Source organism: Hydractinia symbiolongicarpus, chromosome 10 (assembly GCF_029227915.1).
Source record: "Hydractinia symbiolongicarpus strain clone_291-10 chromosome 10, HSymV2.1, whole genome shotgun sequence".
Lineage (NCBI taxonomy): Eukaryota > Metazoa > Cnidaria > Hydrozoa > Anthoathecata > Hydractiniidae > Hydractinia > Hydractinia symbiolongicarpus.
The window spans coordinates 20577891-20722069 of NC_079884.1; the positions used below are offsets into that span (position 1 = coordinate 20577891).

Genomic DNA, 144179 nt, shown 5'->3' on the forward strand with positions numbered 1-144179 from the left:
TTCAACAACTTCCGAATGCAGTCAATTATGGTTGGGATACAGATGAAGTCGGTAACTTATCCCCCATAATGACTGATGAACTTCCTGCACCGTTGGCACTCATCGAGTTAAGTTCTTGTAATTGCAAAACAAGTTGCATATCCAACCGATGTAAATGCCGTAAAAATGGTTTTTTGTGCACTGACATGTGTAAATGTACGACGTGTCAAAACAGTGGTGGCGCAAGCGATGAATCCGAGTCAGATGAATATAGTTCTAGTGATGATGAGTGAATGAAACATTGTACAAGCATTGCTGAAGTTGTTTTTTGTCATTATTTTCAGCAATTTTTTTAACTTTGTGAAATTGTCAGAAAGAAAGTAAACAACTAAACATGTGCTTTGGTCTGTAAATTACTGGTCTGTAAATTATCCCTTGAAGTGATTTGAACAATAAATTTTGATCAAACAGAAAGACATTAGGGTGACCCAATACCATACTAAAATTCAACAAAAAAACTTCGCTATTGAGCAGGTTATAGTCATTTTTGTGCTGGGTCAGTAAATTACCGGTCTGTAATTTGTACAAAGTTTGAATAGTAATATCTTTCGAACGTTACGTTTTGAAGACATGGTTTCTACATCTTTTTTGATCCACTCGATCTCCTCTTTCCAACGATATATAATATGACATATAAATGTGAAATTATTTTTTTGCTGACTGTAAAAGTGATGACATCATCTAATTTGGTCCGATGGGACAAAAAATTTTGCCACCCATATTTTTTTGGTAATTTGGGACCTAAGGAACAACTTTAAATCAAAAAATCACTTTTAACACACATGTGCACACGAAATTACATAGTGGCCCTCACTAGTTCCTTTAAAGTGGATTTTTTCATATAATTACCGCAGAGCAATTTAATAACAGGTGCATAAAATACCGATGTGGGAAATATGTACACCAGTCGAGTTCCCCGTGGATTTGTGCATCGACGGGTCATCACCTATAAAACTGTTCTGTTATTTACTAAGTTTTGACGTTATTACAAGTTTGATGTCAGTAACATTATCGAATTTAGTGAAGCTACTGCAGTGCAATTATAAGTTTAATGCCAAAAAACTTGGAAACGGGTAGAGATAACGGACGCCATCTCCCGCTTAGTAAGCATGGACCACCTGGGACCGAAATGGGGCCAATTTTCTTAACCTGGATCCGCCTGCCCGTTTCGTAATAAACGTCTTTTAATGACGTCAAAAGCCTTTAAACCCCAATATATCTTTACCGTTTATCAAAAGTACGTGATCCTATACATTTCTTTGATCAGCATTTTAAGCTGTGTACAGGTAACTATTGAACAAATTTCTTATTGACAAGTTATTGCTGACGTTAACAAAGTTTAAATAACTCTGCTGCCTGGGACTTTCTTCAGATTCTATGCTTTCCTCAGAATTCAAATCAACTTTTATTCAAAATTGAAAAGTCACGTGTTTATAAAATGTCTTCTCGCATGCGCAAAAAAAATCCGTTCCGATCTGATCCGTTCCGAGAAAAAAAGTATGACGGGCAAAATTTGATGTCTGGAATGTGCGTGACAGATGAAACCGTGCACTATCAACTTCTTTAACTCCTTTATTAATACACGTGTTTGGTTTAAACTCTGTGCTAAGTATGCATAAATTAGCCGTATCCGGGATATGTTTGAGTTTACACAAGTGTATCACATAATTAATATAGAGAAATAACGCATTGAATAGTAGAGCATCAAAAATATAAGAAATTTCTGAAACTAGGGAAAATTAGTCTATTTGTGCCTCATTACTTCTTTCTAACTTCTGTTATAACATAACAGCAAAACCGGTGTCTGACGAAGTTGACTTAGGGATAGCTAGACCCCTAGATTAAGCTCAGTCCCTAAATACGCCTCACATTTCTCTCTTTTGTAGTAGTATTAAACTTTGATAAAAGGGCCACCCAAATGTCGTATCATGATAGTAAAAGCAGTGATACTCTAATGGGTTACTCTAAAGATTACAGCCTAGATAGCATCAGAGATAAAGAATTGCAAACAAAAATTTCGGATCCCCATTCGAGTATGGCAACACGTTGCAGCTACAACTCGTGCCGAAACGAGTTTTCTACTGCATAGGAACCCTGGCTAGCCGAAATCAAACCTATCCTGTTTAAAACGAAATGATTCTGTTTCGATGCAAATACTGTGAAATGATTTTGTTTCGATGCTGTGTTTAGAGAAGCGAAACAAAATGGCTATATTAAAAAGTAAACAAACGCTAGCAGTCTATCTTATGCCATTAGGTGTTCTAGTTAGCCTATACACATATTCTGCAAACATCTTGCAAAAATCATTTCTATCCATGATATCTGAATGTAATCTCACACTGAACTTAAATTTTACATAAGTTTAATTTTTAACGAATATTCTGTAAAAGACAGAAGACGCTATAAAAAGATTATACCCATAAAAAAGAAAGTAACAAAACAAAACGTTATGCTGGTCAAACAGTTTATAAAAAGTGTTTATAAAGTGGATTCGGCAAAAGTAGTGTCCGTCTTATCGAGATTAACTATAACTTGAACACCTAAAATGAAAAGTTTTGCACTTACAAGCAGAAAAGTCACTTTGTCAATCAAAACTTCTTGTGCATGTTGATTTTACTCTGATAAATGTGCGAATGGCTACAATCTACCCATCCCTTTGATCGCCTTTTGTGTGGTTCATTGCTTAAATCTGTCATATCTGAAATTTTGGGTTTTTAGATTCTAGGTGAGAGGGTGAAAAAATCTTTTTTACTATTATCTTATTTACTATTTTCCACCGTCATACAATTTTTTCGACTTCCGACATAAAACGGATATTTTATCAATAAGCGAAAAATTGGTCAAGAAATCCCGATTATCTCGATAGCTTTAAAAAACTCCATAACTTTTGATAGGCTTTTCCAAATTGAATCAAACATGAAATAAAAGTCAGCCAAATAAAATTTATTTATCTCATTTTCCGATTTTAAGTAATTCGAATCAAAAAACGTCAAAAATTGACTGGGAATCCGGGTTTTTCCTAATTTCTAGGTAAAATCCGAAAGAATCCGAAAATCGGATTAATCACGGAATGATTCCCCTTTGCTAAATAAAGTGTTGTTGTGAGTTCTTACTTCCAAAGATGATCCTAACCAAAGTTATTATATTTTCGCGGTTATAAAGATTTCATAGAACATTAAGGAGTAGTTCAGAGTAATGGCCAATATGACTCTGACGTGTCTTTAGGTATGATATGGGGCAAGAAAATTTGGCATGCAGGTGTCTAATAGTTCAATATAAAATCTCTTTGCCCCTCCCCCGACCGAATAAAGTTAAGGCAAAAATTTTGTTGGTAAAACTGGGTTTTCGGTAAAAAAGGCCGGTAATATTATTCACTGACATGTTAATTTCTGGTTATTATCTTATTTAGTATGAATTTTAATACTTTTTTAATTTAATATGACGCTTTGCTTAAAAAATAACATTTTATCATGGCGAAATAAAGTAAAATGAAAAAAGTCCGAGAAAAGAAACATTAGTTACCCCTGCTTGTTTTCATTCGAAAGCTCGCGAAAATAAAAACGAGCCTAAAGGCTGGCACTACGACTAAATCTAAATACTCACTAGCCAAATACTTATTCCAAACAGACTTTTGTCCAACAAAATTTTCGGTACCAAGAGAATTTTTTTTTCATATTTTCTTTTTCATGTAGCTGTCTGCATAAAGAAGTAATAATTACTAAGTGATTTCGTGTAAACTCTCTCGACACAAGAAATGTAAGGGCCGTCGACAATGGCGAAGTCAGAAAGACCATGTTTCTAAAATTATGCCGTTTTTATTAGGTTTTTTGTAGGAAAAATTTGATAAAGACTGATGAAGTTGAAATTCATATATTTACTATTTGGAGTTCTATGTAAATCAAAAGGTGAAAATCATTGTAACTAAGGCAAGCTAGTTAGATCAATGATATCTCTGTCAGTAATGTACTATATAGCTGTAAAAGAAAGGGAGGAACGTGTAATCACCAAGATAGACTCCTTGAGGACGGAAACTAATTATTGCTGACTTCAACACGACCGTGTCAATTAATATTTTAATACTTCACCTTCCGTTATGCCAAAGTTTTGGAAAGTGCATCTAAGAAATTGCAGAAGTAGAGCTATTGCGTCTCATGTAGGTGGTGCTGTTTGGCAATTTATAGAAACAGTCACAAAAATCTAAATACTCACTAGTCAAATACTTATTCCAAACAGACCTTTGTCCAACAATATTTTCGTTATCAAGAAAATTTTTTTATATTTTCTTTTTCATGTAGCTGTCTGCATAAAGAAGTAATAATTACTAAGTGATTTCGTGTAAACTTTCTCGGCACAAGAAATGTAAGGGCCGTCGACAATGGCGAAGTCAGAAAGACCATGTTTCTAAATTTATACCGTTTTTCATAGGCTATTTGTAGGAAAAATTTGATAAAGACTGCCGAATTTGAAATTCATATATTTACTATATGGAGTTCTATTTAAATCAGAAGATGAAAATCATTGTAGCTAAGTCATTTTTCAAAAAGGAAAAAGTCCAAATTTTGCAGGAATTAATTTTTCCGAATTTTGCGAATTTCTTGTAGGAAAATTAACACAAACTAATTAATTCCCTTAAAGTATGTTATTAGTATGATCCGATATAAACTTGCGACTATCATCAATATTATCAAAATTAAAGATATATTTTTCTTATTTTCTCACTGGTTTCCTCAAAAGTAACAAGCAACTTCGTCCCCAAGACTTTTTAGGCTTTTTTGTATAAAATCAGCCGAAATAAAAAAAACTAACAAGCTCTACGGACGAGGTTAAGTAACAAGAACTCTAAATGCTTACAAATAAACAATTGTAGCTGGTTTAAATTTACATAAAATTAAGTGTAAGAGCTCATTTTCTGGCATTCTTGAAGTTCAATATTTTAAAATCTCCTCTCACGTGAGGCCTAATTATAGTGGCACCACTGTCATTCCTGTATCACCGGCACTGAAGTTGGTATGAAGCAAGAATGTTCTTATTTGCTAGCTTGCAAAAGAATACTTTGTTTTTGCTAATATGTAGCGTACTGTAAAAATTTGGAAGCTGATAATTCTCCTTAAAAAGAAATTCACTTAATTGATTGGTCGAAAAAGAAAAGAAACGTAGATCAATAAGATAATTTCTCTATTTCAGCCAGACATTCATTTATGCAATGTCATGACTTGAAAGCTACTCATACCCACGCATATTCTCTCTTCTGAATATTTCAAACAAATCGGTTTAGCATACCTTAACAAATTGCGCAAATATTCTTTTTTCCTGTAATTACATCTATGATCTTTTTATGTACTTAAAAATGCGGAGGTTGAAAATCAAGAAGTTTCGATTGCTTTAATCACACGCTAATTAGTTAATGTGCTATGATTATGTTTACATGGAGCTCGGATTAAACAAACAAACGTTGGTATCTACCGTCCTATAACCCATTCCCCTTAATGTTGCTTTTTTATGAGGACGCTGATTGCGCTGAGAACGAGTTTGATATTTTTTTGTTTCAATTATGTTTTTGTTTTATTTTGTTTTCATTTATGTATCGCATTTACGTCAACGTTTAATTAAATTGTGCGCTTTCTGTTTCTTAACTATTGTCGGTTGGGTTAGTGTGTATTTACTGAAGAACCATCTTTTTTAGGAGCATAAATACTGCAAAGAAATAACTCCAAACTCTAATGAAATACCTAATTTGAACTGAATAATACCTTATGTAAAACTTTGTCACCTTTGACAAGAGTGACTTTTTAAAGGAGGTTTACATGTGTAAGTTTGACCTACACTGTACACACTAAATACACGTCTGTTCAAACAAGCTTGAGTCAGTGACAGTGGAAATGGGGTATTGAATTACAAAATTTATCCGTTAAATAATGATACTTTTTTTCGGTAAGAAAGGCTTTCTTAACATACAGCAACTTTCAAGAGTATTTTTGTGCGTATAATCTTGGGCACATAAATGGACACATGAAACAATTTGTAACACGTATTAATAATTCCTTAATGATGATAGTGTAAAGCCCAGAATACACCACAACATTTCAAAACTTCAAGTATCCTTACTGAATCATTTACATTATCTGATAATGGAGTATTTAAAATAGAGAGACTAAATTTTTTTCTTTTAAAAGAGACTTCGGAGGTTCCACCATGGTTGAAGTTTTAACGCTCTAAATTGGGTAATGTGAGATCCAAATTTTAGGAATAAAGAATAAAATTTCATAAAAAAAGACAAAAATTTACCATTAAATGCGTATGAAAACAACATTTTTTAGTCAAAGTAGTGTTTAACATAAGAAATAGATATAAATATTTGGGAGTGGCGGTCGCCCCTTAATTGACCCTGAAAGAACATTATTTTACAGCTATTATTGCTTTCTAGAACATCTATAAAAACAGCAACGAAATTAAAAAAAAAATGTATTCTTTTCGCCATAATTTATCTGAAACATAATATCTTTAAATAAATGTATTAACCTTGTTCTAATAACAACAAGGTTATACAGAGAGTTAAAAATCATTCCCTGCATCTACGTTTGCTTTTTTAAAAAAAATGTTTTTGTTCATAAACTTTTGCAGTGTGTTTAAGTACACTCGTTAAAATAACTTGCAATTTATAATGAGTTTAGTTATTCTGGATATTATCAAAAGTAGAATCCTGTCTAAGATAGCGCCACGTCCCAATTAAGCTCTTCCTAATTAAGGTACGTTATTTCAATAAAAATGAATCAAGAACAATCTAGAAATGACTCGTAAATAAATTGTTTCTGACAAAATGTAGTCAGCTTCATCGCACAATCTCTGTCTCTGGTTAGTAGCTAATAAAATAATTTGTGATAAAAATATTCGAAATACTTATTTTAACCAATATATCACGCGCTTTTATATCACTTCTCGCGGTCTGTCATTGGGGCCCATAGTGCGCAACACTTGATTTATAAAAGCGCGGAAAAAGCGCGTTTTGGCAATTTCGCAGTACATGATACGTTGGAAACAACATTTTTCTGCGTCTTGCAACTTTGTTAAGATAGTAAACCTAAACACATTAGCAACTAAGGCTGCAATGAAAATGTCATTATTTTCTACACGAACTTTATGGGGTCGTGTCGTAAGTCACCTGGCTGGAGCCACTTCTCCAAAAATATTTACTGGCTAAATCGGTTAAGAAATGAAAATTCATTGTCTAATGAATCCGCTTTTCTTATTCCCGTCTGGGAATAAGAAAATGGATCTTGTGTTATGAACCATTAACGGATTATTCGAGTTACATTGTCGGGCAAATTTTAAAAGTTCACTCAACAACAATTAGGTGTCAGAGCTGTTAAAAGGCGAAAATGAACAATGGTCAGACAATATTTTTGCCTGAACTTTTTGACTAAAAGGTACTAATTTCAGACACGTGACTTAACAAAGGAGCTTAGCTGCGCGCATATGAAAATACTGCAAATAAAATCAAAGGTAAAATATTTGATAAATTAAGCTTCTCTTTTCTTTTGTGAGCACAGCGGGTATCAGTACCACGTTCATCTTCTATCTGTCTACCATAACCAAATTATCATGATTAAGTAATTTAACTCCTTAGTGGTACAAAGTATCGATAAGTATTTGCTCTTATAGATTGAAATCGCATGCTTCCGAAAGCAAATATTTGGTTAAATATTTTTATATTTTGTTTTTTAATTTTTTTTGTAGATTCGGTAGCCGACCTACTGTGCATTATTGCTGTCTTGTAAGAAAAATTGGTTGCCACCAAGATTGCGTGGTAAAAAAACAACTTCCCGTAATTTCAGTGTTATACTTAGTTGTCAATTTTCTAGTTGTGTGGGCGTGAGTTGGTGTCATCAATCCAAAAGGAAGCTGTAAAAAGTGCTTAAATTATGGTAGAAGATATCCCACTAAGCGATGTTTTTAGAAACGAACTCTTTTTATGCTTCTTCAGAGGCTAGTATTGGTTTACACATTTAAGGGAGAATAATAAAATATGCTGATTTGCTAACGAAGCACGTCTTCAAAAATATAGATAACTACATCCATAGCGGAAAACAAATAATAGACGTATATATTCAGTATTTTAACCTGCTCATCCAATTTTAAAACGTTTTCTGTGCCGCAGCTCCTTCATAAGCCTTTATAGGTAACCAGTACTGACCCGCATTATAGCCCCGAAAACTGCTACAAAAAATGGCCACAAAAACGTAAATTATTTTTATCCTGAGGCAAACATTCACATTTTTTGTGATGCTGGATGAAATGTTACGCAACTAAAAAAATTTGAGAAAGAAGAAAAAAATTATGTTTGATGATATTGGATGAAGTTTGATTGTTGTCAAACATCTCATCCAACAATTTTGGCAAGATCAAAGAAAGTCTCTGATTGAAATAAGTCATTTTTCATGTTGGATTGGTTTGGTGGAATGTTATATCCAACTTCTACAAACACTGCGAATTTCAAACGTTCGAAACTGGAAAACATTTGAATTTATTCACTGGAAATCGTGTTGCATAAAATGTTGACTGCTTTGCCTCGGCCTTCCGTTCAATCCAATGGGATTTTTCATTTAAAGTCGAATATTGTTACTCTGTATTTAAAATTTTGACATAAAAGCCGCAACACACGACGCTGCTGTTATTTTAATTACTGACAAACTTATTGTTTGTATACCTAAACATCTTTCCAATAACTTAAAAAAAACGTAGCTAAAATAAAAGCATCTATGAATGCATCTTAACAACAACCACCGCCATGAAAGTAAACAGTAACTGTATGTTAAACTGTTTTCTCATCCTGTCGCACGACTCTTGAACGTTGTAAGATCAGTCTCAACAACTTGATTTGTGCAGATGGAATCAGACTCCTGTGGACAAATGTAACCCGGGTTTCTTAACATAACGGCTTGAGGTGTTTAGCGACTAGTATATGTACATATTAGTATTATGTGCAACTAACTAGCTAAAATGCTCCAATAACAACGCATGTAACAAAAGTTTCCAACATTGTAAAATGTCAAATGTATTTGTCATGCGATCATGTAAACTTTGTCTTACGGAGAATCAAAAGAACTAGTTGTATACAAATAGTTCTAAATTGCTTCGCTGCATTTTTATCTAGCTAGATGCCCACAACAAGTTTGAAACATTTTTTTAGTTCTGTCTTCTCAGCAGCTGTACAAGAATACAGCATAGAAATGTGTAAAAATCTGTGTTTTTCACTTTATTGGAGTTATTTGCAATACATCCACCGTATTGTTGCATGCAACATCTTTTTGTATTCTGCGAACATTTTAAAAGTTAGTTTTTAAAAGTTAGTCCAATTTTAAGTCACTTTCAATACTAGCAGCCTAATATTTTGTTTATAGTGATTAATGTAAGGGAAAATTTTTTTGGAAGATTTATCTATACTGACTTGTGTGACACAAATCCTCTGGTTACTCATCTGCTGCTGGACCTTAATGTTGACAGTATCTGGTGTGCTTGTGTGAAAGTCTGAAAATCTAAAGTTGTAGTGTTTTTTAATCTGCGGATTTTAGTTTGCATTTTTTTTAGTTTTATGTCATTATGTTCCGCTACATATCAATGCAGGAAATTGCTAATTTTAGGAAGAAGTTGTTATGGTTTATAAATGATACGTGCTGAAATACACGAACCAACTGTCTAGCTTTTCAAGAAAGTACTTTGTTTACTGTTTTATCAATTACAACAGTGAAAAAATGGTGCCAGGAAATAATCTGTTACGAAACATACTATAACACTTTAGGTTGTTACTAAATTCCAATATTTTTTAACGAGACCAATTTTTGCTTTGCTTGGTATTTTGCGAAGGTTAATTTTCGCGAATCAAAGGCAATAGAAACAGTGTTGAAGATATTTGTAGAAAAACAAGTTGATATATGATAAAATAAAAATATGCAATTCACTACTATCATGTCCTCTGTCTCAACTACTACAAAAACCTTTCTTCTTTGAATATCGTTAATGATATGTTCCTAATATCAACAGCATTAAGGTTAAGCGTTCTTTGCATCAACATTTTTAATTGCGTGTTTGCATTTAACTTTCGGTTATTCAAACTAAATGTGTAGCCTCCGTGGTGGTTCGAATAACCAGGAGTAAACTCGAAGTGAAGAAAAAAAATTCGCTTGAAAACTCCCAACAAAACATCCTCAAGCATAGTGATCTGTTCAATATGATAAGCAAGGAGTTATCCCAGGTCAGGGCATGGTAGAGACCACAAACAAAGCACATGTTTTCGTTAACCTCAACATGTATGTTTGAATCATTGGTTTTCACACTTGGAGACTAAGGCTAAAAAAACTTTTTAAAAACTTGAGTCAAAATGTTGACAAATAGTTAAAAATATGTATCCAAGATAAGTTTAGGAAGCCCTCCTTTCCCGATGACGGATAGTGAAACGGTACGAAAATAATGTTATTGTCTTAAACGCCTTCCTTTGCTAAGAATGAAAGAAAATATATCCTATTCAGCATACTTAGAAAATAACCAATAAATGGACTTACCGAGGAAAATTTCATCGGAGAAAAGTGACGAAGTTTTAAGTACTAAACATTTTTCCCGGCCTGACACATAATCTACCCTGACAAATGTGCCTAACGAAAAGGGAATATTTTCATTGATTTTGCTTCAGTTGACTAAAAAATAACGAATTTATATTTTTGAATGAAATAAATACAAAACTAACTGTTATATTGTAGAATTTCGTCATGGAAAAGTGACGAAATAAATTGCTAGTGACCAATTCTTAGTATGGCACTGTGTACGGTCAATTTAAATATGATCAAAGTAATTGGCAATTGAAGCTAAACGAGTCGTGTCTTGCCTCAGATTGGATTGTCTAACACGAGTCACGCCATCATTGTGACAAACGCATTTCTCCAGCATCAAACATACATTGTTGAAAATATGACCTCCGTTAACATTTCCTTGCATGAGTTTAATTAGTGAAGTCTACCGTTCAAAATATCTTTTCCACGCTCGCGGAAACCACTAAATCTCCCTGAAACCGCGAAATGTTAGCTACAGTACACTACCTACAACTAATGCGAATAATTAATAGAAAAAGTATTGTTTGTATGCCTGTTTCCAAATGTGTTCTTTCCTCTTTTGCGCGTTGTTTTTGGTTCTGTCTAGAAGATCAGCCCTTCTCCACCATCAACAATGACCAGGTTACCTAACAAAATTGTCACTCAACATTTTTAAGGATATTCTTTATATGCAGTATTCCAGGTGTCCAATAGAACGGCTAACACGCAGATGTGGTCAGTACTTACCAAACCCTGATAGTAAAATGACTTACACAAAAATGTACAAGATTTGCGGATTTGTGTACATGCTCACGCATTTCGGTAGGTAAAAAGGCAGTACCATGTGGGGTAAAATGGATATCAATAATATTTTTCGGAACATAAGATTAACTTTATAGCCGCACATCTTTCTCTTTTTAAAAAACGTTTCGCCAATTTTCATTTATATCCCTTAAGATGCATGCGCATGTTTATTGTTCTGAGTGCATAGGCAAAATAATACGTCACAGGAAAATGATATCGGTTCGGTAAATATAAAAATTTCGCTACTAATCTCCAGAATTATTACTTTTATATTACTTTCGCGTACCATGTTGACTTTCACACAAGCAATCTTCAACAAGTAAGATGCTTGATTTTTTCTTCGGCTATAATCAGGTTGAGTAGCCGTATAAAATCTAGTTGGAAAATTAACACCAGCAAACTTCATTTAAACAATCAAGTTTCTACCCGCACCCAAATTGCACGAATTTGGCTTACTTGTCTTTTTGATTAACAGCAGAGCAGTCTGCGCGAAAAAAAAATTTAATTTGTTATCAAGCAATTAGACATACTTTACGTGTACAACTTGATAGGGATTTGGGCAACCATTTTGAAAAGAAAAATAGTTAAAAATATTTTCTAGCATTTTGAATAGAAAAGTTGAGATAGGAAATAAATAAGAGAGGTCATATTGAACTCGATTTAAATATTTCTCTCTTCTCACTTTTTAGTAAATATTTCTTATTAACATTTTTTTTTAACCAGATAATTATCACCGATTACAGTTCTAATTTATGACTTTTAGTCCTCGATAGCAGTATTTCAAGAACGTTTATATTATAAACACGCTTATCAGTCTTTTTGACACGTTGCACAAAATAGAGGTCACTAGGGGAACTTAATTGTACAGTCTTTTCATTTTGTTTACTATCTTGTTTTCCCGCCAAAAATGAGTGCTTTTTGTTTATCGATGGTTACGTCGTAATCTCATCATTTTATTGAAATTTATTTTACAAATACCAAACCATATAAGGAGTGGATGCTGCCAGTTGACGTGAATTGATATCAAGTTAATTACCACACTGGTTTAATTGCTTTCTTTATTTTAAGTAGCGCTATATTATTTTTTTAAATTTCTGAATACATATCAAAATTCTCATCCTCCGCCTGCTGTTTCGTACCAGTAAGCATAAAACTACTTATGTTCTGAAAGTAAACATACAAATAACTTAAGAAATGGGCTCATTAATTTGAATAATTTTTAACATTATAATTAAAAAGAATTCACGTGGTCGTCGGTTGATGTTTTGATTTGATGACACATCAACATTTTATCACGTCCCGTGACGTGTCATCATATTCCAACAATGACATTATGTTAATGAAGGCAGATAATGGAAGGAAAAATTTCAACAATTCTGTTTTCATAATAATTATACCTCCATTTTACATTTATTTGCTAGAATAAAATCTAGTAAACCAATGAAAATATCTCACATATACTTGGTAAAATTAGAGCACAAATCGACCACTGTAACGCACGTCAAGGCATAATATTGAAGATGTAGAAGGGGAGAAAATACGTGTAGTACCATGACATCACCCTTAAATCCTCATAACTTGAACATTTCAGACAAAAACAAGTAAAAAAACCTTTCTCGGAACCGCGTTACAATCCATAATTTGTATTTACAACATTGAGAGTTCCATAAAATTTTGATGTTTTGAACTTTTACTATGTGTCATAAATCATAGTCAGTCCCTCCCCTTTTCTCTCTTAGGCAATTCTTACTAGTAGTGATAAAATGAATCCAGAACCAGTATATATCTTGTGAAAAGGTTAGTAATGTGTAATGTGATATTTTTATGATTTTATATCTTGAGACAGCTGACTTTGCAACAGCTCATTTTTACGATTTCCTCAATGTTACTTACAGGGCATTCAGCGAAAGTTAAACGTAAACTTGGATGAGTAAAAAAACACTTATTGAGTGTCGCACTAGTTTTTGAAAATTCATAGAAGCTGTTTAAAAAAGTCCTTCATGATTGATAAGAAAACAGGTCTGATTAAGAAATCATAGATTATTAATTTTGTCAGTGTAAAAAATATTCAGGTTTGTTATTTTTCAGCATACACACTATATGTAATCCAAATATAGCACCCTGTGTTGCTTCTTTCCAAATTTGTTACACATTGCGACAATATAAAGCAGATAACTATGGGTGGCAGTGATGGAGAGTGATGTTGGAGGTGGCAGTAACCCCGCACCCTCTTCAACACACCCTTTTGCCAGAGAGAGATATTTTTAAATAAAGTATATTTCTTTCTTCGTCACCTAACCATAAAGAGCAACATTTTATACTTTTTAACCTAGCTTAGGCCAACTCCAACATTTTGGACATGAACCTTTGATAATTGTTGAATATTGCAAAACATTGCCACAGTTCATTGACATGTGGTTTAATCAAAAGAAAATAATTTAAAAGCAAAATGACAGCAAGAAACGTTTTATTTACCAGATTTATTTATAGCAAACGGTATTTACATACTATAATTTTATATCACGGATTTTAAGGGGAAAAAATAGACATTCCTGATAGTCAGAGATTTGCCCGTCAATATGCTAGTAGATTTACTATTATTGCAAAATATTTTTGTCAATATTGCTAAGCAAGCAAGAATGATCATGTTTTGATGGCAGAAATGCAAACGGTAGATGTTTCTTATTCCAAACAAGTTAAGGTTTCTTAACTTTTTCCCCTTAACGGCGCTGCGCTTGAGAAAATCACACCAGCCCTATAACTAGATACGTCATACATTTCTTTGATAATAAAAGGCCTGGGGAAAAAGTAGGAAAGATATTGGTGATTGGCAGAACAATAATCATATTTTTCATATGGAAATTCAAACATTTTACGAACACTGTTAATGAGAAATTCCGAACATCAAAAAAAAAAAAGATAGAGAGCATGTTGTGTTTGGCCGAAATTTCATATGCGCTAACGTTTTAACAATGTGATAGAGAGCGCTAACGTGTTAACAATGTAATAAAGAGCGGTAACCGAGGGTTAGAAAAGTTTTTCTTAGCTGCAATGAGTAGAGTATTATCGGTGTGTGGTTTGTAGCAGGGTGGTATGTAAATTGCACATCAATTACGGTTGATGACTAACCTCACCCCAGTCCTTTTGAAGTGCTTTCACTAAGACTGCAAAAAGAAAAACATAAATGTACTAGGAACGAGGTTAAAGAGATAACAGCGCGTACGTTTGAATGAAACGACGCGTGTGTCTTGCTTAATTGTTCCACATGACAACTTTTTTGTTTGATTTTAATCGTCTTCCCTTATACAAAGGATCACGCATCAAAAAAAACTTTGGACGTAGTTTTCAACTATTTTAACACCTTGACATTTGATTATAAGAAGACCCTCCACACAATGCGGTGAAATTCAATAATTTGTTTGGAAACATTTTTTTTAAATGTGATAAATTTCCATTCTATTGTACTTTACTGCAGCTAAATTTGATTTAGCTACACCTAAATGAAATATCGGCATATCATATACAGCGGGCACCTAATATAACGGGTGTTTTTGGTGTCGTCTGAAAATATAGTTGTGGAGGTTAAAATTAGCAATTACCTGGGGTGCTGTATTTGTGTTGTTGTTGTTTTAATAATTTTCATTGCGAATGAAAGAATAAAAATAGCTGTGGTAACACAGTATAGTTACAACAATTTTGTTTTTGTTTGTCTTTTTGTTGTTACTGCAAGACGTCTGCCGTATTTTTCCAATGCAATGGCAGAATATAAAATTTGATTTGACTTTACGCGGCAACTCCACCCCCGGGGTTGTTACGTTGTCATTCATAAAGTTTTTTCTTCTGTATGGCTGAAGCGAAAGAACTAGTATTTCTACTACTTTCGCGCTAACCACATACCAGAAAGCGAAAAAGAAGCCCTGGGAACGAGATTACATATTATCACCTTTGCGGGGATAACAATAAGGTTACTGAAAATAGGACACATTTAATATATTTAAGCATTTCGTGTTTCGTGTAGCATAACCAAACTTTGTGTCAGTCGGCTTGTATTATAGAGACTAACCCTAATTACCCATGGAAAATCCACGAGAATTCGCATTCGGCATTACATCAATACACTCATTTCAAAGTAGTTTATTCCAAACTTTTTTTCCGTTTTTGGAGTTGTCCGCTAATTGGAGGTTTTATACCATGTTGCATTCGTGTGTCCATAGCACGAATTTTTCCGCATACACACACACACACAGCATACGTGTAATAATATAAGAGATTGACAGATTCGTAATATTAATTTTAACATTAGTTTAATCTGGTTATAAAACGACATATTTCTCTTTCTGGGAGGTTCCATTTTAATCTGACATTTCTAACTTATACTATTCTTGTTGATCAATTTTAACAAGAGCTGACAGAAGAGATTAACGAGGACTAAATCTTTATGCACAGCATGCTTAACTAAGTCTGCTGGTGCATTCTAATTTAGCAATTACTACGTACAATAGCTATCAAATTAGGATAAGACGATTTCAATATTTTTTTGCTTAGTCATAGCAGATGTTTGCTAACTAGCCGATTTTATCTCTTTTGAAAAGCTGGACAAATTGTAATTTCAAACATACTCACGAAAGTGAGTGCCAGAAGTGTGGTGTTGTTGATAGGTCTCCAGTAAAGGCGAAGTTCTTAAAGATATAAGAATGCTAAAAGGGATTAAAGTGGACTTTTCCCGCAGTGACAGTACTTGCACGCCTCAAAAATGCCAATTAAAAAATGTTTTGTTTTATAAGGATTCTCCATAAACTACAATGAAATAATTAATCAGTATAACTTTTGTTTTCGTTTGGTAATAAATGTCAATGGGTAAGGTACATGAGCGGTGGGGATGATTGCCGGGACAGAACGTTCGCCGGTATCCTACCAGCATCAATATTTGAACGAAAAATCACTTTTTGTTTATATGGGAATTTCTTCTCCCAGGATCATTTCGTCCCGTCTCGGTTTAGGTTAGCGGGATTCCGGCTCGGGCGGACGTTATTTTTCATATAAACACACCGTTTTTTCCATTTAAACGCAGGAAAAAAATAATTTCGGCAAACGTCGCGTCCCGGCAAATGTCGCTTCCGGGCAATCGTCCCCTCACGCCTCTCATAAAAACAGCCCCTAAGCAAGGTGTAAACAAAAATTAAAAATGTGTGAACACGATAAACACGTTTTCCTTGCTTTATCGTAGTTCCTGATTTATTTTTTAAGAAAAAATATATAAAGGGGTTATCGTATCCTTAAAAAAGAATTAAATTTAAAGTTTTCTACTATTTCTGATTTTTTAAAGCGAGATTTTTTTCGGAAAAACAGAAAGAAGAAAACACACTCAAGTTTGTTTATTTAATGATATTTTAAATATCTTTTGCATCATCAGGTATTTATTATAAGTTACCACGAGTTTTTATTCGTTTGCGTCAACGCAATTCGAGACAACGTAAGTTTATGTAAGAACTTAACAGAATTTCCAAAGTGACACTTACGTCATCAGGACCTAGTCTTTATCCTATCACATTGTTTACACCGAAGTAAAAGAAAAGGTAAATAAGACACGTCACATGGATGACAGAAGATGATAATTTATCGAACTCGTTTTTTATATCCTGGAAATGTCTTTGATTTTTGACAATATATAGGACTAAATTGTAATAAAAACTTTGAATAATAACAAGGATATTTAACTTTATGGCCAGATCTTTAAATTCCTTATTTATATTCTGACATACATAGTTAAACTCATTCCAAATTATTGATCAAAAGAAAAGTGAAAAAAGAACCATTAGCTAGAAAGATTAAGTATCGCCAAAATTTCAATTTAATTTTTGCACAAGTACTAAAGGATTTTTTAAAATCCATCACGATAATTCTATACCTCAAACTAAAGTACACGATAAAAAAATCAGCACTTTCATACTTTCTTAAAAGATGCTGTACTGAAATTTTTTGTGGCGCCCTCTATTCATCAAAAGAACAAAGGTCTGTATTTTAACGCGCCTTTTTTCTCTTTGTTCTTAAAAGTTCGTTAGCCCTTCTGTATTAAGGTGCGATGATCTCTGTTATTTAATCTTGCTCAGAAATTATACGCCTCGATCAATGATCATGATTTTGATCTTCAGTACTTTTTTCTGTAAACAAATTAGGGCCAAAAATGCGCAAGGACTGTTGTTTTTCTTCCAGCGCGCACAAAACTACCGGAGCGTATGTGAACAACACAAGATACAGATCTTTTGGTTAAAAGTTAAATGATGTAACTTGCCACTTTTTAACAACTTTTGACCTTTAGCATTTTTCTGAAATAGTTGAAATCTTTTTGTACAAAATATTAATAAAACATTTTTGGCTCAAATTTGGATAAAACGATGGTGAAAAAAGAGCGAAAAAGAAAAAAAATATAGACGACTATGATGCTCACTCATTCCTGTAGGTAGATAATGTAAACAACAAACAGCGGATGTCTAATAAATCCTTTTAAAAAAAACAAATATTTGCCTAAAATTGGTGAAACGTTTTTGAAAAAAGCGGATAAAATTTAAAAATTTATTTCTGTGCTTTTGGATCTGTGGTAGTGTTGTAGTGTGAATTTCACATTTGACCTGGTCTGCGTTCTACGACGATTTTATGTCATCTTTTGATGTACTTTGTTGGTGCACAATTGACTACATTTCCTTTGAGCACCTTGGGCCACTTTGAGAACAATAATTCGTTTAGTCGTGAAGCATTGCTTATACTAAAATTTATTTCTTGTTCATAAACTTAAAGAAATACGTGTAATGCAGGCGTTCTCTTCTTATATAAACTTACGATCGAATATACTAGGCTGATTGGTCTAGTTAACTAAGCTTTCTTCGAGGATATCTAATTTAGTTTTTCTCAAACGAAAGCTTTGACGTAAACAAATGTCACAGAAAACCCCAAATTAAAATTAACCAATGAGCACAAGGTAGAGTGGTCACATGTTACTCTCTTAAATAATACAAAAAATTAATTATATTTTGAGGTGAGTGAAGCTATTTCTGCTCAAAACAAAAGATTTCCCGATATTGACCACGTGAGTAAAGAATAATAGAATTAACCAATCAAAAAGCGCTGCAGAATTCTGACCACAGAAATCCGTTTGGGACCCAGCGTAATTTTTTCCACCTTAACTATTCCGATTTGTGGTAAGAAAAATTATGCTGGGTCTTCTGGCAATAGGCTTGCCTTCCACTCTTTGTAGTGTGAAAAATTACACGTTGAAAGTTTTTGTCGTGTCAAAAATTACAAAGTATGTAGAACTATTAGGAACTCGGACAGACATTGCCACAACCCTTACAATTGAAAGTACAACAAGAACTTAAGTTTAAATTCAGGAAATTTTTTTTCATCTTTAAAGGTAGTTACAGCTATTCTTTACACGAAATTGGAGATAAAACATTTTGCTACTTACAGAAGGTGTGTGTGTGAGTTGTGCAATGGGGAGGCCTTCATTTTTCTTAACGAGGAGTCCAGAGAAAAGTTGGTAGAGTGCTTACTCTTTCTTACCAACATCGCGTGTACAAATTCGACCTAATAGATGATGACATTGTAAAAAATGTTCTTCTAAAACCAAGGGTGACACACCAATGCTAGTTCAACCATAGAGATCTTATATATTTTTCATAAGTGAGGTCAAAAAAGATTATTAAGTTTGGTTTGTTTGATATCTCAAACATCACGTACAAGGAGAACAGCGACAGTTTCGTACGAAACTAATTAATTCAAGCATTAATAGCCACATGAGTAATAATACCACGTTTGACATACTCCATTTTACATTTTTATTAGACTGTAATTGACTAGTGTTGTCCGAAATAAATTTTTATTAAAGGAACACAATTTTTGACCACACCTATGTCGTGGCCTAAAACTACTAAGTCGAATATTTCAAAACTAAATACTCTGCATTTTCTTTTCTTTTGGTATGTGTCCACCTCGTGTTTTTACACACGTGTTTCTTAGGTTTGTTTGTTGAAAAATAAAAGTTTCAAATATCTTCAACAGTGAAAGCTTCTAGTTAGCTTCAGAGATGCATCCCAGACGAGGACAAGCAGTCCCACATTTCAATACATGCACACTTTAATGTTGACAAACACACGAGCTTATAATCAATATGGCAGAGCATGCGACAAAAACATAAAGAGTGGGACATAACAATATTCTAAATATTACTGAGTGACAAAACTTCAAAAAGAAAAAGTTCGGTCTCGGTAAAATAATATCTAACTTGTTTTTCTAATTTTAAACCTTTTCTAATCTTCGCGTGCAGAACAAAAAAGTCATAGCAGGAAATACGATAAAAATAATAATGTATTCTAGTGTGATTAATATTAATAAAACAGCTGCGGTCTCATCCCTCGATCACCAGTATAATGACGAAGCATTTTTTATTCACAGGAGAAAAAACTTATCTGAGCATTTATTCCATTTATTTATAGATCAATACAAATATTCATCTCGCATGGTTAAACTAAAAACATAACAATAAGGAATCAGGGGGCGTCAGGAACCCAGGGTTTACGTTCAACCCTGTGTTTTGCTTACAAGATTTGTTTAATTGTTTTAACAGCACCAGGTTCAAACTATCGAAATGTTAGAACGGAATAAACGAAAGATCGTCTAAAATTCGGAAGTTTTTAGAATCCTTTTTTTAAAAAATTCCCAACTTTATATTTATACCGTGTGCGAAGTACTAATCAAATAATTAGAAATTAAAATTAAATTTCATAAAACACGAAACTCGCCTCCTTTCTTTTTCAATTTATCATCTTCTAGTTATTTAACTCGGCCTGATAAAAAATACATCTTGCACGATCATGTTACGTGCGTTCGACATTTTATGCAGCAAAAATTGTTGATCTGTAGTGCAACTAACTGGTTGACATGAACAAGTGTTTCTTCTTTGCGGGAGGTCGAGTTTGTATTTGTTTCGTGCGTACTTACGCAAACTTTTGAACAATTCACAAAAGTCTAAACAAGCTTTGCAAAATCCTAATCTTTGTATTCTTTATCTCCTGCTGATCTGTTATGATGAAAGATTAGAAACAATACAAATATTAATTAAAACTTTTCTATGATCAGACAAAAAAGTTTAAATGTTATTTAAATATTTGGACGCCTTCCAAAACAAAAACATAATAACGTTAAGCGCTTTGACTGCAACTTGACGTAAACACTTTGAATTCGTCGGAAAGAAGCACGAATTCCTATTTTTATTTAAATATTGCTATTTCTAAGACTCTAGAAGCCGCACTTAAAAACGCCCAATTTTTTCTCTCCAATTCTCACGGTAGCGAAAGAAAGAAAATAAAGTACAAGGATGTAAATAAAAAGGAAACGTATTTTTATATACAAAATTAATGATTGGTTACAGTATTACAATAATTTTTTTATATATTTTAATTTTCTCCCTTACAATAAATTCGTCCTAGCTATATACTTAGCTAGCTGCAAAAAAAGTAATATATACAATTATAATTTTTTTTTTAAATTTTCTCAAGTTTTTTTGTTGTTTAAAATATACAGTTACAAAATACTAAATAATTATATATCAAAAGCAGGCATGTTCTTGGAAAGAAGGTCAAAATTTGCATAAAAATGTCTATCTTTAACTGATATAAACATATTAATAAATCCTTTATATGTGAGGAAATAAAAATGAAAATTAAACACTCCCTGTTGGGGAAAATTAAGTAAGATATAAGGGTTTTTAACAACTGGATATTCAGGGTAGGTGTATGTTTAGATTGTTAAAATAATTAAAACTATTAAAATACTGATTATATAACAAAGAGTCAGCAAATTTGGTCACATGAAAATTGTCAAGTTGTTATATTAATACTGGAACAAAATATCGACAAGCACCTCACAGTTACTATAACTGCAAACTGCTAAAGACCAAATTTGCTGAAATTCTTAAATATACTATAAATAATTTCACATAGTGAATACTGAAAGCTTGAATGCCACACCATGAACTGTAAATAACATTTCAACATTTAGTTTATTTTTCAAGAGTTAGAAATGTTATTTGCAAGCTCATAGCATAGCACCAAGGCACTGTAGGGGTTTTTTGAACAAACAAAAAATGAACTTATGCACATAGCACAAGTCCACTGTTAGTCGAGTACCAATTCGAGGGCATCTCATTCATAACCAAGCAAAAACGATTATGCTGGTAACGGCTTTGCAAAACAGTACACCAACTTGTTTCGTGGTTTCGTCAAGATTCCCTTAGCAATATAAGTACGCAGGGATCTTGCAAAATTTTCGTACTTCATCATTGGCTTGTTTTTTCGATAGCCCCACAACCTCGCCACCTCTGCTGAGTCAAGGAACTTAAACAAACCTGATGATTTATTTACCCATTCAATGCAAGAGTAGTTGACAGGATCCTCTAAAATTTCCCGCAAGAAATTATAAAGCCGTGGTTTACCTGTCCCTCCATTACCACCACGCTGTCGGGACCTTTTTCTTTTAGGTTTTGTAGGTGGGAGATCTTCTTTTCGGCGTGTGCAGTTTGTTTTGGCAGAATCGTTGTCCACAAAATCAGCTATTGTTTTGAATGTCTTAATTAGCATTTCTGCATCCATACATTCCATGCCATTTCCATCACCATATTTTTCTCTTATCCCACCAAAATCGTTCTCTCTCTCCATGTAGGGCTGTGGTGAAGGCACGATAGGATCGTAATTTGAACTGGGTGACTGAGGTGATGGGATCGATAAATTTGCAAAATTGTCAGTCTGATGACCAAAGTTTGCATCCTGTTGTTTCAGCAAATCATACAGAACTTGCTGGTGTAGGTCTCTGTTACTTTTTGTATGATCCATTTGAAAAATATTAGCCATTTCATTTTCTTTTTCCTCACTCAGCATCCTCATATATGATTGCTGTTGGAACAGAGTCTGGTATTGAGTATCTCCTGTTGTTTGGTAATGTTGACTCTGGTCTTGACTTGGCTGGTAGTGTGACAATTCTGGCATGTTGGTTTGCCGATTTGACCAGTTGTTACTTAAATTTGATTCGTCTCTGTAATTATATTGGTAACCCATGTTGCTTTCCATGGTGAACAATGTTGAAAAATCAACAGAGCATTCTGTTTTCTGTTTTATTTTAAAGTCCATTGTATTCTTTGGTTGATTGAAGTCCTGATAGTCAAAATCAACACCCTGTGACCCAGCATGCATAGGATCTAGAATATAAAATAAGATCATAACTTTAAATCTAATATTTACTTAATATAATTTAACTAGTAACACAAAGTATCTAGCCAGCTAACTAAGGAATAAGAGAAGTTTTACTTACAGGGCAAATTTTGTGGAGAAAAACATTCTGGGTCTTGATAATCGAAGGGTGATTCATAAGACAAGTCTGAAGCTGGACTTCCACTTCCATCAAAATATGATTCCACATCACTTAAATCGAGAGGTTCATTTTTTGGCATCATCATTGAAAATATATCCATACTCAGTCGCAGTCGATGACTAAAAAAGAGAGAATCCATCATTGTAGATGTTTTCTTTGTTGTCTCAGTGTTACCGTTCATTGCTGAAATTTTTCGTAGTAAACAAATAACAGCGGCATAAAAACTTATTTGCTTCGTTAACACCCTTGTATAACCTGCTCATTCAAAACACAAGTTGCGCTCCTGCTAGGTAAATATTAGCAGAAACAAAGGTCAAAAATTATGTAAAAACATGGTGTAGGAGATCGCTCTTACTCGGCATTGAACGAAACTTCAACAACGAAACTAGTAAACACGAGGTCCAATAGAGCGAAAAGTTGAGGATTATAAAATATATTCCGCATGCTATTTCTGACGAGTCTTTATTTTATTTTATACACAGCCGTATTATCATTATAGGCATTCTAAAACATTTTATCTATTCCCAAGGGCACAAAATACAATGTTTGTTTCCCATGAGGTGATGCATGGATTACAGTACAATGAAAACAAATATGATCAACTTTTCAACACTAGAAACAAGTAATATTTATAAATATAATAAATAAAACGTATACCTTATATTACTTGACGCTCACCTATTTCTTCAAAACTCCAACTTGATCTACCTTTCTTTTGCGCACAAGGCGTTTTATAAATGGAACGCATGCATAACTTGTCGCTAATTACTTTTCTCTGTGTACAAAAAAAAATTAATATTTTATTGTTAACAGGCCTCCGCATTGACGTCAATCATTCTGAACAATAGTCAGAATTATGCATAAATTCATATACACTTCGACGTTGGCTGTTATGTTAAATACATTGTAAGTAAAACTGAAAATGCATAATGGGAGAAAAGCAGCATGAGGGAAAAGTAAGTTTTTGAAACTGCACAGACACAGTGAATTTCAGTTGTCAGTCGTCCTGTCTGCGCTGATAACTGTAACTATTAAAGAGCTTGCCAAATCAATATGTAAAGGGTTGCGAAACGGGAACAGGTTCCCTATGTTTGCAAGCGAAATATTATAGGTGCTATCCAAAATTTTTTCAAGCAATTTACCAGTCAGGGTAAACACTTAATTAGGCGACGGTAGGCTAATTAGGGCATACCACCAACGTTATCCGACAAAGTCCATAACAACCATCCTTTAAAATCAGGACGGCAAACTGAGCTAACAGCAGATGAGGAAAAAAGCTTGGTGGCGTACATCAAATACATGTTGAATCATGCTTTCCCCCTGACCATTCCTATGATAAAGTCATTCGCATGGAACATTGTAAAGAGGTCAGGAAGGGAAAGTAGATTCAATGTTGAGAATGGTCCTGGGAAAACGTGGTGGAACGAGTTCCGTAAACGCCATTTAAGTGATGTAGCAATCAGAAAGCCAGATTTGCTGGACAGAGGAAGGGTGAGGATGGCAAATCCTGTTGTTATAAACAGACACTTTTTGACTTTGGGAAACCTTTTGAAAAGTGAGAATTTAATGGACAAGCCTGGAACAATATTTAATGTAGATGAATCGGGGATGAATTTAGAGTTAAGGAAGGGAAAGGTTGTCATTGATCGAAGCCAGAAACATGCGTATTCGCAAGGTAAAGGGTCGCGGGAACACGTCACTGTTAATTGCTGTGTTTCTCCAGGCGGACTGATGATTCCACCTTTTATTATTTATGAGAGGTCTTTTCCAAGCGGAACCTACTCTGCCAATGGCCCCACTGATGCTCTATATGGCAAATCTGACAATGGATATATGGACGAAGACCTGTTCTTCAAGTGGTTTACTCTTCTTTTTTTTCTAAAAAACTAAACACGTGGGGAAAAGAATCTTGATAATTGATGGCCACGGATCCCACATCAACCTCAATTTAATAGATGCTGCTAGGAAGAACCAAGTTATCTTGTATTGCCTCCCCCATCACACAACTCATGTGCTTCAGCCATTGGATGTTGGATTGTATGGTCCACTCAAGACATACCTCAGCAGAATTCAGATTGCAAGGTTGGGCGTCACGAGAAATGTTACGATTTCCAAAACTGAATTTTCTGCTGTTTTTAAGCTGGTGTACGAGGAAACCTTTAGCTACGCTCGCATCCTTTCATTATTTCGGTCATGTGGCATATACCCGTTCAACCCACTGGCCATAAATTTAAAACGTTTAATGCCATCTACTTTTGAGCCTTCGTCAACTGTACCGCCAACTGCATCGTCAACTCTACTGCCACCTGTACCGTCAATGGCATTGTCAACTCTCCGCTACCTGTACCACCAACTGCATTGTCAACTCTACCGCCACCTTTATCGTCAATTGCTTCGTCGACTTTTCCGCCACCTCTACCGTCAATTGCATCGTTACATCTACCGCCAACTGCATCATCAAATGTACCATCAACATTGTCGTCACCAACAGCTGCATCTTTCCCAGGAACTTTGAACTGTCTTCCTGGTGGATCGATATCTCCAATGCCATCAACATCAACAAATAACCGACTACCTGCTGCTTTCAAAGATATGGACCCAAACATAGTCGATCTGTTTATCACGCCGATTCTGGAGCCTGAAAAAAAGAAAAGAACAGTAGAATTGTCACTAAAGAAAGATTCATCACTTTCGACGAGCATCGTGCAAAACTTAAAGAAAAAAGCAGATTGAAAAGAGAACTTGAAGAGGCTAAAGAGAAACGTAAATTGGAGAGGGAAAGAAAAAAGAAGGAGAGAGAAACAACAACAAAAAGCAAAATAGCGAAATGCGAAAAAAAAGCAAAACTTCCCCAATCGAGGCTTCTCCTGATGAATTGCCAACACGGAAAAGTAGTCGAAAAAAAAAAGTTGATTATGCTGATCTATTGAAGCAACTCCGGCAAGGGTTCAATGATGATGAAGATGACGATGGCAACAACAGTGATGATGGTAATATCAGTACAAGCAGCGAAAGTGTTGTGTTGGAAAGTTCGGAAGATGAATCCGATGTTTGTAACATTTGCAAGCGCGGTTTCCCTAAAAGTTTGAAGAAACAAACTGTCTCCTGGATTCTTTGCGCTAAATCCAGTTGTTGGATGCACGATGTTTGCGAAGGTGTGTCCGTAAAAAAATTACCAGAGAGTGAAGATTATATTTGTAAAGCTTGTTCTTTTTAAAACATAAAAGTCTTAAAGTGAAATTTTTTTTGTCATTTATCTTTGCTCCAACCAACTATCAACTATCTACTATACCATTGCTTGTATCGTAGGCTTATCCTAAATTTTGTAACCAAACTCTTGGCAAACAAACACCAAACAGATCTAAAAGTTTTTAAAACTAGATTGGTGAAAAAGAGGGTAATAGAGTGGAAAAGGCTTTGTAGTAACCAAAAAAATCTGAAATTTTAGTAATTTTCGCACAAAAATTCTCATTACTTTAGGAGCTGATTAAATAATGATAGCTATCAATAAGAATGTTTTGAATGGCAGTAAAGCAGACTAAAGTATGTTAAAAATATAAAATAACACTTTTAAGGTGAAATATAAGGCCCCACAATAAAAAAACATCCCTGGCGAACTTATAAGACCGTCGCGCAACTTCTCAAAAGTAGTAAAAATGCACAGTTAGCAGAAATGACCTATTCCGCTTTATGTCGGAATATATACAGAGTCAAAAATACCTTACAGGGTCGCCGTACCGTCACAGGTCACAACAAAATCGCCAGATATGAAGTTTGGTTTGTTGAGGAGTTGTGGTTCAGAAAAGTTTGAAGCTGGCGAACTTACCAGCCTGGCGAATTTATACCATGGGCAAGTGAATGTTACTATAGCCCCGGGTTAACCCAAGCCATCTGAGGGAAATTGGGGAGATGGCACATCATGTGGGCCGTTGGATGTTGCCGGGAGTTGTCTAGTAGTGCGCGGGCCCTAATTGGATCTGCGTAGCTCAAAAAGAGCATCAAATACTCTAGGACTCTCCATCTAAGCCATGGCCCCTCCTGGAAATAATAGACAGGGTATATTCCTCAATATTTATGAGGCTTGCCATGTATAATATGCACATCTATCTATCCATCTATCAATCTATCCATCTATCTTTTATCTACAAAACACGACCATGAGGCTTCCAAGGTTTATCCGAATGTGTGTATTTTACAGACGGAAATCCGCTAAATGAGGAGGGGAGGGGTCTGAATCTTAGCGGCAACATCCTGCTAACAGGGCCCAAAAAAATTTTCAAAGGCCCCTAAAAGCATTCGCCTGTCGGCAAGCGGCATATACATGTTGCCAAAATGTTTTTATAGAACACACTACAAAGAGAAATTCAAGGTTTACCCTACATAATTGTTTATTCTGTTTTCCATGTTTTTGGTTTTTTAACTACTTGCTCTGTGCTCTCATACTGACCGAACGATTACACGTTTTTTTATTACAAAAAACAAGCATTTGGGCTTAGGCTCAATGTTTCATAGTTTTTTCGAAAAATGCAGTACAGTCCGATTGTACCCTGCCGCGTGAGCGCTATACGACACCTTTTCCTGGAAGTCGGAAGCCCTTTAATCTTTTGTTTATCATAATTACTTTAATGATCTTAGCGAGAGCTATGTTGCGAGCGATTTAACAAAAACTTCGTGATAAAACAATACTATAATTATTTTCTTACAACTGCAACTTTCATTGCTAAAACTTATTGAAAATAAAATCCCCTTAGGTATTAGCACAAAGTTATTAAGTCTAATGATTTGTTAACTATGCGAAAGATTAAAATAAATCATGCAAAAACTATTGTTTTTTTATTATCTTCCAAACTTGGACCATTTAAACAAAAACAATTTTTAACAAAAGGATTACACAAAAGGAATCGCACATAAAACTATTTTTGTTACAAAAATTTTATGACACGCACTTGTTTTTTGTTTAAAATACTTTTTTTAAAAATATTATCCTTTTGAACATTTTATTGTGATCTCTTTTCTTAACATAACTTTAGTAATAACTTTAGCAGCAGTATCGATAACGGAGGAGGGTGTTATGACAAGCAAATTGTGTGTATTTTAACATCACACACGCAGATAATTAATAATTTTTTGAAGAGAAAAAAATAATAATTAGCCTTCCCCTAAAAAATAAATAAATTTGTTTTCTTGTTTCGAATTAGTTATGCAGCAAGAAGTTATTTTAAAGCAATGTATATAATAAATAATGTATTTAAATTGTGTTCTGAAAATATAAGATAAGTAAATCTTTTTCAAGATAAAAATTAAGATATTACAGTAAAGTTTATTTTTATATTTTTAATTGCCTTTGATTACAAATTCTAAAGATTTCGCGCCAAAATCATTCTCAACATTGTCACATGCAGATTATTGTTATTTATACAATAAGTTTTCCTGATCTTTTCAATTTCTTGCGGTGTAATTGTTTTCTCTAAAAGACAATTGTCTATTATGAAAGTAATTATTTATGCGAGTTGCGCATACACAGAAGATTACATTCGGACTGTACTGTAAGCCTCAAATGTTTCTTAATTGCTTCTTATTTTTAATTGTTTCAAAAAATGCTTTCCCGATGAACAACCATACATACTTCCTACCTCAGAAAAATCGATGCAAATCTTTTCCTGTGAGTTTCTTTCACCATAAAAATGTGCATTAGACCCTCTGCTGATTTTTTTTTACTGTTCGCTAAAATGATAACTTATTTTTGCACTTGCGCAGCAAAGTTATCATTTTACAGACCCACAAAACATGGGTTGGACCATTCTGGCGAGCTTAACCTTCCTCTGTCTGTAGTCTGGTTTTTGGAGAAAAATATGTCTTAGAAAAAAATTGTTTCTTGCCTTTCTGAGTCTGCCAATCTTTTTTGTTTCTTAAATGTTTTTACATGACTGGTAAAAAACAACAATGTGTATTTGGCCACTAAGCGCTATCTAAAAGTTTGCAAAATAAGCATTCTAGTACCCAGTGCTATTTGCGATAAACATCGAAAAACATTTTTTTAATCATCTATATAATAATACGCAAGTTCTGTCTGTCTGTCTGTCTGTCTGTCTGTCTGTCTGTCTGTCTGTCTGACTTTTGCAAAGTGGATTATATTCTTCACAATTTTCTTTAACAAATTCTATAAAACATCGCCTATAAAATTGTTCTGTAATTTACCAAACTTTAACGTTAAAATAGTATTGACGTCAAAGGAAAGTTAATTAAGATTAGTGAAGCCATTACAGTGCGCTTAAAACTTTGGGGCCAAATAACTTAGAAGCAAGGTGGTGACGTCAATGATTTTTCACCGTGTGGGTAACTGGGGACCACCTGGGACCAATTTGGGTAATTTTCCCAAACCTGGGTCCCCGAATCCGTTTCGGAATGGTCGGGTTGCTGACGTCATCAAAAAAACCTTTAAACCATAATATCTCTGCAACCGTTTGTCAAAATACATGATCCTATAATTTTCTTGCTCAGCGTTTCATGATCTATGAGATAAAGGCAACAGGTATACAAATTTCCAAAAAAAATTTTTAGGCTTTGACGGGGCCATTGCTGACGTCAGCAAAATCTTTAAACACGTATATCTCATTAACCGTTCATCAAAAGCAAATGATCATATACATTTTCTTGATCAGCGTTTTAAGCTCTACACAATAGAGGCAACGTGAAAACAAGCTTCTGACTTTTTTCTTTTGTTGATGGTCAAAATTCAAAAAACGTTTCTTTTTCATTTTAATCCTGCCTCAGTGGATTTTTCCACGGGTTTTATCGACTAGTATAATTAATAATAGCTATTTAGCGATAATTACTTAAAACAATAAAATTAGCGATAAAGCTATATAGCGAGAAACAATGCTAAGCTATTTATCGCTAGCTTGAATTTCTTTCTCTGCCGGATATGGATAATAGCACAATATGGCTGACGCATGCATTTTATAGCTACTTATGCGAAAAGCACGTAGGAGAAACATTCGTTTAATGTTTGTTGATTAAATAACTTGCAAAACAGCAAAAACGGTTTGCCTAAAGTTTTCATAAATTGTATTAATACTCTTTTTAAATTATAAATATAATTTATTTGATCGCTGTAAAAATTAAACACTTATTTAATTAGTCTCTTTTTATTTTTATTGTTTTGCAAAATACAGCATGCTGTCCTCAGTGTCGTGGCAAAACAATGTTTTGTTGTTTAATTTCAGCCCACATAATGTCATTTATCAACATGTGGTACTCTTACTTCTCACAGCAAATTAGGAAATTATTGGGAAGGTTTATATACTTACTTACTTTTGATACTTTAGATAGCTTTAGAAGCGATGCTTCAAGATGGTCATCTAAGATGACTGTCTTCATTGACCTGTATGCCACTCCATAGAACGACAAAAGGTGGCACACGCTGGTCTCATCTTTCCAACCGCCAAACCGTATGTAATCTGCCCTTATAAATGCTTTTAGCCCTATGGTTAGGTTTTTATCTAGAATTTCAGACAGAAACCTATCCATCAGCTTCTTTACTGGAACATCGCATTTTGTACAATTTCTCACTTCTTTTAGTAAACAATTAAATAATTTTAAACCATGCAGTGGTAGTAAGGAAGCTCTCAGTTTCTGAAGGTTGCTAGGTAAGACGAGGTTGTAAAGTGCTAATAAACATTTCCTACTCTGGCATAGGTTAATAGATACTTCTATTCTGTTTTGACTAAAGTTTGGAACCAAGCCTTCAATGATTTTCCAAACATAAATAATTCTGTTTCGTTCATGACTTCTTTGAAGTGAGTATAAATTGTATTTTTTGAGTGCATCCCAATAGTCGGAGATGTATGTTTAATTCTATCTGTTGAATTATGCCAGCAGTGATTGGACACCACATCTGTGAACAATATTCAATTTGAAGTAAGACAATGCTTTTCCATAGGGCTAACATTACTTCACTGTGATCCTGTACAAAAGGTACGTAGTATCCAGGAAGACAACTTTTTTCCTGTATCGATTACACTTTTTATACGATTCTCAAACGAGGCATCGTTTATCATCAGTTCGCTAAGATCTCTGACTTCATTTTTTTCTGTGATAATTGATCCTGATCATATTAAGGAATCTTGTGCATAGTTTCAAGGTATCATTATAACCGTACCTGAGAACTTCAAATTTCTTGTCATTAAAATTCGTGTTGGAGTATTCAGCCCATTCATGTATATTCTGTTGAGGTCTCCCTGTAGTTTGGAGACATCCCGGACATGTGCAACAGCTCGGCTGACTTTACTGTCCTCAGCAAAACATTTTGAGTTATTGTGTTTGATATCTTCATCAATATCACTAATAAGGATCAGAAATATCAGTGGTCCCAAGACACTTTCTTAAAGTACACCAGAGAGAACATCAATTTCTTGACGTCGACTGCTACTGATTGAGTGTGAGTGATCAAGAAGCTTTTTAACCACTGGAACAGTTTATGAGAGAGGCTTTTTATCTTATTACAGTACAGTCCAGATGTAAGCGTACACGTACGCTCAACTTGCAAAAATAATTGCTTTCATTAAAAAAAACAATAGGATAGCGAGTTCCTTTCAAATTGCGCAAAAATAATTGCTTCGTGTTAAAAACAAAAGCATAGCAAGAAACATTGTTTAAAAACAATACTTTGCGCGAGAATAAATTAAACACGAAGGCCATTGAATTTTTATTTTTTTTAACAACGAAACTAATTATACTAACGCAATTTTAATCTCGATTTATTTAAAAAACACAAGCTCTTTTAAAAAACAACAAATCCAATGATCTAAATATTTAAAAAAAAACTAATGCTACTTTTAAAACGTTGAGTAATATTTCTTTATCGTCGAAACATATTTTTTAACATGCGAAACTTTTAAAAGTTCTTTTTATAAAAAGCAACGTTTAGCAACGCAAACGGAAAAACCCTACGTTCGGGGCTTTTCCCTTCGCGATAAGATTTCGAAAACAAATTAAATTTTAATACCAAAGAAAGAAAAAATCTAAAAATATAACTTTTGACGTTTTATAGTATCACGCTACATTGTATTGTTAAAAACATTGTCTTTGTTTTTTCTAGTGCGCAACAGCTCTATCTCTTAAAAGCGATCTAAAAACATTTCTATCGCCGTTTTTCGTTTTTAAACTTTTAAAATGCGATCTTAAAAAACATTTCTATCGCCGTTTTTCGTTTTTAAACTTTTAAAATGCGATCTAAAAAAACATTTCTATCGCCGTTTTTCGTTTTTAAACTTTTGAAATGCGATCTAAAGAAACATTTCTATCGCCGCTTTTCGTTCTTAAATTTTGAAAAGGCGATCTAAGAAACATTTCTATCGCCGTTTTTTGTTCTAAGAAAACTTAAACTTCTAAAACACGATCTAAAAAAGCTTTTCTATCAAAATTAAAGTTTCAATCTTTGTTAAAATATAATAATTTCTATCGCTTAAAAGCTTTATTTAACCCGCGCAACCAACAATGCCTTCTCGCTAGTTTATTTAGTTTCCACGCAAAACTTTTGTTTAATAAAAATATTAAACAATGGCTCTTCGTGTCACATTGATAGAGTTGATAACCTTTGCAATATGCTATTGGGAATAGTTATGTTAACACTATTTAACAATAGTTACGCGCAATTATAATAAGCTATTTTTTCTTCGATAATCTTTTGTTTATTACGCGCAAGTTAATGACTTACAAGACTTGCAAGATAATTAATAAGAACAAAAGACAAACAACTACCGCCTCCGAGAAAAAGGTGTGAAACTTGAGCGTACGCGTACGCTTACATCTGAACTGTACTGTAAGCACAATGTCAAAATCAACTTTGTCAAAAGCTTTGTCAATGTCCAGATAAATTACATCTGCATTCCAATATTGTTAAGACAAATTCAAAATGGTCAAGCAATTGGCTCACACAAACTACCAGCCCGAAATCCATGTTGGTTTGGGTTAAAACAATCATTTCTCTCACGAAAGGTTGCAAGATCATTGTGAATAACTTTCTCAAATATTTTTATCACATGAGAGGTCAAAGCTATAGGACGGTAATTTGATGCTACTGTTTTCATTTCACCTTTGAAAACATGAGTAATTAATGAAGTTTTTAGAGGCTATGGTATATCTCCATCATCAAGACACTTTCTCCAAAAAATGTTGAGGGTTTTGGCAAAAGAGGTCTTGTATGGCTTTAGTGGAATGAAAAAAAAAACAGAAGAATTTTGCTCACTTAATGCTTGTGCTATAAGGAGTTTGTAGCTGAAAAGATATTTTGGATTGATTTTTATTGCATTAGTCGCTTTATCTTCACAGTATTTTTTTCTCAATACACATGAGGCTTGCAATTTTACCTCAATCTTGATTTTTTCATTATTGAGTTTTGCATAACGTGTGGGAGATGTCACATGTAGTAAAAATTTGTTAATTTTTCTTCTTCGGCAACATAAGTTGGAACGGTACCTGTCAGGAGTTGATTTCTTATATCTGTTGGTAACTTCGAAAGGCACATTTGTTTTTAAATGTTTGAAAAATATAGAGTAGAAACTGGAAAGGATCTTAGTTGTAGAATTTAAATTAAATTTTTCTTCTTCTGCAACATAAGTTGGAATGGTATCTGTCAGGAGTTGATTTCTTATATCTGTTGGTAACTTTGAAAGGCACATTTGTTTTTAAATGTTTGAAAAATATAGAGTAGAAACTGGAAAGGATCTTAGTTGTTGTAGAATTTACAAATTTGGATTTAGCGTACTTCTTGGTCATCTTTTGGATAAGCGTTTTCCTCCAAATTCATAACACTTTCTTGTAAGCATATATTATTAAGCTTTTCCTGTTCCACTCTTCATTTCATGAAGTTTGCTGATTTTCTTGAACTATTATTTCAGGATTAAGATTGATTTGGGCTTGGCAATGTTCTGGGCTCTCATTAGAAAGTGTTTTATTGTTCTCAGATTCAAGAGTTTAATTTTTGGGTTCCAGTGATAGTTACAGTGGTGGTAGACGGTACACTGATATTAGTGACAATATCTGATTCACATTTTCCACAAAGATAGTGAAAACCAGGAATTTTGTAAATGTCGATTTTTACATTACACCATCTGTAGTCATGTTTAATTCTTCAAGCTTTTTTTTAAAACATGATTTGTGGACTTCTTGTTCACAAGATGTGCATGACAAAATTTAATTGTATACCCTCAAACTTATACTCAGGGACTGAATAGTAGTTTGAGTAATTTTTCTATTGTGCTATTGTGTAGATATGAAAAAAAGGTTGAAATTTGACAACCTCAAAGTAAAATTCATAAATTTCCAATTGTTAAGTCTATGCCTCATGTCAGTGCAGTAAAATACCGTTAACTTTCACTTTTAATCTATAAATCATTTTTATTTGAAAAAGAATAGAAACCAATCAATCAATTTTCTTGTATCTGCTGAACTAGATCGTTTAGGAGAGAAATGTTGACATTATCTGGCAAAGATAGCACATTTCATAAAAATGGCAAAAAAAGTGCAAGCCATAAAAAGGCCTGCAAAAGTCCTGTATCTCAAGGATACAATACAAACAAAAAAGCAATTGTTTATGGAAGAAACCTGGCTGAACAGCCATAAAAATGCAGAACTATATATTGAGTGTTTTACCATATTTGTATTATTTATATAGACTCACTTTGTAAAAAAATTTCAATATTCAAAATGTGCCTTTTCCTGACATTGGAAGATTACACTGTGATCCAGTGGAACTCCATCAACAGGGGCCAATACTAAAAAGAAAATAATGCTCAATGTTTTGATTTAATTTTGTTGTGAATTATAGCTAACACAGATTATTTAAACAAAGGTTATTGCAACACTACTCAGTATATCACACCATAGTTTTGTCAAAGTATTTACTCCCTTTAAGGTGAAACAATTCTTTCATCTCCCTCATGTTAATGAAATATTATGAACATTTTACGTATCGCTATTACCAGTTCCAAGTAAATCAACAAGGAAAACTGTTGGCCTAAACAAACATCTAAGATATCGTAGAGACCTTACAAGAAGGTGAATACTGTCAGCTTTTGGAAATTGAGAAAAATCACAATTATAGTAAGCATCACAAATAAGACAAGGCTTTACAAGCTATTAAAGAATAAACAAATTATTTTTATTCTTATGCTAAAAACTATCAAAAAAATGAAAATTGGTCCACTCTTCAACAAAAATTAACAAACCTGACCGGAGACATAACTGAGATTTTATCCCACCAATACCAAACAGTATTCAGTGAACTAATACCTATGGAGAACATTAGAATCGATTTCATCAATCTGAAGAGAATATCATCAACTTAATTGACAAACTCTCCAACAATGCTGAACTTTGTCCAGGTAGTTTCCCAACTATTTTACTGAAGAAATGCAAAAAATCTATCAATACCCCTTCTTGTATTGTGGCAAAAATGTATTAACTGTGGAAAAATTACTCAACTTTAGAAGCACTTGCTGGGTGGGTGGATGTGCATATTTTACATGACTAGCCAAACAAATATGGAGGGATATACCCTGCCCATCATTTCCAGGAGGGACCATGGCTTAGGAGTTGTAGAGCATTTAATTCTTATTTTGAGCTAAGCAGACTTAATTAGGGTCCACGCTCTACCAGACAACTCACTGCAACATCCATCAACCCACACAGTGTGCCATCTCCCCAATTTCCCTCACATGGCTTGAGTTAACCCAGGACTATGGTAACATTCACTCGCCCATATTATTATTATTACTAAAATTTCTCACCCAAGATAGCCTTTTCAGTTTCTATTTTGCTATACTCGTGCTACTTAAGGACTAGCTCCTTTTTTATTTCAGGGTCATTTTCAATAACTCAAGTTATAAAGATTGTGGCATAATTTATTGGCCACCATATCAAAATATGAATAGTAAAACGCAGAACTCTGCTTTTGTGAAAAATTTTGATGACGTGATATGCCATAAACGCGCTTTACCAGCAGTTTTTTTCAACTGGTTTTCCGCGCCATTAAAGGGTCTTTAATTTTGCTGAAAGTAGCATAAAAGCAAGTCTTGGCATGAAGTGTCTTTCGAATACTCTGTATCAAATTGAAATATTTACCTCCCGCGAAGATATGACGTAGTCTATTTCAAAAATAGCTTTAGATTTACTAGAATCCGCGTTTTCGACATTTTAGCGATTTATATAAACTTACGACACGGTTATCCTGTAAATAGACCACTTTAAACGCGCTTAACCCTTTGTTGCAAAAATTGTAGTTGTTCAATGACGCAAAAAACCGCTTGAAAAAAAGCGCAGGAAAAGCACGTTTTTGGCATATGATGTCATCAAAATTTCTCGGAAAAATTGAATTCTGCATTTTACTATTCATATAATGATATGGTGGCCAATAAATTATGCCAGATTCTTAATAACTTGAGATTTTGAAAATGATGGAATAAAAAAAGGACTGGACCAATAAAGAGAATCCTAGTGCATGTAAAGGTTCCATTTAACTTACAAGGTCTTGGATACACAGCAATCACTTACAGCCTGTTGAATTAGGAATAAAGAAAAGCATGGCGGCAAAAAAAGCTGTTGTATTTCTAATTTACGCTGCATTCAGCAGCAAAAAAAAGCCATCATAATTCTATTCTCGACAGCAATTGTAAGTTACTTCAGCCATTGTGGAGGAACACCATATCTATTTTCCATATAACTAACTTTTTATAGGATTTTAATTTTAAAACGCGCATTCATTCACTATAATATGAAACTATCAAGTGTAAATTGCGCCTAACTTTACGAAATCAATTTTCATCTTTCGCTATGCTCAATCTAAAAATAGAGCAGCAGTACATACATTTGAAAGATTAAATAAAGATCAGGAATGGTTTCTACGAAAAGAAACATTAACACGAAAGTTAAAACTTTTCGTGCGCGCATGGATATTTTGCCGCCGTAAATTTAGAATCTACGGCTCCTTGACAGCAAAAGCTGAATGCCGCAGTAAATTCAGAGGGCTGCACTCAACTAGACAACAGCATAAGATATCAATCCTATTCTAATGCTGAACACTAAGGAGAAAGGATAGATTCACACATTTAGTCTCTGGCATGACTCAGCTAGGGTTTGAACCAAAGACCTCCAGTACTGGAAGAGAAGGATCTATCACTAGGCTACCAAAACACCCCCTAATTTGGCTGTATAAATTTGCATTAAGCTGTATTTTCGTGGCTAAGTTTATTATATATATTTTAGTATAAATAATTTTTCTGACTAAAAGTTTGGCAAATCAAACAATCACAACTAAAATTATTCTAAAGCAACAGCTCCTAAAATGAAAGGAGTCTGGACAGCACTGCATGTTTACAGCATTCTGTAATTTGCAGAACAAAAAAGAAATTTAAAGAGACTAACTAAATAAGTATTTTATTTTTTACGGCGATCAAATAAATTATATTCACAAACTGTTTTTGCTGTTTTGCAAGTTATTTAATTGACAAACATTCAAAAACTGTTGTCTTACTTGCTTTCTGCATAATTAGCTATAAAATTTATGCGTCAGTCATATTGCCCTATTATCGATATCAGCAGAGAAAACAATGTCAAGTTAGCGATAAATATATCTTTGCATTGATTATCGCTATATAGCCTTATCGCTAATCAATTTCTATTTAGTGATTTATCGATAGCTATTTAGTGATAATTAGATCTTCATCTAATTATCACTAAATAGCTATTGATAATTATAGTTTGTTATCTAATTCCCTGTAAATTGCCACATTATAAAAATAAATAACTGCGATTGATTTATAAAATTTTGTTACAATTTAGAAAAATGTATAAATATCCTGGATAAATGGTGCACAGGGTGAAATAGTTTTGAAGCATGTTATATTGGATTCTGTTTATGATAATTTAAACATATTGCTCCTGTTACCATGGGTAATCAACTGACAGGTATTGCTCCTGCACAAATCCTTAATGCTGAAAATTACTTCACAGAACTGCCAGAGTATAGATTTGATGCTAGGTAAGTTATATTGGTAAAGATCATATTATACATACTGTTACTTATTTTTTTTATTGAAATTGTTATTAATTGTTCACTTTTTTACCTCGTTTTAGCTTGGGAAGTACAAGATTCTTAAAAGTAGTGCGAGCAAGACACAAGTATGTTGTTGTTACATATTTACATTATGCAAGGGTTTGACAAATCCTTTTTTGGCTGGCTATTTGTACACATGTTTTTTATTTATTGTAAGTTTGTCGGTGGCAACGTACAAAAAAAACTTCTTGTATGTCTTGTATGTTTTTTCTGCAATGATGTTAGTAGAGAATTGGGTTGGGAAAAAAATAAAATAATGTATAATGTTCAAGAATTTTCTTCCTTTACCAACATTGCTATTATTATTTCAGCAATAAATCTTAACGGAGAAAGTGCACTAACTGAGAAAAACGAACACTCCTGTTACTTTTCTTATTTTAAATTACATTATAATGATTGTGGAAAAGTTTTTCTTAAAGAAAACAAGGAAACTCTAACACTCGTCTTGAGTAGAACCTGGGCAGCTTTAAAAAGTAAATGCAAGGTAAACAAAAAAGCCTGAAGGCTAAAGAACTATATGAAACAACTCAATCTCTTCCAGAAAAATCAAAATAATGAATAAGAAGATAATTAAGAAGAAGGAATATAGACATTGGGGCCATATAAAAAAAATAAGGGGAGAGCAGAAACTCCCTCACAGATCAAAGAAAACAAAATTTTAATTGGAAAATATGTTCAAGAATGTTCTCAAAACATGATGTTACAAGAAAAAATTTAATTCCTTATTTTTGCCTGTCTAAGAGCAAGATAATAATGGAAAAAAAATTAATAAAAAGATGAGTAAAAGGTTGTTAGCCATTTATCTTATCACAGGTAGTAAACAATCGAAGGATTTTTCTTATCATAATGTATTTTATCATCATTCTTGGCTTAACGTCCGTTTTCCATGCTAGCATGGGTTGGACGGGGTATATTATGACCCTCTTCCAATCTGATCTAGACCGTATTAGATCTAAACTCAACTTCCCCTGTATCAAGTCTGTCCTTATAACCTCCTGCCAAGTCTTTCTCGATCTGCCTCTGGGTTTTGCCCCAGGAACTATTAAGTCTCTACACTTTCTTACCAAATTATCCTCCTCCATTCTTTCCAAGTGCCCCAGCCAATTCAATCTTTTTATCTGGTTAACATCTTTAATTCTATGGATACTTAGCCTACTTCTTAGCTCATCTGAACTCTTTCTGTCGGCGTTACACATCCACCTAACCATTCTCATATCATTCCTTTCTAAACGGTCAAGATCTTCCTGCTTCACTGCCCATGTCTCACTACCGTACAACATAACACTTCTTACACAGGCCTCATACAACCTACCTTTTACCTCAATTGACAAGACTCTGCTAGTCAACAAAGGAAGTATTTTATGCTCCTAAAAACTAAAGAATTATTATTATTCTGCCTTACCTATATTAGCCTGCTATCTTAAAATTTAGACCAGGAGAATAAAAGCTTTCAATGCAAAAAAAATATATATACTTCACTTTTTCATGATTGAAAAAAAATAATTAACCATTGTAATGCTTGCACATTGAAAAAAGAGAGAAAATCTGAAAACGAAATGTAAAGCTATTGTCTGTACTAACTTTGACATACATTTTTGAGAAAACAATACTTAAAAAAAGGAAGTTTCATAAAAGAAAACTCACAATTTGGCTATTTTGACCTTAATTGTAAAATTTAGGCCCATCGAAAATTGTAAAAATGCTAAATCGTGAATTTTTATTTTCTCATTGACATTATTTCAAGACCTCTGTGAGCATAATTAACACCTATGCCTATCGAAAATTTACTTCTAAAAGTTTATTTGCAAAATTTTTTTACAAAAGTTCCCTTTTTTAACCCTATTCAGTCCAAGGGGGGTTAATGGTTTATTTTTAATAATTAATTTATGCTATGTTGCATTGCTATAATACTTACTGAGTTTCAATATTTATCTATTAGACACCTGTATGCTAAATTGTTAGGTGCCATACATCTCAGAGGCTTTGATATTGGCTATTACTTGGAACTACACCTAAAAATTTCTATAAAATCCTTATAATCGGGAAAATATAATAACTCTTGTTAGGATTTTGCTTAGAACTTGAAACTTACAACACAACTTTGTTTCATCAAGTAGAATCCTTCTGTATGTTTTAAACACATGATTAATCTCCTAGATATTTTGGATTTTACTTGGAAATCGGAAAAACCGGATTTCTTGCAATTTCTTATGTGAACTATGTAAAAACTTTTATTTGTTTTTCAGAAGCTGCGAAGAGAATGTAAGAATTCGTTCTAGAACTAAAGTAATTAAATTTTAAGCAGATGGTAATATTTGGAACAAATTTTAAGATTTAATGCTGTCATAGAAAAAGTGCTAACATGAGCAACAATTTATTGGCTCCATTTAATTCCTTTTGTGACGTACTATAATTGTGCCAAGTTTCATTCAATTTGAACAAGCCTATGAAAAGTTATAATATGTTCGAAAAACACTGGACTGAATCATGTTGAAGTTACTAATATGCAGCAGGGATCAATTTAATCAATTTTTTTAAGACTTGCCTATGTAGAGTAATTTATCAGCCCTTTAAATGATAGTATTAATTTTTTATTATTGGTTTTTTAACTGCTTAGCTGGTCTATATGGGAAAATATAGACTGAGGTCATGACGTATGGACACAGTTAATACTGATTTTGTTTAAAAAACATACAACATTCGTTAACATACTTTTTATGAACGGTTTAAACTTTCAGTTTAAAAGCTTTTTCACCTCATTGGTGTTTGGTTTAAAAGACTCAACAATTTTCTGGACTTGCTTAAATTATATCGTTATTTAGTATGCCTAGTGTAGATTGTATAATATTCTAACGCACTGCAGATGTTATGCTTATCCGTTTAGAGAGGGATATGTCGTTATTAAAGTATTCGTTATACATGATCCATCTCTTCCGCTATCTTCATATCAAGAAGAATTAACTAAAATAACCAAATATGTGTCTGGCTTTCCAAATGTGCTACCTTTCCACAAGAGTCTGCTGACAGATCGAGCAGGGCTAATGATCCGACAGTACGTTCATGACAACTTGTATGATCGTATCAGGTATGATAATGTAACATGTTTTATATAACTTTACCTTCTATATAACTTGGTTAATGCAACTTTAAAGTTTTAATTTATGTTTCATTTTTTTTCTCAGCCTCTGTTACTAAGTGTAAAATTTTGATTTCAGCCTCAAAGTTACCAAGAACTTGCTTAACATAGTATTTGGATTAAAAGATGTTTTATTCCTTTAAGGATACGGTAACCCATTTATCCAATTTTTTCTGAAAAATTGTTCTAAAAAAATCTTATTCCATAAAATGTTTAAAATGCAATTTGATCATATGCTTTGAAAAATTTCTTTACTAGTTATCAAAGTGTGAAGTCAAGGATGTATATTTCAGTTCAAATATCTCTTCCTTTCCTGGAAATCAAATGAAATACATCATCTTATAGGAAATTTATTTATCTTTAGAACATATATTTTTTAAAAAATAATTTTATCATAAATTTGAGATATTTTAAATTTACTGAGTGAGTGTGAGAAGGGGTTACCATATCCTTAAAGAACTGTTTTGTAAATTGCTTTTTTCATTATGTTGCTTGATTTTTGATTTTGCAAATTATTATCCAAACCTGTTGCTTAACAGTTTTGACCCAAAGCAATTATAAAAAATCTTGTGTAATGTAATACATTAAGGTCCTTCTGTGGGTTGACATATACTGTGTATTTGTACCAATGTGTTATCTAATGTAAATAGATCGATATCTAATGTGATATAAAAATCTTTCTTAATAGCACCCGTCCGTTCCTAAATACTGTGGAGAAGAAATGGATTGTTTTTCAACTACTCTGCGCCTTGGAGCAAATGCATGGTGTAAAAGTAAGTGATTTAATTTATCTGTAATATATTGATCTCCATCTGATGTTTTCCTAACTCTAATTTTTCTTATCAGTACAAAACAAGTACAAAAATATTTTTGTTATTATTTCCAAACAACAACTTCCTCAACATAAAGCTTATCACCCATTTGTAAAAATCATCTTTTTAAGAAGTAAAAATATGGAAGCAAAAGTAACAGTAGCTATAGTTTATAACAAAATTTGGATTTAATTTAATGTCTGTGAAAAGATGTTTTAATTGATTTCATGCAAAAACTTACAAAGCTAAAGTTGAAATTATAGAAATAGGTAAATAAATCCATCAACCATGAAAGGTGCGATGTTAAGTTTTGTTTTATTTCATAGCTTTGCCACGGAGATATAAAAACAGAAAATGTTATGGTAACCAGTTGGGGATGGATGCTTTTAACCGACCTTGCTAGTTTCAAACCTGTGTTTTTACCTGTTGACAACCCTGCAGAATTTAATTATTTTTTTGATACATCAAGACGAAGAACTTGTTACTTAGCTCCTGAAAGATTTGTTGATGCAAGCTCAAGAAACCAAGACTCTCTAAACATTAGTAATACTGATAAATCTGATGGTTCTAGTCCAATTCTACCAATGCAAGGTTTTCCAGCTGCCCATCAGTTTGATCTTACTGAGACTATGGATATCTTCTCAGTGGGGTAAATTTAATCCTTTTTATAAAAATGATCAAAATTTGTGGTAATGCAATACAACTTTAAAAAGGAACTAAGCATGAAAATTGTATTTAAATCTCTTTGTAACATATGCCAGAAGTACTGGGAAGTATGTTAATAGTACAGATAACTCCATTTAACTTACACACCAAAAAACTTAAACTTTTTTTTATCTTAAATCATTTTGTTAGTTCTTCTGAACTTTTCTTTGTACTTTCTTATAAAAAAATTTGGTTAACTTGTACCTTGGATAGCTTGAACATTTAGCTCTACCCATTTTTGCAACTTTTGTACATGCATGAGTATGCTAAGCAGCATTTAGAATGCGCTAGTTGCATATTTTAGCAAGCTGTAATTATGAAATATTCCACAAAAGATAAAAGTGCCAAAATATCAAATAATGAAAAAAATAAAATAAAATAATGTTGACATCAGCAACAATTAGCACAGCTTAAGAGTTTGGAGTTAACCAAATAACCTAAAATCTTAACTCCTAAGTCTGCTGCGAACGTTGAAAAGTTTAAATTGTGTAATATAAAAATAACCAAAATTATATATTTAAAATGAGTTTAGGTAAAATGTCAAGTTTTTAAACTGTTACCTGTTGTCAAAGTTGTTAAAAAATTGTTAATAACTACGCTGTTCTATTTTTGTAATAGTTGCGTGATCGCTGAATTATTTTGTGATGGTACTGGACTTTTTGATTTATCGCAACTTCTTGCATATCGCACAGCAGATTTCAATCCTGAACCTAAGCTCTCCAAGCTTGATGATAACATTAAGGTAGATGTAGTGTAATCAGAAAGGGCTTATAAACGTTTGTGACGTGACTACCGTGTTTGTCAGACATTTAGTTCATAACTTTTGATTGTTGTTTTACTAAGCTTGTTTGGTAATCTTAAAAACTTTTTCTAAAGGACATGATTAAACATATGATCCAACTTGATCCAAAGAAAAGACTATCTGCAAAAGACTATATGAGCAAGTATAGAGGTATGTACTGTATATTTTTTTAACAAGATATGTATGTTATCTATAAATACAATGCCAGAACCTCAAAATGTATGATTTGAATTTGTAATTTAGGAACATAATGCCTTAAGCACCTCTATCACATTTTCGATATTTTGCATCATCACCCAAAAGGTGTTGATAGCTAATTTGAATCATTTTTGCGCTTTTTACTTTTAATTTCCTATTTTAGGCTCAGTTTTTCCAGAAGAATTTTATTCGTTTTTAAAGAACTATTTATGTGGATTTGCATTAATGCCTGTTTTAACTTGTGATGAGAAAATAGCGAAGTAAGTGATCAAATGATAATGCATCATATTGTCGTGTGGAGTTAATTTTTTTACGATGTGTATGATACATTTTAGAATTGCTGGTGACATGGGAACAATCAAAAGTACATTGTATCCCAAGTCCAATGTTGATGAAACAGTGGATGAAAATGAACATAAAGAAATTCTGAAAGATGATAGTAAGAGATGTTTCAAATGCTGCTGGCAATGTAGACATTAGTTAAAAATATTGCAGAAAACAAAAACATTGCTTGTTTAAATTTTTCCTCACTTTTGTTTTGTTTTTTCAGATTGTTTTGTTATGATTGTCTCACTTGTTACTTCATGTGTTCGCAGTTTAAAAGTATGTCTCTTCAAGTCCTTTTCATGCATAATGTAATTTTGTAAGCTTTTATTTTATTTATATATGTTTTTATTTTTTTATTTATAGTTTAGCATATCAAAGTTGACTGCAATTGATCTTATGTTAGAGTTATCATACTACGTATCAGATGAAATCATACTAGATTTGCTACTGCCCTACATGTTTTTTCTTGTCAGTGATAAAATTCCTCGTGTTCGAGCTAGGGCTATTACCGCAATTACCAAAAGTGTAAAACTTGTTACTATTGTGCCCAAAAATGAAGCAAACATCTTTCCTGAGTACATACTACCAAATTTGGTAAGCAATTATTAATTATTTTTGTGTGTGATAATACTTTCGATAATCTGAATTACATAATAAGACTGTGTTGTTTCTTATTTTATTTGACCTTTGGAAACTTTTTTTAGAGTCAATTTGCTAATGATACTGAAGTTATTGTTCAGTGTGCATTTGCAGAGAACATTTCATCTCTGGCTGAGACTGCTTTAAAGTTTTTAGAACTTGCACAATTAGGTAGTAGTGTCAGCGATAATGATGATCAAAGTCAATATCAGGTTGAATGCATTTTCTTTTGCTTCTGTTGTTTGTAAATTTTTTTCTTAGCTGTTTGTTTAATCATGTGTGTGTAATCACACCTTTTGCATTCTTTAGGTTTGCTATGATGTTGAACTCCACGCCTTGCATGAACTTATTCAAAATAAAGTTGTTGCTTTACTGACAAATTCAGATAACATTGTCAAACGTACCTTAATGGAAAATGGCTTAACCCGTTTGTGTGTATTTTTTGGGCGCCAAAAAGCCAATGATGTATTGTTATCACATATCATTACTTTTTTGAATGATAAACAAGACTGGCAGTTAAGAGCAGCGTTTTTTGACAGTATAGTTGGTATTGCTGTTTACATTGGCTGGCATTGCCTTACAATACTAAAGCCTTTGTTACAGCAGGTTAGCAAAATTAAATAATACTGGCTATATTGTGGCTCATGAAAAATCCACTTTAGGCAGAATAAAAGTTTAGGAAACACAAAATTTGCAATCATTTTCCTGCATTACTTTTTTTCGACAGAACTGAAACAGTCATCTGTATAGGATCATGTCTTTGATTCAAGCTTCCGAAAGAAGTATTTTAGTTTAGTTTTTTCAACGATGTCTACTTGCCAAACCTGAAATGTGTTGTTGATCCCAATGTGGGAAGTTGGACCATCTTTGGTACAGATAGACTTGGAGGTTATATAGTGTTATAAGTGCAATGCAATGGCTTAATTTGTACAGGTCCTTTGTGTCAATATTTTGTCAAAATATTTTTTGTCAAAGTAATAAAGCTCATTTCCATTTTTTACTTTATTACTCCTGTGCCTGAATTATTGGTATCTTCTACGAGATAAAAATGAGTTTTCTAAAGAGGTGGGAATAACTGGTAGGATTATCTTCTTAGTGGGAATAAATGTTAGGATTCTTAGTGTGTGAAAGCGAATGAAGAAAACTCTGCAAGTTCTTAATAAGATCATAAAACACATAGTTTAGTACAAAATTGTTCTGTGCAATGAAAAAGGTGACTTAAAACTTTTAAAATTCTAATATAATGTGCAGTTGTTGTAAGAGCCTACTGGCACTCCTAACCTGTTGAAATTTTGCAGACCATAGATACAGTATAAGCTAAATTAGAAATGAATAATTGAAGAGACCATAGTATTTATTCATTCTATACTAAAAGAGCAATATGACTAGAGGGGTAAAATAACGGAGAATCTGGAATGATAGAGTAAATGGTAACGACTTTGCCTCAAATAGACTTTAACTTCGCCCCAACATTTTTCACCTTAAAATGTACATTATTGGCCCTTTTTATGTTGATTGAACATTGGACAAACTCTCACCAATTCGTTTGATATTTATTTTAGCATTGTTAATAGTTTGCTTGCTATGTGTTTTATACACAGGGTTATAGCAAGAGCATTAGTCTTAACAGTGACTTTAGTTTCAACTTTTAGCACTAAACATTTATGATCTCTTGTGCTTTATATTGGTAATTATATTTTCTGTTTCTTTTCTAGGGACTCAAAGACGCTGAGGAGTTTGTTGTAGTAAGAGCATTACAAGCTTTAACATCTTTAGTTGAACTAGCACTTTTACAAAAACCAATCATTTACGAATTCATCGATGATGTTTGTCCATTTCTATGCCATCCAGTAAGACCTTTTTTGTTTCCTTTTTATTTAGTAAATAATAAAAATTATTCTTTAAAACAACACTGCACAAAAATGTCTGGACACTTAGCAGTTTCTTAGCAACTTTAAAATTAACAAGTGATATCAAAAGACTAATACTCTGCAGCTGAAAGGATACATTATGAAAAGTTCTGCAACACTGACACCAACCCAATTTAAAATAGTTCAAACATATAGATTTATTTGGGTAACCTAAAATTCAAAGTATTTTAGTACACTGTAAAAACTGATAAGTTCTATGTCTCTGTATACAAGGAGAATGTAATTAGTTGTTGGATGATTGTTGAAATTTATTATTCGGTTCACAGATGACAAGAAGATTCTACTTTAGCTTTTGGTTGTGAAATGCATTTCTTAAAAGGTTTAAGCAAGTTTAATCAAGTTACTTGTATTTCACTGTTTATTAGTAGTATTTACTGCTTGTATGTATGATTAGTATATATCTTTAGGTAATTTTTAATTAAATGATGTTTTTATCTGCAAAGCCAAGTTTGGATATAATCTGTAAACAAAGTGACAGTTCCTTCTTTTTTAGAATCAGTGGATTCGTTATGGTGCAGTTGGTTATGTGGTGGCTTGCGCAAAAGCAATGTCACTGGCAGATGTTCACTGTAGGTTGGCGCCTAGTGTGATCCCGTATTTGCAACAGCCAGTTATTCAAATGGATAACCAGGTAATTATAAAACTTTAGCTATTACAATTATTCTAAAGATGGCTTACTAGGCTATTGTGTGAACTGATAAAGAGCTGTATAAAGCAGTTTTAAAGAGATAGAAGCAGCATAATTGTTTTAACAATTTCTTAATTATTTATAACTCAGTGTCATCAATGACCTTTTAGACTGTGCTCCTCAGTGTACTTAGTGAACCTATCCCTCGACCTATTTATGATTATCTTGTCAAGTCACCAAAAGCCAGAACATTTTTGGCCAGGTAAATACACTTTTTACATTTATATATTCTCTTATGTGTAGTATCAGATTATGGATTGATGTGATAAGCTGTAAGACAATGCTGAAGAGCAGTCATTTGACTAAAGCTGAATAATCTGGTTTAAATTAAATTTCTACAATATTATACCTAGAAAATACTTTTCAGGTTCATTTTGAATGTTTTATATGTCTTGTGTTTGTTTTTACTTGTTGTTGTGTACCTTTAAAAAGCCTTGATTTTGCAATATGGCAACTGCTATTGTTCACAGTAGTGTAAATGACTCTACTGTTGCCTGGTCATTAGTCCTTTTATTTGTGTGAAGACAACGGAGATAAATTTAGCCTAATCTTTGGATCATATCACATTCTCAAGTAAATCTCTTTTTTTAGATTGATTGCCCATCAAGAAGAAAATCCGGGAATTGCATTTGCTTCCTCTAATACTGACCCTCTCTCACAAATAACACGGAAGTTGAAATCGCAGGGTATGACACCACAGATTGAGAAAAAATTGGTTTGTTTAAAAGAAATTATTTTGAGATTGAATGCTTATAAAACAAAGTAAGTATAATATATTATTGTATGAAGTGGTGTAGGTAATGCACTCTTCTTTATTCTTCAACATTTGCTGTGTAGAGTCTGCATGTGACAGAATGTCAAGAAGTACATACTCAAGATAGTAAATTGATAATTTATGATTTCGTAAAAGAAAAACAAGCTGTTTTTTGAATTGTTCAGACATTATTGAATGGTTATTAAATGATCTATTAGTGTCCACTCTCTTTCATTGGTTTCTATGAAAATAGCTTTCAGCTTTATCGTTGACAAAAAGATTTGGTCGTTTTAAAAAAGACAGCAATGGGATTAAATATATGTGAAATTGAAATCATTTTGTTACAAAAAGCTTTTAAAATATTGAATTTCACACATTCGGTAAAATTTGCTGAAAATGAAATTGTAAAATTTTACTCCCACAAATTTTTAGTCTCGGTATAACTTAACGTACAACCTTTACATTTACATTTTGAAAAACTGTTTACACTTTTGGCGATGTGATGAAACAACTCAATTCCAGTAGCTGAGAATACTTTTCAAGCTCCACCGTGCTACTTCTTTAGGGAATATTAAATTATGCACCATAACCTTTTATGTTTATTGCTACAGGTTTTTACAGTTTTGGAGAATCAAATTGTGTTTGAATAAGTAGATGCAGTGGTAAAGCCAGAGACAATTATACTACGAACATTGTTACCATTAATTTTATTTATTTCACCTAGCAATCGTTTTTTTCGCTTTTCTAATGAAAGAAACCATAAAATATGATGATACGGAGCAGTAAATTTTCAGAAGTTTTTTTTTAAAGTTAATTTTTCAGCAGGTCTTCGAACTAGCTAGTAGAGTAAATTATAGAAACTTCTGAGTCCAAGACTGCAACCAAAATGGAACATAAAAAATAACACAAATTAAATTTTTATATCACAAGCGTTGTTTAAAGTAACCGAAATTACATCGGTTTCTTAAAATCTTTTCGTTTCCTCAGCTGATGTAGTGGCCGATTCGCAGCTTGTTGACAAGAACTGAGGTTATCTGATAACCAATAAAAGTCTTTGTCAAGTGATGTCAAATATACGTCACTCTAATCCTAGTCGTGTGTCAGAGTCTCATCTCCTTTTACCAAGAAAAAGACTATGACCTTTTCTATTAACTTGAACTTGCTTGTTAAAAAATTGTTGCTATAGAAATTGTTTTTTATAGCTATAGTGTTTCTTTTTTTTAATTAAAATAACAAAATATTTATTGTTGCAGTATTTTAAGTTTGCCAGTGAAGATGGAAATGTTTGGGCGTCTATTTTTGAAAATGCTTTTTTCTTGACCTTTAATATAACTACAATAATTTTGTGCAAATGCTGAGGAGATCTTCAAATGTTCTTTTTCTTTTAGCCCTGATATGCAGCAATCGAATGAGTTAATATTGCCTGGTGTATTGGATTTGTCCTCGTTATCATTCTTGCCAGAAGCCAAAGAAATAGATTTAGCTAGAATGGCTGAAAACAAAGCCGAAACAAAGCAACTGCAAAACAAACGAAACAATCCACTTGCAAAACAACAACAGCAGCAGCAACCACCATTGCAGCAGCCACTCCAACAATCACTTTCTCAGCAAACACAGCCGCTACAGCAACAACAACAATCACTCCCTGAGGTATATGAACACTCATTGACAATATAGCCACACCATTGCTTTACTTATTAAAGATTAAGCTAATTTAAATTACTTTTATAATTTAAAAATATTATAAATTTCAATAAAAACATATAAATGTTTGGATTGTTGTTTTGGATTGTCGATTTCATCATGGAGACCACACTGGCAATTTTTTTTTAATCAATCAGCCTTAAATTAACTCTATGTGTTACAGGTGGAGAAGACGTTAACAAACACCCCTTCGTCTGTGGATGTTCAGCCAAAAGATAGGTCAAAGGAAGGCGAAAAAAAGTTAGTAAAGGTATAACTTTTTGTCTTATTTTTTTTTCTGTATTCAAAGGAATTTTTTTATCACAGAATGTTTTGAAAATAATTATTTCAAAATAATTGTTAAAAAACCAATATTTAACCTTTCGCATAGCTCAGACAAAAGTAACTTGTTTGTGTCTTATTTAATCTGCTTTTTACTAAAACATAAGAACTTGAAGTCATTAAATATTGTGAAGGTAGTGCATGTAGCACTGCCTCAGCAATTCATGAATGCGTCAACCATTCAAGACGGTTCATTATTATTATTTCCATAGGCTGATGAAAGTGATAGTCATCATACAAGACCACCTACTGCACCAACAGCAATGACTGATCAAGCCAAATACGCAAAATGTAAACAAGCTGTTAGAAGGCTAGCATTCTTCAAAAGAGATCAATACGTTTCTGGTAAAAAAAATTTTCATATTTTTTTTGACGAGATAATACAGTTTTAAGCAGTGGAATTAAGCAAAATATCAAAAATTTAAACTCAGGAGAGTATGAATAGAGTGGAATATATTTTTACGAATCGTGTTTTTGAAAATAGTGATTTTTGGAGAAGAAATTTTTGCAAATCAATGTAAGTAAAATATTTGCGGAAGATATTTTTTTGAATTTCGAATAGAAAACAAATTTTGCGGAAGATATTTTTGTGAATTTCGAATAGAAAACAAATTTTACGGAAGATATTTTTGTGAATTTCGAATAGAAAACAAATTTTGCGGAAGATATTTTTGTGAATTTCGAATAGAAAACAAATTTTCAATTTTATTTTGATTTTGCGGAATTTAATTTCCTAAATTTAATTTCCTAAATTCGCGAAAATATCTTTCTCGAAAGTTTTTGCTTGCAGAATTTTTTTCCTTTAAGGTACAGTTTTTTTTTATTATTAATTGTCAAAAAAAAAGTTTGAATTTTATAAATAAAGAAGGTTGCATTCGGGAAGTTTTGCTGTATCAACTTAGGTTTCAATGTTACTTTTCAATTTTTTGACTCTTTTTTTTACAATGTATAATGTAAAGCGTATTTTTTTTGCTTGTTTAGACATGAAGAGGAAAACGTTATTCAACTCAGTTGTCGAAAATAGAGGAAAACAAACAGGGTGAGTACCTGTGATATTCCATTGTTGCAACCTGGATTCATATTTAACACATATCCAAAAGGCTGCTTCTGTTAAAAGGATTATAAGTGTAAAATGTTTTTTAAACATTTTAAGGGTGTAGTAATATTTCATTTTATTGGTTAAAAAGTAATTGTTGTAATTTTCTTAACATGTGAGCATTTTACATTTATTAAGTGGATGTAGATCCTCATAATCGAAGAAGAGGTTAAAATGGTTGATTAAAAACCACAGAGAATACAAACAAAAAAGATTTGTTAATATAAATTTAAAGCAATTAAAAAATTTGTTTTATATTTTAGTTCCCTGACAAGGAAAAAAATGCTGTTCCATGACTTATGATATTAAATTCTGATCAGCCTAAACCTTTTTAAAAATCACCAAAAACTTTTAAATATGGTGTAAAGGATTAATAACATTTAACATTTCCAATTTTTTTTAAAAAAAACTTTGCCTTGCTGAATTGTTTCCTTAAAAGCTTATTTTTTCCTCAGTAAATTATTTTTATAATAAAAAAAATTTATAATAAAAATAATGAATCAAAATAAATAGGGCTAGATAGCAATTCTGCAGCGTCAACAATAAATATTGTAAATACGCCTGTTCAACCTTTGATAATAAACGAAAAATGGTTCGGCCAAGACTGGTTTCAATTCTGAAGAGAATAAAAACATGGCGAAAGAAGCATATGGTATGGCGTGGAGCTAAAACTCATGAAACACACTAAAAAGGTACTAAAACGAGGGAAACAGTTAGTGAAAATGAAAAAGCTGTTATTTTTTTTTAAGGATATTTTAGGCTGAAAGTTGAATTTACTAGCTATTATCACAAGATGTTACAAAGCAGCTCTCTTGAAAGTTTGTTGACATATAGCACTTGGAATCTATGAAAGAAATATAACTCATAACTCTAAAGTCAGTTTTCTATTCATGTGGAAGTACGCTAGCTCTTCAATAATCTAAAGAAAAGCAAAATCAAACTCGATGCTTTTTTGACTACTGAAAAGAAAATGGTTGAATAACATTTATCTAGCATGTTTTTGTATTGACGCTCAGCTCAACAATCACAGTATATCGGTGTTTTAATTAATCTGTAAAGAAATCACACATAGCTATCCTCTGGACAAACTTTTTACTTAACGAGAAGTATGTTATCAGGTGTTAGGAAACATTGTCATAAAATTGTTATTGTCAGAAGAACGGCAAACAAACATCCAGACGTGTCAGTGTATCTATAAATTCTTGAAGTACAGTTTACTCCCGATCCTCCAAGGAAACGAGAGAAATAGTTCGAATTACAAATGTTTGCGTTAAACAAAGCTCCCGTTAAGTCGAATTTAGTTTAAAAGTACAATGAGGTGCAAACGTGGCGATGAAAAAAGCGTGCAATTAACCAATTAATGCAGTTAACCAGAGTTTTTTATAAGAAAGTATAAACGAAAGTTCAAGGACCCATGAAAATGTTTTCAATGAAAGTTTAGGTTTTCCGGTGTTTAGGTTACCTGCCGTTTTAACCTGTTCAGGTATTTACATTTCATGTGTCTAAGAGCAGGAGTGTTTGAGTTTGCAGAAAGCCATCCTGCACATAGTTACGCTGCTTTTAAAATGCGGACCAAGATGTCAAAAACAATTGTTTAGTTTGCTTATACCACTGACATTTCTCTCAACATATATAACTTGATTAATTATCTTTAAGTTTTATAACTAACCACCTTTAATGAAATAAATTTTCGCGAGAATCAAATGCTTTAATTGTTGTCATTCGATTTTCCAAACTTTTATCAAAAATTTGATTCGCAAAATTAAATTCTCGCAAAAATATATTCTGTTAAGGTAATAATCTTTTTGCTCTAAAATTTGTTTAGTTGAGTAAATAAGAAATCTTAGCAAAACCTTCTAAAGTGCATGTACTATTTTTAGTTTGTTCAAATATTATTTAAACAACAGAACAGGGTGTATCGCCTTTCTTGGTGTTTTATAGTTGCAAATTTGTATGACATGTTATTTTTTGTTGTAGTTGGAAACCGAAGGGACAGTTAGTTGCTCATTTACACGAACATAAAGCTGGTGTAAATAGGTTTGTATGTTTGTCTGCTTTTTTGTTTGGTGCAGCTGCCATGCGTTATTGTTAGATATTTCGTTTTTAGAATACCTTAATGTATAGCACCACTTGTTTTTAATGCACAAACAGACAGATATAAGGATAATTATAGAGACTAGTCGTTAGCTTGTGGAAAAATCCATGGAAGTAAATCTGTCACATTTGTTATTTCTGGCATAAATAATTTGTTGTGTCCATAACACCACTACTATGAAATCGCGCAGAGACAGACAAAATACGAGTATTGTTAAAACAGAAAAGGTGGTACTGGATTGACCATATCTACTGTTAAGAGTAAAATTCAACATTTGCTTTATGTATGTATTATAAACTACCAAAACGGGATGAAACCTGGACACAGAATCTTTACCAAACGACATACAAATAAAGATTGAGCTAAAAAATTAGTGAAGATGCTATGTGTTGTAACGGATCATTAAAATTGTTCTTAAAATGTTGGTCATTTAGAAGATTTGATGTTTTTTTTTTTTGTATTTGAAGGTTGTGTGAAGGATTTTTAAAGGTTTGCTGCTCATATAAGAAATGCTTAGGTGTTGCATTACTACTAAGATTACTATTAGATTAGTATTTCAACCTTAGAAGTAAAGCTGGATTAAATAGAGTGGGATTATTTTTGCAAAACATGAAATTTGCGTAGTATTATTGTTAACGAAAAAGTTCAGCAGATTTTCAGAATAGTCATTTAGGACGAATCTGTTCCGGTAATAGGAAATGTAACTTTTATATCTTTGATTGAATTGTAACGTATGCATTTAAGATATACAGCAATCCGCATGCGCAGGGATTATGGGGGAGGCAGTATTATTTTTTCAATCCATATTATAAAGGCTTGTTTACTAGAGAAATCGGAATAGTAGAAGTGCGTGAATAACAAAGTAATTTCTAACGTGAAGTAAAAACCCTGTTTAGGTTGAAAGAAAACGTGTTTTTGTGTTTAGGGTCGTGACGAGCGATGACTACACATTTTTTGCCACAGCATCTGATGATTCCACTGTTAAAATTTGGGACACTCACAGGTTGGATGGGAAGGCGTTAACAACTCGCTCGAAATACACGTACACTAAACAAGGTTAGATTTGAATTCTTATCATTTTCTGCGCCAATCATACCAAACCAGTCAAATGTGTATGAATGCATTCTTCTTGTTTTTTAGTTGGTAAAATAAATTGTTTAACATTTTGTCAAAACTCGACAACTTTGGCGTGTTCATCAGATGATGCGTCTATTCATGTGTTTCGGTATGTTTTTTAGGATCTTGTTTTTTGTTTATGTAATATACGCATCAGATACGCGTGAAAAATGCGGAAATGATGAATCCTTAAAAACACACAGGCCGAGATAATCATTTGGCTTTTCATTTTTGTGATTCTGCACTTCTCAAGGACTTTCACACGAATTTTTAAATCGCAAAATGTCTAAAGTCTTAACACTGTATAAATGCTGCTTACTTGTGTTTACAAAAGGTTGTTTTTTGCACAAATATAAACTAAGTACCTTCGCGCATGCTTAATTTCGCGCGTCGAAGGTAGTCCTTTTCGCGCAGTTTTGAACACAGTTTTTGTAAAGATATTTTTTTCAACAAGAACAACTTTAGATGGAACATTTTTTTTAACAATACAGTCTTGATTTGAGTAATACACCAAGCAATTATAAAAAGGAGAAAATTTCATAGTGGGCGAATAATGATTTAGAGATTTGTGGAGAGCTGCTATGTTGACGTTAACAAGAATTAATGCAATTTAAGATTTTGTGTCCAACCAAGTTACTTGAAAAAAGAAATTTTCCCGGAAGAAACTATAGATAGTCACACATAGCGTAATGAAGAGAAATAAGTTGTGCGAACAGCGCCTTTTGAAATACTTTTCTTAATTGGTGTTGATGTTAATTATTATTTGTTGAAAGAGGTGTGGAAGTAGCGTTTAACGTTACCTGAAATTGTCACCAACGATCAACAACTTCATTTTGAATCAAGAGTTTGGTGACACTTTTAACGCGAAATCTCGGTACGGATTAAATGATGAGATTTTTTATCTCACAAAATTGCAAGATTCACAAGAATTAAGTTTCAACTTAGTTTGAGGAAATAAGTTTTGGCAATTTAAAGTAACTTCAAATTTCAAATTTGAGTTCAATGTGTTTATCGTTTGCTTGTGGAGAAGATCTCCGATGGTAGTTTTTTGGACCAAGAGTAATGAATCTTTTCTTTTTAAGTGATAAAAATAATTTATTACTAGAATCGATGCAGGTGGTGGTGCCGGCCAGAAGCTTCCGTTGATGATCGAAAAAAAATTAAACGTGAAAGAAGAAGGACGTGCAGTAGATATGCATCAATATGATGCAGGTGATAAGTTTTTTTTATTTAATAACTTGTTGTAGCTTTTAATTTGAAAAAACTGTCTATCCTAGTCAAATTTTATTTCTCTAGGTGTTAAAAATCTTGGAAATATAGAACATGCGTTTTAAGCTTTAAGCTGTTTCTTGTATAGCTACTTTTAAACAAAAAATGGTTGTCATTTATCTTGCAGGTACTCAGTCGATCATTACATATGCTACAGTCCATGGTTACTTGTGTGGTTGGGATCTAAGGCAGCCGAAACAAAAGTATGCTTGGAAGTTTAAAAACGACGCGAAACTGGGTAGGGTAAAAAGTTTGCCAAGTGATAAAAATGTTTTTTTTATGGTGAGAATTCTTTTTTGAAGCTGAAAAAAAGATCCGAGTAACGCGTTTGTTAAAACGAGAAGATAACTCTTGACTGTTTAAAATAAGCTTTCTCTAAGTGAAACAATTTTTTTATCCTTCCAAAATAAGGGACTGTTTGAAGATGTAGGCTGGCAGATATGTTCAGGAAATCATGCTTTGAAGTTTGGGCTTACTCATTTAACAGGGATCTCACTGTCATTAATAATGCTGCGTAAAAAGGAACGTATCAAGAAACAAATTTTTTTCGAAGGAGATTTTTGCGATTTTTTTTTGCAGATTTGGCGCACATGTGCAAAATTAAGTTCTGCAAATATTCATCCGCATCTGCTACGATTTGTACCGCAAAATTCTTTCTTTTCATCGTAATTCGATTTAAAAAACCTTTACTCCTTAAGCTGACCAGCTTATTTCAGAGAGGTGTGACCACTGTGGTGAGGTGAGATATAAAAATGCAGTACATTCACCAGCCGGCAAAGTGAAATAAAATAAGCAGTACAAAACCTGGGTGAATTTCATCTCAAATTAGCCAACTTCACGTAAGGGGATAATTTTACCTGATGTGAACAGCTCTACAACTGAATTTTTGGACCTACCTGGTACAGGTGAGGTCCTATATAATGATCTTTGTCCGTTCGTTACCAAATTTTCTCAGAATTTCATAATTATTTTATTCTGATTTTATTCTGAGAACAATTGACCCTCAAATGTGACAAAATCAGTTTTTAAAGAATTTTTTGCCGGACCAATACTGGCCGATTCGTGCACTGTGAGGATATTATTTTTTTCTGATCGAAATTCAGTTTGAAGTTTCGTGTCTTCTGTTAAAATTTTAAAACTCGTACGGACCACTTTACGGATCACTTCAATCATTACATGTAAGAAAGGTTAAAATATGAAAATCAAACAACACAACGTTTCTAACTGATTTTTTATTTAGGTTTGATATCGAGTTTCGCTGTGGATCCTCTTCAGTGCTGGTTGACATGCGGGACGAGCGATGGTGCATTGGTTTGTTGGGATATGAGGTTTCAGCTACCCATCACACAAATAATACATCCAGGAAGTAAGTGCAATTGTTTGAGACTCCTTTGACGCTCCAAAAGACAAACAGAAAAATGTTTATTGTTGTGTTATATAGTTTGAATATCACAAGATTATCTTCTGTTAAATCAAATTAAAACTGACATATTTTTCTCGTTGCTGCCAGGGTGGACGCACTTGCTAAGTCTTTTAAATAACCTAAAATTTGGACTAAGAATACCAATTCCTGTCAAAATTGTTTTTCTTTCTAAGTGCCTAGGGTTAATCAATTTTCGCGGAGACTTGATTTTGCAAGGTCATGTTGAGATATTACAAGCGGACATGCAGATCCAATGATATTGTATCATAAGCAGAAAAATAACAGGCCTGGGACGAGCAAACGAGTGTCATTTTGACAAAAAAATTATCAACTCACCTTTATAATATCTATGCAAGTGTGAATGCACATCCCTTAACAGGTCCAAAAATACTGATGACAGAAAATATCAAAATTTGCTTTTACTTAAATATGACATCATAATTTATGCAGCATAAAAAAATCTGTAATTCTTTAATGTGAATATCTGGAGAACGAAAGGAGCTTTTCAAAAAAAAAGACTTGTTAACCAATTTGTGAAACCATAACGTGAAAGTTTTTTTCCGCGAAAAAAAAATTAACAAATCGTAAAATCCAATTAAAAATATAATAGTCTGAATATCTGTACAATGAAACTGTTATTTCAATCACGTGACTGATGTATGACATCATTTTATTACAATGGATGTATCATTTTCTTGCAATTTAATGTACGACATCATTTTATTACAATGGGTGTATCATTTTCTTGCAATTTAATGTATGACATCATTTTATTACAATGGATGTATCATTTTCTTGCAATTTAACGTTTTTCTTATCTGCATTCAGATGAGTATGATTTTGTAAGCACTATTTCTTAAAGTTTGTGTTTTCAAAATGGTGTAATTAAAAAGTTAGCCAATAGCAGTACATAGTTTCAATTTTATGGTTGCAAGAAAATGGGTTTGGATCAGTAAAAATCTATATTAGATACTCTAATACGTCTGTTTGTGAGTTAATTTTAAAACCTGGGGGTTTTGTAATCAAAAACACCATTATAATTGCACCTATATCCACAGTAAAAAGGTTTTTAACATAAAGTTGAAAGCCCGCTGGTTCAGCTCGCTATCATAATTTTATTTTTGTGGTTAGTGGTGAACATATCGCTAGCTAAAAACAAGTCACGGAAATTTTGGATGTGTGACTCCAATGCTGACTGTGGCAGAGCTGACTTTGGTGTATTGTGAACATGAAAAAACTTGCAGTTTATGGGTAAACAGTCTTAAAAATGGCAGCACGTTGTGCTAAATATGTCCAACATGACAGCCTGTATTTTTTGACAAACAAGGCCGACAACATCAAATGTTCGATGTATTTAGGGACGACATCTGAAATCCTTTAAAAAGTAATAGTCGCAATAAATTGAATGGTGATCTGTATTGTGTCATGGAATATCAAAATGTACTGGTCGATCTTTATTAACATTTGGCCTAAAAAGATGACCAGCTTATTTGGCCTTAATTTTTTTTATCATTTCTACGGGCTTTGAGGAAATAACTTCGCTTAAAAAATTGAATATACTTATTTTTTTTTTAATAGGCCAAAATCCATAAATAAAAAACAAAAACAAATGTATTTATGTAAGGAGGATTTAAAAGTATACAGTATTTGTAAATACCTAAAAAATAGTCAATGAAATACCTACCCCGGATATTTTTTTCACCATGATAAGTCTTAAACTCAAAACGTTTCAATGACGTGGCGAAAAGTTATTAGGAAAAAATAGGAGAGGGCGGCAGGTGAGGGGACGGGGTGTGGCATGAGCTATTAGGGTTAAAGTAATTTTAGCGAATAAGTTTTCTCTAGAAATTTTGTAGATTAATTTTTAACCGATAGGAAAGAGTTTATCAGTGTTTTGACAATTTGCCTTGACAATGATTTTTAGATAAATCATATATCCATATTTTATCGCAATGTGTTATTCCTTTTGATTACTTGCATTAAAGTACATAAAGATACACTTATTCAAAATACCTGTCAACTTGTATGGCAAGTCTTTATTTTATCACAAAATTTTGTGAGAATCTTCTGAAATATAGATTTTTATGCGGGTTAGTGTTTTCTCCTACATTTATTTATTTATTAACAGGTTTGTCACAGTCAAAATCTGTACTGTCTTTTTTATGAACTTATACAAGTAGAGTGTAGCGTTAAAATATAATTTCTAACTTTCTGTTTTTACCAGACGCAAGAATTCGACGCATTGGTATACACCCGCTCGAATCGTCATGGGCGGTGGCTTCAATACAAGGTAACAACGAGGTTTCCATGTGGGATTTGGAAACGTCGGCAAAAAGGCAAACACTTTGGGCAAGTCAGTACCCGCCCCTATCACAATCTCAGGTGAGGTTGGTTATGCCTTTCTCCAAGTGTGTAAAGGATGGTATTGATGTGTATCTTACTGTCATGAGAATATAATCGTCAGTACATACAGAAATGTCAATTTTTAAAGTGTAATACAACTTTTCATCTAAGAAAGGTTTCTGTATTCACTCGGCCAGATTCAAGCCGTTTTAAAAAGGCTTAAGTTATTTTATCGCTGGTGTCTTCATTATCATAATTACTTGTCGCATTTATGGTAAAATGTGCCACAAGAATTTTGCTCTTCAAAGTACATATAACTTTTTTATAACCGCTTTTTGGTTACAAGTTTATTGTTAATGTATATTTTCGTGGAATATTAAATGACTGTCAATTTTATTTATCAGCATTTTCTTTAAAAGTTTCGTTTTTCTGCAAAGTTCTGACAAAAAAATTACGAGCTTCTAATTCAAACCTTTAATACTTTTCCATAGTCCTCGCGTGAAACTGTATTGGCTATGCATGCATCCCATAACGAGTCAAAGCCTTATTTTATAACAGCGGGAACAGATAAAAGAATCCGATTTTGGGATTTACGTGAACCGGAATGTTCATCCATTGTTGCTGGATCTGCAACGGATAATTTAGATCATGTTGCACTGAAGTACAAGTATGTTTTGGTTTTTTTTTAATCAGTAGCATCGACCCTTGTGGTTAGGTTTAATTGGCCAACGTGACGAAACTATACAGGCCCCCACTTCCATTTCCTTTTAACAAATGATTATTTTAACAAATGAAATTCCAGCAGATATTTGGGGTTTAAATTTTCCTTTTACTCTAAATTTTTGCCTTTTTTATGCGATACTTTTTTGATTTTAAAACCGCAAAATATCGTCCGCAAAATTTTCCAATTCTAGTATCCACAATAATCTCTTTTGCAACCTATTTAGCGGATCACTCATCCGCATAAATAGGTTCCAGAAAAAATTTCTTAAAAATATAATAATTTCAATGTTGCTGCTAGTCTGATTTTAACGATAATAAAATCCAGAGCAGATCGTATTTCCAGGAGCAGGATTTCAACCTGACAAAAATTCTCGAAGTTTGCGAAAGTTAATTCCTTAACGTATGGCCCGCGGTCAATTTTACATTTGGGTGAGGTGGACTTCCGCTCTTCAATCTAAGTGGTCAAAATCAATCCACTGGGTAAAGCTATATTTAGACCTTTTTTTCTTAGTAATCGTTTAATCGATGGAACAGAAGTATTATATGAAACATACGAAAAACGTCGTTCAAATTTGACGTACGACGAACGTCCACGACGTGGCGCCGACGAGCCTCCCACTGGGCACCATGATTGTATCACTGACATCGCAGTGACGAAACTTCCACAGACATTTTTGATAAGTTGCTCAAAAGACGGTGTTGTTAAAGTATGGAAGTAGTGAACGCTCTGGTATTAAACGCAGTGCTAACAGGCTAAGTGTGCCAGGTGTTATTTCCGTAAAATTTCTTATCCGCAAAAATTAGGTAGTTTTGGTATTATCATTTCAGAAGGGTTTTAAAAAATCTTTGCAAACGGTTTAACTTTCTATAATTCGAAGTCTCTATTAAGTCAAACGAATTTTTGGTATATATTTTCGAATAATTTTGTCTGACGTAATCTAATACCAACAGATTGGAACCTAGTTTGCCTCAACATTTTACCTAATCATTACCTAATTAATAATTACATTTCTGTGTACCTTTTTTTTTTCTTGTAAACATTTTAAAAATAATGTACATATTTAGAAGATTTTGTAAAGCATTCAATTTAACTATATTCTTATGAATTAAATTAGATTTGAAAAACGTCCTTATCTAATATACGCCCAATATTTTCTTCACGCCGTCGATATGATTGTGGAAAGAATTTCACGGAAATTATATTTTCACAGGATGGAGAGGGGGTGGAGAAGCTCATAGACTTTCTGTAAAATACTTGCGGAGAAAAATAATTGGGGATACAAAGTATAAAATATAAGTAACAACATTCGAACTAATTTTTAGTTTAGAAAAATTAACATCGTTGAAACAAATTAAAAACTAAATATTTTCAGCCATTTTTCATTTTTTACCATGTAAACCAGTCTTGTCAGTATCAAAATACCTGGGTTAACAAATGGAAGCGGCCAATTATAAAAATCTTTGGGGAAATGGTGAATTTTCATGCTGGTGAGAACCTCTAGTCTTCATTACCTCCTTGTATCTCATTCTCGTATTGTGTTTTTAATCCTTTTAAATAAAACCGAAGTGTTTCGTCATCGAGTCGAGAATTCTTGGCAGCTTGTAATAAACGTGTACCCAGCTTAAATGTAGCTTTTTCTCGCTTAGTCAATTTTAATGTTCCTTGATTTACCTGAAGAAATAATAAGAGAGCTTAATTTTCAAGTTTTTTAGTAATATATTTAATGAAAGACAGATACCGAGCAGTTTGTCACATTTTTACCAAATAAGGCCGACTAACCAACCTTCCTTGCTTCTTTTATTTTTTCCACTGCTTCTCTTGCTGTTGTAAGCACCTCCTCCGGTAAATTTGTCATTTCTGCTAGCTCTAGACCTGTTAATAGATTACACAAAGAATAGAAAATTTAACGGGAACATTAAAGTCTATCTGGGCACCGTTGCAGATTTGGACAACTGGTCATGGGGACTACTACAGGGAAACTGTGGCGGCCGCCTGAGTTGTTGTTTTTTTATCAAGATCCTCAAATTAATTCATAAAGTCTGTAATTTGTACATTATAACTTGTGGTCTAAAGTTGTTTTGTCGATCTCCAATTAAATCACTGGGTGTATTTATTTAGCTCGTTTGACGCATTGTTTTAAAGATCAATAAGATACCGATGGCTTTTGTACGCCACACTTGGAACACAAATACTTCCAATTTTTCTGTGCAATAGATCTTTCGTAAAAGAATAGACTACGTCGGAATTGAACACGTGTACCCTACCACCCATCCGTCAAAAGAAGGGATTCGTGTCAGGCTTTATCCTTGTTTTGTTGCTTAACACGTGTTTCTATGATCATCATAACTGTGACTGATGTATAACAGTTTCTCAAACATTTTGGTCTTAATGGAAACCAAACCTAAGCTATCAAGAGTTTAGATTAATTCAAGGAAAGGAATAGTGTTACCGTAATGTTTCTCCTCTGTTCTTCCTTTTACTAACACGTGACTGAATGATATTTTTTCTTTCGCTTCATCACGGTTGAATACTCTCTAAAATATAACCAGAATAGAATAGATTTTCGCAAGAATTTAATTTCGCGACTTCACGAATTGAAATTTTGATTTTGTTTTAAGTTTTAATTTTTAATTTCTCTCATAAAATTTTTTTATTCTACACGTTTTTTTGAAGGAATACCAAATTTCTAACAAGGGCAGTCATTCTTCTTTTTTCTCTATTGTGGACCTATTGTTTTTAGCCCAAAATTACAACCTGGCATTTTTATACAGCATATTTTTATAAGCATAAAGAATAAGCGTGTAGCATAGTTTACGATAATTCACTAAATGATGGCTTTCCGTCATCCATCACCGTCAAAGTATATGTCACAATCAGATTCACCAGGGAATCGTCATTCTCAGGACCTAGGTACGAAGTAACCGACTAATGAATTTTCATTTCTACAGCTAGCACAGAACATATTGTCTCGAATGGAAACAGTGACAATTAAACTATTTTGCGAGAGTGAATTTTAGCAAGATATCTTTTCTGTTACATGAATTAGCCAATTTAATTTTCCAAGATCAATCTTTTCTGCTCCATTTCCACCTTAATTAAGAACAGCAAGCTGAGGCCCTTACCTGAACTGCAAGATGGTAGCTGAAAAGAAACATAAAAATATTAATGTTGTCGGAGAAAAAACGTTGTTAGCTACAAAAAGCTGTGCTGGCAACACGATAACAATTATAAAATATAATATTTAATATACATTTAGTATTCAAAATGCCGCCTCGTGTTATTTGTGTTAATTTTCGCGCGCGAATTTCTAAATGTTAATAATTTTGGCTCACATTTCTTTTTCTTGCGCAACTGTGCCAAAAATTAGCACGCCTCAGGAAATATTTCGAAAAATAATCAAAACAGAGAGTGAAAGAGACTTTTACTTGTTACTCACTTCTCAACATTGGGATAAATATTTTCCAAGTCGCATATTTCCATAAAATGGGTAGCAAAGAATGTGAACGTCTAAGATGGAGAGAGACAACAGTTACAAGGCATCAGTCTAAGATGGAGAGTGAAAACAGTTGCAAGATAAAGGTGACAGAAAAACGTTACTTTGTCAAAAAACATGTTTTTTAGTACTGGAGTGCGACCAAATCTAATGTTCGAGTGTACACCAATTCTGAGGCCGATAACATTGGGTGACAAATCCTTGCTCGAACGGGACAATAAAACCCAGTTTAATTTTTGAGTAGCTAAATAATTGTGCGGGCTAAGCTTATTTTTGCAATAACATATGGCCTAGATAATATATATTTTAAGGTATATGTCACCTTTTTAGAGATAAGATATTCGCATATACTGTATGATATTCCAATACCTTCATCTATTCCAGTACCTGCAGGTACAAAATAAAAAATCTAACAAGAAAAACAGCAACACCAGCAACTTTAAGCAAAATTAAAGAACACTTACCTCGACCTAACTCATCCACTATCAAGAGCGAATTGTCACTGATATTCTGAAATAAAAGATTTTAGTCAAAATCTGCAAGAAATAAAATGCTACGCTATTTGTTAAGCAACTTAATTTTTGACTTAGTACTACAGTAAATAAAACCATCAATTAAAAAAATATTTTGGAGACAGAAACCAACGTTCGTTTATCACCTACATCCAATATTACGTATAACAAAGTTGCTTAGCATTCTTGTAAAATTTTAGTTGCTTAGAAACTGGTATAGTTTATAAAAAAATACGTGCACACTCTTTTGCATAGAAAGAAAAACTTACTTGGATAATATAATTCATTTCTTTCATCTATAGAAAAAAATAGTCATGGGTTATAAAATTTATGCAATATTTTTCATTCGAAGATAAGTAGTATTAAACTAAAAGTCATCAAGAATTCTTCTGCTACTACATCTTAATATGAAGTTTATACCATCTCACATTTGGTTGAGTAGTGGTACACTTTCCTTTACAAACCTTCTTATAGAACTCAACCGCTTAACATTCCAGCACACACCTCTAACATAAATGTCGAACAATTCGTTTCTATGTCGTCATCACTTCCAATGCGAACAAAAATTTGTTTCGCCAGTCGAAAAGAGGCATATTCAGCAGGTACAAACGACCCACACTGAGCCATTATCTGCAACAAAGCAATCTGACGCAGAAAAGTCGATTTGCCACTCTGCAAGAAGAATGATTGATGTTAACCACGTTTAAAATAATACATCTAGTGTGAAAATGAGAAATGTAAATCTGTTTTAAACGCAGACACGTCACTGGCATTTTTTAGTCTACTAAAAAGTGTCAGCATCGTAATGTTTTCTGTATTAATTTAACGTTAGTGTTGTCTACAATGTTCTCTTACCATGTTAGGACCAGTAATGACCATAAAGTTTGACACATCAGAAGCATACTAAAAAAAGGACTTCATAAAGAAAAGGATACTGTGATAATACAATTTAGGTGTGTCAGGTCAGACATTCAATTCAACATAACCAAGAATGTACACAGAGAAAGAGGAATCCTTTTAAAGCGATATTTTATAAGAAAACATTAGAACTGGCTAAGTCAAACACTCAATTCAGAACAATATCAGATTGGTTATTGACATCAACAAAAGGGTCCAGTTGAATTTAAGCTATCGCTAGTGCACAACTGATCAGCTACAAAGCTGGATTATATCGCCATGCTAGCCGCTAAGCAGAAAGAGGAATACTATTTTAAAGTCACTACCATGACTTTCCTCACTGGTGATTCAACCCTCAGCTTATCAACGTCAACTATGGATGATTAATAGAAAAAATATAAAAACTGTCTGACTACAATACAAGTGGAATATTATATGGACTCCTGAATGGTTTTGTTATTCAAATTTATTAAATCAGGGAAATATATTAACTTTAAAAGAGACATACTGCATCATTGGGAACAGGCGGGCCACTTAAAAGCACCATTTTGTCAAGTATCGGATGACGTCCTTGTTTAACTGCCAGCGTATCTGTAAACTCTGGTCTAACTAAAAATATACAGGGTAAGACAGATAAAAAAAACTACAATAGACAAGATTACATATAAATTAAAAAAAATTGTAAAAAGGTGGGAAAAAACGCAGCAGTACAAGCAATTTCTTTTTTCTTTTTACTTTTCCCTAATTTCTTTGACTCGTATACACAGATTTTAAAAAGCAACTGATGTTAACTTGATATTAAGGAAAGAGATTGACCGCAAAATTTTTGGCATTAAATTTTTAGAAAAACTCTTAATTTTCTGCCACGTGAGTTGTATCTAGCTTGTATCCGTTAGACACGTACCTGAATCATTCACCTTCCGCGGTTGGCGGTACAAACTATTTTTGAAGGTATATCTTTGTTGTTTGGACTATATAATATTTTATACGAGACTATTTTTGAAAAATCCGCTAAATACTGCAAAAACTACTTCTCCCAGTAAAGTATTTTTCTACTCGGTATAGAATTAAAGCGTATCAATTGTCACACTTACCATAACTTGACAAAGTGGCAGCATTTGCAAAAGATACGATCATGTCAAGCACTGATACGCATTCGGCTAATTTGTACAAGCAGCCAATCTTCTCTCTGATATTTTTCATCAATTCGCTTATAACGCTGCAAAATAAACTTTCAAGTTTAGACTATAGGAAAAATTAATCTTAGCGAATTTCTGTCAATTTTTGTCAAATTGGCAAAAAATATTGAAAAATTCGTTATCATGAAGAATTGGGATTTTTTCTATCTTTTGAAAAATGATCTACAACACTTTTTGCGAACATAGACTCATCAAATCCTCATCAAATAAACTCACTTTTAGTAAAATAAAAAGGTTTGGACGAAGAATAAGAGAAATGTAAAGACGTATAGTAAAATCTTACATATTCGAAAGAAAATAAATTTCTTCAAGTGATTCTTCCAATCTTGCTAAAATATAAACACATTAGATTCCCTGTTAAAATAGCAAAAAAAAAAAATTATTTTAAAATTTGTTGCGTATGAAATGACATCAACGTTTTATGTTTCTGTGCATAGAACTAAAGTAAATTCGTTTGGGTTAAAACCCTATTTAGGCCGGTTTTTTCCAGGCTCTGAACAGCTAGGGGGACGCCTTCTTCTCAAAAGTAATGAAGCAGGCATCGTATTGCACATTGGAGGAGAATAAAGAAAAAAATCTTGGATGACGTCATCTAGTTTAAAATGATGTCATCATATATTTACGAACGCAACAGTTGACAGGACACAAAAGCAGGAAAAGGGCTGAAATATGACTTTAGAAGTTATTTCTAAGAATATTTCAGTAAAAAAATTATTGGATTTCTTTCCGATCATCTGTTAACCGACGAGTCACGAAGACATAGACGTGACGTCACACAAAACATTTTTCGAAGATCCTGAAGGCAACTAAAAATGATGAAAAGTCACCAATTTGAACCTGACTTGAATAGGGTTAAGACTCCTTTTGCTCGTGCAACGTATAGACTCCAATAACCTGTATATGATTTATGAACAGAAATGGAAAAATATTGCATGAATGAATTGTTAGGATAAAACGACAGCAAAATAAGACATTAAATAAAAATATAAAGAAACTAAACTTACAATTTAACTTTATCTATAAAAAAAAGAAAACATTACCAACTCACGATGTTTTAAAATTGTTGAATTAATTTTTGCAGGTACGAATGATTTGAAATTGAAAAGCATTTCCGCGTATCAATAATGACGGGATTCATAAATGGCTGGATGATTAAAAAAACAAAGTAATGAAACAATAGGTGAGTAAGAATATATTTAATTTCTGATTTGATCTGCTTTGCAATGAAACATATTCCAAACATACAGAAACATACCAGTTGTATTATTCAGTGTATAAATATTAAGTAGAATCTGCCAACTGACAAGCTGGTGTAATCACAGAAACCTACCAAATCCTCCGTGGTACAACTTATAATATTTTTCGTTGTCACAACTTTGACCAGATTTGCTGGTAACTGTTTAGAAAGTCCCTCTTGACCCTTCGTATTGATTTGGATGTAAAAACCACGTGTTGTGTTATAGTTTGGAGTAAGTGGAAGACCTGACGATTCTGCCTCTTGTTTAATCATTTCTACAAGTATAAAAAAACAGAAACTGTATAAGTAAAATACGTGTCTTTTATAGTGCTAAACATTTCTGCGTGGTTTGTAATTTAATAATAGAGTTTTAAATATCTTGGCACCTCAAGAAGAATGAAAATAGTAGTAATCAAAACTGGTTAAATTAACAAAGACGAAAAGTGTGCTTACAGAAGGCAACAACGACACTAAGATTTTAAAAAAGGTTCATCTTGAAAAGAATTCTCTAAACCGTAAAATTCACACGTTGCTGATGATACATTTTAAATTTAAAGCTTTATATAATCAATTTTCGTGGATAGCTATATTCACGAGCAAATCTTTTGAATTACCCTCACGTTTCATCACCCGAATTTTTTTCCTTAAAAATGTTTGCCAATTCTTCAAAGCAGACAAGTTTCTGGTTTTTGACCAACTTAATGCTAAAATAAGAAACGTTAGAAACTAAACAAAAGACTAGATTTTTTATCGTATGGAAAATAATTTCTATTGAGTTTAGCTAACTGACAAAAGTATGATCGGTCTAACCTGACATGAGCCTATTTTCCCTAACTTACTTTGGATTGTCAAGTCATAGTTTTCTATAGGTCATTAAACATACATATCAGATTTTTGAGCACCTTACTGAAGAACATGAGTTATAGATCTACATATATATTTTTAAAACGGTTTGTTTACATTTATCAATATCATTTTATTAGCTAAGTTAAATGCAGGAAATATTTTTCTTTACAAAAAATATTAGCTCGTGGAAAATTCCACGAGATATAGTTCATCGTACAAATTTCCCGGGTCTTTATTTCGAGCATCTGTACCCACCTGTTAACTTGAAGTAATACAATTTACTCGGACAGGAATTATTACTATGATTATAAGTGCGATTATAGTGACGTTCTCGATTACAAAACCCTCGGTGTTTAAAGAAAAAATTCGTATACTTTGGCTTACAGACAAACAGACAGTAAGTATTATAATAGACTAGCTAGTAATCTGTGTTTACATCCACGAGTTCGCTCGTCCATTTTTATGTCATGTTTCGTGTATCCGTAGTTCAACTATAAATGTGCAGAGACTGCTATCGCTACTGTGGTACTATTTGCGCAGAGAAAGACACAATACGGCTATAATTAATATAGAGACAATAACATACTTTGGAAATAAGAAAAAAAAATCATTCACCTGAAATGTCATCCACAACTTCACAATGCGTCCTCCTGGCTACGTCGAGCAAACCTTTTAGGAAAACGATGTTGTTTTATTACAATTATTTTCAGAGGTTAAATTTTTGCGAGAATTAATTTTTTTAAACTTAATTCACAAAGTAAAATTAACTTAAAACCAAAAGGGTTCACAAAATTAAATCCACCAGAAAAAAAATAATTTGTTTTAGTTCTTCTTGTTTTGTGTTCACAAGTAAACTACTCTATACTTTTCCTAAAAACAAACCCACCCAAGATTGGGATCCACAAACATTTAACCCTTTATAATATACTATAGCAGAATCAATTCAAAACATACATACCGTTGACGTTAGGCTAAAATAAAATAAAAAGTATAGATTTTTATCTATGCAACAAAAATTAATCTCTAGTCACTCCTAATAAAAGCAATACCGTAAATTAGGATTTTTAATAATAAAAAGAAAAGATAAATTAAAAGCTAGCTATACCTTGACTGCAAATAACTTTTGAGTTTTCATATTTAATGTTCCCTTTTGGTATCTTGTCTCATCGTGAATAACTGTGTGAATACTGTCAAGAATAATTTTGAATCTGTTATCATCTAGCGACTAAAAAAAGCAAATATTCAACGTAGTATTTTTTCAAAGCAACAACATGAGCTAAAACACAAAATAGAATCGCAAAAAAATAAATTAAAGTTATTAAAGGGGCTACGGAACGGCTGTTGGTTTTCGACTTTAGTGACTTACACGAAAGTCGAGCTGGAGGCTATTTTTCCGACATGTATGTAATTTATAGACTCGAAAATATAGATATATCTAGAATTTTTATTTTCTCCAGTCTTGGTCATGTTTTCATCCAGAATGAGTCTTGCTGAAATATTTCTTTGTAATATACTTTTCGGAAAAAAAATATTGAACCAGCGAGCAAAGTGCGCTGGTCTGTTCATTGCCCAAAACGCGTTTACCGGATTTTTAATATGTGCGCGGGATATGCGGAATGTGAGCATTTTAACCGGTTCGTAGCCCCTTTAAAGACATAACTAAAATTGTGTTTTTCAGAGCCCAAAATAATAAGAATTTATTAACCGCCATATCTAAAAAATAGCACAATCTTTCTGCGAAATATTTGTTGGTGCATTTAAATCCTTAATAAGCCCAGTTCATACTTCCACTCTTATTACACTGGGAACGAAGTACAAAAAAATTATCAAAAGTTTCAAAATTACTAGGTTGACTCTATCAACAAGTAAAGCAACCCACCTCAATATCATCACTTTTTTTATCAAAAACTTAAAACACTAATTCTCACTTTATGGTAAGCTTTAAATAGATTATTTTCACTCCCAGTGAGAGCTTGATGTAACGTCTGTACCAATTCAATGGTATGTTTCAGATATATCACCTCTGATATCTTTCTTTCAAATACTTTCAAGCCTTCCTTCTTTGGGATTTGAATTAAGGATGATATCAAGTGATCGACATCCAGAAAGCGGCCGAGTACTGCGACAAAATGGAAGTGTTCTCACAAGAAAAAAGATACAACTGCAAACAGCAAATGTACATAGCATTCGTAGAACTGTTCAGTATGAAATATCCATTTATTTCCAGTTGTATAATATAGCTCGAGTTTTAAATTTTATAAAAAACCTGATAACTTAAAACCTACTAAAAATAGCAAGATTAACGATACTGTTAAATAATATCAGTTTTGATTTCTATGCGCTGCTAAGATATTATAAGAGACTTCACAATGACATACACATTAGATGAGCTTGCATTTTCTTATTTTTATTCTTTTACAAATTGTTGTACTACCATAATACTTCTAGCTATCTAATGAGACAGAACTGTTATGGAAATGTTATTTAATTTATTTACTACATCTGAGTCTTAAAATAACGTTTTTATAAACTAAGGTCATGTTGAAAAAGAATGTGTGAAAATTCCAGCATTTTTAAATTTCCTATAATTGTATCAACTGAAATTTAGATCAACATTCGTATCATTTACACCTGTAAAATAAAAGAGCTTCTACAGGGATAGATCTATATGAATGGAGATTAACTACACAGTGAATAATGCAGATTGGATTACAAATCTCAGGTACAAAAAGAAAAACAAAATTACATTACCTGCTTGTAGATTTAAGAAAAGCTCCTCTTTCTCGATCAGTTCGTCGACACAGTCATACCTGCTCTCAATAGTACATAAATCTAGCAAAATTAAAAATGGATGCAAGAAACAATTTTTTAACAGAATATACGATGTTTGCTATGGCTCCATCCTCTTTCAATTTAAAAGCACTTCTCTGCTATGATTCCAACAATTCTCTTCCGTATTTTACAACTTCTCTTCTGCACTTAACAAATGACGACCAAAGTTCTCGAAATCATGGTGTAACCAAGAAAATTATTTAAAAAATAAAGGAACACCTTAAACGGAATGTCATGTTTTTTTATTTGAAGTTTATGGTCCACTAAAATACACATAAAATTTTGGTGAGTTATTATTAATTATTAAAAACACTTGATCTTTTTCATGCATGGGAGCCGGTATGTCTTCTTCAAAAACATGAGTTAACAAAACCCAGTTCAATCAATATTACAGACCAGAATTGGATCTGGGAATTTTGGGAGTTCATGGGAGAGAAGTTAAGGAAGCAAAGAAGAGAAATGTTTTCACTAAGAAGAGAAATGTTTTCACTGAAAAAAAAAAATTTAATTTGAGAAATTAAGCTATAAGGGCCATCATAGGAAAACTCTTTAGGTTCATCGCATTCTGTTTGTTTTTATAATCAAGTCAAAGGTTTACTTTGCCCTGAATTCTCAAATTTCCCTAGGTCATAAAAGCATTTGAAAGGTGATACGATAACTGTATTAAGATAAATGCCAGCCCAGTTACTAATATTTTCTAATTGTGAAGACTATGTACATACCACATGGCGGTTGCAGTATATTTGAACGAAGTAAGCGAGCTGTTAAAAGTGAAAAAAACAACACATATCACACATGTATGCATAACAGTAGCTGCAAGCACAAAGTAACAAGCAGACAAAATACTTAAAAAAGGGATAAGGAAATTTATTTGAACATTCACTTGAGATGACCTTTAATGGTTTCGGAGCGACATTATCAGCCTACGATGCTACGCAGATACTCCAAACGTTGTATTAATTCTATTTGCTTTAATTTTCTATGGAGGCTAATTTCATCTCAACTAAATTCAATGATAAGGTACACTGGGGAAAAACCATAGCAAGTAGTCCAGAGGAATAGATAATAGTTAGCAAGGTATAAGGAAGTATATAGAAATATTTAGTTTGTGATATTAAAAAGGCTAGACTGAATTTTTCAATGTTGACACCTAAAATGTTTTTGATTCATTTCTCATTTTTGTAATGTTTTTATCCCATTTTTTGTATTCTGTTTTCTTTTTTTTTTCCCTTATATTCTAACTTGGGAAAAGTCCACTTGATGCTAAATAAACATTTGAGGAATTATTTGAACATATCTGACTTCAGCAAAAGATACGCACCACCGCCAGCAGTCTTGGTGTGATTCAGAACACCATAAAGTGATTGTTCACTTTTAGGATCACAAGCATTAACAATCAGTTCCAGGCTCCTTGCTGCAGATCCATCTAAAATGTTTTCAAAAAAATAAAAATGATCATGTTTTTGCAGAAAAAAGTACATGCAACTAGTTTTTTATAAACTTAACAAAAACATCAAAAAGTGTAATTACACTTACTACTAATACCATCCTTACCAATTAATGTTGTATTTTCACCTCCCTTGTAAACAATTTTCAATGAAGCTGGTGCAAACACAATATTTTGTATAAACTCCACATACTTTAATAATGCCTACAATAAAATATCATAACACATTGATTTATCAGTAGGGATTCATTAAAAACTTGCACTAACAATTTCTTCTAATGCTTGTCTGCTGAATTGCAATTTCAGAGCATTAAAAAGTTTTGTTAACAAAGAAAGAATAAAAAAAATAACCAACTGATTACGAACTTATTTCTGTGCAATGCACAGGATCTAATCTCAAGAAAAACGACTAGCTAATATTTGTACAAATCTCTAAGTAAACTATGCAATAACTTACAGCTGTGGTTGCTAAGCAATAATACCTAAACAAAAGTGAGTTGTGTAACCATTGCATCAATGAGGCAATTTCATCAAATATGAATGGTTGCAGACCAAAAACATTTAATATTGCATGTCTTGTTACTTTTTAAAATTTTAAAATACCCCCCTCCCCAATAAAGCACCATGGAGTGTCTTATTGAGTATAATATTTGGTAGTAAAGTCTTACTAAACTGAATTATGTCTAATAATCTCTTAACATAGAACTAGTTTTCAGCTAGTTCTAGCCTGGAAAACCAACAACCATCTAATTTTTAAAGGTGTGTTGTCATATCACAGACAAATTTTAATAATACTTACTTTGACTGAACATCCATTTCTACTGTGTTAAATTCAGGAACACACAACTGCTTGATATATTCTAAACCTAAAAAAGTGATACACACGATATACTAACATTTTGACTTTTTTAACAAGTAAAGTGATCGGATTGGTTAAGTTCTTTTAGTTACTTTTAGCAAGAGTTTTGGTAAATATTTTTGTTATTTAATTACTTTTAAGCATTAACACAATATCCGTTTAAATATCCAAGGATAAATCATCTAAAAAAACTACATCATTTCAACGAAGAACAACATCGTGAAATTTATTAAAAATTTATAATGGAAAGCTAAAATTTAGAAGGTTAGTCAATGTAATTAAAAAAAAGATTCAATGACATATACCTTTGCTTTCATTAAAATACTTCCTTTGTACAGTGGTCAGTGTTGTGTAAGGGAACTGATCTGTAATAACTTGAAATAAAGCTGACATATTTCCGTTCTCACAAGCTGTGTTTGGCATTATCACCTAAAGTCAAAAATCAGTGCATTTGAAGACTATAAAAAATAAACATGAGGCAAATAGCAGAATAGTGTGATTTACACACGATTTAGAAAGATAAATGCTATTATTATTAAATTATTAAAGTGAAGATTAAAACAAAGATAAAGCTGCTTTCTTTTTACCACCGTTGCGTTCCAAATTTGATTCAGTATGTAATACTTTGATTGAGTTAATAATAAATTAAGTAACACAAAACTGTTCCAAATTTAATTTGGGGTAGCCAATAAAAGTTCAGGGTAGCTAGTAAAAGTTTATGTATATCTTTATGAGCCCAAAATGCTAAGAGACATGCCCCAGGAACTGCAAAGACACCTTAGAAAATGCAAACTTTGTTTATTTGCGATTCTTTTCATTCCAAAAAAGCTCATTGCAAATCATGGTAGTGTCTAAGGGAGCCAGTAGTTTGTTGCAAACTTACAACTAAAAAAATGGTACTGCCCATGGATTTTGTAAAACTTGACACAAAAAACCATATCAATTTAAACAGTGTATATACTTCATTTCATACTTCTATTGGTTGAATAATTTGCATCTTTGTCAATATTTTAACATATGTCGGGCCATCAGAAAACTAAACAAAAACATAACTTAAAACTTCTGAAGCAACTTAATCTTTGAGCAGTGAAATGTGATAAATAAATTCATACCTGGGACAAAACTAGCTCTGATCCTTTCAAATCAATTTTAGCTAACCCTATTTCACCTTTTGCAAGTCCACGTCCTTCAACAACAGCTAAGAGAACCGATATTTATTATGTAAAAGACATATAGAATAAAACATTTACAAAATTTGCATGACTTGTATTATTTACACCATTATGTTTTACTACTCAAAATTATATACACTCTTAGTATTTGCAGCACAAAAAGACCTTACCAACGATACTGCTACTTTGGATAAGATGTGGAGTACCAGTAGTTCTTGGTGTTCGGCGGGATCCTGGAACAGTACTTATACTTCCCCCAGTGAATGGTGTATGTTGGCGAAGGGCTCTTGACGAGTTGCTGCAAATTTAACAAGTGTCATGCTATTAAAATTTCATTTTTACAGAAGAAGTAAGCAAAGAATACTTTATACAAACAAGTCGTTCCATAATAGATCATACAATTAATGTCAGGTCAAAAGACAAGTCTTTATATTTAATCCTTATATTTAAAAATTGCTGTAACGAAAGATTTTTATGTTAACTTTAACACTGAAATTTAGGAAAAAAATGCCTTATAGAGAATCGGCCTAATAGTGTCATTTATAGTTTATATTGAAGAAATGATGGTGCCACCATAAAAATCAGATTCAAAGCACATTGCCGATTTAGAAGACGCCTCTTCTGCACACTTTTCTAATTTTTTGGTGTTTTTATAAATACATCTGAGTAGCTAATACAGTTGAGTTTTTAACATGAAAAATTGTAGTAGGCTTTTATAGGACCATGTTTTATCATAAAATTTTATTGCAGACCAACATGCAGATCTTAGGGACGTCACCAAACATTCAGGAGGCCTGGAACAGGGAAACAATTGAACTTGGTTAATAAACCTAATTTTTCAAGAAGTATAGTGTAATTGAGTTTCCTGTATTTAATTAATAATTGCCTTGAAAAAAAGAATGAACAAGTTTACCTTGATTTAGCACCAAAACTAGATGATTTTCTGACAGGATAAATCTTGCTGCTTGTTGTTCCAATATTTGACAATGTTAGGTGTGGTGTATCAAGATTGAAAGCTAAGAGTAAATTATATAAAAAGCTTCCAAAGGTGTTACAGAAATTGGAGTACCATGGTTAGCCAAAAACAGCATACAACCTTCTCGAATAGCGTCTAGCCCAGTCTGTTTTGCAGTACAATATTATGCAGTTTTAAGACTTTTTTACTTGAGTCCTCACTCAAGTTAAAAAAAGTAGCTAGGGAGTTTCTTGCCTAGAAAAAAAAAGGTGGCAGACATTATGGCTAATGGCATTCAGCTTTTTTGTTGTACGAGCCACTGTGTAGGGCCGATTTTGTCCTTCTGCAATTCTGTCCTAATTTCCATTGTGTTCGCAAAAAAGTGCTGCTATCACATTTTCCTATAATTCCTTTCATTGATCAATTTTTAATATAAGTATTATGATTATGTGGCTGCATTTTTTCCTTTTGCTTTATGTTGGTAATAAAAATGGAAGTGGTAGTACAAACCTGTCATTCTTGAAAGTAGTTATTATTTAATGCTTTATACCATTTTATACTTATATGTTTTATACTTAGATGTAATGCTATTTATGCCATTTTGGAGTAAATTTGATTGTATTTTATACTTTATGAGTAATTAGAAGATGTTTTTAATACAAAATTAGAATTATGAAGAATAGGTGGATCTCTAAGAGGTTAAGTAAACTTTCAATTAAACAACAAAAGTTAAAGGAGTAACCTGGGAGGGAGCATTGCACGAGTAAGTAAAAGAACGACTGAAAAAAACCAAAATAAGAATTTATTTATTTTTTGGAAGGAAATATTGACTTTATCCAAATAACTAACTTTTTTTCTAATTGGTCTTTCACACCTTCAAATTGAATAGGAGTTACGAATGAATGTTTTTAACACGTACCATCCCCTTGAGTATAATTTCTCAAAATAAAAAATATTTGATTTTCCTTTCCGAACAGAACTGACCAACTTGAAAAGAAAAAACACCTCAAATCTCTCATTTCTAAAAATGTCACTCCGTTCATGTCTTTAAAAAAACAAAAGAAGAAAAATGTAAAAAAAATAATTCTCCAGCAAAAGGAGACTGATTAGACATCAGAGTAAACATCAATCTTCTTTTATGCCAGCCTGTTCTGTTTCTGCAAGACGCAGAAAAATGTTAAAGGACTTGTAAAGTTCTATTTCTATGGTATACTCAGTTATGTTTTTGTGAATAATAATATTTAAAAGGACAACCTTCTGAATATTTATCGCCTTGGAAGTGTAAAAGTATCACCATCATCATGAGTATGCTTGAAAAGGGTGATAAAAAATCTTTAAAACAGTTTTTCATAGTGTTCTTTTTTGTATACCATCTATTACATTTTAAATCTCCTTTACAAAACTACAGAAGCTCTACAAGGGAGAGTGCTACTGTGCTGAAGCCAACGTGGTAATCTAAGGGATTTTATCTTCAAAAAACAACGACTCTCTAGATATTACATCTTAAAGACGAAAGTTTAAGTTAAAAATGCCTTTTTTGGAAAAAGTAAAATAAATAGAAATTGGGGACTTTCTGGAAAACAAGTAAAAAATCATTTTACACCATTTTATCACCATTCTAAAGAATATCCTATGAGAGTTGGAAATGAAGTAGTTTTGTAAATGAAGTCACTTTTTTAAAGGCAGGAAAAAATGTCTCTATACTTTACAAGGTAAAAAGTTTCAAATTATTTTTATATCATTTGATAGGTATTTAAAAATGCTTCTTTGGTGTTTATGAATGAATAATCTTTGATTAACTATAGCTGAAAAAATTGAGATTCTAAAAAAACATGCTTATAAGGTATACCGTCACTGTTCTGCCCAATCTTAGGACGCTGCCTAATCTTTGAACATAAAATTGCCCAATCTTAAGACTGGGCAGGGCGTCACAAGATTGGGCAAAAGACCATCTAAGGCCCATCTTTGGCGCCTTTTAGATTTTAAAGAAGGGATGTACCGTACGAGCTCTGTTTTTTGCAGGTCCCAACAAACATTCTCAGGCACATTAAAACATCATACTTCAGAATCAGAAAAATCGTATTTAACCATATTATTAGTTAGCTAGCTGTTAATTTCATTGGATGAGATGTTTAGCCAGCTAGCGAGCTGTAGCCAGCTAGCTAATATCATAGTCTATTGAAGAAAAACCTGATAGACTATGCTAATATGGTTGAGTAGTTTCAATTTTTTATACATAAAATACATGGTATATATAAATTTTTGACCTTTTGATTTTCCAAGAAAAGTTTCAATTTAAAGTTCCTATTAAAATTCTAAAAATTTTATTGTTCTGTTTGTCTTCCACAATTGTTCTAAGATTGGGCATGTACGTCCATAGATTGGGCATTTGTCACTGTCGGAAGATTGGCCTGGCCAGTCTTAAGACAGGGTGCGTTCCAATATTGGGCAGAACATCACCACCTTAACAGAAAAATATAGCTAGCTAGGCTAAGCATGACAAATCAAACCACAGGATGGTGCTTACATAAACTAGACAGAACAAATGAGTTAATCACACTATGAATCAACATTACAATTTAAAAGGAAAATGAAGGTGAGGATATAGCTATCTATCTGGCTTGTTTAAAAGAGTTTCAGCTCTCTTTTTCATTTTATTTCTGTACTTTTGCCGCGAAACACGTCAGCTGTTATAAGTTTAAGAAATACTTACAATACTTAGCGCTTTTTTCTGAAAATGTCAAAGATTCGTCAGTTTTTCGACTATTACAACTAGTCCTACCACTGAAGATAGACGATATCTTGGTTCTTGAATATACTCCTGATGAGCTACCGGCGTCCATTATTGTCAGACACTTTCAGTTTCGCTTCGACCATTTTACCCAGAAATTCCCGCTTGGGGAAAACAAAGAAGATTTATGCTGAATAGGGAAAGGTAATGGTGGCTGTTTTAGAACAAAAAAAAATAAATCCGGGCATATTTTTAGTTAAAAAAGTATTTTTCTTATTTCTGTAATTAGTAATTAATAAAAATTGAATAACACAAGGGAAATTTTGTGATCACATGCTAGAGCGAGCATGACGCAATCATCATGGAGAAGATATAAAGTTGGCAATCATGCGATAATGTAATAGCTTTTCTAGACAACTACAGTATAACAAAGACGTGCTTTTTTCGCAAAAAATTGGAGAAAATTATTTATTATAAGCTGCATGTTGTAATACTTATTGATTAAAATGATTTGGAAATCCCTAAATGTTGTCCAGATGAAATAACAATATCCTTCGTGTACACTTTAGTATAATTGACATCTCGGTATAGACCTACCCGCGTTGTTTCTTCCGGCTTTTTTGGCTGCCACTTCATGAAATTTGTATAGAGAAAGAAGGATGTTATCAGATTGAAATGATCATTAACCAAGAGCTTTCTGGATTAGATGTTAAATTAACAGCTGTGATGTTTACTAGAGAATTACAGATAGAGCTTGATATTGTTGAAGTTGTAAATATTGTTGTTTTATTGGTGTTACTTGTTAGATTAGTGCAAAAGATTGGTTTAAAAATTTTGAAAGATTTGGCTTGTATAGACATTTTTGTTTCAACAAAAACATTTGTCGCAATTTGGACAATTTTTACGAAGTTAAAATTTTGCAAAAAGTCGCATTTTCTGCATTATGGATACTCTCCTCACGGCCTTCCTGTCATCTGGAATGCAGCATACGCCACACCAAACAAGTTTTAAAATTCCTGGTCAGAGTTGGATTGATAAAGACAATATAAATTGTATTATCCCATCAGTAGTAGATAATATTTGCATGAAGTCCATAATCACAAAAGAAAAAGAATATCCATGGCAATATTACAAGATGGCAGCAACAACAGGTCTGTGTGTGTAGCTAGCTAGGGTTATCAGTTCGGGAGATGACATATAGGGAAATGGTTTCCCATATAGGAAACTGTTTCCTAAACTAATTTTTTTGATTTTAATTTGCAGTTCCCTTTTGAGTAACCGTTACCCATTCTTAGAACCATTTTGCGGAAAGAGGCTACAATAATTTTTTTCTTTCTGTTAAAATTTGTGGGAAATTTCACTGTTTCAAATCGGAATCGGAAACTGTGAAGTTTCCCAAATGGGAAACCGTTTCGCAAATAGGTAGTGGTTTCTCTTTTTCACTCAACTCCTGAACTGCTTATGTATATTCAAATAGATGTGCATATTTTACATGGCTAGCCTCACAAATATCAAGGGATATACCCTGTCTATTATTTCCAGGAGAGGCCATGGCTTAGATGGAGTGTCCTAAAGTATTTAATGCTCATTTTGAGCTACCCAAACCCAATTAGGGTACATGCTGTACTAGACAGCTCACAGCAACATCCAACAGCCCACACAGTGAGCCATCTACCAAATTTCCCTCACATGACTTCAGTTAACCCAGGGCTAAGAGTACGGGAGCTATATAACCACTAATCTACGGCGCCAGTTTGTTTTATTCCATTCCTTAATTTGTGAGTGACCCCATATGCAAATCAACAGGCAGAAAATGCAGGCATATTAGACCAGTTCATTTTAAAATGTTATTTCTGAGTGCAGCGTTCTTTTGCTGTTAAAATTAAAATATAGTTTACATTTAATGAGATTTATGTATTAATAAAAGAAAACTTCTAGCAACGAAAAAATGACTTTCTTTACCCAAAGTCTGCATTTTATTGCCTCTTAATATTTCTGATTTTTTTTTGCACATGCCCATGCACAAGAATTCCATCAAAACATTAAAAGCTATATATATATATATACATATATATGTGTGTATATATTAATATGCCTACAATAAATTCTGCATACCTATAAAATCAGGCCTTTTCAGGAGAGGCGTGCAATAGCACGAGCACACCTACATACATAAGCAAAATGGCTTAGGCGTGCTATTGATAGCACCTGTAAAATGACAAATTTTATAAGAAGTTAACCAGTGCAGCACACCCAAAACCACACTTAAAATACTTGAGGCGTGCTTTTTGGCACACACATATTAAAATTTTCCTGAAAAGGCCTGTAAAATCGTTTGCAGCATAACTTTTTTTGCCAATTTAGCATTCTATATGTTTCATGAAGCCTGGTTTTTTAGTATTTGGCTATGAGCTTAGCCTTGCTCTGAAGATTTGTGATATGTGAATTAAAACATTTTATTTTTATATTGTGTTAACATTTGCTGTCATTTTAATCAATCTTTACCAGGTTTTCAACAGTTTGGTAACCCAGAACTGTCTACAGAAATTGATGTAAATCCACTAGCCAATACAGAAGTTTCAGGAACCGAGGCACCATATTCATCATACTTAACCCACCAAATGTATCACAAACTTAAACAAAAAAGAATTTCTTCACTTATTTACATTGCTGCAAGGTGTTGCCTTAAACTTGGATGCATGATTACAAGTGAACATTCTGATTTAACACCCCATGAATGTTGTACAGAAATGGCTAATCAAAATATCCACTGTGTTTGTGAAAACCTCCAAAATGGTAATAGATGTTGTAACTTGCATAATCTTTACATCCAAAATATGAAGATAAATAATAACAGTATATCATGGACAGTTACGTACTTAAAAAATGATTCTTGCAATTATGAGATCAGTGTTGCCAATCCCATATATGACATTTCAATGGAATCTACCAATTTTGTTGATATATCTACCGACTCCTTTGAAATTGAATTCTCCAGCCATGGCAGTGACACTGAAAATGTATTTGAATTGGAATCGAATTGCTTGCAAGGGTTCACTTTTCATATACATGGTGGTAGTGTTGAAGGTAGTAATGATGATGACAGCGAAGGTGATAATGAAAGTTTGGTTTATGAAACTTCTGATGATGAAGATGATGATGAATATTGCTTTTATTCCTTCGAAGTTGAACCTGTTGAGAGTATGTCATGTGACACAAGTGGTATATTTCATGAAGATATCCCTGCTATGCTTGATATCAGAGTCAATACTTCAAAACAAAAGAACATATCTAAGTATCATCAAAAGTGCGTATGTGGAATGGAAAATGAACCAAGTAAGAATAATATAAAGGATAACAACAACCAAAAGAAAAAAGTATCTTTTACCAAAGATGTAGAAGTTCATCATTTAATCGCTTGGAAGCATGCTTACAACCAATCTCGCAAAAGTTTCTGGGTTAAAATTGCTAATGATAGAGCTCATTTTCTAAGACGTATTCAAAATGTGGAGAAGGTTTTAGATCCTATTCTTCGAAGTAAACTAGAACATTGTTAAATAATCACATCTCGTTTTACTTTTGTCAATTTAAATTAATATTTTTTTGGCATTAATTTTCAGTTCCAGTTGAAGTTTTTTCTATTTGAAGATTTTAATCTTATGTATTTTATTAATCGTATGTATTTTAACTTACAAAACATATTTTGGAAAAGAGTGATACTAAACATATAAATATAAATACAACATATAAATGTATTATTTATATACAATAACTTGAAGTAGTTTGTAAAGCACCCTGCGTATTTATAATTTTCTTAATATATATATTTTTTTATGCGGGAATATTTATCTTCAAATTTTACTTGGGAATACTTTATTGGAAGAAATCTTCAAAAGAGAAATGTTATTTTCGGAGATCAGTCCCGTGTAAATATTTTTTTCGCCCCAACTGCGAAAAAGACAAAAAGAATGATGGTGCAGGTACATCCTCTGTTTCGATTGGTGTTTAGCGAAGATTATGAATGTAATAAATAAAATTGGGAAAGTTTACAACAATATAGAAACTTGCTTTAGATCGCTAGAGGACTGTACACAAAAGCACAAAAATCAAAATATACCGTGGATCAGGGAAAATAAGGTTATTTTATCAGAGCAACATCCTAATTTGTATTTATTGTTAATCAGTGTATGTGATTTTTGTATACTTTGTGAAACTCCCAGAAACTCCAAGTATATTCACTGATTTTTCGTGTGAATTAGGGAAAAACATGTTTTTCACCCTTTACCTTGCGAATTTAATATATATAAGGTCACGTGACTAAGTCGAACTTTCAACACAAATCAATCGATGCCAGGAAGATACAAAAATTTCGCCAATAACAATTTGTTTTTTTCTCTTTAAATGTGGTCAGCGTTTGTAAATGTGGATTACTAATGAAATTGTTACTGGTTTGTTTGATTTGATTTGTATTCATTGAAGTACAGGAATGAAATTCAGCAAATGAATTTCTAAACTTCATATTTTTTTGAAAAATTTTTTTCCTATAAATTTTCCTGTGAGGTCAGCATACAATTTCATCATCTCTTGTAATTACATCATCTCTTGTAATTACATCGTGAAATTTTCAAAATTATGCAAATTCAGCAAGTATTATGACAAAATAATATAAGCTTACAAGATGACTTATCATTATTTACCGTGATAGGGTAGTGATAATATTTTCCCCCATGTCCGTATCTGTGCACATTTTCAATCAAATATTGAAATCTGTGTATGTCTTTAATAACTGTTTCTTGAAACCAATTAACCTTCGGAGATGAAATACAATGATTTTCGTTAAGAATTGGGTTAAAAAATTAAAAAACGTATTAAGCTATTTCACAAGATTTTAGGAGGCGTCATCGCCACCGTAATTTCCCGCGTGCGATCTTACAAAATTAAATGTAGGTAAGCAAGAAGAAAATTCCGTTACCCTTGTACACAGGGCCACTGATTTGGTATGGAGAAGTTCTTTCAAAATTCAGGCCGAGTATGTAAAACCGTAGCAAAGTATTATCAAGGGTTGTGGGGTTGTACAAGGTGAAGCAGGCGTTTTGTGTTTTTGCTGTAAAAGGAGCTAAAGTCTTCCCAAAAGTAAGGTTTTTAGTTATCAAAAGTCCTTTTTAGATTAGAAACGAATGTTTATTTATAGCCCAATAAATAACAGTCACATCCGTAGTTTTAACACTTGAACATGCGGATGTTAGAGCATGCGGATGGAAAATACGTCCGTTTAGTACGATCCAATCCTTTCAATATCTGACAGGATTTCCAAAATCAAAACTTCTTTATCTACCTTAGGTAGCATACAATTGCTTTGACATTCTAGCTATTTGAAGTGCTCCCTGCAATTGGACCTGACCTAGGTAAACCATGTTGGAAAAGAAACTTTTTGATGTAACCATACCCTTGGTTGTTTTAGGCGTTTAAACTCAAAACCACGGAAGTTTAAACGTTTTTCTTCCCTTTTTTCAGAATTTCATTCATTGGAATCTAAAAACTGGGGGACGTTTCAGGCGTTTTTTCTTCCCCATCTGTGACTTTCATTCATTTGGAACCTTAAAACCCGCGACGTTTTAGGCGAATTGACATTTTGCCTAAGATCGCCCCAGGTTTGCTTGCTGTTTGAATAAAGTATAAATGAAAAAATCAATAAAACATCATGAGGTCGAAATCGCGGATGCGAAACCAATTTACAAAAATAATTCAGTTTTTTTATAGATTATTGTATCTATAGAATTTTTTTTTCTAGGCCACAAAATTAGGCTTAGGCAAATATGCCTAGGCTGCCTAGCCCTAGAGATCCGTCCCTGAGTCTTAAGTAACTACACAGCAATTTTCTTGGTCTTTTTTTGGTGTCACACTGTTCTTCTTTGTCCTTTTGTTTTTAACAGCAATACCACATTTTTACCAATTGTTTAGCCGCCAAAATAAACTGCTTTATCGAGGTTGTTCAAAGGCATCTTTGCTTATACTACTTTACACAGAGGTAACATTATGCAGCGAGAAAATGAACTTGTTGTTTGTTGTGGTGTTGCTGAGCGCGATCGCGCCCCATTTTGAATTTAATGCGCGGTCAGGGCAAAGTTAGTGTACGCAAGAATTTGATTTGGTGAACACACTGGAAGAAAGGGATGCTAACAAATTTTAAAAATAATTATGAATAAAAATCAAGTGGCATTTTAATTTCCTTATATGAATGGCAACGTTCGGCCACCATACAGCACCAAACCAAACGCAACACCTACAACAACACACAAGTTCATTTTCTTCTCGCTACATAATGTTACCTCTGTTTCACTCGTTTTACGGCAAAAATTCGTCACGTGACCGTGACAAGTCCTGGGCACGAGGTTAGTGCGAAACTGGACCTAGCACTGCTTAACTATGATGGAGATACAATACACCTCCGTCATAGTAGTCACACGCTTTATGTTTACGTTTTAAATCCCATTCAAGTTTTGCTTCACACTACATACAGCAAGAGAGTTCTAGGCGCGAATAGCATACTTCGTCAAGAAGAACACCCCAAGATGGGTACTGGAAAATTGTGTATAAAGTATCTACTATTTTCATTTAATGTAGTATTTTGGGTAAGTAATTACAGCTTATTTTCCTAAATTAGGCAACAAATAATTCCAACCTAATTAAGCCTACGTTTACATGTGGGCCAAATGAAATTTCATCCTGGGATGAAACCTTTTTTTTTACATCTCTATTTCACCCCTTTTGAGCATCAACTTTCACAGAATTTTTTTAATGTGAGTTTATAAGCTTCCCCTTGTTAAAGATGTAAAATTGGTGAACGGTAGAGCAAGGGTTTCATGATGCTAGCTAGCTAACTATTATTCGAAAATTGTAGACCTGTTTTTGGAAAAATGCCTGACAAATATTTCCAATTAGCACATCAGAATGTTGCTAGCAGACAAAGTTTCTATTTCTGACAAGTATTTCCAATTAGCACATCAGAATGTATGCTAGCAGATAAAGTTTCTATTTCTTACGTATATACTACAACTTCTTTTTTAGCTAGTGGTCTAACATCTAGCTAACATATTTTATCTTTTTTAATTAGTAATGGCTTAAATATAGCTGGCTTATAAAATTAAGGTTCAAACCTTTATTTTATTTTAAAAAAAATATTTTTAGCTCACCCAAACTATGACAAGTTTAATGTTTAAAGTTTAATGTTTACATTTTTGATGTTATTATTTGTATGCATGTTTAAAAATATCAGAAAAATCGACAGGCAAAGCATGTTAATTCCCTATAAGCCATTTCAGAATTAGGATGCCATCTTCCGTTTTTTATCAAGGTAAGCCGAATTAAAGGCAAGGAGAGATAGATGGATGTGCATATTTTACATGGCTAACCTCACAAATATCGAGGGATAACCCTGTCTATTATTTCCAGGAGGGCCCATGACTTAGATGGAGAGTCCTAGAGTATTTAATGCTCATTTTGAGTTACACAAACCCAATTGGGGCCCGCGCTCTACTAGACAACTTCCGGCAACGTCCAACGGCCCACACAGTAAGCCATATGCCCAATTTCCCTCACATGGCTTGGGTTAACCCAGGGCTATTGTAACATTCACTCGACAATGTTGAATCGACGTCAAGAGGAATCGAACCCTGGTCTCCCGCACAGAGTACGAGAGCTATGACCATTAAACTACTGCGTCACAAATCTTTGACACTGACATAGCTTTTTTTGCCTACAATATATATACTAACATGAAGAGGCTTGTTTAAGAGATTTTAGACTTTCTTGGCTGTGTGTTCTTATGTGTCAATGTCATATTTGGCACTCTCAGGTAAAAATAATATGCAGGTCAAAAACATGCCAAATCCAAGGTGATTCAGAAATTTGCCTAGGTCCAGGTGGCCAGGATTAAATACCTATGCCTGGTTTTATGGCTTCCCACATGCATTTTTCATCTGTAAGTGTTTTAAAAACAAAAAAGCCATGTTTTATTTTTGCACTTGAAAAATAGAAAGAAACATTCAACTAGATGTTTTAGAATTTTTTAGAATTCTTTGTGGCATTTGTATTTTGATAAAAAAAAATCAGTTAAAAGTGACATCATTTTTTTCATTAATAAATGATATGCCATTGTTAATATATACTAGAATCACAGGTATATTATACTATAAATATATATACAATTCCCTTAATAATTCATAATACTCAATAATTCACATAGGTCGTTTGATAAAAAAATAACTCCTGTTAAATATATTGTGCATTTATGATTCATAATAGAAAGGTGAAAATATTAAGGCGTGTTTATTATTTAAAATTCTGGATTCATTTTTACTTCTTGTCCAGTTTCCCTGTGTTCTCAGGCCCAATGCTCTCAGTATTATTGCAAAATGTTTATTTTAGCTGGCTGGTTTAGCAGCTATTGGGGCTGGCATATGGATGTTGTTTGACCCTGGTAGATTCAATGATTTTCTAGGAAAATACACATTTACAATACCTGCTTCAATATTAATAGCAACTGGTCTATTTGTGACATGTGTTGGGTTTTGTGGATGTTGGGGTGCAATAAGAGAAAACAAATGCATGCTTGGCACAGTAAGTATTTGTATCAATGTGTGTATCCTGCTGATATTAGACATCTAACTATTATATATGTTAGCTTTTTTAATTCAAATAAAAAATATCTCATTCACAATTGCATGTAACTTAAACTACTAAACCATTTGATGATAACCAAACTTAGCCTGGACCTGCAAAAAAGGAAGGGAAAAAACTTTTTACTGAGAGTGTATTTTACCCAAACGCAATGTGGCAAAATCTTGTAGAATCCTAAATTTAGTAAATAAAATATTTTCCTGTAATCTTCAATATTAATAGCAGCTGAAACTTAAAAAAAAAATTGTATTAAATAGTAAATGTTCTGGGACAATTTGGGATTTGAATAATATACAAGATTTTAAAAACATTTTCATATGATTTGACTTTTTTTTTAGTATTTTACAATGCTGTTGTTGATATTTTGTGCTGAAGTAGCTGCTGGGGTGCTGGGTTTCTTGTATCGTGATAAGGTAGGAAGATGTATTGGAACAAGTATTGGATTTTTTATAAGACAATAAACCCAAAAGATATTAGGCAACTTTGTGATGTTTTATTGACATATTTTCTGTTTTTGTTTTCTTTGTGCAGATAAAGGATGAAGTGACCTCTGAATCACAGTCAGTAATACAAAATAAATATGGAACTGGTGATAAAGATATAGATTATGCTGTAGACACTGTACAAGAAAAGGTAGTTTATTTGTTTTGAGTGCTTTTTTTAATGTTTCTTTAAGATCATATATTTTTTATGTAATAATTCACTGCCTGTCTTGTGAAAGTAATAATCAATTTTCCTATCAATTTCAGTTTCACAGTTTAAAATTAATCACTAGCTTGTGTTAATTGGATGGTGGTCTTATTGATATGTTTTTATTTATGAGAGGAACGAGTGTTTTATGCATCAAATTTTCTGGCAATCCTTTTTTGTTGACTTCTAAGATGTCTGAGCACACAGGTGTGTTTCTCTAATAAGAATTAAACAAATAAGATTTGTTTGATTTTTTGTGTAAAGTAGTTATGTATAAAAAGTGCTGACATCAGTAAGAATATATATATAATGTCAAACTTAGGCAGTTTTTTTAGCATTGAACAGACTAAATCATTAAAGCGAGAAGTGATTTGACATATAATACTATTTTCCCTATCCTGTGTTCAAGCTCTGTCCAGTGTTACAAGTAGTTTTCTCAGAGAATGAATTCTAAAATTTTAGTTGTACTTGTGCATGGAGTTGATTTTAATATATGGTCTGCAAATTACTATATTGCTACCCAATTAAGCTTAAAACGCCATGAATTTATGCTATACTTATCTGAACCCAAAAATAACATTGACAATTTTTCCAGCTATAGGTAGTAAAGTCATGATTTTTGCCTGGCCTAATTGGAAAAAATTAACAATTAAATCTTATACTAATTTTTAATCTCACTGTGTAAAAATTTTAGCTTGAATGTTGTGGTGCTAATGGTTATGGTGATTATACTCCTTCTTCCAAGTGGTATTTAAACAGAGGAAGTGCCATCTATTATGTGCCACCATCTTGCTGCTCCACGCAATCAAAATGTCTGAAAACGACAGACACAAATGTTGTTTATACCAAAGTATGTTCCATTTTTTATTTATTCTTGTTTTGTATTTTTAAGGAAGAGCGAAACAATTTGGTATATATAATGTGTTTAAAGTGTACGCGGATGGATAAAACAAATATTCGATGTAAATGGTTGTTGCTTTTGTTTATCCCAGTTGTCTGATGCAACTTAAAATCCTGCTCTTGTTGTTGCTGTTGTCGTCGTCGTTAATCATTTACATCTATTTTAGGGTTGTATTGACGAACTTGTTAAATATACTAAGGACAACATGATGATCTTAGGAGGCATTGGAATAGGATTAGCATGCGTGCAGGTAGACATTATTTTAACTTCGCATAGCCAGTAATAATTCAAAATTGGTACAGTAGACGTCCGTTAATTCGAACACGCAAGGGACTAAATTATTTGTTCGAATTAAGGAATGTTCGAATTATCGGAAGTTCAGAAAAAACAAGAATTTTAATAAACGTTAAAGGTTTTTATGCTGATATAACTTAATTACAACTTTAGTACAAATTTTTATTAAAATCTTTTAACGTTGTTTGCTTGGCGATGGTAAACTTCATTTTATTGGAAATGCCAATTTAATTGATAAATTGAAAGAAATTTTGCCACCATTGATGCAATAAAAATGAATAAATATGAAAACATTTTTTTATTTTTCCATTAAATTTTATTTATCGATACACAAAATTTCGAATTAACGAGCATAATGCCAGCCTTCGGACTAAAAATTGGTCGAATTAGCGAAATGTTCGAATTAGCGAAGTTCGAATTAAGCAGCTGAAAATATAAGACTTTATTAAACCAAACTCAATGGACTTGGAAATTTGTTCGAAATAACGGAAAGTTCGAATTAAGCGGCATACGAACTAACGGACGTCTACTATATGTGTATTAAAGGATGCCTTAAGTCTTGCTAGAGCTTGCATTTTTTTTGCCCCTCCCCCTTAAATCTGTGCATCCGCTTCTCTAGTTATGTTTTTACTTTGGTTCTAAACTGCAAAAATTGTGGCTTCATCGTTTATCTTGTTTATATTTTTTATAACAATTTAGTTACTGGGGATGTGTTTCGCTTGCTGTCTTTTCTTTGCAATCGACGATTACTGAAGTGTTATGAACGCTGATTGAAGACGTATTAACCTGTTTCATATATTGGCAAATTACTGTTTTCTAAATAGTTAATCTCGTTAATACGTATAGCAATAAGGCAAAAAGATGTTAATATATATGTATACTATTTTTAAAAAAATGGTATCAACTTTGATGTTTTTCCGAATCTATTAGTTTTTTTGTTGAGTGTTTTTGCAGTTTTAGCGAAATTGTTAAAGAAATCCCACTAAAGTCGTAAGTTCGCGAAAAACGTATAATTTACCGAAACACTTATTGCGGCTATCTTATCGTAACTTATGTGTATGTTTCAGTAAAAGTGTTGTCATAGCTAATTTCTCAACGCTAATTTTCCCTACAAAGATGTTTCAATGACGTTTACCATAAGGGCAAATCTCATGAATATAAAGTAAGATTTTGTGCATTATAATGTATATAGGAACTCAGCATTTTCTCTACATCCTGGCTTGTAAAATGGCATGGGGTTTAGTGAAAAGGTTGTATAAGTTAAGTATGTTTTATACGAATTTTACACTCCTCTGTATATATTTAAAGAAAAATGTTATTACGTAAAATGATATATTAAAAATAAAATATTTCTTTTGTGGGTATATAGTACCACTAATGGTTTCAGTTTTAACTGCACTGCTTTTTATTTTGAAGTTATTAGTTATGTTTCTCAAAGAGCAAAAAAGGTTTTTTCTTTATTTACTTTTTTTAGTTTTAGCTTTTATTTATGTTTTTTCCCGGTGTTATTATTTCGAACCTTTTTGTATTTAGTAATAATTTCTATTCATATCCTGGGAAAAATTGTTATTTCTTTGTGAATACCCATATTTTAAACACGATCTGGAAGGGTGTTTTTAATTACCTTTGTCCCACTTGCTTGGCTCGAGAGTTTATAAGCCTTCTTGTTTTGTCATGACACCTGTGGGCTACCAAAAGTTTACTTCAAAAAAATCAACCTTTTGTGATGAACTTGAGGGCGGCCTGTGATAAAGGTTTCAGGTCAGAGAAGCTGGAAATGAGGGCGAAAACCATGCACATTTATCAGGCCTAATTCAAGAAAATTAAAAGTGCTATGAAGAAATTTCAGACAAAACTGTAATTATATTTAAGTCATATTTTTATTCTCTTATAAAGAGAATGTTGAACTTTTCTTTACAGTTGGTTTGGTAACAACAACGTAGATGTGTCAAATAAAATGCATATTTAAACAGTATCATCCTAAGAATTTCAAAGGTTTTTGTGATTTTATGTTTTTTCCAAAAAATTGTGCAACCTGGTAATCAATTGGGTTTTGTAGCCAACACTAAAAAGTGAACTTTTGTTTTTTTGGTCCAAAATCCACAAATATAAGCTTCGTAAAAAAATTATTCGCACAAAAAATTTTTCTTTTAAGAACACATTGCTTTATTTTTGATAAAATTATTTATCAAGCTTGTTGAGTAAAAAATAAAACAGCTGTATGACGATTTAAAAATATGTCGTTAGGGAAAGGAAAATCAGAATTTATCAGTGAATGGGAATGTCAAGGCCATGAAATGTAAACGCAGAGTTTAGGAAACTCCTAAAGTAACTACTTTTGCAAAGTCATTTTTTCATTCACATGTAAGTTTCCTTCAGATTTTTAGCAGTTGCTAAATATAACTGCAAGCAGTGAGTCCATAATTGTCTTCACTTCCAGAAGACAGTTTGTCTATGACTACGTATGAGGGAATGAAAACAAATTCGACGAACATACCTTTGACTTAAACGCCGAGCATGCGTAGCTTTGCAAGGTGACATATAAAACTTTGGTTCATTGAGACAAACCTTATATAACGTGATTAGGCCTTTTTTAGGCCCATGTTATAAAAAAGGGAACAGGCGCTGGGAACAAGGTTGGAAAAGTATATGGTGTTAATATATCTCATTTGTAAAACGTCACATTAATTATTTGTTGATGTTTGACGTTTATAAGGCAATCAAGACTAATTGAAGTACGTAGTCACGAGCAAATAATTTGGCAACTATTATAGGAAAAAAAACGTAACCCAGTCCATCCGGGACCAAAATTGTTCAAATTCCCGAAAACGAAGCAAACTCACTAATTTACGGATCAATACACTAATAACGCCATCAAAGCATTTTAACTCGAAGATCCTACACACATGCTTGTTTGTCTGCCTTATGAATTTTTTCATGGAACTTACTAGCGGTATACTAAAGTATCAGAGCTAGTAGAGTGCACATTTAAAAGTCCTGTATAAACTAACTTATAACTGGGACCATCCAACATGTGTAGTTTTGAGTAAAAAGAAATCGTGCACTACTCTATTTCTGCTGTGCATGAGTCACGTGATGTCAAAATAACGGAATGACGTCACTTAAGCTTTTGACTAAGCGAAACATATGATTATCAGAAGGTTGAGGTTGAACATGCAGACACTTGCAATTAACCTAATATAAGTAGGTGAGTTTGCAATTAAAAACGACGAGATGTTAATTGGAGTCCTTGTTGAGATAACTTAATAGACAAATCTATTAAACTACAAGGGCAACCTCGTTCCCGGTGTTGTACCTTATCGTCTGAGCTTATGAGTAAAAAAGAGCTGTGAGGAGGACTGGGAAGGATTATATTTGACTGAAAAGTAGCGTTTAAAGATTAAAATAATTTGTGTGAACTTCCTTCTGCAGAAAAGGTTTAGGTAAAAAATGTAAAACTATACTTGAAGTAGTTGAACAGCACGTCAGACTTCAATTCGCCACTAAACAGCACTTCAGACTTCAACTCGCCACACCACAATGCCCTGCAGAGACAATTTTAATTACTCGCAAATTATTATTATTGTAGTTCAAGTACTTTAATTGTACAACTCTTGTCAAATGGAATACTTGGCATCAACCTCGTCCCCCCGGACTCTCGAAAAAAGGGTCTCGTAGTCCCGATGACAAATAAAAAATGATCCTAGATGCAAACTTTTCACTAGACATGTCTCAACCTTGACCCCAGGTCATTTCTTTCTTTTAATAGAAGACACAAAAATGATCTCAAACAAACTAACATGGGTCCTGCTGTGACACAACGCAGTGGATTGGTAGGCGTCTCTCATGAAAGGGGAAAGAACAGAATGACATGGAAGTAACTTATTTCCCTCTTTAAAGTATCATCTTCCATTTGATTAACTGTCTTAACTTCTAAACGAATTATTATCAAAGTAAATAAATTTTGATTGACTTACATACTTGCGGTAACGTTGATGCCATTAAGTAGAACAATGAAAATGCAGATTAAACTTCTTAAGTTCGTTTAACTCAACTCCGCGTTTGTTTCTGAAGGTCGTGTGTTTAGTTGATGTTAAACTCATTATGAAATCCATGTGTGAAACGGATTGGGTGAATACTATACATATCAAAATTGTATTGAATATAAGTGGTAAGTTTTGTTTTTGGGTAATGTCCTATCAGAAGTGATTTTTATTACTATAACTAGTTGATTTGGGTAGCCTCTTCTGTGTCTATATTTGATCCTCTGAGGCGGAATCTATTCTAGCACATTTCACGATTCTATTTGAGATATGGCATTCGTGAAAGCAGGGCAACCGAGAACGTTAAAATTGTTAAGAAGAAGAAAGGATCAATATATAATTCATATCATGTGGCTATTATGACTGGAGTGATATTTGCAGTCATATCTCGCTACTACATCGAAGTCAAGAGTTTAATCTCATTTTGTAGGCATTCATAAGCAAATATTGCGTTGGTGCAAATTTATTATAACCTAAGAATTATATGGTGTCCTATTTTTCATTTAGCATGGAATCTTAAAAATTGAGTTTCTTTAATTGCATACATGTTAAGCATTCGCATGTCCATGTATTTTTATTCAGAGTTATATTTAGTAACCATGGAAAATATACGAAAAGAGGTTTTGCTTGTACTTTTACGCAGGACTCAGAGAATGTTATGTTTTTGTGAATACTGTGAGTTATCTCATTCGAGTTGCGTTTTGTGATTATGACAGGAATCAATCAGACGTTTGTTTTTACTCTGAGTGCTGTTGAACCACTAAGTGGACTTAAATGTCAGTCCACTTTGAAAGAAAATAGACAAACTCTTTCTAAAGCAAACAAACATATCGAAAATGTACACACCTAGTTGTCAATTAAACAAAAGTATGTCATCATATTGAGATAACGGTAATAAAACTAACTTAACACCTGTCCATAGCACTGAAAACTATAGACCTTTATTTGAGGGAACAAACTTTGAGTGGATTGTTTGCATCCTTAAGGGATGGTTTTTGGCCTTCATTTTACAAATTCAATGAAAACGTAAAAAAGAATTGCAAAAATTGTTAACTTGAAAAGAGATTTCCTAATAATAGTCGAAATGTTCTATGCACGGGGCACAAATGTCAAAATTACCTTGAAAACAAAGTTGTTATATAAGATAAAACTTTCAGATCTTTTGTAGCAATATTACGAAAATCAGTGACAAAAGCTTTATGAATGATGTTTGAAAGATTTCTAAGAAGACAATAATCTGAAATGAAAACGAAAATGAAAGTGACGCGACAAAAATAATATAGTCTGTATCTGATCTTTTTTCATTTTCTCAGGTAAAGCTGACAGCTTCATAATTATCCCCTTTTCAGCAAAATTCTATAGCCGAAGCAAACACGTTTAAATATTTAGCCTTTTTGTTCCTAATTGAGAACAAAGAAACCTTAATCTCTTATTATTTGTGATCAACCTCGTCCCCAGGGTCTTGTAGCCCCTGAGCCGTTATTACGGAGTGGCTCAACTTATCAACAAGGCAAAATGCCCTGGAAACGAGGTTCATATGTGATCACTGTGGAATATGGTTTTTGTAGTATGGGTACTAAGTTTGTTGGGAGACCAGAGATCCATAATTTTCTGCTCAGCATTCGAAATAGTATAGGATTAATGTGGAAGATTAAAGCACATTAGGAACTCCTTTGTAGGGATTTCATTGATAACCTAAAATTAAATTTTTATCCAAATTTTCAGGTGATCCGTTTGTAAAAAAAAATATATAACTATGATGTACAGCCGCCAATGCTATTAATAAAAGTCCTTTAGTCTGAAATCTGCACATTTAAAATTGTTTTTTTTAAGTATTTATAAATCTACACCTTTTTATTTCAGTGTATTTACATACTTAAATGCAACCAATTTACGTATGTTGACTTTCGATTAAATTTCTAATCGTAAGGCATCTGGCATAATTATATAGAGCTCTGTTGTTATTATTAGAAACTTGTTGAGGTGGTCTTTACACATCCTCCCAGGGGGAGAGTAAACAATTTGTGCAATGTCACTTTGAAAAGGTTTTTGAGGGAGATTTAAAAATGCAGAGACACATAACTGACTTTGGTTCATATTTCAGCTCTGTGCAAAGATCTGGAATCCAATGAAAAGAAGTGGCATGGTTTGTGTGACAAAGATGGCGTCACATGTCACGTCGAGTGCAACAAGATGACGTCATCAGCTAGAAAAGTTGGACTTGCAACAATGTTTGAATATTTGCTGACAAATTTTACGGGCTACGATGAATTTTTCTATATCTCCATTATCATGCTAGCATTCTCAACAATAGCTGCTGTTTTGTTATATCATAGAAAAAAGTTAATTCCACCGGAAGACGAAAGGAACAAAGAATCTGAAGCACAGTTAACTGGAACATCCGCAGAAAATAGGCACGGTCCATGGCTACATCGTGATTCACAGGTATCAGTGGGTAATGACATGAAAAATCTTGACTGTTATAACAACAACACGAAAATTAATCCTCTCCTTCATTGCGAAAAAGAAAAATACAATGGAAAGAAAAGTAGAGCAAGAAAAAAACACACTGTGTTGAACTCACTCATTAGGACAGTTCCGAACGAATACAAGACGCGTATTATTAATAGAGAAGTCTGTAGAATCAATAATCAAAAAAAGAATCCTATGTGTGTATGTCCTGATGGGACAAGAAGCGTTTCTCCTACTGCTTCTTTGCTTGACTTAATGACGGATTATCCATTTGAAAGCACTTCTCACGAGGATTCCCCATCAATATGCGTATCGAAATCAATTTTGTCAGAACCTTTGCCAGTTGTGATTGAGAGCGATGAATCAAGCATTGAAGCTGAATGTTGTAAAACATTAAATTTTAAATTGTTGGAAGAATGTTCAATAGCTACATCTAATGAACTTAATATGAACAATGAATTTCAAAATCGTACCAATATATCGGCTTATGGAAAGGAAGAAAATTTTAAGACATGTACAAATAAAGAGACAATTATTCCACCAACTATAGAAGAAGAAAAAGGAACGACAAATGGGTTTTTCTTTTCTGCAATGGCTTCATCAAATGACGACGTTTTAAAGGAAAGTTTATTCCAAAATAAAAGTATTATTTTCTTGAATAATAATGTTAATAAAACAGATGAAAATATTGATCCAGAAAATCAGGAAGAGTACAAAAAAGAAGAAAATGAAATCAAAGACTATATTCAACAAAAGCATAAACAGCTGATGAAACATAAAAACGAAATAAGTCTAACAGAAAAAGATAAAAAGTTTGATAGTGGGTTTCAGACTGATAAAGACTGTGTTGAAAAAATAAATACATTAGAGTTTCTGACGGGAGAAGAAAAAAACGCAGATAAATATATTAGAAAAGAAAAAAATGAAGAAAAAGAGCTTGATATTAAAAGAAACACAGAAAGAGACAAAGATATTCTTGCAGTAGGAAAAAAATATGAAAAGAAAAATAAACTTGAAGATAAGGAAGAACTTTTCGGTCAAAACGAAAAAGAAATCGTTGTTAATAAAAACATTGAATGTGAAGAAATAGTTGAGGAAAACCCCGAACAAGACCAAAGTCTAGCACAAGAATATAAGTTTAATATTATTAACTTCTCTCCGCAACAACATTCCAGCATTAAAGATATTTCTATACCAAGTGCTAAAAAAGAACAAAATACCTCGATAAAACGCAATGTAAACTCGATTAAAAACTCATTCACAGAGCCTTCTAGCAGCATTACGATTATTAAAGACGAATTAGTTTCCAACCAAGACATTGTGAATGAGAAATATTCTAATAACTACGCTTCTTTAGAATTAGGTCTAAGTCCTTGTATAATAGATAACGTGGTTTCTCTTAATGTTCATAACAATAATCTCCCTAATCACAAAGAGATCAGATATAAAGAAATAGTTCGTAAACAAGAAAATATTGATTTAGACAAAACTTGTTTAGAAGATAGCTCAGTAAACGAGTTAAAAGGACGCAGTTATAACATTACGAATAAAAATATAGCTGCCAACGTTGAAAGTTTACAAAAAGAAATCGGTTTAAAAACACAGTCAAATGGAACAGAAATATATTTAGATGAAAAAACGCACACCGTCGCTAAATTCGCATCTCTGTGTAAAACAACAAAGCATGAATTAAATAAAAATAGGTCGACTAAAGTTTTCAAAAGTTTGTGGAAGCAAGATAAAGACAGAGAAAAGTTAACACCGAGTGGAGAAAACACAGAATTTATCAAATATCGAGAAAGCACAAGATGTAATATTATTAACGAAGATTTTTCTCCCGTGACTGAAGATTTGCATCGAGTTTCTTTTCGTGACATTGACTATAACACTGTCAGTAATTTAAATGACAATAAACTTGACCTGCAAACGAAACGAATTTTATATAAGAAAACACAAGGTGATATAAGCAACATGGGTCAACTACTTTCATTAATACTTGAAACTGACAACTTCGGAGATCTACCTGTGGAAGCTGTTGATATGCTTGGCGGGAAAATTACAATCTCCGAAGATGGCGAATATGCCGTGATCGACATCGAAGGACAGCGTAAAGAGTATAAAATTGATAAATTTAAATTGCAAAACAACCAAGGTTTTAGTGAGAAGATAAGAAAAAGTCGCAATCTAGCTGCATTGTTTGATGAACTAGAAAAAATTAACGTTGTAGGAGAAAATATTTCAAGCGAAAGTGTTATTAACGAAGATAAAAAACTTTTGGATCTGATAATACCTCATAAAGGTTGTCAAAGTGAAGCTATTGAAAAACCGTTAGCAAGTAATTGCGACAATATGACTTATTCCGGTGCAACTAAGGCACGACCGGATCAAAAAAACATGAACACACATGAAAAGGAAACGAAAGACAATGAAGTAATAAATACGAAAACTAATGAACTTTACAAATCACAATACAAGCCAACTACGCCAACACAATCACCTGACACTTTGGGAAAACAAAACTACACGATAGAAAATGGCGAGAAAGAAAATATGAAGCTACAAACTGATCCCACAAACCAATTTAGTAATCCTCAAAATTCCATAGTTGTGGAACACGATAATGAAATTCAATTATACATTAATGAACCGGATGTTTTTACTGTCAACAAACACAATAGAACTCACGTTCCCGTACACGATATTTTAACAGTAAATGAAAACAAAAGTTATGATAGTAATGAAAATAACGCGAGGTCTATTAATAATCGAAGTGCTAATCACGAAGATTATAAAATTAACCAAAATTTGGTTAGTAACGAGATAGAGAATCGTCAATGGATAAAAAAAACAGATCATGTCAATCCTAGTGTTTGTATTAATAAAGAGAAAATAATCAAAAGCAGAATAGAAACTTTACACGAAGAAAACGAGAGATATTTGAATGAGTTTCAAAGTGGTAAACAAACATCAAGTTTGGATAACGTTTCAATACAATTGACTGACGATATTTCCAGAGTGATTACGAGCGATGTTCTGGAACAACACAAAGATAATTTTAAATCGCAACTTACTAGAGAGGTAGATGTAAACCAGGAGAATCTTTGTATAAGCTACAATCAAGTTATTTCTCCTAGTACAAAGCAAAACTTACATTCCAATTCTCCTCAAAGTATCCCAAGTCATGAAAATAGTTCAAGTTGCGAATTAAGTATAAACCACTGCAAAAAGGCTCGCTCTGAGAAGAGTAACAAAGCAGACGGTAAAAGTTTAAACGAAACATCGAGCAGTGACAATAAAAATATTTCACTCACGTCAAATCGCTTTCATGTAGTAAAAGAATTAACATCACAGAGAAAATCAAGATCTTTAAGCAACCTACACATAAAAGAAATAAAAAACCAACAAGAAGAAAAGGGACAAAAGTCATCAAACAAGCTTGCTAAAAAAAGAAAGTCTAAGAGTATGGAAATACGTCGCAAAAAACCCAGCGTAGTACTATCAGCAAGTTTTACAAACATTAGCCCAAAAATCAAAGAAACAAATTTAGACGACTTGATGAATTCTATAAATGGAAATGGCAGCCATAGCTGTGATTACATTTTTTCAACGCAAGATCGAAGAAAATCTGAACCAATTGTTAATAACTTATCTAATTCGAGTGATTATTACAGTGTAAACTTCTTATCGGAGGAAACTGACATTGATGACGTCACTGAGACAGAAATTGCAGCTCCTTTGGAAAAAGAGATAACAACATCTGAAGAAGTCAAAACAATCAAACAAAAGGAAAAGTTATACTCTCAAAAATTCTTGTCTGGAGAATTAACAGACCACGACCATTTGGAGCAACGAAGTGAACTTGAATCTCCTCTAATATCTCCAACCAGTGTTTGCTCAGAAGATAACTTGCTCTTCTCTAAAAGTGAATATCAAAAAGGTAATTAGATCAATTATATTTCGTGCTATACTTTTTGTCTTTATATATACAATCTGGCTTATAAAATACTTACATGCTGACGTTGGAACAGTGAGACAAAGACTTCTATATTGTATGCGGATTGTGTTTTCAAAACTTACTACGAGAATCTTAATTTCTGCAACAGTCCTAATTTAACTACGGTGTATTGTGGGCATTGCATTAGTGCATTGTGGGGATGGAATTATGCTTCTCACTGTTTGATCTCACCATGTACGACGATATGCGTACCAATTAGAATTGGAAACAAGGTCGTTTTTAAGTCCGAGAACTGCTTTATGTATACAACTTGCCAAAATATCAGCCAAGCTTATAAAAGTCTATTCAGTTTCGTGCATATTATACCACGTGATTGTGTTGCATAACAAGGGTGCCTTATACTAAGAACAACAGGCCAGCATTTTAATTAAGGTATTTATATCGTTAGAACTCAATGACGCTACAAACAGGGAGGATGAACAAAAGTTTCTTAAAAACGATAATGGGGAACATTCACAAGTAAGTATCATTTATCCTATTTTTTACTAAGATTTCACCAAAGGCATTTAGCTGTATTGCAATTTAAAATTTACTAAACTTGACGACAAAATAAAATATGACAAGTAAACAATTGAACTAAATATTTTTCATAAAATCTAAAGTCTCTAAATTTTCTATTGCATCGTTCTATATACACAAAATAATAATTTAAAGACAAAAATTATATTAATTTATCGTAACTATCATTGGTTACATTGTTTTTCTCTTAACAATTTGATGCACAATAGATGGAGGGACATCCTCGTTTCAGTATTTGTAGCCTAATGGCAAAGCCACTAGGGCGTACTTGACAACCACAAGACAAGAACGCCTGGGAACAAGGTGGATACAGGGAAAACATCATTGTGAAATGCAATAGCAAATTTGTTTGTTTATTTAATCTAGCAAAACCGGTTTTCGCCTGGCTTTACAGCTAGTCTACAACACTTACGATATAAATCTAATCTTTAATCTCTTAAACTTGCTCTAAGTGAGTAGCCTTACTTACCCAGTACATATGGACGAGTTATATACAAATATTGTTTATGTTATTAATACATGCAATACTTCGTGAATGTGACACATGAAGATTTAGGCTTAAAAGTTTAAGCTCTAGCAAATGTGAATCTTCCTCACTGTTGTACTGTACCTAATCATCTACTGCCACTTGTGTTCACATGCAAGGTTTCAACTTTCCACAGGAAATGGAGTAAGAAGAGGGATATAGTTGCAGTAAAAGCCTGTAGTAGCTTGCTACTGGTAGAGTGGTAGCTATGTCAGGACGATACACTATCAAAGCAGGTTGGCGAATTTAGAATAGCGTCTGATCAGGAATTTTTTGTTTGATAAAAGAGAAGATGTCATTAACATTGTAATTAATAATACTGAATTGCATTTCCCATTTTAACGCTTAGGGGATAAAAGTTGTATTTTTAACAACTACGGGTGAGAACTTTTTTCACAGTTGTTCTCTTTCTTTGCGAGTTAATCTCAGTAAATAAAACAGTTGGAAATATAATGTGAAATATCTCACTTTTTTGTACTTGTTCTGTATATAGCATATTTGTTTGAAATGTTTGAGATCTGTGATTAGAATGCAGAACTGCAATTAAAATGTATTCAATGATTTGTTGCATGGAAGCGTGGGAATGTCAAGAATGCTGGCAGTTATAGAGTACGATTTAGCTAGCTAATCTTCACGTGATATTGATAAGAAAAGCAGTTATTTTAAAATTTTGTTTACTCTTGGAGTTAATTAATAATAACAGAGTTCATCATATGATAAAGTTTAAATTTCCTGTGGTTAAGAACCTTAACTTAGCTTCTATTGGAGCATAGTTAAATGTACTTATCAATATGCGACTATTCTCTCTTTTATATATGCTCGTTTCAAAATTTTGCTTTTATTCTAAATGGAATATAAGAAAATATATATATATATATATATAAACTTGTATCTTAATATTGATGTGACATGGTTTTTCTTGGATTTCATTTCAATATTTCCTCCTCAAAATCATGTTCTCACACATAGGGGCGATTTTTACATCAGTTTGCATTCTAAGATTGTTTTATCCTAACTGTGCTAAAAATATGCAAAGAATATACCAGGGATGTTTTTTGCCCAAAAGTTAAGAATATTCATGTTGAAACGAAAACATGATTATTTTTATAAAAAAAACGCGTATTTATTTGTTACAGCCACTGGATTTAATAAAAGTTTTTTAATAAAAGTTGGGATGAACGAGTTGTTAAAACCTTATGTTATTATGTAATTTAGAATCACAAAAAGATGTATTTTTCGTAGACGAGATAAATTTTAAGCAAATTTTCAAAAGCTGTACCTCTAGTTGTGTAAAAACCTACTCTATCGTACCGATGTGTAAATAGGAAGGGGGTGTTTCATATAGACTCAAATTCAGTTGGGGCTGGGGAATTAGGGAAAAGAGGTGGAAAAAAGAAAACGTTGATATTTCGAGGAAAAATTTGGTTGGGGTGGTTTAATGGTACTCTAGGGTTTATTTTTATAGGTCAAAGTCTACCGAAATAATTATTTTAATTCCAAATACTTTCTCCATGCTTCGAAATTATGATGACTTCTTTCATAAGATTTATGACAAATATCCGTCTCTCTTTGCGGCACAATGAGCCTGTAACAAGCGTAAAGAAAAACTCCTAAAAATCTATTATCAGCGATGAATGTCACACAAACTCACGTCAAAATCCGACTTGCTTTATCCGGGAAAAAACGGAGACTGTGATCCCTTGATAACGGTCAACATAAATAGAAATCGTGATGTTTGAAGTGGAATTTTGAAAAGGTATTATGTTATAAACTGCAGGATATGATAAAATAATGAAAAAATATCTAGTAAAATCGAATCGTTAAGAGGATATTGGATATGTGTTCTAAATGACTTATTAAAAAAAATTTACAAATCGGTCATGTAAAACAATTAATGTTCTTAATCACGCCACAAAGTATGTATAACATATTTTTAATTCATATATATGTAGTAATGCAGTGAGACCAAGACAAATAGATATCTATTTACATTTTTTCAATCTTAAAGTGTTTTGCTTGTGTTCTTACGAGGGTGTCGTTTTACATTAAATTTATTTACATCCAGTGGTAACGAGGTAACTTGGTACTGTTTGTTATTAATGCAGTCAACTCTCAAAAGAAAACAAGAAAAAGTTCGCTAAACTGAGAGTTCATTATTTTCTTTTTAAGAGTATGTTGGACAGAATTAGGTTCGTGAAATTGAGATTTATCCAGGATTCGTAACATGAAGAATTCACTGTATTGTTATTTCGAAAGTTGTTGTCAACTGCAACCTCGTTCCAAGTCTTTTTAAGTTTGTTTCGTCCCAATGTAAAAAAACTAAAAAGTCCTGGGGATGAGGTTGTGTCAACGGATTTTAAGTAAATTTTTAACATTTGAAAGAGGTATAAATACGCACATGTTTATTCTGTTTGTGTTTTATATGTCCTTCCACTAGTCTAACTAAATACTCATAGAAATTTATTTTCTTGGAGCGCTGTTTTAAAAGATTCTCTCTTATTCTATAGATAATGAAAGGTACCTGCATTTATGACTATCACATGTTTGAACTTTCTACTAACTTTATATGTGTTTTTATATAGATATTATCTGTCTGTTATATAATTTTAAATTTCGTGTATTTATCTACCTAAAGCTACATTAAAAGATTACAAAATGTACACTCGAATTTTAAGGCTATTGAGAAGCATGAGTTACCATAAGCACCAAAACATACACTTATATTAAATTATTAAACACGCTCATTTTAAAATCAACGTTTAAGAGATTTGTGTCTGTCAACCACATCCCTACCTCTACAGTACATGCACATGTACTGTAAGGGTAGACATGAGGTGATCAAATGTATGCAAATGTAGGCAAATGTATGCAAATGTATGCAAATTTATATCCATGTGCGTTTAAAAGTCTTGTTTATTTCTTGTTAGGAAACTCCAACTGACACCGTAAGTAAGCAAACAGATATGGTATGTGAGCTTCCCATTATCTGTGGAGATTCGTACAACGTAATGGGAGATGAACGAGTAAAAAGTATTGAATTTAATGCACCAGATGTGGATAAAATTGCAGAAGACGTGCCTAAAATAAATTTATCATTTTCAGAAAAACGAGCAAGAGACAAGAATAATGAAAGAGATACGGAAGTATCAGTTTCTAGTACCAGTACGGATAATAGCAACTGTCAAGTCCCTCCAGTCGTTTCAACGTCATCTGGTATGCCACTATCTACTTCAGACATTCCATCAAACGAACTAGCAACATCTCTTGCAAAAAAATTGGAACAACTAAAATGTATGTCAGAAAAAAGTGTTCCAGAAAACCCATCAGGTGGAAAAACAGAAGAAAGAACTTTACCAATACATTTAGAAAAGAGACAAGGATGTGAAAGCGATGAAATAAACGATGGAATTCAAGCTCAAAATGACAAGTCAATTGAGAATTTGGAAGAAACTGTTGAAAGACTTGAAACTACTGAATGGCAATCTGTAAACAATTTTCTTTCCAAGGATCCTCTTGATTCGAGTATCAGCACAGTAGATTCATCTTCTGATCAAGAAACAAACAGACATTTAGATTTAACGAATGTATCGTTATTTAGTGAAGTGGATAATAAAACACATTCGGAGCTTTTTCAATGTGCACATAATATACAAATTATTATAGAGGACGAAGATGAAATAAAGCACACCAGAAGAAATAAAAATGAAGGATTGGAAACGACCATACCCTTCGCTCAGCCTCTAGCTATCCTTGATAAGACAGAGAGTGACATTAAAGATGCCGTGTTATCAGAAAACATCCCTGTAAATCCACAACAAACTAGCGCTGTTAGCGTTGCCAATGATTTCTTTTATGAAGAGAGTTTGTTTGGATTTGGTTCTGATATATTGACTTCGTCACCAAGAATTGAAAGTAACATTTCTGCATCTACCATAAGTGCAAGTGAAGCAACCGCACCAATTTTAGATTCGCTTTCATTACCAAAAGAGATCTTGACTAATGGCGAAGATTTGAGCTCAAGTGATACTTCCTATTCGTTCATTGATACTGATATATTACCTGTAACTGAAACAGTAAAAACAGCGGCAATATCTTGCATAGTCACACCTCGTGATAGCGAAATTAAGTCAGCGCCTAATACTCCATTTACAAAAAAACGAAACAAAAATCACCTTTATAAATTATTAACCAAGTCTAATTCCTGGCAATTTGTAAGCGATTATCATCTGTCCAAGGACAGTCAGCATTTAATTGATAGTATCGAGGTGGATATAGAAAATGAATTCAATAAAAGACAAGAAGATGATCAAATTAGACCAGACAAAAACAGACAAGGTGTCCCCTTTGCAAAAAATAACCTAAAAAGGGTGGCTACTAGGCAATTATATGGCGATCCACCAGTTAGTAACAATTCTCAATTATTCCAATCAATATCATCTACAATACAGAGTAGAGATACTGAACCAACGAGCTTTAAGAGATCTTCATCGGAATCCTTTACATTACCAAAAGGTTTAAACCTGAAACCGTACGCTTCTGATCAAAGAATATCCAGGTCGCTCCATAGCATTTTCACAGGCGACGATTTGGAAACAGATATAGACGAAGTGGATGAAACTGAACTACAAAATATTTTACAAAGGTATGTCGCATGTATTTTACAGCAAGCAGATTTTTTCACGAAAATTATCAACAGTATTTTCGTATAGCCACTAAATTTTCGACAGAACTCTCGAACGATAATAAAGAATTTAAATTCTACTATCATTTCCAAAGATCAAATGCTATCAGGATTTCTATTGCAGTAAATTGTTTTAAGATACAACAATGTTCTTACTTCTAAAGGATCACAAAGCACCGGGATAAGATTTTTTGAAATTGACACACAACTCATCTATTGCATTTTCTGTTCCAGTGCAATTTGCAATACATTTAATTTCTTTCGTTTTACTTTTTTACACGAAAATGTCACAGATTTTAATTTATGTTTTTTTTGTTTTTTTTTTGGTTTACGCCCAGTTTTGGGTGTTTGCGTTGAAATTGTTAAAACAAAAACTAAAAAAATAATTCTTTTTCACACTACACCGCTCACAATTTACAACGTTAAGCAAAACTTATTTATAGCGGACCACGACGAGGCCAAAAGGTTATAAGCATAGGCGAATATATTTAAGACTACAAATCAGAAATTACCCAGCCCTTTCCATACCTCTAAAGGAACTGGGTGGAGGGGGTGGCAGAGGGGACAATCCCTCCCCCAATAATGTTGGCAATTTTTTCTATCTACAATAGCGATCTCAACTGCAATAATATAATTTGCATTGTTTTTACATCATTTGAACCCCTCCCCTCCCTGAAAACATTTCCCCTTCTACAAAGAATATCAAGTGAGTAACTAAGCTTAGTTTATAAAATTGGGTGTTTTTTGTAAAATATCCATTATAAAAAGCTTTGCGGTTTACTGTATAGGCTCCATATATTTCTTTATATTTGCTAACAATACTTTCCTCTCAGAAATACTTTTATAAAATTAAAGAAATTCGAGCTCGAATTATATGTAGAGGCCCTGGAAACGAGTTTGACAAATTTTGATTTATATAAACAAAATATTTAAGCATATATAATGTTCTGATTTTGGCGTCAATTGAGTAGCCAGCTGATTCGTTGCACAATATTGAATAAATGATTAATCATATAGCATTTTAATAATTTAAATATTATACTAAAATATTAATGTTTTAATTCTTGTTGGTACACATTACGCAAAATTCAATGGAAGTTTATTTCTCATTTGAAATTTCTCCTCGAATAACAAAAAAGAAAAAACAGTTTCCCCTACAAAATAAGTAAAAACAGACCGTACAGTTAGTTGGCCTAGCCCTCTCCCAGATAATGCTAAAAGTGACTGTTTTTTTAATAAAGAAACATAACACAAATTACAGTATCATTGCTTCAGTGCCATGGTTGCCCTTGCGGAGACTCCCCCAGCCTCCCCCAAACAAATTTGCTTCCCACGACATTAAAAGATGAAAAATACAAATGAAGTAAAAGTTTTAGTAAAGTCAAATTTAGGGCAAGTTAAAATCACTCTTGGCTCCGTTTTCTGTTGCGCCTAACACATTTTATATGTTTTCTATAAAATATATTTCCTTTTTTAACAGGATTGGCAGCAGACTTTAAAAATCTTGAAAACTTGGCAAAAACTTGGAAACCCAGGATAATAATTCAGGTTTTGGGCCTCTTTACAGCCACTCTGTTCTATCTGAATTGTTCTTTGTGGCTTACGTGAAGAAATAACATGCTAAACAAGTGAACTAAAAATATAAAAATAAAAAAAATATGGTATACAAAAACAAAAACAAAAAACAAAGAAAAAAAGGACTAGATAAGGACACACTGTACTCCTTTTCCTTCTTTGTTGATATTTAATCCTTTATTTCTTTGTGGATTTTCGTTTAGTCCTGCTTTATATGAAAGATCACCAGACGTGCAAGTAACAGACGTTGATAAGATGTTATCTTCAGCACCACCAAAGAGACTTGTCAATGCACGAAAATATGTTATCGTCTCAAAAACTGAAAGACGACTGTCTGAAAAATCTTTAAACTCGCCGACATCTCCTAAAGAACTAAAACTAGACAACGAAAAGCAGGAGAATATTGATTCTGTTTATCAGGATGTAGAGAAAGTGTTGAAGAATGATGTAGAAGAAGTACTGTGTAACAGTTATTCATCTGTAAATACTGTAGAAGATGACAGCACTAAGAGTAGCGATGGTGATCCGATAACAAAAGAAATTATGGAGGAAGCAGATAAAGTCATTCAAAATCAGCAAAAAGAAATAATAAATGGAAAACAGTGTGCTACTATATTAAAAGAAGACATCCCAAAATCAAATAAAAACATTGTCATAGAGGAACGCACAGCAGAAGTAATGGAAAATGTAACAGATGATCGACCTAGTGATGAAGATTTTACTGGAGCTCTTACTGACACTGAAGATAGTATTTTAAGTAAACAAACTTTTACAGAAAGGATTGATTTGCTAAAGTTTAAAGATACAATTCACACTGCAGATTATGAAAATTTCAAGCAAATTTCAAGAAATCCATACAATCACCGCGATTCCTGGGATATTCTTGAAAAATCACCAATTCAAGAAATCACAAAGCAAAGTTTATGTGTTGATAAAGGATGTTTAAAAAAAGATACAATAATGGAAAGACAGGTAAAGCATCAGTCATGGAATATTTTGGATTTGAAGACCGATGATAATATGAATTTTCTTATTGCTCCGAAAATAAATCATACAGATAAACGACATTCTTCAGACATCAGTTATCTTTTTCAGAAATATCAAAAAGAAAAAGAGTCGGTGAAAAGAATGAACAATAATAATATAGGTGACAGTCTGAGTGATTTTAGTGAAATATCTTCTATTTCAGATGCTAGCTCTTTTGAAGATTTATGGCATAAAAGTGTCTCTGAAATCGAAGAACCAGCATTCCATTTTATCAGATCAATGCAGACACATCAATCAGCATTTTCACCACTCGAATACTTAAGCGATGATGAAATCGAAAGGTTGCGTAAATTTCAATACGACACTGAATCAGCGTCAAAAGTTAATTCACCAAGGTTGCACAATATATCGAGCCAATCATCTGGTGTAGTATCTCCAATTACTCCTAGTTCTCCTTGTATGTCGCATGTAACAGCTCCAATTGAAGTTAAAGAAACCATTGTTGAAGATTTACCATTCCCCACTAAGCCCACATTTGTTCCTGAATTTTCCATGTTCGATGAATCTGACCTAGGTAATATGGTTCTGGCACAAGCAGCTTCTGCAGTACGAAATAGGAGAAAGGGAAGTCGAAGGAATGTTCGAGGAGAGCGAAAGCCTGTAGTGACTCCATGTGAATTAAATATCGGTAAAAATAAAAGGAAGGAAACAAAGGCCTCCGATTCAGGCATATCAGATAGCTCAAATAATTTAACTCCAGGAGAAACTAAGTTATCTAGTTTTATGCCGGTTAAACCGCCGTCCTGTGAGCTTACAGAAGTTAAGCAAATGACAGAAGCTCTTTGTACAGAAAATACAAACGAAGTAGTAATGTTATCAAAACAGAACGTGGAGAGACACGAAGCATACGGGTATGATTGTTCCTCATCACCACAGCCACTATCAAGTCGATCACGAAAATCTTCGACATCCACTCTTCAGTCAAAACATTCTACTGAATCAGACAAAAAACGCAGACATGTCAATGGAAATTTAACCGGGAATAAAATCAACAGAAACAGTCATGAACACTCCAGTTCCATGCCAAATCTGAATTTTGTTAAGCGATTGTCATCAGAAGATTTAGAAATTTATGATACCGATGACTTTCTTAGTGAGTCTAGTTTACTCTCTGAGACATTTTTTGAGCAAGGCTCTATCGTTGATGACGAATTATACATTTACCCTTCCCTCCACTTACGAACATCACGGAATTCAACACCGAAATGCCACGAAGACAATTCGGATTCAAGCGGTGGTGAAAGTTTTTCTACGGAATATCATGATAATTACTCCGATTTAAAGTTGAAAGAATCTGAGCGGACAGTGTATTGCGGAAACCCACCATGTTCAAAGCAGCAAGTTATGGTCGGTCACGGACGATCATTGTTCACTTCCTGTCCAGCTTGCTTCACGTGTTACTGTAGTCGTTCTTGTAGGCGGGCGCATTGGCAAGATCATAAACGAATTTGCTTTTACGGCCGCATCAGTTATTATATCCGCTCTCTGATTACACGTTGTGAGAAGGAACCCAAGTTAAATACGCAGTTGCACAGTCTAGCTGCAGAAAGTTTCAATATTTTTGGTCGCGGTGTATTGTTTATAAATTTCGATTCGGCTACCGATGCAAAAATTGCTTTAGTGTCCAAGACAACAGCCTTAACAACGTCACCCGTTTATACACCAGAGGGTAATATCCAGAATGACAATGCACAAAATCGACATACGCGTTTTCTTTACCAAACTTTACAGGATTATGACCCCGAACAGGAGTTTGTTATTAATATCTCGATTGTCATAGGTGATAGTAAAGAAATTCCTAAAAAGAACCGTAAAAGTACAGTGGTTCGTTGTGCAAGAATCCCAATACTGCCAGCGAACACATCCACATTTGGTTATAATTTGTCGTCTTACGTCATACGAACTTTTTCGTTGCCGAAAACGATTGGAGAGGATTTCATCAGCAATATGGAAGCGCGTCGTTATTACTGTCGTGAGATATCTTTCGGGTTAAAACGCTGCGGTGTCCATTTAAAAACAGAATATCCCGACGCCTATGAAAAACTTTGTCGTTATGTCGAGCAAGGAGTTATATTTTTACCGTTAGTACTGTATGGTCAAAGAGATGGACGAAATTTTAAATGTATCTTATACCCAGAGAGCGTTAATAAATCGGAAGAAGCACACGGGGAAGGCGTTCTCGTGTGAAAAAAAAGCATTTAAAATTTTCTATTGAATGTCGATATTCTTCGAAAATAGGTATTTATCATTTATACTGATTTGACAAATAATTCCAATGAAAGTTGCCCATCACACTCAAAAAGTATTTCCATCAACAAAAAATATAGTGTCAGTCTATTTATAACCATTAGCGCTGTTTGTTACTGTTTGCAACTCAAAATTAGGCTTTCTTCCGTTCGCCATTATTTTATACGTTCAGACGAATTTACCTAAGACTGGTTTTATGTTTTTTTAAACTTTTTTTTTATTCATTATATATTATCATGTATATTTAACACGAGAAATAATTTTCTAAAAAATAACATTATTTTATTGCCTGTAAACAAATTGTAAATAGTTATGTGAATTTCCGAAAATAAACATATTCTAAGAATCATGAATTATTTATATAGTGGCATTTCTTCCCATTGTTTATATTTTGAAGAGGTCCGACAAAACGAAATTTAATGTTGGGGGGGGGTAAATTTCGATGAAATAACCAACTCCGGAAATAGCTACTTGCTGCAAATAATGCAGAAACAATGAATAAATTATCTATTTCTCTTTAGTAATAGCCGTCGTCTGTCTGTGTGCCACGAAAGCCGCGTCCTGTTACGGAAACACGAAATGCGATATATGAAGGACGGGCGATCCCGTGGACTTTTCCACGATTAACCAGCTATCTCTATAATAACAGCCGTCGTCTGTCTGTCTCTGCACAGACCCCCCGCTAAGTTAGAAAATGATGTTACGGAAACACGAATACTTTGTTGCGAAGGTTAAGTATAAAGGACTGAGGAACCCGTGGGTTTTTCCACGGGCAACGACTTTTTTAATAACAGCCATTGTCTGTCTGTTCGTGCGTCTGTTTGCTACAGAAACACAAAATGCGATATATAAAGGACGGGCGACCCCGTGGGTTTTTCCACGGGTTGACGACTAGTATTATAATACGTCTGTCTGTCACGCAAAATGGTAACGCAGTAGCGAGACACACGAGTGCCGTAAATAAAGGACGGGCGAACTCGTGGATTATCTGCAAAAAACTTTGAGATAAGAAATCCAGGAGCAAAAATATACATTTTATCGCAAAGATTTCTAAAGCATTAAATGCCTTAACTTTGTTGCGTTCAATTCACGAACGTGAAACTTATTTTGTTGTCATTTTACAGCGTAACCTAGTACTAGCAAAAACAGTTGCTTGGCAATTTCTATACGTGTGGAATAAGTTTTCTTACAAGTTCTCTCACGACGTATATTTTAGCCAAAATCATAAAATTGGTTTATACTTGGCTAAAAAATCTAAATTCCTAAATTAAACGGTAAATATGAAAGGGGTAAAAATGAAGCCATCAAATTGTCAACTGCTACACACATCGTGTTGCAAACGTTTTTGCAGAAATTCTCACCAAAGGAACGGGCCACAAGTGGACGGGGGTTTATTTCTGTTCGAAATACTGTATTTCTAACGTATTTTCTTAATTTTTACCGTATAAAAACACGGTTTTTAGATAATGTATAAAAACACTACGGTTTTTTAGATAATGTAATCGAAAATTAAATTCGGGAAAGGCCATTTTAAAGCACAAACAGACATTGTTAATGTAAGGAAGACTTTAGGGGTTGATCTTCGTCACTATGGTTACATCCAACCAAATACAATACCCTCTTAGACACAAAATTGTACAATAATGAACACTTCATATTTAAAGTTGAATACATGTTTCATTGTTGGGCAGGCCATGTATTAAAAATTTACAAACTTATCGTATTTTCGTCCATATGTCTTCTTATTAATTTCGAAAAAGTATTCGTAAAGATGAAAAAAAATTTTGATTAGCTTGAAAAAATATTGGAAATATAAATATTGAATTTGTGTAACACTTGCGTAAGTGTCTACCATCTTTTTTTTCGCGGGGTTTGTTTTTTCTTTTCTTAAGGCGGTGTTTGTAGAAGAGTTATATGAAAATAGTATTGTATTTTCAACTTATGTATGTGACTAACAAAATATGATATATTTTTCGAAATTTTAATAATAGGCCTCCCGCACTACTTTTATAAAATTTACAAAAATATGTATTAATACAACACGAAAATTTACTTTTATTTTCGATCGTTACTTGTTTTCCAGCCTCATCCAAGGGCTTGTTAGAGTTGTTTATGTGTAGACGGAGCTGGTTCCTTCCGTCCCAAGGGTTGAAGAGTTTCATTATTGTAAAAAACAATTAAAATTTTATTAGATATGTTAAAAAGTAAATGCTATTTATAAAACGACTTATTACAGGGTATAACCGTAGAAAGCATAAAAGGCGGAAAAAGAAAAAAAACTGGTTAAAACACCAAGAAGAAGAAGAAGAAGAAGAAGAAGAAGAAGAAGAAGAAGAAGAAGAAGAAGAAGAAGAAGAAGAAGAAGAAGAAGAAGAAGAAGAAGAAGAAGAAGAAGAAGAAGAAGAAGAAGAAGAAGAAGAAGAAGAAGAAGAAGAAGAAGAAGAAGAAGAAGAAGAAGAAGAAGAAGAAGAAGAAGAAGAAGAAGAAGAAGAAGAAGAAGAAGAAGAAGAAGAAGAAGAAGAAGAAGAAGAAGAAGAAGAAGAAGAAGAAGAAGAAGAAGAAGAAGAAGAAGAAGAAGAAGAAGAAGAAGAAGAAGAAGAAGAAGAAGAAGAAGAAGAAGAAGAAGAAGAAGAAGAAGAAGAAGAAGAAGAAGAAGAAGAAGAAGAAGAAGAAGAAGCAGCGCAAAGAGGGAAAACTAGGAAGAATACATTTCAATAAATTATTTTTTAAACAATGCGTTTAGACAGGTGAATTCATAATCTTCTTCACGGAGCCTATATTTCCCACAAGAAGGATTATTCGGGAATTAAAAGCCTAGCGGCAAACTGGAGGAGAGATTTTTTATACTTATCAAAGATTATTGTGATTTATTTTCCATGCTTTTTTTTTAATATATTCTTTTTGTGTTTAAGGTTTTAAGACAGCAAAAACAAAGATTTACCATTTGTTCTGTGACTTGGCAACTTACAGCGAAAAAAGAAGTTTTCACAAGGAATGAGATCATAGCTCAAAAGTAGGAAAAACTCATATAAGTTTTCACAAAATGAAGACTTATGGAAGATGAGCCGATTGAAAATATTATAAGAAGTTGAAAACTGTGAAATATATTGTGATCTATGTTTGTAAATAGAACATATTATTACATCGTCGTATGATAGTATATAGGAGTATGTGTTTATAAGCTTAAATATCAGTTTTTTAGATATCTAAAAATAAGGATGGCGAGTAAACTAACAACACGCAAATCATCGCTAGCAGCGTTATGGAAAGGAAACAATGTTTTTCTCATCAACATAATTTGTCCAGACAACACAAATCTCTCTAAAGTGCATTCGATTAGAGAAACGGTTCGAGATGTTATAACAGATTCGTGTAAATGCTTGGAGATCAACATGCCAGAAATATTTGGCATAGCTCTGTACGAAAACAACGAATATCGCTTTATATCGCCAAAGAAGTCTTTACATAAATTCCTACCTTCCGCAACGATCGTAACGAGCGAGCAGGCTACGAAGTTAAACGGTATTGACACGAGAATGGTACTCGATAGTACGATAAAATCGTGTCGGTTATATCTACGTGTAAAATATTTTTACACAAACGTTGACGTTTTAAGCGACCGTACATTACATCACTATTATGAACAAGTTAAACTGGATACGTTGAAATATCAAAACTGGTTTAACCTGCGTGGCTACACCGACGTTTTTCATCGCATTGCAGCGTATGCGCTGTGTTTAACCTACGGATGTTCCACTAAGAACAAATTGGAACACAACCAAATACTTTTACATTATTTTCTACCTCAGTGTGAACGAAATGAGAATACCATAGAGATGCTAACACAATTACTGAAAGAAATAAGTGAAAATGCTGGTATCTGTTTCATAGACTTTGAGGAAAACATTGAAAAGCAGATAAATAACATCCCAGTAAAAACGAAAAGCATCAGCAAAGCAATAAATTCGAGTATTCCCGACATAAAAGTGGACGAAATTATAGACGACAGCGCCGTTAAGGAATTCTTAATGTTATCTCTCATCAAAGAAGCGTTAACGTTACCTTGCTATGGTGTGTATTACTATCATGTCACTACAGTACCAAAAATTAAAAACGAAAAGGCGTACACGTGTAAACTTGGTATTGGTCCATTTGGTGCATCTGTTGCTATTTCACCAGATTACACCACGTGGGAGGAAGTGGAAAATTGGAAATGGGATACAGTAGACGAGATAAACTATGAAAAAAATATTCTAGATATTCAGGAAACATCATCTGACGAATTTCAGACTTGCTTACATCAATTTGAATGCTATGACGAAAAGGAAGCGAAATATTTATTTCGTGAACTTAAAGCCTCCCATTTATTTCAGGTTAGAGTTTTAGAAAAATATCGAAGGCGTGGCGATACATTGAGGAAGAAGAGACACAACTCCATAGGTGTGCTGTCGGACGAAATGGCATCGTTAGCTCTTTCACCACTCATTGCACGCAGTACTTCATTGATGTTGGTTCGAGGAAGGAGCGCGAGTGTTTTGAATCTTAACGAGCATAAAATCACGGAGAAGAACACAAACGAAAAAATACCTCTATGTAGGACGCGATCTAGTTGAAATTATTTTAAATGAAAAGGTTGCATTATGGTGGTGGTGCTTGTGCCTTCAATTTCGGACCTACAAGGGTGTTGAAAATTCTATATAAATTTTATTTTAGCAAAAAAGAGGGGTACGTTGGTCATTCTGTATCTTTTCTGTACAAATCCTGGATAAGAATTGATGCGCTGCATTTTGTGAGGTAATATGACGTAATTAATGCAAACAAAGATTTTTATTTTCAGATGTTTTATATACGAGTAAAATAAATTTAAAATGTTTTCTTTTGTTCGCAGTTTATTTTTTTAACTAAAAATTAGGAAGTTAATAGAATAGGTTCTTTTTTTAGTTCGAAATCTGTATTTAGTATATGTCTTTTTTATTCATTTTATTGTTATTAAATTATTAATATTATTATTAACACGTTTATTGCTTTTATACCATCACCGAAACAGGGTTCGCGGTGGGAGATTTATTTGCGATAGGTTATATGAATAAAAAAACGTCTTTTTCCAAGGTTAGGCGAAGGAGAAATATTTAAGTTAAAAAACGCTCTGCGATCCATAAAGTGGCTTAATTTTTACTCTAAAGTATATATTTATTAATTTTGGGCAAAATCACCCTCCCTCCCTTTGTCATCGTGACCAATGTGACAACATGGTGTCAATTTTAATTTACATTTTCATGTTGTCATTAAAATTGAATTGTTGTTGTAATGCAGCCTATATATTTTTTGTTTGCAAAACTTTCGCTGGTGATCAGCTACCTGAAAAAGTCTTTTTACAAATTCTCAAAATCAATAACGAAAATTGAAAGTCGTTAATATTATCGTCGTCCGTAACTTTTTGTCGGACATACGTTTTATCGTTTCCTTGAAAACTCGAGTGGAAAAATTAGGGTCGAGAAAGGCTAGACCGGCATTTAAAAGTAATTACTTAAAAAGACTGCACAAGCTTTTAGAGTTCAAGCGGTGCTATTAATTAATTTTTACAATTATTTTTATGTAAAGCCCGATATACTCGTAAAGTAGTCTATGTCCGTCTTTTTGGGTGTACTTTTGGAGAAATTACCGATTGACATGCCTAGATAAGAACACTGACGATCACAGCCTTAAGAAACTTTTAAATTGTTTTTGGACTAAGCAATAGAATATTTACAGAGCATTGAATCTTTTCCATCTCCTTATTCGGCTGAATTTCATCAAACCAATCTTAAAAACGTAAAAGACCAAGTTTCAAGTCATTATTAAGATTTCGGATTACATCCGAGATCTTATTAAAACAGGTGGTTTTTTTCATCTCCTCCTTCACGACTTTTAAAGTCCGACCTGGCCCCGAGACCTAGCCCTACACCGGCTGTGTGCGTACCTCGATATTCTTGAAATTAGGAAAGAATGAATACTGTGTTGCCAATTTGATCATACATTTGTTATAGACTGTTATTTTGATATAATTTGATAAGCTATGCTAGATACTTCTTCAAGTTTTAATTTCCAGTTAAGGCGGATTTTGTTCAATTAAACCGAGCTCTAGGGGTTAAGGTAGGAGTCGTTCCTTTCGAGGGACCAAATTCGAACACGCCATATTGATTATACTACAGCTTGTTCACCAAGCTGCGAAGCGAAGTTTTTTGAAGAGATGAGAAATTTTTGGTTGGGTTAGTATAATTACTTAACTGCCTTAAAATCAGTTCTAACAACGCTTAAGATATTCTCTTCATCGTGTCTATGTTTTTAAAAGTTAAGATAAAAATATCATCATGTTTTCTAGCCATGTGTGAATTTGAAACAAATTAATTTTAAGATTTTACCTACGAACTTAAATTTAAAAAAGGCAGCATCCTGCTGAAGCCAGATAGCTAGCCTTAATTATTCTTATTCTTTTTGTATATTATTATTTATTTTTATGTTAGGTTTGTGGCTCTCTAGCTAGCTGTACGTAGTAAGCACTTAGCCAGGTTTTAACAGAGTGTATCCTGTGTTGTTATGCAAAGTTGCAACATTTTTTTTGAAAAGGGTATTACGCCCAAACGCATTGACGACACAGTTTACCTGTACTAAGCGCTCAGTCCAATGTTACCGATGGACTGTTTCCTGTGTTTTTGTTTAACCGAAGTTGCGATAAAGTATTTTTTGAAAAAGGTATTATCTCTATATGGATGTGCGACATTGTTTGTCTGTACTAATCACTCAGCCCGGAGTAATATTTATTTTTTAAACGTTAACGGGAAAATTCTCCATAAATGAAAAAGTTTAACCGACTGTTTTTGCCATGACAGGGTAGCAACGAGTTGTAAACTGTGTTTATTATTTCAGTTAAAGTTGTGGAAACTTATTTTTTGAAAAATATATTACACAAAAAACACCAAATTTTTGTGCGTCTACTTCTTTGAAAAATATATTACACCGCAAACACCATAATGTTGTGCGACTCAATGGATTTACGACATACTATACTAAAGCGCTCCACCTGAATGTTGTGGCACAGTTTACGGTTCTTATTAATCGCTCTTCCAGGCGTTTAACGCCGGGCAACACGGTTACCGGTGGTTTTACCCAATGTTTTGACTCTGGGTCCCCCAGCTAGTCTTAATATTATCGCATTTTGAATTTAGTTTCTTTTTCTAATTCTAAACTGATGAACGTAGTCTTAAATTTTTGTTTCTTTCGCCTGCTTTTACTTCTTTTTCTTTTTTTGTTTTTAAACTTGTAGGATCGAACTTTATGGTCAAATTGTAGATATCGTAAACGTGTTTAGTCATGTCGCAGGTATAAATAAAACATTTTCGAAATATAGCTACACCACAAGCAATAATATTTTATAAATTAATATACTTAAACTTCTTCTTTTCTCTTACAAATGTTAAGTGTAGCGCAGTATTGTTAAAGTATTAATTTTTGCAGATTACTTTTTGTACATTTGGGGAGACCTTAATTCTGTTATAATTTTAAAACTTTAAAGATTCACGATGATTTGCGTTACGGTGGTGTATTGTTGAGAAAACATATTTCATGAAGAAGGGAGTGACCACCAAAAAAAGGTGCTAATGCAGTTATTCTGTAGGGCTACATCCGGGGTCCGATGCGGGCCCTCGCTAACATTTCTAAAAAAAAAATATGAAACAAATAAAACAAAAAAAACAAAACAAATTTATGTTATTCATAAAAGTAAAACCTCAAAAAATCCAACCAATTTGTTTATTTAATTGGCACCTGGCAAACGGCTCTGGAATAGGATTGGATCCTACTCTTTCGCCTGATCGCTGCGACCAGACGAAATGTTTCCACGAGCATTTGATTCTGAAGTCTGATCGGCTTGCGTTTTTTTTGCCTTTTCGGGGGCTACTTAAACTTATAACCCTTGCTTTGTCCGCTAACAGTAACGCATTTGTTGTTCTAGCCTGTATCTCACGCACTAAATGAAACATTTTGTAAATTCAAGATAATACCATAGGATAATACCTATTTATTTAAAATGACAGAACAAAATTGTAGAAATTTTGTACAAAACAGGCTACTAGCGAACCCGAAAGGCAAAGGGAACACATTACATACGAAGGAGAATCTGCAATTTTTTAGCCTGGAAGGGCTTTTCATTTCAACTTTTATTGAAGCAATAGGAGTTTTACCTTTAACGTGTGTTATACGATGTAAAAACACTCCTCCCTCTTCTTAAGCAATGTCCGCAAAGCAATGATTTCGTTATTCATTATTGTTTTGTGCTTAAACTGTGAGAGAAAGATATCACAAGACTGTTAATTTGACATGTAAAATCAATCTCATCCCCATGACACTTCTACGCCTATAATATGATGATATGAAAGCTCTGTAGTATCGAAAAGTCGTCTGGTGAACATATCACAGACGGAATAACACTGGGTTCAACTAGACGCAAAATGGTATTTCATGACCGTTTGCATAAAGTTGCGAAACGGTTTCTGGAAATATGTTTTAAATCGGAAACAATTGTAAGAAAATGATGGAATGGACATCTGAAGAGAGCTTTATTTTTATTTTAACTTATCGTTTTAATTTATTTTAAAAAAAATAGCTTCAGCTTAAATTCACAACTGCAGCTTGTAACTTTACCTACAGTAAAAGCTTAAGTCAAGAACTGTCTAACGATACTTGAGGTAAAAAAACATAAAATTAGCTACTTTCGAATTTTTAATTTTGCTTGTTCCATTTATATTGTGCGTATAAGTTAGTGCGTTATCGCATCTCTTGCGTACAAGACAAAGAGTCAACGTAGTTTGTAGAAGCACCATAGTTAAGTCCGTTTATATTTCCTGATCGTAATATATTATGCTTCATATCCAAAAACTTTTACTTCTTTGATCGACATAGTATACATATGATATTTACATGGAAGTCTTGTGATGTAACCATCGACAAAAATGTAGCAAGACGCTAGAATGACGGATATGATCCTAAAAAACGGATATTTTATGCAAGTTTCAGATATTTTAAAATGAAATGTTTAAATCTTTATTACCCTTATCGATAGCTTTAGTCTGTTCGAAGTCACTACTTAGTGGCAAAGGTGCACTAATTAGCGAAAGCTCTGTACGGTGGACAAAAATCTAAGGACCGTATCAAATATTTTTGGCAATTTACATCAGTTTAGAATATATACATGTTTTGCATATACTTTTTAGAACACACACGTTATGAATTCTTTTATTGCAAGTAACCTATTTGCGTTATGACAATTCTGTCACTAGTCTACTTTCCAATCCTGTTCCGCCTTTCCTCTTTCCTCCCTCTCTTGTAAACCTGTCTTTTAGATTGAAACGTAATCTCGTGGCAGAAATAATAGAGCAAATATATAGACAAATAAAATAAAACGAAACAACGTCAAGAGAGACAAAGGGAGTCATAACTAAATAACTAAATATCGTAAAACGGAGCAAGATCTGAAAAAGAAACAAAATGTAGTTATGTACAACGGACGACGGCCAAACCGGTGGATTTTCTTAATAATATTTTAGTCGCAGCAGAATGTTACGGTGCGATACGTAAAATTCCTTAAATAGGAATTTAATTATATTTCTATGAAACACATTGAAAATTAGTCATTTGGGGTTGGGTTGGAAATTAAGATTACATGTAAAATATAACAGACCAATTGGTTAAATACTTTTCTCGTGTCAATAAAATACAAAAAAAGTGGGATGAGCGTAGGGGGAAGATTAGAAACAATTATCAGGTACTCTATAAAAAGAAATGTATTACAAATTCTCTTTCTCATGTAATTCCAACTAACAAAAAATTAAATTGAAAATATCCAACGTTTTATCCCCATCTTTTACGAATATTGGTCATTCGAAAAAAAATGTCTCCCAGAATTTTGGTTTTATGTACCACCGTCATTAAATCTGTCCGACATCTCCACTCTGCCTTCTGTGTCAGATCAAATAATTTCGCATTGTTTTAAAGGTCCTTCTTTTTCATATTAAAGTTTTAGGTTTTGGCTATCACAAGAACAAATTATTTCACCGGATAACTATGATTTGGGGGAAGAAAGTATATCATTCGTAGTAACTAATTCTAATTCTCAAACTGTCGGTATCGTTAAAATTATTGATTGTAAAAGATTTGGTTCCATTGAACTGCAGAGACTTACGAAGTATGTACTGAGATTTATAGCACGGTTGAAACGTGTCAATTTTGAGACTGTAGAATTAACAGTGCCTAAAATGAAAAAGCACAAAAACTTTGGCTATTATAAGTTTATTTTAAACTAAAAAATTGCAGTGGTTTGTTGAGAGTACGTAGTTTTGTTGCACAATGCGACTTTTTACAAAGCAAATTTTTTTTAATGAACACGGTATGTCACAGTAGAGTTTCTGCTACATTAAATCATCTTTGTTCGCGTTTGTGGTTTAAACGAGGATGGCAAACAATTAAATAATTTTTAGAGATATGCTCGTAGTTTCTGCGCATAAAATAGTCACTCCGCCTTCAACTTTTAGGGCGAACTTCTGGAGAATTTACTGATTCGCATGTTTGGATTTGAACACACTGATCATAACCTTAACAAAATTGTTTTTGGACTAAGCGATAGAATATTTACAGAACATTAAATCTTTTCTTTCCTAATTTGGCTGAATTTTATCACACCAATCTAAAAATGTACCATACTAAGTTTCAAGTCATTATTTCAACTTTTATTGAAGCATGAATACATTCAATTTTTAAAACACTTACAACAAACAGCCTCATAGGAAAAAAAATTGAAATTATTTTGCTAATTTAGACATGTTTACTGTCTCGCAGTGGAAAAAAGTCTATGGGCGATACAGTATTTAGTTGGAAAGCGTGGCACCCGTAAAAATAGGGTAAAACTAATATTTTAAATTTATAATACACTAAAACGTCTACCTAACCCTGTATATTTGAAATTCAAATTAAATGAAAGCTTAGCTAGGTATCTTGGCTAACAGCCACTTTACAGTAAGGAATCACAAAACCATCCAAAAGTTTTGTAGGTAGCTAAGCTACTTTTAATCACAATATATAACGGACGTAGCTGTTTAGAATTTGCTAGTTGCATTTTTAACATGTTCGCACTTAAAATAATCCACGTGAGCAACAATTAGCGAATTGCAACAGTTGACTCAACCAAACAACATAAGATCCGAAGTCATAAGTCCACTTTAGCTAAACGATGACGCAATGTGGATCTTTTTGAAGTTTCTGATAGTTAATAAAATTTATTTAATAACCTTTTGCTTTTTACATACTCCATATGATAAAATGTAAAAAAAAACGATTAGTTGTGATTATCGAATAAAATCCGAGTAATTCGAAGAAATTTGAAAAATCACGTGTGAAATAAAGTCAGAAACGTAATAACACTGGGTTTAACGTCGACGTCAAATGGTATTTCTTAAACGTTGCAAAAAGATTTTTGAAAATACGTTTTAAATGTCGAAAACATTGGGAAGAAAATGATGGGCTGAACAATTAAGCAGAGAAATGCAATTTTATGCGACTTTAAAAAAATGGTAGGTTATAAAAATAACATCTGTTATCTTGAATTTTTTTTGTGTCAATATATTTCTAAAAAACATCTACAGCTTAAATTCACAATTGCAGCTTGTAACTGTACGTGCAGTAAAAGCTTGAGTCAACAACTGTCTAATGGTATTTGACGTAAAATTAGCTACTTTCAAATTTTTAGTTTTGTTTATTCGATTTTTATTGCGCGTATAAACTAGCGCGTTACTTCATCTTTTGTGTTAAATGATTGCGTAAAAAACAAAGAGTCAATGTACTTTGTAGAAGCTTCATAGTTAAGTACGTTTTTATATTCCGATCGCAGCACATTATGCTTCATATCCATAAACTTCTACTTCTCTGATCGCCAGAATTTGTGTATTTTGATATTTTCTGTAAGCCCCCACGTATCTTGCTTCGCAAAATGTTTTATCGCTTTTACAGAAATGCGTCAACCCATTGGCATCACTTTCATATATTCTGCCAATACTTGGGTTATCTTTGAGTTCGCTAAACATACCAATTTTTAAGGCTACATAATTATTAATAGATTGTCGCCATACTTTAATATACAAAAGATGATGTGTACGTTTTAAATCGATTTTCAACCAATCAAGTGTTTTCGCTTGGGTTGACGCATAATGTAACCTTGTAGTGTCACCATCTATAGCGTATTTGCCAGGATAACCCGATTTCTTTGTTGATAAGGATGCTTCCGCCTGTAGCGCCACGTTTTTCAGTGTGACTGTAAAAAAGGGCAAAAGAAAATAAATTATTCTGCATTTTAATACCCTAATTTCTGTCTGCAAGCTATATAAAATATCCAATTCACCACATTCGTATCCAACGCTGTTGCATGAGTCATCACATATCGTCTTCTCCTGGCATGGATTTAGACTTTTGCAAAATGGTCCTCTCTGTAAAGAATAAGAATTAAAGCGGGAATATTTTCCTTGCAAGAAAGAAGCAAAATTTGGAGTCCGCTAGCAGCCAGACCTTGGATTTCTTAGTAACGAAAACATAAACAGGTACAGAAAATGTTGGTAAAGGCTAGAAGGATAAGAGAGATCTATAATGCAGTGCTATTAAAGTTGTGCAGCTTTTATTATAATATATGTACCCAAGGTTTTTTTACTGGCATTAAGTTTCCCACCGATAATAGCAATTAGTATATTTTCGTATCAATCAAAGTCCGCTCAACCTCGTCCGCTTAAAGAGAATTAAAGGAAATTGGGAAGTGAAATCCGAAGATACGATATTGCACTTACGTTTCTGTTTGTATTATTCGTTCGCATATAAATCGATCCATTTTTTGATGAAGTTGCTGCAACATCAGAAGATAGAAGATCGCATAGTTGAGTTGAGCCATGGTAATTACACGCTTTGCACAATGATTCTCCCACACAACCAATCATACACTTGTCTCTAGTTATTGTTTTGATCGATTTAATAACATTTCCTGGGGAATACTTGTTATATTGGATGTCAGAGAAGTTACCATGATATTTACATGGAAGTCTTGTGATGTAACTATCCACTAAAATGTAGCAAGACGCTAGGATGATGGATATGAACCTAAATAAACGAATATTTATGAAAGTTTTTGATATTGTATGAATTTTATTATGCTTGAATTCAAATTTTCATTTCCATTATAATAATTTCAGCCGAAACGCTACTTCGTGCAAACAATGCACAAATTATTTATATTCTTAATTAATTATATTCGAATAATAGAGATTCGGATTATAGAGAGTCAACTATAGAATAAATAAGGTATGTAAGACGGATGACAAAAATTAAATCCTAAAATATGACAAAAGTCAAACTGGTGGATTTTTATAATAATCTTTTCGTCGCAGCAACATATTATGGTGCGATACTTAAAACTCATTTAATAGGAATTCTATATTCTATGAAACACATCAAAAATTAGTAACTTCGGGTTGGGGTTGGAAATTAAGATTACAGGTACATTTAACAGACCAATGGGTTAAATACTTTTCTCGTGTCAAAATTAATAAAAAAGAGGGATAAGCGTTGGGGGTGGTTATTAGGTACTCTAAAGTATATACAAAGAAATTTATTACAAATTCTCTTTTTCATATAATTTCAACTAATAAAAAGTTAAACTGAAAATATCCAACGTTTTATCCTGATTTTTTTAAGGATATTGTTCGTTAATTCACTATGTATGTATGTACTATGTATGCATGTAGGTATATTTCGCATAAAAAAGGTATAGTTACAAAATTTCCAGAGACTTATATAATGTACGTAACGTTATAATACATATATACATATATAATATACGTAACATGTGCATACAATACTACGGATTAATTGCAACTTTCCTTTCGCAGACAACAAAAGTAGTCTTATCATCAAGAACCTGTTATTTCTACGCAAAGCGTAGTTCTGCGGTGCCTGTTTGTGAGAAGGTAGCTATTTACTATTTAACGTTACAAACAAGTTTATTAACAACAAATATATCCTAATCAATATAGCTATGTATAAATAACAAAAGTATAATGAAATTGAAAAAATGAGAATGAAATTAAAACAAGAAGCCCTGGGGGCTCTAAGAATTTCCGCTCGCTACCAAAATATTTGATGAAAACCGGCTAATTCGTTGTGTTATTGTGCTAAACATATGAGGAGGTTTGGTGCATGAACCTCTGAAGATAAAGCACACAAGTGACATTATATCTTACAACAAACGCAAACAAAACGAAACGTGTCATAATAAACTCACATTTTAAAATAAATTGCTAACAAAAAATACAGCCTATCATTCATGGTTGAAAGTCTTGCGATTGAAACGTTTATGGTCTTAAACGGCATTTAGTTGACAAAAAATCAAAATTTTGCTGTGACCATCATCTTCAGCATACTTTTTTTATTAACTGTGCCAAATTTTGTCGAAAACAAATACTAATTTTGTCCTGAAACGTCATTTAGATGAGTTCCCAGTAGTTAGGGAGCTTGGGTACGAAGTTTACATCTGTGACGCAGGATCGTGTAATCCCAGGGTTGATTTTTTCTCAAAAAATGCTCCAAAAGAAAAAAACGACGGTTTTAAAGAATTTCCTACGCCTTCGGGCGCAGAATTTAATTAAAGAAAAAGAATTCAAATTAGAAGATGACGTTTTGCTCTCAAATTCAAATAAAGGTAGATTTTTCAATTTACATCGAAATATGTTCTCCGAAGTAGATTGTTGTGTATTTGTTATAAGAAATATGAAAGTTGTTAGTAAATACTTCAGGTGTGTTATTATTTCTTGCTTTGTACATGAAACAAAGCGTTTGAAAGTTGTTTAGTTGAAATACATTCAAGGCTTTCATTGACTGAAGTAATGGTCTGGAATGAGTCAGCCTATCTTTAAAAGTGATTATTCTTGCAGCATGTTTTTGATGAAGGTAAAGTGACTGTATTTTAGTTTTATTAGGGCTACCCCAAACTATGTTAGCGTAATTAATATGACTATGTATAAAAGAGTAATACAATTGTATAAGAGATTTGTAAAGGATACCAATAGATTTTGAAACTTTTAAATTTACCATAGATATGTGTTGGTGCCACTTTAAATTTTCATCAAGTACCACACCAAAGAATTTCGTGGATATCTCCTGTGAAATTTGATTTCCTTCTATTTCTAGTTTAGGTAGGGCAATAGGCAAGTCCTTTCTTCTTTGTGGTGTGCGGAATAATGTATACTTTGTTTTTTTTTATTCAGTGATAGTTTATTAGCAGAGAACCAGGTCGATAATTTGTTTAACTCGGTATTTGCAGTTTTATAAAGAGTATTAATACATCTAACCATGGGAGTAAATCAAATTAGTGTCATCTGCAAACATAATAGAATTTAGGATTTCAGAACAATTGCTTAGATCATTAACGTATATTAAAAATAAGAGTGGCCCAAGAATTGAACCTTGTGAATCACCACATTTATTTGTTAGCTTATTAGTTTTTTTTGTCACTGCCAATATCTATGAGTTCGTTCACTCAGATAACTTTTAAACCATTTTAATGTTACCCCACTTATTCCATACGCATTCAGTTTACCTAATAATATGTTGTGATCAACAGTATCAAAAGCCTTAGATAAGTCAATAAAAATACCCAAAGTAAATTTTCCATCACTAAAAGATTGATGAATGTCCTCCACAAGTTGCATTATCGCATGTTCTGTGGAGTGTCTGTTTCTAAATCCAAATTGTTTCTTACAAAAGATAGAATTCTCGATGAAGAAGCGAAAAACTCTGTTGTGCATAATTTTTTCAAGAATCTTTGAGAATACGGGTAGAATGGAAATAGGCTTGTAGTTTGACATCGTTTCTGAATAACCTGATTTAAATATTAGAATCACTTTTGCTTGTTTTAGTTCGTCAGGAATATTCCTTGTGGTATTGATTTTTTTAAAACATTTTAAAAGTAGAAGTGCAAAATATTAGTCACTGAGGCAAAGGTTGATACCTTTCTAAAGACTTTTTAAATCTAACTAAAATTTAACTTAATTTCAACAGAAGAGCATGTATGCAAGAACCTATAGAGAAATTATAAAAAACCCAATCAAGTTTTAGTGTCATTGAGATTGTTATCTTTAAGATTTTTGTTTTTAAACGCCTTGGTTGAAAATTTACACTACTACGTACCTTCGCATCATGTTTTCGTTTTTGTTTTCAACAAAAATTTTCTTGAATATATTTCTTATTAATTTAACATTTTAATATCATAAATATTGGTGTCCTGTAGGACAGAGTATTATTGTTTAGAAACTAGCTTTGATTCATTCTTTTGAAAAATATATTTAATTCATGTGTTGTTGATATGGCAAAAACAGTCAAAACTCAATAGTCAATTAATATGAAGCCATTTATGCAATCTTTTCGTTTAACCATAATCTGTCCGGGGGTTATTGTTTAAAAACTAGCTTTGATTCATTCTTTTGAAAAACATATTTAATTCATATGTTGTTGATATGGCAAAAACAGTCAAAACTCAATAGTCAATTAATATGAAGCCATTTATACAATCTTTTCGTTTAACCATAATCTGTCCGGGGGTTATTGTTTAAAAACTAGCTTTGATTCATTCTTTTGAAAAACATATTTAATTCATATGTTGTTGATATGGCAAAAACAGTCAAAACTCAATGGTCAATTAATATAAAGCCATTGATACGATATTTTATATTATTTTCGTTTAACCATATTCGGTACCGGGGTTCTCGAACATAACTTCATAACTTTTGATAACCTTTTTTAAATTGAATCAGCATGACACACTTATAGTACGTCATAAAAAGAACCAAATAGCAGCAAACATTTTTTGCTTATGTTAGTTCTTTTTCTGTGACGTCATCGGAAACTTGAAATTTATCAAAAATGAAACAATCTGCCTAAAATTTACTTACTTTAGTTCTAATGCAAATTTTCACGTTTTGTTTAAAGCTTCGTACAACTAAATGAAGCTATTTAACATATTTTCTGGTTCTTACGAAGTTCGCATGAAAAAACACTAAAAGGTGCCTGAGAATCTGGTTTTTCAAATTTTCTGGTAAAATCAAAAAAATGAGGAAATCGGATTCATCTCGTGACACCTTGGTGAAATAGAGTTGTGTTGTAAGTTTCAAGTTTAAACCTAACGAAATTTATTATATTTCCCCCATTATAAAGATTTCATAGTGATTTAAAAAAAATGTTTTTATAATCTTCCGTTTGTAAGGACTCTTGGAAATTTTTGGAGTAGTTTCAAGTAATACTCAATTTCTAGGATTCTGTATTGGACGCAAAAATATGATAAATATAATACATATGAAAACTCAGTAAGAATCATAACCATATAGATTAAAAAAAGATATTAAAAAAACCAAAAATTTGTTGTGTTACCATGCTTACTAGGCGGAACTAGTCGAAGTTCAAGCAAGCATTATAAATAAAAAACATAAATAAAGAAGACATATCGGACAATTAAGTGGATGTTTCCACAGGCCATATATTTAGGTTTATACACCAATACTCCAGATCCGCGTGTGTGTTCTGCATGTGTTCGAGCTGTAAAATATTTTTTTCGAATTTAGATGATGCTGTGGGAGTACTTGTTGGAAAGGAGGTTAACACCTAGTAAAGGGTCGTAACGTCACTACAGCGCCCAACGCATCAATTAAATAGCTGGCTATCTGTACCCAAGTACTGTTTTTACTTTATAAATATCTGTGGTAGAATATAATCAAGACATTGCCAGAACTTACCAAAGATATTGCTAGGTGCATTTTAACCTTTAATCCTCTTTGATACTGTCAAATAAGTCCCGAAATATTTTTAGTAAGTTTCATGACTCGCCTTTTTCTAGGTGAAAACAACTACCGCTATTTCAAACATTAATTTTTTTTACAGGACTTCATTACGTATAAAAGAAATAAAAATACAATTTTTATGAATTTTTGCAACTAATCAAGGAACAAATTCCAGAATTTACAATTAAGATAGTATAATTGGGGGTATGTTCTTGAGTTTGTGAAAAAATATCAAGAATTTTTTTTTTAATTTTCTTTTTGTAAGAATCCATTTAATAGTGGGAAGGGCTTAACATAAAACAATCTGAAACAATCCATTTGAAAGAGAGGTGAACAAAAACTACTTTGTGGCAGACAGAAAATAAATTTTAAGCAAGAGAAAAAAAATATAGATTTCTAAATTCTAAAATTAACTGAGGGTTGTCACTATCCAGGGTTGTCACTATCTAGGGTTGTCACTATCCAGGGTTGTCACTATCCAGTGGCAGCAATTCTTTCTACCGAAGAATAATAACAGCATTTAATTCAGTAACGAATAAATAACAGAAACTTTTTACTGCAAATACAATATTTTGTCTAAAAAGGGTTTTCGCTTGTTAACCTTGAGGACCCTGTCCCCCGCTCAGCGACCCTTTCTATATTGATATTTCTTATCGAATCTTATTCATCGGAAAGAGAAAATCAGTTAAAATTAAGGAAAAAGATAAAAAAAGTGAAATTATTAAAAAATAAATGAAGAGAAAAGGGAGAGGGAATTAGAAAGTACCCTTATTCGCAATGAAACCCTTAATGAGATACCTACAAAAATTGACACTTGTCTCGATGATTCAAAACAAGTAGAAAAATTATATAACCTGTCTAATTAACTCCTTGAGAGAGATTCAACAATACTAATTAAACTTCCTGGATTGAAAATTGATAAGTTCGACAACGAAATAACAAAATGGCAATTATTTTGGGATCATATTGGGTCTTAGATACATTTAAACGAAGATTTTGGTGACATAAGAAAGTTCAGCTATTTGCATCCCTTTCTCTAAATAAAGCTAAAAACGTCATTTCAGGATTATCACTTACGTCAAGAAACTATAAAACAGCCGAAACTCTTTTGAAAAAAAATTTATTAATTCAGGAAGTCGAGGTTAAAGAGCGTTCATTTGCTGTCGGTGCTTCTTTTGGAAAATTAGACGAAGACGATTCAGCATTGTTTTTGCGTAACAAAAAGTAATATATGTCCATTTTGTAACAAATCTAAACCCATCTTACAAGTGTCTAAAAATTACTAACCCTATCACTCAGAAGGAAATCGTAAAAATAAGACTGTTGTGTTTTATATTTAAAATAAAACGGACATGAGACTAAATAATGTGATCTTGCGATTTTGAAAAAGCGGTGAGTTTTAAAAAAACATCTGATATGTTCAAAGCTTTTGTTTTAATTTATTTCTGAAAAAAAACTCCAGCTTAAATTCACAACTGTAGCTTGTAACTTTACCTGCAGCAAAAGCTTGAGTCAAAAACTGTTAAATGACTCTTGACGTAAAAAAAAACATAAAAAGGGAGAAAATAATGGGATGGATATCTGACTAGATAAATGCAATTTTATGTGACTTCAAAATAATGGTAGGTTTCAAAAAACATCTTTTATCTTGAAAGGATTTTGCTTCAGTTTATTCTACAAAATCTTTTGTCGTTTGTATAGAAATAAGTCAATCCATTGCTTCCACTCCCCCGATTATCCCAATAGTAGGGTTACTACTGGATGAGCTAGACATACTAACTTTTAATTGCGCAACAGTATTAATAAATCTTCGCCATACTCTAATATAAAAAAGATGATGTGTACCTTTTTAAATCAAGTTTCAACCAAACAGTTTTCTTCTCTTTGGTTGATGCATAATGTAAGCTTGTAGTGTCACCGTCTATAGCGTATCTGCCAGAACAACCCGATTTACTTGTTGATAAGGATGCTGCGGCCTGCAGTGCCACGTTCTTTAGTGTCACTGTAAAAATGGGCAAAACCGCAATAAGCGTGAGTCATAAATTGTAGCTGAAAGTAACGACGGGCGAAAATCTGTGGATTTTATCACGGGTTAACGACTGGTAAAATATAAGTGAAGTGACTTTTAATCACTTCGACATTGGAAAAAAAATAGTAATTGCAAATAATAAAATTAAAAAAAATAGTAATTGCACGGAAAAGATTTGTGCTAAACATATATGCGTTATAGCAATACTGTGACTAACTTACTTCCCATGTTTTTTCCGCCTCTCTCGTAAACCTGCCTTTTAAGTTGAAATGTAATCTCGTGGCAGGATTAATGGAGGAAATAAGGTATGTGAAATGTGACGACGGTCAAGCTGGTGAATTTTTTAAATAATCTTTTGGTCGCAGCAACACACAAATGTATATTGATAGAAAATTTATCAGCAAAAAGAAATATTATAACATTTATTTATTATAATTTATAAAATTTATTTATTATTTATTTCTTTATAATTTATTATATAAATTATAAAGAAATAAATGATATTTTTCACGACCACAACAGACGCCACAGCTGAAACTGTACACAACATTAACCTGCATGTCTATATGAGGCGTGATTTTTTGTATGAGCGCATCTGTCAGCGGTTGGTTCAGATTCTTGTTAAACCGCCATGTCTTGACGCGATTTCCGTCTTCAAAGAGTTCTGCGTCATTTTCGTCATAAATGTACTGAATGTCTTCGAGTCCCTCTAGGTTCGTGGCCTGCTTCTCTCTAGGGAGCATGTGTTTGAGGTCTTCAATTCCCTGATATTTGTCTTGGATGTCCTCGGTGTTGTAGTAGTCTTCCTGCGCTTCCTGTTCGACCTCATCGTAAAGCGTTGTCCCTGTCGAAATTTGTTCCTTTGCCCTTTTGTAATAAAGAGTAACATTATCCCGCACACTCTGCAATAGATCTGAAAGAGCGTCGCGAGTTGCTGCTACTGGCGCTAATACAGTGTTGTATAGTTTGCTGATTGCATTCTTGAACCAACTAATTTCTCTTTATTATAAGTATCTTTTGGATTTTTTCTAAGTGGACATAATTTTCAGTAAGGAATTCCCCCACTACTAATGGTGCATTCAAACGCAAAGGGAAATTCCCTAATTCCGAATTCCCGGAAATCACCCCTCTTGGAAATTCCGAGAAATCCGACAAATTCTAGGACATGCGCAGTAACACGTGACCCAGCCGACGAAAACCGACAATTCCGACGCACACGATATCATCCCTCAAATGAGTATCGAGAGAATTCCCCAGTTCTAACGACATCAGCGCAGCTTCAATCTTATTGCGCATGCATGCTCGAATATCAGGGGTATTTCCCATATTCAAACTACGGCCGCGCTAGAACGCTGATTGAGCTCAAAAAATGTATAATAAAGATGAATAACTATACTGTTCTTGTATTGAAAGCTATTTCTAAACAGCGACGCTTACGTGGATACTCAAGACTTAGAAAGGTAGACCTTATTGCTTTATTGGAGACTCCAACACCTCCACCAGGACCCGTGGCTTGTCCAGGACCTGTTCCAGCTCCGGGCATTGAAGCATTTACGCCAGATGCCTTGGATATATTTGAGCGTCAAGAGATGGCAAAAACCCGTCCTATTAGGAGTAAGATTGAGCCTTGGGTCCCCACATTTGACGCCATGAATGCTTTTGAACGTCAAGAGAAGGCAAAGACTCATCCAGCAGTGAAGAGTAAGCTAAGAGAGTGGTCTGATTGGCTTGTGGACTTTGTACCAGAGAGCATTAGAAAGCCTGTGCAAAGCATCTACTCATCAGCGACAATTTGCATCCTAGCTCTTTACGATGGAAGGGCATGGTAGTGAGGATCCTACCGAAAGCACTGAGCCTGTTGAACACAACAAGGCGATGAATGGAGCTTACAAGAGCTTTCGATTGGACGTGCGTGGCAAGACGGATATTGACAGTTACATCGATCTTGTGAGAACACGGGTAGAGAAGTTTATTGAAGAGCAGGTAGGCACGTTAAAAGCCGCTAAAATTCAGCTGCATCTGGAAAAAGCAGGAGATGGTGGTGCTAGCGTTAGACGGCAAGGATGATGCCAGAGCTGCTCATGATGTAATGGTGAAGAAAGCCTTCAACATCACAATGGTAGAAGTGTTTCAAGGCATCGACATCGAAGAACTGCTACAGGCTATCTTCGCACACCTCAAGACACAAAAAGAAGCACCCCGCGTCACCCAAGTCTGGTTTTACCATTGATCACATTATGCACCTGGACATCGACTTTCACAAGCTCTGGCTGACGCGCGGGTCTTCGTACATTGAGTTGCTCACATGGATTGATTTGAAAAAGGCTGTGATTAATCCAAAGAACAAGGATGAAGAGTGTTTCAAGTGGGCCCTGATCGCGGCGCTTCATCATGAAGAGATTGCAGAAGATCCGCAACGCATTAGCATGTTGCGACCCTTTGTAGACCAGTATAACTGGGAAGGACTCGAGTTTCCAGTAGCCCTTAACAAGATTGTCAATTCGAAGAGCAGAAACCCAAGGTTGTGGTTAACTTCCTCTTTGTCTCGGAGAAGAATTTCTATATCCTTCGCAGGTCTGAGTATAATACCAAGCGTGATAAGCAGGCTAACTTGCTGATGATTACCGACGGTGAGAGCACGCACTACACAGCGGTGAAATCCTTAGCCAGACTGCTAGGATCCTTAATGCGAAGCATAATGGGAGCTACCACTTCTGCGTGAATTGCGTAAATGGTTTTTGCACAGAGTCTGGCTTAAAAAGTCATTACGAATACACTGTTCAAGCCACGGCCAATGAAGGAGGAAGTAAAAAGGCTGTATGAGCTCTAACCACAGCAGCCTATGACAGAGTTGACAGATGTGTTGAAGAGAGAGAATAAAGCGGCAAAGACATGTTACATATGCTTGAAACCATTTGGTGACCCCGAGTCACCAAGTGACCAAGTGACCAAGTCAAGTCAGAGACCACTGCCACCATACGAGGTTGTATCGAGGTGCAGCGCGCGATCTCTGCAACTTTAAGTACAGAATCCCGAGCTTTGTCCCGATAGCCTTTCACAATTTAAGCGGATACGACGCGCACTTGTTCATCGGAGAACTCGAGCGTAAATTCAAAAAAGATAATATCACAGTTATTGCCGAGAACAAAGAGAAGTACATCTCTTTCAGTGTATCAATCCCCGTCACGCTGTCTGGTTTGAGCGATAAAAATGGAAAACCTGTGGAGAAAATGGTGGAGCTCCAGTTTATCGACAGCTACCTCTTCATGGGATTTAGACTGGATGCCTTAGCATCTAGCTTAACAGATGGGCAATGTAAGCATCTCGGACGCAGCGTTGAAGACAATGATGAGCTATTCAAGCTCATGCGGTGGAAGGGTGTGTACTCGTATGAGTACGTTGGTAGCTGGGAAAGATTCTAAGAGACGGAGTTACCACCCAAGGAGGCCTTCTATCCAAGCTGAAAATGAAAGCAATCAGCGATAAGGACCACAAGCATGCACAAAAGGTATGGAATGCAATTGGAGGTCTGACTCTTGGTGATTACCACGACGTGTACTTGAACACTGATGCCCTGCTGCTAGCCGATGTGTTTGAAACCTTTCGCGATACCTGCCAAGAGCACTATGAGTTGGATTCTGCACACTTCTACACCGCTCCCGGTTTAGCCTGGAGGGCTGCCCTCAAAGAAACCAAAGCTAGAGCTACTCACAGACATCGACAGGCTCTTGATGTTCGAAAAGGGTTTACGATGAAAGATCACACAAGCCGTGAAAAGGTATGCCAAAGCCAACAACTCATATATGCTGGACTACAAGCCCGACGGAGCCAGCACTTTCCTTCAATATCTAGATGTCAACAACTTATACGGCTGGGCGATGGTTTAGAAGCTTTCAAGACACGGTTTCACAGGGATCAATCAGGTCGAGCATTTCACACATGAGTTAATCGAGAAATTGGTGGAGAAAGACAACAAGGGGTACATTCTCTAAGTTTTGCACAAGACCCATAACGACTTGCCCTTTCTGCCAGAGACTATGACGATTGGGAAGGTGCGGAAGTTAGTACCTAACCTATATACCAAGCAAAGGTATGTGGTGCATATCAGAACCTTGATCCAGGCACTGAAGCATGGCTTGGTGTTGACGAAAGTACACCGCACGATTTGTTTGAAGTTTGAACAAGAGGCGTGGCTGAAGCCGTATATAGACAAGAATACCCAGCTCCGTACCAAAGCGAAGAATAAATCCAAGCAGGACGTTTTAAAGTTGATGAACAACAGTGTGTTCGGCAAAACGATGGAGAATTTACGGAATCACCGAGACATGAAGCTGATTACCGATGAGCAGCAGTACAAGAAGTACGCCAAAAACCCAACTTCAAAGATAGTGTACGGTTCAGCGAGAACTTGATCGGCGTGGAGATGGGGAAACTCAAGATCACCATGAACAAGCCCGTGTAACTTAGGAAAGCCATAATGGACATGAGCAAGCTCGTGATGTATGAGTTCCACTACGACTACATGAAGCCGAAGTACGGAGAGAGACACTGATTCCCTCGTGTATGAGCTCGAGACTCAAGACTTCTACAAGGATGTCGCGGGGGATGTAGAGGCAAGGTTTGATACTAGCGGGTATATTGAACAACAGCCGCTACGTCTGGGCAAGAACAAGAAAGTCATAGGCCTTATGAAAGACTAGCTTGACGGCAAGATCTCGACCTAGTTTATCGCGCTTCGGGCGAAGATGTACGCCTATCGCAAGCTGGATGAGAGTGAAGACAAGCGCTGCAAAGGCACTAAGAAGTGCGCGGTGTCAAAGGGTATAAGCTTCAAGGACTACAAGGACTGTCTTTTCAATGGTACAACTCTGTACAGAGAGCAGGTCCTATTTGAGTATAAGAAGCACGAGATCTATACGGTCAACAAAAGCAAAATAGCACTGAACAGAGTCGACGACAAGCGGATCATCGCGGAAAATGGGATCAAGACGTATACTAGAGGGTACATAGTGTAAGCAGTAGTTGTCAAAGGTGTAGTGCGGCTACACCTTTGCGCACCAATAAATGGAAACCTTGTTACCCCTCGCGATATTACTACAATACGTCTTGATCCTTGCTCGCTTCTTTCGTTACCAACGTCTAATAAACATGGTTCTAGACATTGCGGAGATATTCCACGAAGTTGACACGCCCGTAGAAGCCTTCGAGCAAAAACCAGACGTTGAAAAACGTCAAGTTCTGAAGGATGCACGCAAAGTATAAGTACTACTTATACACTGATCAGGCACGGACAGGCGCAGAACCCATGTTCCCAATAATATAAAATACGATATAAAGATACAAAAGTTATAAATGTTATGGAAAAAGGGGGCACTATTGACCTCCTTCATCCAAACACGGTGTTACTGACGGAAGCGGGCCTTTATAGCTTCCTCCTGGGATGCGGCAGACCCGGGACGTGGCCCGGCTGGCGCTATCGCTCGTTGAGCTCCAGCTTTTCAAGAAAGGATGCCTTCTCAAATTACTTTGTTTAAAGCTGTACCTACTGGAGCCATCGAGACTCGATAACCAAACTCAGCCCCTGTTCAAACGTCCTGATCTCAAGAGAATCCTGGATATTCCAAATGCCAGGAAGTATGGCCTTGATTGTCATATGACAACATCAAGGGCAGAAATAGAGGGTGTACCCGCCGCCCGGTCAGGTCTCCTAGGTGGTGGAAAAAGCCCTCATGACGTTTTCGTTACATTGGACGGGGTCCTCGAAAGTACCGTCAGATCAAGAAAGTCAAAGGTAGATTTGACAAAGTGGTTGGCCGGAAAAAGCGTCGAAAAATTGAAAGATGAGCTCGGGGAGCAGCGCAAGCTACTCGAAGAAAAGGACGTGGCCATCAAAGAGCACCGCGATGACCTCGAAGGCAGGGACCAACAACTTGTGCTTCTTGGGGACGATCTCGAGAGCAGGGACCAACAAATTGCGGTGCTGGAGGACGGCCTCAAACAAAGAAGTTGCCTGGACAGCCAGTGTTGTGATTTCTTCTTGGATAGACTACTCTGGTCCCGCAGCAATTTGATTGCCTTGCGTCCAGTCCAGGGATGCTCTGGGGTGTAATAAACTTTGCTTAGCTTTTTGACCTCTTCAGCCGTGCGGATATGCTTTACTTTCGACATTTACTAGATGTGGAAAATGTTCTTTACGTATACTTGTACGTGGCGAAACTGAGGAGGGCCAGGGATCATACGATGAATGTCAGCTCACTGTCTTGTTGTTCCTTGGAGGGTACGTAGAAATCGGATAATTTCGGAGCTTTTTCAATCGTGTCGATGTAGTATTGTCGCATACCTTCATCAAGCTCTTTCAAGCTTTCGCCAGCTTGGCGCTTAAGCCGCTTGCCTGTCTCAAATCCGTTACGTTTGGGCTGCTTGTAATTGTTCGAACGCTTTATCGTGCCTTTTCCGCTCTTCTTCACCATACCCGCTGAGTTTGCTGAAAAATAAATTTGAACCGTTGAATGCCAACGCGTTGCTAGCTTCACCAGCGACGAGTACGCCTATGGCTGCCATGTTTATTTCAGTATTCCACAGAGTGGAAGCGCCTATCCAGGATATTTAGTTGCGCGTCCGTTAAAAGGTATATATAACATTTGATATCTCCAGCTCCATCAGCTTTCTTCGTCATGTGGAGGGTTATACCATCCGACAATCTCCGTAGAGGTCTCCCACTACCGTGGAGGCTGTGAAGTCGCACGGAAGTCGACAAACAGGGCGTATCTTTGGGTGACAAACTGCCCGATGGTTACCTCGAAGTCATGTCGGCTAAAGAGTTCAAAGACTTGTTCGAGATGGGAGCATGGCATGCGAGTAGAGTTCGTTAGGCTCACCTTCGACAGTGATCCGTGATTTTCTCGATTTTTGGATTGTAGAACACTTTGTTGGCGCCAGAGTAAGCTTTCACTTTCCCAGGATCTACGAACAACAGTAAGACTCCTTTCAAGCTCTTGCCAGGAGTATCGATCTGGAGGTTGTAGCTCGTATCATCCTTTTTCATGGTAACAAACTTGGAGCGGAGTACCCGTTCGTAGGGCAAAGCGAGTTTCGAGCATCGTGACATCATAGCACTCGCGAGACCCTCGTTGTCACTTTGTCGAATTCGAGCGCGATATTGGTGATCTTATACGCACTGTCGCCTGGTTTAGCTGCAGTATACCCCGAGGCTGCCGAGCCTCCATCTTTGATAACATCGCTGTGCTGTGCGAAGTGCAGTACGAACTGTAACCTTTCGTATAATCCAGCTTGATAGAATGGCAGATCCCTCGTCAACTCAAACATCTTGCAGAGGGGGATGCAAAAGGTTTTGCCATAGGCTGCCACGATCGCCGTTTCTTCATCATTGCCTACATGGTCGCTGGCTTTGACTTGCAGAGCTCTTATGGTGCCGTCATTGGGGTTGATGCCCTGTTGGATTAAGTTGTCCTGACGCTCAAATTGTCCAAGCCAGAGATCCCGGTGGACTGCGAGTACATTGTAGTCGTTGATGTTTTGTACCTCGTGACCATTCAACGAGATCCGAAGGTTCCGCACCAGGGCCTTGCCGATGTTGCTGACGATTGTACGTTTGATGTTCGTGCCCGTGAACTTGAGGTGGAATAGGAGTTTGAGAGAGCTGGGGAAAATTACGTCATTCTGTCCCACGTTTGGGACATCCACGTACGAGTCTTCGTTCTGGTTAATTGTACTTGGAACATAAGAGACTTTGACACGCTGCTTCTTTCCTTTCATTGCCAGCATCGTCTTTGATTCCTTGTGTGGATCTAACTTAGTTCCAAAACTCATGTTTATTAGTAGGGACTTGCGGGTTGAATAAATGCCTATTAACCCAGTATATGAAGGAGACGACTTTACGCCAGAGGAAGACATTCCAGAGCAGGATAAAGACTTTAGTAGGCCTGAGGATTTCCCCAGCTCCACGCTAACGGCAGAAGAGCAGGGTCCTAGTGGCTTGGCAAGAGATACCACAACGGGGCAGACTACTCTAACAGCAAGGCAGGAACTACTAAGATCAAAAGTTGATAGCCTTTACGAAGCTCTTTCTACAACAATTACAACGATTTTGATGTCGACGGAAACCGGCTTCTTTACGGTGGTAAGGAGCTCACGAAACAAAATGGTGACGCAAATGGTAACGCAAAGAGGAAAATTTATTTTATTTATTCTTTCTTTAAAGTCGATATACAATATACAATAAAACATGCTAGATACATTAATTGAAAAAAACAAAATTTGTTAGCCTTGGGCTAATTAAAATCGACTGTCCTAAAATAAAGTTTCTAAAAAAATAGGAGATTTATCTATATAATAATACGCCAGTTCCGTGTGTCTGTCTGTCACTTTTGCAAAGTGGATTATATTCTTTACAATTTTCTTCGTCAAATTCTTTAAAACATCGCCTATAAAATTGTTCTGTAATTTATGAAACTTTACCGTTAAAATAGTATTGACGTCAAAGAAAAGTATATTAAATTAATGAAGCCATTACAGTGCACTTAAAACTTTGAGGCCAAATAACTTGGAAACAAGGTGGTGACGTCAGTGATTTTTCACCGCGTAGGTAGCTAGGGGCCACCTGGAACCAATTTGGGTAAGTTTCCCAAACTTGGGTCCCCGAATCCGTTCCGGAATGGACGGGTTGATGACGTCACCAAAAAACCTTGAAACCCTAATATCTCTGCAACCGTTTGTCAAAAGTACATGATACTATACATTTTCTTGATCAGCGTTTTAAGATCTATACGAGGAGGGCAACAGGTATAGAAATTTCTTAAAAAAATTTTTGGAGGGTTTGACGGCACTTTGTTGACGTCAGCAAAATTTTTATACCCTTATATCTCCTTACGCGTTCCTCGAAAACATATTATTCTATATATTATTTTGATCAGCGTGTCAATCTCTACACATTACTATCAAAAACTAAAATAAATTCCGCCAAGTTTTTAGGGATCTGCACTGCCGACGTCAGCAAAACATCTAAAACAACCTATTTTTCCATTGTCCATCTGCCTAAGTGGATTTCTCGACGGGCCTTATCGACTAGTATTATAATAATAAGAAGCTAATTCGTGTATCCTACGTTACAAATATATGTGGCACAGAGACGACAACTGCACTGAATAAACGGAATGGTGTTAAGCCCGTGATGGAATAAAGACAACGAAGGGGCATTTCGGACAGAGTTTGGAAGCTTCTCCCATAATTTAGACGCAATATAAGATACGCTTAATAGACCATGCTTTGTGGTGCGAGTTCTGCACCTTTCAAGAGAACTTGATGCACGGAAACTATATGCTGTGTTTTTGAATGCAAAAACATCATTCATGTAGGATGGATTCTGTTTCATTTTTGTTTTAAAAACCTCCTTTAACAATTTTCGGCAGAACTTTTCATGAATACTGATTCTGCATTCATTTTCAATTCTGTCGCATAAAAGTCTATTTGCTCTACTATGAATGCTATTAACTTTATGTAGTAGATCTCTACTTGAAAATCCCCATATAAGAGGGCAGTAATTATATATACTAGAAATAAATGAATTAGCAATAACATTTCGCTTATAATTAGACATATATGGTGATATACGTTTTAGGGCATTGATCTTGGCATTAGCCTTCTTACATAATGGAAGAACATGTTGCCGGAAAGAAAGCTGATTGTCCAGAATTATACCCAACAAATTTACGTATGGAGACTCTTGTAATATATTATTTTTCAAATTTAAAGTAACAAATTCTTTGTTTTTTGATTTTCCCAGAATGAGCAGTTTGCACTTCTCAGAATTTAACTGAAGCCCATTATTGGAAAACCATGTGCTAACAGTTGAAAAAGCACTTTCTAAACATAACTTTATCTCCTCAAATTGTTTTCCATATGTATAAAGTGTATTGTCATCTGCGTAATTACAAATTTTAACATCAGCTCTATCATTAAAAATAAACATTAAATCATTTATATAAATATTCAATAAAAGTGGACCCAGAATCAAACCTTGTGGAACACCACTAATAATTTCTTTCCACAAGCTGAAATAGCCATCAATTCCGACTCTTTGGAACCGATTGGTGAGATAACTCCTTAAAAGACCTAAAGCGCTTTTTGAGAAGCCATATGCATGTAGTTTCGCTATTAACAGATTATGATCCACACAATCAAATGCTTTACTCAAATCCATCAATAGCGCCCCTACAGCATTTCCTTTATCAAGATCTTTTCGCCACGATTCTATCATGTGAAGCAAAACATGCTGGCTGCTAAAACCCTTACGAAAACCTGACAAAAGAGGTGATAATTTACTATCAATAAATTCATAAATCTGATCAAACATAATACGTTCAAAAATTTTTGATGCACTGCTCAGTTTACTAACAGGACGATAATTCAATTTTGATGAACGATCTCCGTTTTTAAATAGTGGACAAATATCAGCCAATTTCATTGCTCCAGGGAAAACTTCATCGACAATAGATTTCTCAAACAGCTTGTTGAGACGTTCTCCATATACATCGATGTAATATTTGAGGAAACATGGTGGAATTGCTCCTTTGGGACCAGATTTGTTTTCTTTTAGGTTACCAATATACTTTTTCATGATGTCAATTTCAATTGATTTGAAGCTCATTTTGTTGGTAGTGGTAACATGTTTCTTTATCCATATTATACTTGGATGCTGTTCGTAATTCTTCATGACGTTTTCAATATCGTTTTTAATATCGTTATAGTTTTCGTGCGGAATTCCATCAATATTCAAAGAATTCGTAACATTAACAAAATGATCATTTATTATATTTGCTATATGTTCTTTTTCACGAATTATTTGATCATTTTCAACTATTACTTGGACTGTATCTTTTACACATTTGTTGGAAAATATCGGCTTTACAGTTTTCCAGAACTTTTTGTTATCAAAAATGTTGTTCATATTTAGTGATGTGTAATAAATTCTTTTCGCGTCTCTCCAAACAGTGACACATTTGTTTCTTTGCCTTTTAAAGTTTTCCCAGTTTTTATTAGAAGGGTGCTTATTGTAGATATTTTTAAATCTCGATCGAATCATTATCTCCTTTCGTACTGCTTTTGTTATAAATGTAGAGTTATTATTTCTAACAACTTTGTATTTTATAGGGGCGTATTTGCTGACCAACTGACTAAATTGTTCGTCAAAGTCGTTGTAATTTAAGTCATTGTTTAATGCAATAAGTGACTCAAAGTCATGTTTAAAATGTTCGTCATTAAAAAGTCTGTAACAACGATAATTTATAATTTTAGGATCTTTCTTTGGTATTTCCACATTTAAGAAAGTTACAACTATATCGTGATAATCGGAAAGGTCGTTTTCCAAAATGCTGGTGTGGTGGAATCGTTTAGAATCAGACACCCATATGTGATCGACACATGATGGATTTTGTAATGATTAGTGACACGTTGGTTTTTTAATGAGGTTTTTTAAACGCAACTCTGAATTAAAAAGTAACATATCATCGTCATGTTCAACAGCATTGAAATCACCCATTAAAATAATATTATCAGAATTAATTTTCGAAAGAAACTCACGAATGCATCTTGTAGAATATTTAGTATTCAAGGATGGTGGTTTATAAATGCCAGCAACAATCCATTTTTGTTTACGTAATTTAATTTCCAAAAATATTGCTTCTATATCTTCTGGTAAGGACGATTTATCGATTTCTCTGCAAACAATGTTATTTCTAACATAAAACATAACACCTCCACCATATTGGTTTCTATCGTTTCTGAATGGTGGATAAAAACCATCCATATGAAATTGTGAGTTCAGAAAGCTTCCATCTCCCTTGAGCCTCTGCAAGTATCTCCCATGGCTGCGTGCATACTTTGCCTTCGGGTTGTACGAGTAAATGCTCATGTTTGTTATAACAAAGATGAAGCAGCTGTACGTCACGGATATAGAAAAGCCTGTAATCTTCTCCAAGAGACTGGAGGAAAACATCAAGATTGCCCTGAGGTCTCTCAGTATCAGAGGAATGTGGGTTAACCTATTCTCTACAAGGGAAAATTTACTATACGTAAGCCGGGATCTGAGATTGTTATAACGATTGAAGAAGGGTGGTATCGCATCGAGGACCTTGCCGGGATTGTGAATAGCCAAGTCGGGGATGGGATTTGATTTTTTGTGCTCAGAAATGGTGTCTGCAGACTCCGTGTTGGTAATGGCTACACCGTGCAAATACACAAACATATCAAGTTTTGATGGGTTGGACAATCGATAATGATTCCTCTGAGAAGTTTCCAGCAGGGGACTATAGCGGTAGCTATAAAACCGACGTTTACCAACGATTAAGGCTTGCGTGTAAGCAGTTGAATCAGGAGCACAGCCTGTATAATGGTGAGAAATCAGATATATTAGCTGTGCTCCCAACTAGGGAGCTAACAGCTTGGGGAGATATGCCTACCTGGAATTTTGAAAACCTGTTTACCTTCCCTTAAAGGTTCAATGGATAGGCTGGAGTTCATGGTCACGGATGAGTATCACCACGATAAGAACGTTTTGTTCGTGGGAATTACGATGAACTTGCTTATAGAATAAATGAGTGATATTACAAATCTATATCCGCCCCTACCGAGCGCACCTGTGGAAGACACGCAGGAGGATAGTTCACAAGTCTATAGACTGAAGAAAATGGAAGAAGTTGAACAATACTTACGGGTGAGATTAAAGAGCGTGACAAGCTCGCTAAGAAGTTCAAGATGCATGGTACGTGGGTGAAGTTCTGCGACCACGGCTTGTTAAGCATCAGCATTATCACATCTGGTGTTGAAATAGGGGCGTTAGCTTTGAGTCTGGGAGCTCCCCTATGCATAGCCATGGGTGAGATCACTATCGCCGTAGGTCTGGGACAAGCGGGTGTGCGGAACGCTGGGAGGAGGCTGGGTGCGAAGAGCAAAAAGCGCGAAGGAATAAGACTACTGGCAGAGACCAAACTCAACTCTATCGTTGACTTGATCTCGAGAGCCGTTGAAAAAGGTGTGATTAGCGACTAGGAGTTCAGTCTGATCATGCAGGAAAAGCAAAAATACCTGGTGCTGAAGGAGCAAGCCCCACAACGAACGTGCAAAATCGTGGACTCGATCAATGAACGGGAGCGACAGCAGCTGGTCGCGAAAGTTCAAGAGGAGGCTAGGGACGAGCTTCTAAAAAAACTTCAATCTGACAGTATGTCAGCGGTACTTAGAGCCCCCCGCCTGCGTATTCATAGGGTATACTGTGTTGAAGAACGCACTAGATCACCTGCTACTCGATCTCGAGCACTTCTCCGGTGTCTCGATTGATGATAAGACCACAGTCATATGCGACACGTCGCTGCTTTTCAGCGAGCTGGTTAAAGTATTGTTCGAGGTTCTTCCGCTAAGCGAGACTGACGCAAGGTTCGCAATATGGACCGTCGCTTTGTTTCGAGGCGTCCTTATACTTGGCTTTGTGGATCGCCTCGAGAAGAGGACCCCTATTCATAGTTGAGTAGCGAGGAACACGTAGTGTTTCGCTTCTTTTTTCAGTGCGGGAACGTTCATGTTTGTTTCTATGGCTGAAGACAACCATAGAACATTGTTAAGCCACTTACAATACAGTAAAGTTCTTGTCAACATTAGAGTCACTAAAGTAGCAAGTGCCGTATCCCTCAACCTCTTTGTATTTACACTCTTCCAAGTAGGTCTGTACGTAATAATTTCTTCCTTGGTTGTAGATACTTGCTAGTTTGATTATAGCCTTACACTCACAGCTATCCCGCGGTATATTTTTCTTGTGAAATTTTGTTCTGATCTTGCCATCCCAGATCGTAAGCTTGGTGCTGGGGTACCGCCCTTTTTTACGCTGGTGCTGGTGAACCAAATCCCCTCTAACTGACTCACCTTAGTCAAGATCTCCTTGTATTTCTCTAATCATTCAGGATAGCTGGCGAGATCAAATGACATAGTTAGCGCAGAACCCTCACTGTATTGAGAGACACCCTTTGAGCGGATCTCTTCGGGGGTTTTGACCAGTAGTGGTGCTATGTTGCCGTCTTGATCCTGATAGGCAATCACGAAGCGCTCATCCTTGCCTTTGTTTGCTGGGATAGAGTTGCTCAGTACAAGGTTTTTAATGCTCACTTCTTCGATGTCTAGCGGTTTTGAGTTGGTGTAAAAGTCTTCGGATTTAGCAGTCTTATCTCCAAATTTAATCAACATCCTCTTTATTGTAGAGACAAAACCTCAAGCAAAGTTTTCTATGTCGTTGCGCCATCGCAACTTCCACCGTTGTACGTGATGCACTCCTGGTAACAAAA

General features: G+C 33.9%; 7 protein-coding genes across 14 annotated transcripts; 4 read left to right on the top strand and 3 right to left on the bottom strand.

Annotated features, from left to right (window-relative positions):
- Nucleotides 1-20796: 20796 nt before the first annotated feature.
- LOC130612619 (uncharacterized) lies at nucleotides 20797-23611 on the bottom strand. Of its 2 annotated transcripts, XM_057433961.1 has the most exons (3): nucleotides 23499-23611; nucleotides 22782-22960; nucleotides 20797-22668 (listed from the first exon to the last, which is right to left on the bottom strand). In XM_057433961.1, exons 2-3 carry the CDS (start codon nucleotides 22939-22941, stop codon nucleotides 21644-21646), a joined length of 1185 nt encoding a protein of 394 aa, XP_057289944.1. In that variant the 5' UTR covers nucleotides 22942-22960; nucleotides 23499-23611; the 3' UTR covers nucleotides 20797-21643. The 2 variants fall into 2 exon arrangements, with proteins under 2 accessions (XP_057289944.1, XP_057289943.1); XM_057433960.1 differs by lacking the exon at nucleotides 23499-23611 and having other exon boundaries at nucleotides 22782-23482.
- A 6558-nt stretch (nucleotides 23612-30169) lies between these two features.
- Nucleotides 30170-61176, top strand: LOC130612616 (phosphoinositide 3-kinase regulatory subunit 4-like). 3 transcript variants are annotated; one of them, XM_057433953.1, is made up of 32 exons: nucleotides 30170-30292; nucleotides 30784-30818; nucleotides 37683-37881; nucleotides 37977-38021; nucleotides 40841-41041; nucleotides 41781-41865; nucleotides 42231-42553; nucleotides 43228-43351; nucleotides 43486-43561; nucleotides 43773-43869; nucleotides 43945-44048; nucleotides 44160-44212; nucleotides 44300-44530; nucleotides 44641-44787; nucleotides 44885-45181; nucleotides 46291-46425; nucleotides 47000-47137; nucleotides 47305-47396; nucleotides 47786-47956; nucleotides 49337-49598; nucleotides 49816-49902; nucleotides 50186-50318; nucleotides 50955-51012; nucleotides 53047-53106; nucleotides 54090-54220; nucleotides 54305-54389; nucleotides 55386-55492; nucleotides 55677-55787; nucleotides 56790-56915; nucleotides 59197-59354; nucleotides 59807-59982; nucleotides 60550-61176. In XM_057433953.1, exons 3-32 carry the CDS (start codon nucleotides 37790-37792, stop codon nucleotides 60755-60757), a joined length of 4113 nt encoding a protein of 1370 aa, XP_057289936.1. In that variant the 5' UTR covers nucleotides 30170-30292; nucleotides 30784-30818; nucleotides 37683-37789; the 3' UTR covers nucleotides 60758-61176. The 3 variants fall into 3 exon arrangements, with proteins under 3 accessions (XP_057289936.1, XP_057289937.1, XP_057289938.1); XM_057433954.1 differs by lacking the exon at nucleotides 44641-44787; XM_057433955.1 differs by lacking the exons at nucleotides 30170-30292; nucleotides 30784-30818; nucleotides 37683-37881 and having other exon boundaries at nucleotides 37990-38108.
- A 160-nt stretch (nucleotides 61177-61336) lies between these two features.
- LOC130612617 (mutS protein homolog 4-like) lies at nucleotides 61337-78454 on the bottom strand. 5 transcript variants are annotated; one of them, XM_057433956.1, is made up of 31 exons: nucleotides 78202-78446; nucleotides 75447-75549; nucleotides 74704-74831; nucleotides 74474-74559; nucleotides 74335-74397; nucleotides 73667-73790; nucleotides 73302-73368; nucleotides 72960-72984; nucleotides 72610-72706; nucleotides 72377-72481; nucleotides 71778-71816; nucleotides 70975-71055; nucleotides 70152-70342; nucleotides 69329-69448; nucleotides 69182-69194; nucleotides 68839-68892; nucleotides 67471-67652; nucleotides 67145-67157; nucleotides 66424-66469; nucleotides 66036-66160; nucleotides 65450-65550; nucleotides 64900-64947; nucleotides 64549-64716; nucleotides 64314-64340; nucleotides 63997-64042; nucleotides 63855-63919; nucleotides 63476-63546; nucleotides 63162-63180; nucleotides 62489-62573; nucleotides 61823-61911; nucleotides 61337-61710 (listed from the first exon to the last, which is right to left on the bottom strand). In XM_057433956.1, the coding sequence occupies exons 1-31, from the start codon at nucleotides 78329-78331 to the stop codon at nucleotides 61537-61539; spliced, it is 2685 nt and encodes an 894-aa protein (XP_057289939.1). In that variant the 5' UTR covers nucleotides 78332-78446; the 3' UTR covers nucleotides 61337-61536. The 5 variants fall into 5 exon arrangements, 4 of the variants coding, with proteins under 4 accessions (XP_057289939.1, XP_057289941.1, XP_057289940.1 ...); XM_057433958.1 differs by lacking the exons at nucleotides 74704-74831; nucleotides 75447-75549; nucleotides 78202-78446 and having other exon boundaries at nucleotides 74323-74397; nucleotides 74474-74528; XR_008975508.1 differs by lacking the exons at nucleotides 61337-61710; nucleotides 61823-61911; nucleotides 62489-62573 and having other exon boundaries at nucleotides 63164-63180; nucleotides 63476-63583; nucleotides 78202-78454.
- A 374-nt stretch (nucleotides 78455-78828) lies between these two features.
- On the top strand, nucleotides 78829-82053 carry LOC130612620 (uncharacterized). The gene is made up of 2 exons (XM_057433962.1): nucleotides 78829-79370; nucleotides 80728-82053. Exons 1-2 carry the CDS (start codon nucleotides 79163-79165, stop codon nucleotides 81774-81776), a joined length of 1257 nt encoding a protein of 418 aa, XP_057289945.1. The 5' UTR covers nucleotides 78829-79162; the 3' UTR covers nucleotides 81777-82053.
- A 2640-nt stretch (nucleotides 82054-84693) lies between these two features.
- LOC130612621 (CD151 antigen-like) lies at nucleotides 84694-90130 on the top strand. The gene is made up of 7 exons (XM_057433963.1): nucleotides 84694-84851; nucleotides 86647-86838; nucleotides 87237-87311; nucleotides 87430-87531; nucleotides 88283-88438; nucleotides 88656-88739; nucleotides 89483-90130. The coding sequence occupies exons 1-7, from the start codon at nucleotides 84792-84794 to the stop codon at nucleotides 89534-89536; spliced, it is 723 nt and encodes a 240-aa protein (XP_057289946.1). The 5' UTR covers nucleotides 84694-84791; the 3' UTR covers nucleotides 89537-90130.
- A 2410-nt stretch (nucleotides 90131-92540) lies between these two features.
- Nucleotides 92541-110372, top strand: LOC130662585 (uncharacterized). Its single transcript, XM_057461476.1, has 5 exons — nucleotides 92541-92954; nucleotides 94931-99235; nucleotides 99702-99772; nucleotides 103286-105000; nucleotides 106818-110372. Exons 1-5 carry the CDS (start codon nucleotides 92888-92890, stop codon nucleotides 109846-109848), a joined length of 9189 nt encoding a protein of 3062 aa, XP_057317459.1. The 5' UTR covers nucleotides 92541-92887; the 3' UTR covers nucleotides 109849-110372.
- Nucleotides 110373-121531: 11159 nt separating this feature from the next.
- LOC130662646 (uncharacterized) lies at nucleotides 121532-126269 on the bottom strand. The gene is made up of 4 exons (XM_057461544.1): nucleotides 126160-126269; nucleotides 122769-123075; nucleotides 122333-122417; nucleotides 121532-122245 (listed from the first exon to the last, which is right to left on the bottom strand). The coding sequence occupies exons 1-4, from the start codon at nucleotides 126168-126170 to the stop codon at nucleotides 121830-121832; spliced, it is 819 nt and encodes a 272-aa protein (XP_057317527.1). The 5' UTR covers nucleotides 126171-126269; the 3' UTR covers nucleotides 121532-121829.
- Between the last annotated feature and the right edge of the window lie 17910 nt (nucleotides 126270-144179).

Excerpts from the sequence above, each read along its gene's own strand:
- LOC130612619 (XM_057433960.1), bottom strand. The coding sequence starts at position 23,022 with ATGAACGGTAACACTGAGACAACAAAGAAAACATCTACAATGATGGAT. Across the intron at positions 22,669-22,781 it reads TTCTCCACAAAATTTGCCCT|ATCCTATGCATGCTGGGTCA; the intron begins GTAAGTAAAACT and ends TTTATATTCTAG.
- LOC130612616 (XM_057433953.1), top strand. The coding sequence starts at position 37,790 with ATGGGTAATCAACTGACAGGTATTGCTCCTGCACAAATCCTTAATGCT. Across the intron at positions 44,213-44,299 it reads CATGTGTTCGCAGTTTAAAA|TTTAGCATATCAAAGTTGAC; the intron begins GTATGTCTCTTC and ends TTTTATTTATAG. Across the intron at positions 47,957-49,336 it reads TTGAATGCTTATAAAACAAA|CCCTGATATGCAGCAATCGA; the intron begins GTAAGTATAATA and ends TTTTTCTTTTAG.
- LOC130612617 (XM_057433956.1), bottom strand. The coding sequence starts at position 78,331 with ATGGACGCCGGTAGCTCATCAGGAGTATATTCAAGAACCAAGATATCG. Across the intron at positions 66,161-66,423 it reads ATTTATTTTCTTTCGAATAT|CGTTATAAGCGAATTGATGA; the intron begins GTAAGATTTTAC and ends TTTATTTTGCAG. Across the intron at positions 64,341-64,548 it reads GTTCGACATTTATGTTAGAG|ATGAAAGAAATGAATTATAT; the intron begins GTGTGTGCTGGA and ends TTTTTTCTATAG.
- LOC130612620 (XM_057433962.1), top strand. The coding sequence starts at position 79,163 with ATGGATACTCTCCTCACGGCCTTCCTGTCATCTGGAATGCAGCATACG. Across the intron at positions 79,371-80,727 it reads CAAGATGGCAGCAACAACAG|GTTTTCAACAGTTTGGTAAC; the intron begins GTCTGTGTGTGT and ends AATCTTTACCAG.
- LOC130612621 (XM_057433963.1), top strand. The coding sequence starts at position 84,792 with ATGGGTACTGGAAAATTGTGTATAAAGTATCTACTATTTTCATTTAAT. Across the intron at positions 86,839-87,236 it reads ACAAATGCATGCTTGGCACA|TATTTTACAATGCTGTTGTT; the intron begins GTAAGTATTTGT and ends CTTTTTTTTTAG. Across the intron at positions 88,439-88,655 it reads CAAATGTTGTTTATACCAAA|GGTTGTATTGACGAACTTGT; the intron begins GTATGTTCCATT and ends CATCTATTTTAG.
- LOC130662585 (XM_057461476.1), top strand. The coding sequence starts at position 92,888 with ATGAAATCCATGTGTGAAACGGATTGGGTGAATACTATACATATCAAA. Across the intron at positions 99,236-99,701 it reads TAAAAGTGAATATCAAAAAG|AACTCAATGACGCTACAAAC; the intron begins GTAATTAGATCA and ends TTATATCGTTAG. Across the intron at positions 99,773-103,285 it reads ATAATGGGGAACATTCACAA|GAAACTCCAACTGACACCGT; the intron begins GTAAGTATCATT and ends ATTTCTTGTTAG.
- LOC130662646 (XM_057461544.1), bottom strand. Across the intron at positions 122,418-122,768 it reads CGAATAATACAAACAGAAAC|AGAGGACCATTTTGCAAAAG; the intron begins GTAAGTGCAATA and ends TATTCTTTACAG. Across the intron at positions 122,246-122,332 it reads CAGCGTTGGATACGAATGTG|TCACACTGAAAAACGTGGCG; the intron begins GTGAATTGGATA and ends CCTTTTTTACAG.